Source organism: Callorhinchus milii, unplaced genomic scaffold, assembly GCF_018977255.1.
Source record: "Callorhinchus milii isolate IMCB2004 unplaced genomic scaffold, IMCB_Cmil_1.0 Scaffold20, whole genome shotgun sequence".
Taxonomy (NCBI): Eukaryota; Metazoa; Chordata; class Chondrichthyes; order Chimaeriformes; family Callorhinchidae; genus Callorhinchus; species Callorhinchus milii.
Window position 1 is genome coordinate 9,294,396 of NW_024704761.1, and position 137,030 is coordinate 9,431,425.

A 137,030-nucleotide genomic window follows, 5' to 3' on the forward strand; every position below is an offset into this window, starting at 1 on the left:
CAAATCCATGTTGGCTGTCTCTAATTACCTCATGTTCCTCTAAGTAGAGATTTATTCTGTCCCGGATTATGGTCTCCAGTAGTTTTCCTATTACCGAAATTAGGCCGACTGGCCTGTAATTTATGGATTTGTCTTTCTGCCCCTTTTTGTAGAGGGGGTAACATTAGCTACTCTCCAGTCTCTTGGCACCACTCCTGTGTCCAATGAAGATTGAAATATAATGGCCAAAGCTCCGCTATTTGAACCCATATCTCCCTCAGCAACCTTGGGTGACAGCCATCTGGTCCTGGTGATTTATCAATTTTGAGCCCAGTCAATCTTTTCAGAACTTCCTCTCTGTCTATAGTAATCTGATCTATGTCCTCTACCCTCTCATCCAATACTGCGGCATTTGGGGCATCCATTTTCATTGTGAAGACAGATAATAATAATAATCCTTGCTTTGCTATAGCGCTTTTCACGTCGGGAGGACGTCCCAAAGCGCTTCACAGAGCACACTGTAAAGTGAATTGACTGTATATTTGTGGGCGAACGCGGCAGCCAATTGAGCACAGCAATGTTCCACAAACAGTCGTAGATTGAAAATGACCAATTTATTATTGTTTTTGGTTTTGGAGGGATTATTATTAGGCTCTGTGTGGAGTAAGGAAACTTGCCCAAGGTTTCGCCCTCTGCCTGGAATTGAACTCAGGTCTCTCACTAACCACTGAGCTACAGGACTCCACAAAGTACTCGTTCAGTATTTGAAGTACAATTGCTGTGGCTATTATTGACAGCCAGAGCTTGAACCTAGAACTGTGGTTAGCAACCCTGAAGAGACTTTTAATGAAGTTCTTTCTTCCTTTACAAGTTTATTTTCTCCTCCAAGCAGAAGTGCAGAGCAGTTTCCTGCACAAATCAGTGATTCTGGCCTCGAGGCTACACAGCAATCAATAAACACCTCATCGTGCTTGTAGAGACCTTGTTATTAATGATTCCGAGACTGCTTTATTTGGCTATTCTGCAAATCCACCATATCTTTTTGCATGCTACTTCTCCCCAATCTCCAGATCAAATCTTACCAATTTGACAAAGAAAACTTTAACCCGTCTCCTTTCTCTTTCAGGTGTAGATTGAACGGAGGCATTTTATTTCCCTTCTATTAATTAACTAATGAAGGGAATTTCCATGCACACACAGTGTGTTCTGCTTCTTTTATTCTATTTGTCAAGAACGTAGCCAAACAAACAAAAGCAAATTACACTCCTGGCATCGTCCAATTGGTGTTCTTGATTGGAGCTGAACAAGTCAGCGCCCTTTAACAAGCTTGGCTTAGTTCAATCCCAATTCCATGAATTCACCATTGGGCCTGAATACAAATGGGATGGCATTTGTCCTGCTGGGGAATGAAGTTGCTAACTCTGCCAGCGGTCGAAATGATTAATAGTTTTAGATAATGAGTGAATAATGCTTGTTTTTAACAGCCTTCCATTGAAGATCAGAGCTATAAATCATTGCTTGTACAGTACTATGACACATTTCTGGAAGATGCAGCTTCAGTAAAGAATGGTGAGCTTTGTGCTTGCTGGGAGCCTGGGATGATGGGATCTCCCTCCTTGGATTCATTGAAAACGCGTATTTTTAGGGCTGCACCACCACCTATCGTGACCACCACCACCCTGCCATGACCAAAGATATACTGGACAAGGCTGGATATATCATGCTGTATCAATTATATTGATCAATTACATTTCGCCCACAAAACATACAGTCAATTCAATTTACAGTATATTTTGTGAAGCACTTTGAGCCATCTCGAAGATGTAATAAGGCGCTATATCAAATGCAAAGATTATCACCAGGGGTCACAGTCTTAAAATTAAGGGTCAGCCTTTTAGAACAGAGTTGAGGAAACATTTCTTCACTCAGAGGGTAGTGAATTTATGGAATTCGCTACCCCAGAAGGCTGTAGATGCTCAGTCCTTGAACATCTTCAGGGCTGAGACTGATAGATTTTTAAAAAACAGAGGGATTAGGGGATATGGGGATAGGGCAGGTAATTAGAGTTAGGTCTGAAGATCAGCCATGATCTTATCGAATGGCGGGGCACAGACTCGAGGGGCCGAATGGCCTACTCCTGCTCCTAATTCTTATGTTCTTATTATTATTATTGGGAAAGGACGATATAGTTCTTTTGTATCATCTGCCGATAATCCTGGGTATAATTGAGCAATCTCAATCCGGTCCCTCGGGATTGATGTCTGTAACACAAGTTGCCTGGAATTTGTGACAAAAATGTAGTCAAAGGGGCTGAAGAGCATTTGGTTTTGCATCTGGTATGTTCCCTGCAGTTGTTTGTGCAGGGAATGAATGTTTGGCAGCCCCTGGTCTAATGTTTGGTCCCATTTCCTATCCTGTCGATAGAATTTCCTCGCAATCAACCATCAAGAAGATGTCAAATCATTTATGCAGGAGTATGTACAAAAACTAATTGAAGACTGGCAGACTGTGTCGCAAGTTTGGATTAAACTGGCAGACAACTTTGAAAGCCAGCCCACTGGCAGCATACAAACTATCCCATTCAGTTCACATTAAAGCAAAACACTCTTTGCAGAGTATTTACAAGACTAATTTAATTTCAGAATTCAGCTACAAATTACATTTATTATAAATCGAAGCAGATATTCCTTACAAATATTTGAGCTACTTTGACATAATAAAGCAAGAGATTAACTGTAAGTATTATTTTTTATTTCCAGATTTTTTTTTTGGTGGAGTCTTGTAGCTTAGTGGTTAGAGCACTCGCCTCGCAAAATGTTGGTCACTCAATCCATTACTGTTTGTGGGACACTGCTGTGCGGAAACAGCTGCCATATTTTGCCCACAGTATATAGTCAATTTATTTTACAGTATATTCTGTGAAGCACTTTCAGACCTCACAATGATGTGATAATGTGTATATTAAGTGGAAGGATTATTATTTTTTCAAACGATTCATTAAACTGAGTTCCAATCTACCTGTGGTTCAGGTGAACTTCAAGGGTTCCCTGCTTATTTCAAGGAATAGTGTGAATGTCATATCTCTCAATTATAATCATCCCTTCCATCAAAAAAAGATTATTGGAAGGATGCGGGTACAAATAAGATGCCTTGTTTGCCTGCACGTCATTTTTAATAAACTCATTTTTTGAAGCTCTTTGAGATATTCTTTTATGTAACAGGCATAAGTATAAATTGTCATAAACTAAATCTTAGATATAAACTAGATATTTTGCCTGAAACCATTTTGAATATAGTCTCATCTCTCTCTCTGGAAAATACTCTTGGTGCTGCACAGGATGGCTCACACTGGGTTGGGACATCCTCCCGATGTAATGTAATTTTATTGTTGTTGGGTTGTGAAAAGTCCAGTATTTAAGAGTCAGTTATTTCATGGTGCCAAATAGGCCTTCAATGCCCAATACCCAAACTCTCTCATCCAGACCAGCTGTTTGCTTATGAAGAATCCTGAGCCATGGATCCCTTTTCAATCAGTTTGGATTCCAACTACAGCTGTCAAGTGAGGGACAAGGACTCCAATATACTGTTTCTGCCCTTGGGTACTGTATTTGTGAACCCTTTGCTCGCCCAATGAGACAGAACATTGGCAGTTAACTAAACTGTTCCACAGCTTTGTCAAGCTTTCCAAATATATTTCCTACGTGTTGGTGAATCAGTAACTAGGCCCAAGGATTTTCACTGGAAGAATTAAGAGGGAGGATAGAAAAAATGTTTTTAGGAAGAAAAAAATAAATTAATTAAGAGGGAGTTGTTAGAATTTTTAATGTTTTTCCACTAATGATTATAGGACTGTAACGTTTTTTAAAGGAAATGTAATAAGTATTTACAAGATACAATCTAAAAGTCTATGGGGAAAGAGTTGGAAATTGGGATTAGGGTATACTGTCAAGTGGGATTTGCTAGCACCAGCATAGGTTCAATGAGCTAAACAACCTGTTTATCTGTGGTAATTTTCATGATTCTACAATCTATTGTTTTATTCTCTTTGCTGATAACAGCTGAGTGGTCAGTGGTCAATTCCTGTAATCTGAAAGACAGCTATCATCAAATTACTTGGGAGACAGAGATGGATCATGGACATTAACATAATCACTTTTTCTAATGCTTGAGAAGAAGTAATAATTTTTAACTCTGATGTTTCCACCCACCTCGCACATCACTGTAGATACAAACATTCAACCCAAGGCGTGATCATCGTTTCTCATCTGTCAGGAAAAGAAAATGGTGAAGATGGCTTTGGCATCATTCAGCTATGACTTATCTGCATTTTTTTTCCTCTCTCCTTTGCAACCTTGCACTACAAGCCTTGGTCCTTCATCTAGGTTTTTTCAATTAAAAAAGGTTATCTCCCTAACATCCTTCTTGTGATCAGCGATGCTGCTTCGTGGAGTGCTTTTAAACAAATGATGGTCATCATTGTGATTGGTGATAAATCAGTAGCAACATGCATGATAAGAGGAAGAGGGGAATTCATTGAGCATACTGAGACATCACTCTCTCCAGGGTGAGGTTTGATTGAATATGTCAAGTGTACTCTATTCATTGTTTGTATACTATGTACTTACACATATTGGGTCTGTCTTGTACTGATCATTATTATAATAATTGACTAACAACTGGGTTCCTAGTTACTGTTAAGTAAACAGAGGCATGTGGAGTAAGGAAACTTGCCTAACATTTTACCCTGTTGTTGCCCAGGACACGGGGTGAAACCCAATATTTTCTGCTGGATGTTTGCACAAGAAGGAAGCAGAGATGACCTGTACCCCATACCCATAGGTGGTGCAGCAATCTCAGGTGGGACAGAGGTGAAGTCAGATTGGGGTTGCTGGTCAAATGGGGACAAAGCCAAGTCAGGTCGCTACAGAGGTGAAGTTTGGGAAGGTCCGCAATATCCTTCAACAAATTGGACCCTAGAAAAGATGGGTGGGTGGGGGGTGGTGGAATTCAGGCTTGTCTGCGGGGACAACCCTCGTTCCATGCTGCTTAGAATCAGCTCATCAGGGTATTAAGACAGTCCTGGCATTTGATAGGAATTTAATTACCTGCTGTTTACTTTACCAGCTGTGTAATATGATACAGTCTTTCTCTGCTGGAAACTAGTTCCCAAGTGTATGTGTTTGATTTAATGTGTGCTGGTACTTGTGATTTCTGTGTTAATAAAGCCACTTGCATTTCAACCCACCTTGATGCCTGCGCCTGCTTCTACCTCCCAATTATCCTTCCAGTTGTCCTGCGGTCACACCACAATATCAAAGCCTTTAGCAATCAGCACGACAGGTTCCAGTAGCAAGTGCAATTTCTCCCTCACGTTTTCCTGCTCTTGCGTAAGGAAGCATCACATACAGGGCAGACCAGATTGAAGTAGTTTGAATGACTGCCAGGACGGAAGCCGTTGCCAGGGTTGACTGTTGATATCAAAGTTTTGTGATTTGCCAGCATCAATATCACCATCAACTGCACATGAACAATTTAGAATAAACAATGTCCACCAGCAGTTCTATGAATCACTTGGCTTAGCAGCTGGGTTCTTGCTTGCCTCTATGAATGAGTTAGCAGAAGCCACTGGATGAATAATGGAAAGATTACACTGGTGCAGTAGGGCATGCTGTGTCTCTGAGGACACGTTAGGGTTTGTTGGTGATTGGGTATGAAGTTGGAAGAAAACAATGGCCAAATTGCACCTCAGTTGAAGGACTTTGTACAGTAGCTCAGTGAGTAGCGTTACATTTAAGTAATCCGCTCCCTCAAACAGATATAAAGTACATGGTATTGCAGTTCTTCACTACGGTGAATTTGATGTGGTCGTTACAGTAAATGGCTTGATGAACTGTGCAACACCAACGGAATGGGAGCAAACGGATTAGTTTCCAGACACTTACAATCTTAGAATGAGTCAACATGACAATGGACACCAAAATCCATTTGATAAACCAGTCAAAAGGCTGGCGAAAGGTTATCAACCTCAAGTGTTAACTAATTTTCCTCTCTCCATAGATGCTGCATGTTCCCAGCGACTTCTGTTTTTATTTTTTGATAAACCAATCTATCAATGAAAGATAGCTGCTCGCGTTTACAAAGCATCATCAAATCATGGAAATCTAGCTTTGAACTGGTCAGCCAATTCAGGCAGAAATTCACAAAAGAAGAGGATGCAGCCAATGCCACAGTATCGGAGGAGAGGGAAGAGAAATTGGATAAAGATAAGAATAAACCGAGAGGAGGTACTAAAAAGTTTGTCGGTGCTCAAGGTAGATAAGTCACCCGGTCTGCATCCTAGTTTACTGAGGGAAGTAAGGGTGGAAACACCGGAGGCTCTGGCCACAATATTTCAATCCTCCTTGGACACCGGGGTGGTGCCAGAGGACTGAAGGGTTGCAAATGTTACTCCCCTGTACAAAAAGGGCAGGAGGATAAACCCGGGAACTACAGGCCAGTCAGCCCAACGTCAGTAGTGGGGAAAGTTCTAGAGACTATAATCCGGGACAAAATAAATTTTCACTTAGAAAAATATGGGTTAATAAAGGATTTGTTAAAGGCAAATCATGTTTAACAAACCTGATAAGAGNTTTTTTAATGAAGTAATGGAGAGCGTAGAGAAGGTAGAGCAGTTGATGTAGTTGATATGGATTTTCAAAAGGTGTTTGATAAAATGCCACATAAGAGACTTGTAAGCAAAATAGAAGCCCACGGTATTAAAGGGACGGTGGCAATATGGATACAGAACTGACTGGGAGACAGAAAGCAGAGAGTGTGGTGAACGGTTGTTTTTCTGATTGGAGGGAAGTGTTCAGTGATGTCCCCCAGGGGTCGGTATTGGGACCACTGCTGTTTTTGATCTATATAAATGACCTGGACTTGGGTACAGGGAGTACAGTCTCCAAGTTTGCAGATGATACTAAGCCAGGAAAAGTAGTAAACAGTGAGGAGAACAGTAGCAGACTGGTAAAATGGGCAGACACGTGGCAGATGAGGTTTAATGTGGAGAAATGCGAAATGATGCATTTTGGGAGGAAGAATGAGAAGAGAAAATATAAGAACATAAGAATTAGCAGGAGTAGGCTATTCGGCCCCTCGAGCCTGTCCCGGCTCGAGGCAGAATTATAAGCTGATGGTAGAATCTTAAAGGAGGTGAAGAAACAGAGAGACCATGGGGTTCATATAAGTAAGGTAGATGAAGGTAGATAAGTCGCCCGGTCCGGAGAGGATGCAACCAAGGTTACTAGGGGAGGCACGGGTACAAATAGCGGAGGCTTTGGCTACAATTTTTCAATCTTTGTTGGACACAGGAGTGGTGCCAGAGGACTGGAGGGCCAGAGTGGCCAATGTGACTCCCCTGTACAAAATAATAATAATAATCCTTGCATTTGATATAGCGCTTTTCACGTCTAAGAGGGGACAGAAGGATAAACCTGGGAACTACAGGCCAGTCAGCCTAACATCAGTAGTGGGGAAACTCCTGGAGACTATAATCTGGGACAGAATAAATCTTCACTTAGAAAAATATGGGTTAAATAGGGACAGCCGACATGGAGATTTGTTAAAGGCAAATCTTGTCTAACAAATCTAACAGAATTTTTCGATGAGGTAACGGAGAGGGTGGATAAAGGTAATGCAGTTGATGTAGTTTATATGGACTTTCAAAAGGCATTTGACAAAGTGCCACATGAAAGACTTGTAAGAAAGATAGAAGCCCATGGTATAAAAGGGACAGTGGCAGCATAGATCCAGAACTCACTGGGAGACAGAGAGCAGAGAGTTGTGGTGAACGGCTGCTTTTCTGACTGGAGGGAAGTGTACAGTGGCGTCCCCCAGGGATCGGTATTAGGACCACTGCCCTTCTTAATATACATAAATGATCTGGACTTGGATATAGCAAGTACCATTTCCAAGTTTGCGGACAACACAAAATTAGTTAGGGTAGTAAACAGTGAGAAGGATAGTAGCCAACTGCAGGAAGACATAGACAGAATGGTAAAATGGGCGACACATGGCAGATGAGTTTCAATGTGGAGAAATGTGAGACAATGCATTTTGGTACAAAGAATGAGGGGAGGCAATATAGGCGGTAATACAATCTTAAGGGGGTGAAAGAACAGAGAGACCTGGGGGGGCAGGTAAATGAATCCTTGAAGGTGACAGGACAGGTAGATAACGCTGTAAAAAGGGCATATGGGATACCGGGCTTTATAAATAGGGGCATAGAGTACAAGAGTCAGGAGGTTATGATTAACCGATATAAAACACTGGTTAGGCCTCAGTTAGAATACTGCCCAGTTCTGGGCACCACACTATAGGAAGGATGTTAAGGCATTGGAAAGGGTACAGAGGAGATTTACGAGGATGGTACCAGGAATGAGGGACCGTGATGATGAGGAAAGGCTGGAGAGGTGAGGATTATTCTCATTGGAGCAGAGAAGGTTACAAGGAGACCTAATAGAGCTCTTCAAAATCATGAGTGAATTTGATAGGTTAGAAAGGGAAAAACTGTTCCCACTTGTGGGTGTGTCGGTGACTCGAGGTCACAGATTCAAAATAGTATCTAAAAGAAGCAGAGGGAAGGTGAGAAGAAATATTTTCACGCAGCGAGTTGTTCGAATCTGGAATGCATTGGCTGAAAGGGTGGTCGAGGTCGAGGCCGATTCGATAACAACTTTTAAAAACGTGGTGGACGGGTATTTGAGGAGGACGGGTTCGCAGGGTTATGGGGAAAGGGCTGGGGAGTGGGATTGACATTGATTGCTCTATTCAAAGAATCGGCACAGACTCGATGGGCCGAATGGCCTCTTTTTGTGCTGTACGATTCTATGATTCTAAATCTTTGAAGGTGGCAGGGCAGGTAGATAAACCTGTTAAAAAAGCATATGGGATATTCGGCTTTATAAATAGGGACATAGAATACAAGAGTCAAGAAATGATGATGATCCTTTATAAAACACTGGTTAGGCCTCAGCGAGAGATTTAAGGAGAGACAAGAGAAGCTGGGATTATTCTCCTTGGAGCAGGGAAGGTTAAGAGGAGACTTAATAGGAGTTATATCAAATGCAAGGATTATTATTATTATTATGAGGGGATTCGATAGGGTGAACGAGGAGAAACTATTTCTACTGGCGGGTGGGTCGGTAACCCAAGGGCACCGATTTAAAATAGTTGTTAAAAGAAACAGAGGGGAGGTGAGGAGAAACTTTTTTTACAGCGAGTGGTTCGGTTCTGGAATGCATTGCCTGAAAGGCAGGTGGAAGCCGAGTCAATAACAGGTTTTAAGAGAGAAGTAGATAATTTTGGGAGGGCTATGGGCTATGGGGAGAGAGCGGGAGAGTGGGATTGAATTGGATGGCTCTTTTCAAAGAGCCAGCACAGACACGATGAGCCAGATGGCCTCCTTCTGTGCTATATAATTCCATGATGTTATGTATAGGATTGCAAAGGATCACTGCAGTTGGTCCAGAAATAATGAAAAATGCATCCACTCTCTTATACCCTCAAATCACTTCCTTCACCAACGAACTACCCAAGAGAAAATGGTCTTTCCATTTTATCAGTACATCTGGAAATTCCAGAAGTAGCTTGTATATCTAGATTGTAAATGATCTGGAATAATGATATTTCATTATGGTAACTAAATCGTCAAAGAAACCCATCACAGATTTCATGTAATTTACTCAACCCGAGTGGCAAAAAAACAAAATGCCACAGAGGTTTGATTGGTATTCCATCTGCAGACTGTTATTGTGCTTGTGTCAGGTATTTTTTTTGCAGACTGCAATCTTTCAGAAAAGCAAAGTACTTGAGCTGAGCAACAATAAATACATAAAAGTACAAACAAAGAGGACAATCCACTTAATCATCCTTACAGCTCCAGACAAATTTCATTTTTTCCCCCATATTGGAGTAAGTTGTATAAAATGCCAACATAACCCCAAGGGCACTGCAAATGTGTTTAGTAATCGCTTGTGTGCAACGAAGAGGGAAAGGAGCCAAGGTTCCTAGTCAGTTAGCGTTCCTTTCCATTCCTTTATTTCAGTTGTGCAACATCAATACATTCCTCTGTTCCAATCTAATCACTCTTCTCTGCTGCTATCTGAGATTGAAGTCAGTCTAGTATTCCTAAAGATCAGAACCAGGCCAAGAATTGATCACAAACTTGAACACAGGTTTATAGTGAGGTTGGGGTGTATTTACCAGGTGTGCGTCACTTCCTGGTCATACCACACTTCTGTTTTCCTTGTGACCAGGGCAGTTTGGGGGCAGACTGATCTGAGACCTCATAATCTGCAGTCGTTGCAAAGGTCTATCTAACTGTCCAATGCCAAGCACAGTAGCTAAGCTCCTTTCTGAATAGGTAATTGTTAGTAGTCACTCAAGTCTAATGTGCTCATGATATGCATCAGAATATTATTCATCAACCACCTACTCAGGAACTCTGGGCCCATTATCACACGCGGTATCTGCAGGTTTCTCTTGTGAGGGTCTGCTTGAGGTTTTTTTTAGCATTACACTGACTCAGATAGTCGTTCTTGTCTCCAAAGGCAAAAATGGATTACAAGTGATGACTTAGAAATTTTCCCAGAGCAGCCTAATGCTAACACCCACCAACCAGTTTACAGTCAGCCTCTCCCAAACGCACGGCATTCAGAAAGGATTAGCAGCTTCGTCTCCTCCCATTTAATCCTTGAAGTTATTACATTGGACTTACTGAGCCATCAGCCTTTCTGACATGTATTTTTTGCTTGCAAACATTCTTAGTCTTAACAACACATACAATCGACTATCGAAAGCTGCAGTGTTCCACACCAGGCAATTCTTGGAATTCAAGTTATAATAATAATTATAATCCTTGCATTTGATATAGCACCTTATCATGTCTTCTCGACGTTTCAAAGAGCTTCACAGAATCTACTGTAAAGTGAATTGAGTGTATGTTTTGTGGGCGAAACTCTGAAAAGCAGCTACCTCTCCTATTATTAACTACCCGTTACCTGTTGCCGTGGATAGTCTTGTAGTTGACCACATGGCTAAGTAACCTCTCCTGAGTCACTGTATTTGTTCATGTCAAAGGTATTGAAAACTATTAAATGGATTCTGACTCAAGTTTCCTGTACCGGTGGCTCCAGTCTCCTTCATGGTGACTGAGTTTTCTTCTGCTCGACTATCCACTCCCCTCTCAGTATACTGAGGACCACTTAATTGCATGCCTGTTCCAGACATTAATTCCCCTGGATGTTGGCGAGTGTAGACAGCTGCTGTTCATTCCTCTGCGTGACCCACACAACCCACCTCATGCATATGTATCCTCTTCCAGGACTCAAAATAAGCAAATTATGCAAATTGCATCCTCAAATAGTTTTTATTCCCAATATGCTCCGCAAAGTAAATTCTGCCTCAGAGTCACCACCTTATAAATTAATTTGAACATATTAAAGCACCGTACAACAGGAACTAAAATGCAACAGGAAGAATCAAGAGAACACTGACTTACTGGTAAAAAGTTAAATTCTACCTCTTTTGGTTTAAAAACCAAGGTAGGATTGCTCTCAGTGTGTTTGTAAACTATATCCTTCACTGAACAGAATAATTCTTGATGTCAGCTTGTCTCTCCAGGTGGAGTACTTCATTTAGTTACCCAGGAGAGGGCTGGAAGTGTTTCTTTTTAAACATCGTCCAAATACGAATGCTTGGGTGAGAACCAGAGTTGTGCAGCCAAATAATACCATTTGCTCCAGTCTGGTTTTGTACCTCAAGTATGTTTCCTCCTTACACTTTGATCTTGGGTGGCTGATGAATGCAAATGGTGATAATGATTTTGTTAAACTGAGAGCACCACTCGTTAAGAGATGGACCAAAAATACAAACAATCACAACTGCCACACAGCTATCTCAGGATTAACTAAATAAACATTTCTTACATGGGTTTCGACAAAGTGAATTCAGATACAAGAGATTGTCAACAAGACCCAGCATAGTCACTCATGTTTTTGGCTAGTCCAGTTATAAGCACTTGTGCGTTTAATCAATTTAGTTGTACAGTCTTGAAGATTCACTGTGCCCACCATGATTTCATGGAGCTGAATGCCACCCGGGTTTTGAGTTAGTTCACTGATAAGCACTTGTGCCTTTAAGCAAGGTTTGTTCCATCTTGGAGGCCTACGCAATTTCAAGCAGTTCAATGACATTAGTAGATTGAATTTTTGATGTGAAAAATGTTCAGCCACTTGGTGGTTTATGGTTATTGCCAATGATTATATGCAACAAAAAAAGGTGAAGATTTTCGAACAGTTTCCCTCTGGGGGTGATCAGGGAAAATGTGCCTTTCACAACGTGAATCCTGATAATCACTTAACAATGATCACGAAACATGAATGGCTACAGCATCACAGAAAATCATCAAATCATTTGTTTCACAGAGATGTAAGCTAAAATCTGAATTCTGCTGAAATTCTTTAACGCCAATCCAAGACAACAAAGGCTTCATTATTTAGTTTTTAGAAAGAGGGAAAGATGGGGAACAAAATAGCAATTGTATAGTACAATATAGTGACTTAATTAAACTTTAGTATAAATTGATTTTCTTTTGCTAAGTTTGAAGCAGCTTTTGCTCCTTTGTTGAGACAAGACAATGTAAGATCTCCTTCTCGCCTGCGAGGAGGAGTCTCAATGGACTGTCTCAGTCAGTACAATGTTGGTCGTCACAAACATGAAACAAGAGAGCGACCAGGCCAACACAAAGATTATCCAGAATGTGTGTTTGAAGGGTGACCTGTGCTTGTTCTGAACATCGTTTCCGAACACAAACCCAATGTCCCTTCTGCTGAAATAGGCCAGGCACGCGGGAATAATATACTGTATGCCTGTGCCGGCGTAGGCACCAGTAACACCCACCAGAGTCTCCAGGTCGTGTGTGCAGTAGGCAACAACTATTGGAGGAATTATTGTGATGAGGGGAAAGATGATTCTGTCGATCACCCACGGGTACATCCCCCCATCTCTGTGGAATACGGTCTTCCAGTTATTCCGCAACGTAACCGCAATTATTGGGAAATTAGTGCTTATGGTGAAAACGGGGAACAGACCAAGAAAGTAGCGGATGAAGGGTACATCAATGACGTCACAGTTGCTCGTAAAGTTAAGAGTGTACATGTCCTTCAGGTTGCTGAAGCAGAAAATGGCTGTAAAGGAAAGGAGGCTGTAGAAGCCCAAGATGAGTACATAATCCACTAGAACGAGTTTGTTGATGTGTTTCTTCTTATTGATGGGTGTCACGAGCGAAGGCAGCGAATGTTGACACATGAAGGAGTAAACGCACACCCCAAACAGGTTGGGAATGCCGGACAGATTGGCAATGGGTGGATGACCTTCTCCTCGGTCTCTGCCGATTCTGATCAGAGCCAGGATGATCATGATTATAAAAGCTGCAAGACAAGGCAAAGACAAATAAATGCATTTAGACTGAAATCTCGAACAAAATGAAATGACAATTTAGTTGAGTCCAGTGGGTTTATGCGTTAGCTATTGTACTTAATGTAATGTATCCCAATCTTGAATTTAGAAATTAGTTTTCATTTACAAGTATTTGCATTCTTCTAACCCTCCCAAACTTTACAGATGTGTCGAGGGAGTTAGGTAAAATAGATTTATAGTTAGTGCTGATCTTTTGTAAAAGGAAATGAAGCACATCATTAAACCATAATGTCTTTCTTTTTAAAACTGCAAGGCTATAGTGGGGTTCCGAGGTCTAAACATTAGATGCTTAACATTGCAATGTGTGCCATGCCCTTTGCAGAAATTCTCCATGGCTCACGGAGTTTCTGATCTCATAAAATAGCAGAACAGGCTTGATGGACCACATTATTCCTTCACGTTTCTGTATTTCACACAGGAATTGTTATTCTGGAAATACTTCAACCATGGCAAGCAGCTCTATGAATCAGAGAGAGATGTAATGCTGAGGAAATCCTAAACTACGTTCTATTTTTATTTGAAACAAGCTAGTAACATGAATTTGCTTCTTGTGAAGCCATCTGCAAAATGTCAATGTCCCTTACAGGAAACATGCATGTACTAAGATAGAAGTTTGGAGCATACAGTAGAACTAGTGAAACTGTCCGACACTGGCTACATAATGTCAGGCTCATTTTGTCTTAGTGGGTAAAATCACCACAGCACAACCATAAATTAGATTTTATTAAATCACTGACGCTGTGGATACTCTCTGACCCATATCTATTGATAAAGGAGAATTTCTGCAAATTTTACTACATATCGATTAAGCTGCTCATTCGATTCCCAGTCATTGCTCAAGTTATTTGACTTCAGATGGGGCAGTAATTATGGCTGTGCAATGAAGATTTTGGGAAAGGACTCAAGCCCTTGCAGTTGAATAGTTTGAAGAGATCCATGGGCATTTTCCACTGTAACACGTAGATGGTTGATTAGCGATATACTGTCTTTTTCTCAAGGTGTAGACATGATCTGAATACCAAGACCCAAAGGAGTAAGAGAACAGTCTTTTCTGAATAAGCACTATGTTGTGACATTACCATGAATTAATAATCAGGGACACAAATTTACACAAATCAAAAGTTTTTTTCCCCCTCAAACAGTTTAGCATTAGAAATAGGCTGATTCCCTGCCTTTATATAAATTTACATTCTGAATTTTTCTTTGAAAGAATTAGCATGCAGTACATCTTAATGTACCAGCATGACATTTTTCCTTTCAATTGCAGATGTCTTGTAGATGTTTTCCGAAGCAAATTGACTGAAGCATAAAATTAAAACCCATTAGGTGGGATGCACACTACTTTGATCAGGATCTGTGTTAATTAAATGTGACAGTTTTCTAAAACAAAGGCTCTTGTGTAAATTGAGGCGTTGTGGTAATTTAATGATTCCTTCAGGAAGAACAAATTAATGAAAGCGAAATTAATTCTGTAGAGTCTGGATTTCCCCACGTACCCGACAGCTAAGCTACCTGCGCATTCACAGGTTAAAGTACAGTAATTCAATTGCAATGGAACCGGCTAATTGAACTCAATGGCACTGTGTTGCCAAAGTTCAAGTGACACTTCTTCACTCGCAGAAAACCATCTACAAGAAATCAAATAAATCAATGAAAATAAGCAAAGACGTCACAGAGAACGGCCTGCGAAATGTGCTCTGCTCTTTTTAGGATTGAGATTCCATCAGGAAAGATGTAACACATCACAGATGAATCTCAGAAATTCTGCTCTCAGAGTTAATAAAGTAATAATTCACATGTGACTAATCCATCCGCAGGGAAAACCAACTGTATATATCAGTAGATTAAATCCTATAATTCTGTATCATTCGTTGGCTGAATAATACAGAATTATGACACTTATTCTACTAGTGTTCAGTACCAGTAGAATTGCATCAATGACATCCATTCGCCCTCTGATGACCGACAACTTGCAACTTGAAGGGCCAAGCTTCATTCGTGAACTGAATACTAATAGTCTCAGGTACGCAGACACTGTGCTAGCACCTTCATTTTACGTACTGAGCGGGTGGCGAGGGCAGAACAGTACAGAAACCATCAGATGCCACTTGTATGTAACATGGATGACTGTATTACAAAGTAAAGAGCTGATACTTTATCTGGAGCACTCCCAGTGGCTGTGAATCATGGAGGGAAGAACGTAAAGGAGCCACTTCACTGCTGAACATTAACCCTGAAAGAAGCCTCTTCCTTTCTGTCATTTGGTATTTTCTTCAACATTGTTACTGTGCAGATCTATGCCACTCAATCGTGCCCATCTTTCTAGGTGCCTAAGATACGACCCCATGTGAAGGGCGCTATATAAATGCAAATCGTTGTTGTGAAGTATACTGGAGAACAAGCAAACTCAACAGCACGAAAAGCTGAGATGCAGTTACCAGCTTCAGTTTAATACACAGACGAGATCTGAAAGTGGAATGCCACTTTTACACCATGAGGTTTTGTGGACAATGACACTCCTGTCATCACGCAGAACAACAACTTGCATTTGTATAGCGCCCATCACGAAGGATAGCGTCCCAGAGCGCTTGAAAGACAAAGGACAAACAAAGATTGGCCCTTCAAATTAACTTCAACTTGCTGGCTCCCATCTGGCTTTTAGATCTCACCACCTACAGTCGCTGAATGCTTAGCAGCGATGATCTCATCATATTAGTGACACAATAATTTCATATGCTTCACATATGAAGGTACCTTTGAGTTCTTTTTCTTACCTAAACAGCACCAGGGGGGAAAAAAAGCTATTCCCAGCCACTGCTACTATCATTTTCTTGGCAGTCAACCAGGATAAGGCTGTCACAAAAGTTTAACTAAAAGAGCAACAGCCGTGTATTAAGAGCAATGCTCGGGCAGCAATCCACCATGAGATTCACTCTTCGTGCTGCCTTTGTATAAAAGCAGTGCGATTAATTGCTTCTCCCCGGACAGGTGGAAGGAATTGCACCAGGAGCAAACTTCTGGGAAGCACTTCATTTCAATTTGAACTACTTCTGGATCATTAGCTAACAATCAGATTAAACCTTCCTGTCACTCACAGTTGCAAATAGTAAGTGCAACTCTTCACACTGATTAAACGTCCGCGTCCGATCTGCCAGCAAACATAACCTTGGGGGTGAATCGATAAAGCATCTCGTTGCAAACCCTCTCTCCCCCTTCCCCCACTCACACAAAATCCCACCAAAAGAGACTTCTAATCATTAAAGCTGCCCTGATACTGCACTATGTAGTGTTAGCGCTAATCAGGGCAAATTATGCTGGAGGAGCAGGAGGTGATTTTCAGGAGCAGTTCAATTTGTAATTAAAAAATGAAGCTTGATCAGTGTACGGTCCTCAAAGGACATTCTTTATTCATTAACTGCTTCAGAATACGGCATCAGGCAAGCAAAGGCTTCCCCAGCCAAAGGTTGTGAACATCCCAAGCTGCTTCTAGGCTGCTGGCACTACAGAATGCAACTAGCTATTTCATACCACATTTGCCAAGCTCTGAAATTGAGTTTGATGAGGAACAATAATGTACAAATAATACTTTCCACGTTGCTCCACTGACAAGAGACAAAATCGTTAGCTCTGAAACCTTGGTCCATGCCTTTGTCACCTCTCGGCTGGACTACTCTAACGCCCTCCTCGCCGGTCTCCCATCCATAAAATCCAAATCATTCAAAACTCTGCAGCCTGCATTCTCACCCGCACGAAACTCCGCTCCCCGATCACCCCAGTCCTTGCCAGACTGCACTGGCTGCTTATCGCAGAGAGGATCGATTTCAAGATCCTCACCCTTGTTTTCAAATCCCTCCACTCCTCTGCACCCCCCGATCTCTCTGACCTCCTCTCTCCTCAAAACAGTACTTGTTGCCTTCGTTCCTCCGGGTCTGGCCTCCTCCTTGTCCCCCGAGTCCTCCGTTCCACCCTCAGCGGCCGTGCCTTTAGCTACTATGCCTCAAGGCTCTAGAACTGCCTTCCTCACTCTCTTCGTCTCGCTCCCTCCCTTCCTATTTTCAGGTCTCTGCTGAAGACCTTTCTTGTCGACCGCGTCTTTGGTCACCTTCCTCCCCCTCCCAAATGGCTCGGTCCCGGGATTCGTTACTGTAAAGCACTCTGAGACGCAGTCCGGCGTGGAAGGCGCTATATAAATCCAAGTTGTTGTTGTTAGCTTCAAGGAGTGGGGATATAGTACAACTGGGAGAATACTGACAATTGGAACATAGTTGAAAATCACCCCCATAGCACTCGGCTCATAAAAATCCAAAGACTATTGCGCTCTAACGTTTTGCCATTAATTGGTTAACCTGCTTACTTTCTGATGCTGATTGACCTGCTGTGGTTTCCAGCATTCCTGCTTCATTTCTGATTTTTAGCAGTCACAATTTTTCCATTTTGCCTGATTATTTTGCTGGTGCATTATAGACTTATTATGTCCCAATAATGAACTTAAATAGGATTCTGTAAAATTATCAACCGTTGGTATTCAATTCTAACTAATCCTCTGTAAATCTTGTGTTAGATTTCATAACTCAGCAGTAAATCTATAAACAGAATCCTCTCTCAAAAATACCAATGATCAGAGTGTGCTTTTTTTAATATTATAAAAAAAAGCTTTAATTGCCGTTCTGCCTCAGTTACGTCTCTAGCATAAAATTATTAATCCAAATAGCTCCTTGATGATATTAAATTAATCTTTCTGTCTGATCCAAATCACTATGGTACGAGATAAGGGATGCATTGATTGAATTACAATATCTATCAGGAGTAGTATTAGCAAAATCTGAAACTACGAATTTCAATGTAAACCACCTAAGTAATAGATTTTAGATGACAGCCACATAATCAAGAAAAGTTTCAGGGAATGGATTCACTTTCATCGGTCGAATAAAATTGTTGCTTCTTAGCTCTTTGATTCCCCTGTTGCTTTACGGGAACATTTTCAAATGGCAAGAGTGAAATTCACAGCAAACTGGGTAAAGAACAACAGCTTATGTCATCCCAATACTGTACAATTTGCACACTTCTCCATTTCAATTCCTGGCACAGTGTTAGTACTCGCTCAGTAAAAAGCAGACCAAGGGAATCAGGTAATTTGAGCCATTTTCAATCTTGTGACCCAAATATATGCCAGAATTGTCCCCCAATCCGTAATGAGATAAATTCCCTATTTTAATCTTGTTTATTTTTTGGATGATATCTTTTAAAATAAGATGCTATCTCCTCAGGACAGCCAGCATCATGAATTAAGGCAGATTCATGTCTATTGTAGGCTATTCAAGTGAAGCAACAGAGTAAACGACTCTGACAAGTGCAAAACAGGTTCATCATCTTATCTCGTCACTGAGCCACATGTGAACAGATTCCCTCATCTCCGAAAATACCTCAATGTTGCAAATATAAGGATCTCAATTATTTCGCCCACAAAATATACAGTCAATTCACTTTACAGTAAATATTCTGTGAAGCGCTTTGAGACATCTCGAAGACGTGATAAGGCGCTATATCAAATGCAAGGATTATTATTATTATTATAAGATTACTCCTGGCTTAAGTTTTGTCGTAAAAACGTGAACAAAACAGTAATTAGAACAGATAAAGATTTACTTTAATTTTAGAACCATATTACTGTACATCATGTTCTCCAAATTCTTCAAACCCGGTCAACGTAAAGTTCCCTGTGGGCATGATGCAACCAACTTGCACTAGCCATTCTCTCTCTATCTCTCTCTCACACACACACACACACACACTTCTTTGTTAATACTTACCTTTGCTCTACCAGCAAAAAAAATTCAATTGACCCCATGTACACAATGTTATAAAGCCACTCACTCTGTGCAGAGAAATCACATCTGTAATAACCTCATGTGCATTTGTGATTTTTGCCAGTGTTATAGCACATGGCCCTGAGGTGTGTTACTTACTGTGTTGGTTAGTGGGGAATAAGATATGCAGCAATTTCGAAAACCTTACCTTGTATTTGGAACAATAAGGCAATATTCTCATCAATAATCAAAGCCTCTATGAGCTGTGAGATCATACATACAAACTGGATGGGAAATCAGATCAGAAAGAAATACCACTGCTTCTCAGACTGACAATCTCTTGTACTACAATTCTACTTGCACTTCAGAGGCATAGAGCCTCTGAAGTGGTTAGAGCACTCGCCTCTCAAGGAAGAAGCTTAGGATCAATCACCAGCAGGGCGAAACCTTGGGCAAGTTTCAAATTTGACACTGATATAGTATCAATAAATCCTCATTGCTCTCATTGTGTAGCCAGCCTGTACTAAACAGGTGGAAAGCTGTATTTTTCCCCCTATAAAGTGTCCTGTAGCTCATTGGTTAGAGCACTCGACTCACAAGCGAGAGATCTGGGTTTGATTCCCGGCAGGGCGAAACACAGGGCAGGTTTCCTTACTCCACACGCCTCTGTTTACATAGCGGTTGTTGTCAATTGGTGATCGCTTTTCCAGTGGTAATAACATTGCCGCATTTCGCCCACAAAATTTCCTTTCCAGTATATTCTGTGAAATGCTTTGAGACATCTGGAAGATGTCTGGAAGATGTAATAAGACGCTATATCAAATGTAAGGATTATTATTATAATTTTATTAGGGATCTGAGTGCTGCAGCAATGTTAACGCCACTTGAAGCTCTGGGACCTATTCAGGCAAAAGAGTCTCCTGTTTCCTTCCATTAATAGCTCCAGGTTCCAATTTATTTTCATGAAATTCACCATGAACATGCATCTAAAATATATTCAATGCTGCTTTGTGACAGAGATACAGATGCATACTCCATTACTGCCTTGATATTGGTGGAATCATTTTAACTTAAAAAGTTCAATGACAAAACTGTCTAATTGGATAAGGGAAGGGTTCACAGTGCCCGGGGGCTTGAAACTTAATGGAGCCCACGTTTCTCACAATCATTGGCAGCTGCAATTGAAATGCAAGCAATGATTAAAATACAATGGCTCAGTATTCTTAATAAGCAAACAGCGCTTTGATGGCCTGATTGAGGGAGTTTTGGGGCTGTTGGCTATGGAAGACTTTGTACTTCTGTAACACCCATTAATAACGCCTTGTTTCTAAACTTGTCATAACCAATATAACAGTGTGCAGGGAAATGCTTGTTATATTACAGAGAATAAAAAAAGATCAAACTCTAACTGAGCAGGCAAGGGTACAACTGAAGATTAGTGTATAACTATTGAACTCCTGAAAGTAAATTAACAACAACTTAGATTTATACAGCGCCCTCCACCCCGGACGGCGTCTCAAAGCGCTTTACAGTTTCGGATCCCGGGACCGAGCCGGGGGGAGGCGGGGGGGTGGGGGGGAAGGTGACCAAAGGCGCGGTCGAAAAGAAAGGTCTTCAGCAGAGACCTGAAAATGGGAAGGGAGAGAGCGAGACGAAGGGAGTGAGGAAGGCAGTTCCAGAGCTTCGGGGCATAGTGGCCGCCGAGGGTGGAACGGAGGACTCGGGGGACGAGAAGGAGGCCAGACCCGGAATTAGAATTAGAAGCCAGTTTGAGACTGCGTTTTCAGGCCACAGATAGGGAAAATTTCAACCCATCTCAACACAGTCTGGATGTAGCCAGTTCTTTAAACCACTACGCCATCTTTTCACTTTAGAGCTCACGCAGGATGATTTATACACTGTGAATCAAAAGTCCTTATTCATAGGTCGATATTGAATGTTCAAACACATATCAACTCGTTGACAAAAACTTTCATGAACAAGATGAAAGACATTTCCTGTAATAGCTCTCAACGAATGCCGTCTTAAAAAAACATAATTAATCATTTAAAAACTGTAAGTGAGTTTCTGATTCATCCTAAATAGTTTGGGTATATAGACATCTTTAGTCTTGGCAGGATTGGATGTATGATGTTTCACTCTATCAGCCCTACTGATACTTTGTGTTGTTAATGGATCTAAGGAGGGAGATCCCATCATCCCAGGCTCCCAGCAAGCACAAAGCTCACCATTCTTTACTGAAGCTGCATCTTCCAGGAATGTGTCATAGTACTGTACAAGCACGGTTAGCAAAATGATTTATAGCTCTGATCTTCAAAGGAAGGCTGTTAAAAACAAGCATTATTCACTCATTATCTAAAACTATAAATCATTTCGAGCGCTGACAGAGTTGGCAACCAGATTCCCCAGCAGGACAAATGCCATCCCATTTGTATTCAGGCCCAACGATGAATTTGTGAAATTGGGATTTGACTAAACCAAGCTTGTTAAAGGGTGCTGGCTTGTTTAGCTCCGATCACTTACGCAAATAGGATGATGAAAATAGTAAATGGGTAGCAGTGCAATTTGTTTTTTATTTGGTGCGCTCAAAAGCTTGACATATGATAATAAAAGACAAATTACACTGGCTGCGTACTGCTTGGTTTCATTAGTTTCATTAATGAAAAACTTACAACTAGTTGATAGCAGAACAATTTGTTAAACTATTGAAATAAAATCAGAAAATGGTTCAAACGAACAAGAAACAAATTAGCTCTTAAAAGAGAGAAAAACTGCAATAATTGAGCTGAAGTAGCACTTATCAGATGCCTTTCAAACCAGACGCCCCAAAAAACTAAAACAATTAAAACTACTAGCTACAGCAACTAATGGGTCATTGAATAGATTGTGATACTGGCAGAAAGAGAGATTAAAGAGCTGTACGTGATGAAGGTAATCTCATTCGGGAGTCAGATACGCAGACAGCAGTAACTAGTGAATCGCTTTCACAGTATGATAGATTCTGTGGCATGGACTGGGATTCTGAAGTGGAGAGGCTGACAGTCTTTTCATTTGCAACCTTTCCGTTCACACTGAGGGGTGGAAGTATTGGGGGGTGGGAGGAGGGGTAGAGGGAGGAGGTGGGTAGCAAAGAGAAGAGAAAAAAACAAGAAGAAAACCAACAAAATAGTCCTTGCACTATCCTGCCCTCTGGGATGTCCTCCCAATGTGAAAGGTACTATACAACAAAGGATTGTAAGGATTATTTAAGAAAGGTAAAACGAAAGGACACAGGTATATGCTGCGTAATGACATGCCATTCATCCATGACTTTACCTCATTAAGTGACATTATCATGAGACGTAATTCATGTGCAAATTGTTTGTTTTCATGATTGCTGCTTCTGAATTAATGTAGTGGAACATCAGGCAACTTTACAACTACCCCCCACACCCCACCCCCAGCTTCTTACTCTTTCAGATGATGATATTTGTGCATCTTTTTAAATTTCTGGTTTAGTTTTGGATTTCTAAACATTCACAATTCTAATGTTGTTCTCCATCAATGAGTTGGCTGGATTGAAGCTCAAAAGTGATAAGCACTGCAAATGGTTTCTAGCGAAAGGATTTTAACACTTGAATTTGATTAGCACCATGCCTCACTGTCTCAAAGCGATTTACTTTTAAATTACGTTCAATAGTGGCTGCTGCTGCGGTGAAAACAGCAAGTTATCTGTGCCAGCAACACTCAATAAATTATATAAATCAATTTCTAACGTATTGGGATGAGATAGGACTACTGGCCAGTACACTGTAGCTCAGCGGTTAGAGCACTCACCTTACAAGCGAGAGGACGTGGGTTTGATTCCCAGCAGGGCGACATGTTGGGCAAGTTTCCTTACTCCACACACCTCTGTTTACCTAGCAGTAAGTAGGAACCCGGTTGTTAGTCGATTAGCGGATTGCTTCTCCAGGGATAACAATCCCTTAAAAAATAATTTGGTCACTCAATCCACGACTGTTTGTGGGACATTGCTGTGCACAATTGGCTGCCGCCTTTTGTCCACAAAATATACAGTCAATACAGCATATTCTGTGAAGTGATTTGAGACATCTTGAAGAAGTGATAAGGCAATATATCAAGTGCAAGGATTATTTTATTATTACACTGGGAAAACTCCTTGCACTCATTTTGAAATAGCGCTGTAGGATCTTTTAACATCCATCTATTAGCCCAAGAACAATAATAGATTCTATATTTTATATAGAATTTCATTTATATTTAAAAAATTTATATTGTGAAAATTTAACATTCAATGATAAAAAGGGGATCATTTATCCAATATCACTCCTACACTGTAAATCTCCACATGTCACATTTTCGTTACTTACTAACAGCCTCATATTTTTTCTCCTTCTCAAACTTTAGTGAAACAAAACTTCCAGCGACACCAAAAAAAACACAAACAGGAGCAGTAAGAACAGATTCAAAACTCTGTGCACAATTGGCTGCCGCGTTTCTTTGTCTGGGATCTGATTCCATTATGTATATTTAGCTCGGGCAAACTCGAGACTGGTTTAAAAACAAACTTTCTGACGCATTCTGAAGGTCAGATGACAAACATTTTCATTTCCAACGGACTTCAGATACCTCTCCTCACAAAAGCAGAGTGAACATATCTCTGCTGATTGCAGCAAGAACAAACAATTCTGTGTCACAACTATAATTGAAATGGCGCGATGAAAGAGCAAGATGATTTTCATAAGAACACACAGATTGTGAAAATAGTCGAAGATGGCATAAATCTTTAGTTTTAATAAAAGGGGGCGAGGGGGGGAGATGAGAGAAAATTCAAAATAAGCCTTTTCAATCGTTTCAAAGTATGGTTACAGTTTTCTATCAACCACCACTGTCCTAAAAAGTCCAACTTATAAGCAGCATACCAAACAGTGCATCAAATAAAAACACAAGGGCTTACAAATTGCAATACAACATGGTCGAAGAGGAGGGTTTTGAGGTGGGACTTGAAGGAGGCTAAGGAGGGGGCGAGGCGGAGTGATTGGGGGATGGAATTCCAGAGGTTGGGGGCAGAGTGGCTGAAGGCTCTCCCACCAATAACCACTCGAAACTCAAGTGAACGGACTGTCCTGGTAGACCCACTGTCTCAGCCTGTCCTGTCCCACCAAATTTATCTTGTTTTATCTGCACTCCATTTTTGCTCCCCTTGTCCAATCCCTACCCACCTATATCTGTGACTCCTCGGACGCCCTCTGCCACTTTGACAATTTCCGATTCCCCGGGCCTGAACGTCTCCTCTTCACAATGGATATTCAGACCCTCTACACCTCCATCCCCCACAAGGACGGCCTCCAGATCCTCTGGTTCCACCTTGATCAACGGCAAAACCCGTCTCCATCCACCACCCCGCTCCTCTGCCCGCTTGGCTGAACTTGTCCTGACATTGAACAACTTCACATTCAATTCCAACCACTTCCTTCAAATAAAAGGTGTCGCTATAGGAACCCGCATGGATCCCAGCTACGCCTGCCTGTTTGTTTGCCATCTGGAACACTCCTTGCTTCGGTCCTACTCAGGTCCGCTCCCTGACCTGCTCCTCAGGTACATCGATGACTGTGTCAGGGCCACTTCCTGCTCTCGTAGTGAGTTAGAAGCATTTATAAATTTTGCTTCCACCTTCCAACCCTCCATAAAATTCACATGGACCATCTCTGACTCATCCCTTCCTCAACTTCACTATCTCCACATCAGGTAACAGACTATCCACAGACATTTTCTATAAGCCCACCAACTCCTATAGTACCTTGATTACACCTCATCCCCCCCAGCCTCCTGCAAAGACGCCATCCCATTTTCCCAGTTCCTCGCCGCATCTGCTCTGACAATGCAACCTTCCACGCCAGAGCAATTGCTATGTCCTCATTTTACCTCCATAGATGCTGCCTGACCTGCTGAGTTTTCCCAGCTCTCTCTGTTTTTGTTTCAGATTTCCAGCATCTGCAGTATTTTGTGTTTTGAACTGACATTTTCTAATAAATAAATAATACAAATAATCAAATTACATTTGGTATCATGCCTGATGAAGCTGAAATATCTCAAAGTGCCTTACACAGAGCTTTATTCTGAAATATGGAGACTGTTCATACGTAGGAAAATGTAGCAGCTGATCTGCACTAGCAACTTTCCTTATTACAGAACTTTTAATGTCCATCTGAACTCACTGTAGGACTGGCAAACACATTTGACATTGCACCCAAAAGACAGCAATTCCAACAATATACTCCCTCTACATTGTGTGAAGCGTCATCCGAGATAAAGAGTTCAAAACCTGATACGGGGCTTGAATTCACAATGCAGAGATGGGCAGTGCTACCAACTGTGGTAAGATGACAGACATGGCTCAATTCTGCATTCAAGCACATTTGTTCTTGCTGTGCTGTGACTGGCGATTTAAGGGTTAAATCCGAGTCCTTTTATTTATCGCCCTTGCTTTATTACACTTAGCACTTAAATAGTGAGAGACGGGCTTGAGAGGAAAGCGAACCCTGGGAGAGACTAATTTAAATGGATGAAAGCATATTTCTAAGCCAGGACTCTCTTTCATTGTAAAAATGCAATTTTTGCTCTTAAATGAATATTTGATGCATCATTTGTGTGTTCTTGTGTGTATGGAGGCCTCGGCTTGTGCATTTAAGTCAAAGAATATCACAGCTCAATTTGAAACTATACCCCTACCTCTGGCATTGTCCTCACCCCACACCAAATTTGATCTGTGAAACATGGTTGCAAAAATAGCCTTAGTATATAAGCAGCTGCCATCCTATCCTTGCATAGCATTACCCCCTTGTCATGGTAATCTAACTTCACTCTATACTGATTTGCTTGCTGCTAAAATTCTTCTTCAAGCTTGAATCTGTATTTTAGTCACATTCCTTCTTACATGCTCCAAATCATCCAGAACAGCAACTCTCTACGACCTCCTCAAGTCCTACTCACACTTCCAATCCCTCCACTCCTCCAGCTGTAGCTCTGCCACCTCAGCGGGTGAGTGATCAACCATTTTGCTCTCTATCTGGAAATCCACCTTGCTCCCTCCCCATTTGCTTTCAAAACCCACGTAAATTAGGATGACCACAATTTCCCCAATTTCCGGAGATAGTCCCCGGATGAGTATTGTGTCACTGGCCAAATTTCTCCCGCCTTAAGTTCAGCATCGAACTGAGCAAGAGCATTAAAACTCTGAAACAAATACACTCAGAGAAATACAGCCATTAATCTAATAAGCTTCTCTGGTAATGTACTGACAGCATCAGGAATTGTGGCGAGTTCAATTTGTTTTTAATGTGTGCCTGAATTTGCTTTACAAAATAAGATAGGTATTCTGGGAGGACAAGTTTGCAGGGCTATGGGAAGAGAGCGGGGGAGTGGGATTAATTTGGTCATCACTTTCAAAGAGCAAGCACGGACACAATTTGTCCACTGTGTCCGTGCCGGCTCATTGAAAGAGCTGACCAAATTAATGGCCTCCTTCTGTGCTGTATAATTCTATGATTCTATGGTCACCCTTGCTAAAAAAAAAGCCTGTTTGACCAATTTCTGGTTATTTCTCTCCCCTCCCCATAATCTTTGTAAAAACGCTTTGGGAAATTCCTGTAAGTGAAAGGCACTATTTAAATACACGAAAACAAATAAAACTCATCGAACAGAGTGACAGACAGCCCCAGTGCTTTGCACTTAATCAAGTGAAAAGCTTCTAAGCAACAGGCAGCCCCAGGATCACAGGTGAAAAATTCTGCTTACAAACACAAGACTAGTTATTATCTAGCAGGCTTTTTGGGGGAAAAAAAGCGTACAACTTGCCAGCTTCCAAATAAGACGAGCATTTATCCTGCCAAGAACAAAAACTTACATACGCTTTTCTCATCCTCCTTCGTAATTAAAATGTTAACTAGAATAACTAGATTTTCACTTGAGCTGGGATAACCCTGACTTTCAACAACAAAGCGGACCAGGAAAGAGGTAAACAGCACAAATAATGTTTTCATCTCCCACCAATGTCCTGAATGGTGTTATAAACCACCAAAAGAACAAGATACAGACACAAAAGGGCAGTCTCCGAGCACAGCGTCAAATGCTAACACAGTACAGGGGCAAATCAAAACGAATACCATAGTCATTCAAGTGTTAAAGGTCACAACAAGGTTTTTATTTTGCGGGCAGGGAAAACAAAAAACAGTTTGCGTGTTGTCATCATCAAAATTGCTTTTCATTATTCTGTCCCAGAGGAAAATACGTCACGTCAGGAGTGATGATGTCTCATTACAATTAAAGCTTTAGCAGCTAACCTCACACTGTGCCGGCACCATGTTGAGGAAAGTCAGCCATTCCTTTAAGAACCCAAAAAACTCTCCGTGAGCTCGTGCTTCGACCTTCAACTAAATGCTTTGGCAAGGGCAGACCTAACAGAGATTTCAAAGCCCATATGTCATCCCACAAGATGGAATGCTATTACGGTAAGAGTTTAGAACAGCCTAAGCTGATAACGTGAGGGATTAGTAAAATCTAATGTGCTGGATAAGTTTGATCTTTAACCCTTAACCCACTGAAGATTGGCATTTCATGTGAATTCAAAGGATTCGCTTTTTTTTTAATATATAAAGCCAGATGAAAAGGTTAAACTACAATGCTGGCAGGATCAAAAAGAGTAACCTTCATTTAATAACATGTTCTTAAAAAGTACAATTCAGTTTTACTGTTTAAGTGAAACTGTGGAGCAGTCGGTGCATCACCCGACCTCGTTATGGAGCAACAACAGCAACAACTTGGATTTATAGAGCGCCCTCCACGCCGGACGGCGTCTCAGAGCGCTTCACAGTAATGAATCCCGGGGCCGAGCCAGGGGGAGGGGGGGAGGTGACCAAAGGCGCGGTCGAAAAGAAAGGTCTTCAGTAGGGACTTGAAAGTGGGATGGGAGGGGGCGAGGCGGAAGGAGTGAGGAGGGGAATTGCAGAACCTCGGGGCATAGTGGCTGAAGGCACAGCTGCCGAGGGTGGAGCGGAGGACTCGGGGGACATTCTGGAAAGGATGAAGCTCGTGCTCTTTAGCACGGTCACATCACAATCAGATCATCAGTCTTTGTGATCCGTGTTCCTTGTGTGCACAATGGAGGGAGCCATCACCTTTCTCGGTCTTCTGATTCCTGTATGTAAAACTTTGGATCCAAGGTTGTACCATATGAGAAGAATAATCCTTGCATTTGATGCAGCGCCTCATCACGTCTTCGAGACGTCTCAAAGCGCTTCAAAGGATATACTGTAAAATGGATTGACTGTATATTTTGTGGATGAAACAGGGCAGCCAATTGCACACTGCAGTGTCCCACAAACAGTTGTGGATTGAGTGACCAATTTTCTTTGAAGGAAAAGCAATTCGCCAATCAACTAACAACCGGGTTCCTACTTACTGCTAGTGCTAGGTAAACAGAGGGGTGCGGAGTAAAGAAACTTGCCCAACGTTACTCCCTGCCGGGAATAGAACCCAGGTCTTTCGCTTGCGAGGCGAGCGCTCTCACTACTGAGCTTCGGGACTCCACATAGACTGAATCTTACTGCTTTGATTTTTTCAATTCCGCTGGCAATGAAATTGGAACCGTACATTTCGCACATATTATCAGGAGACTGTTCTGCTGCGCTAAGTGCACACTTTGGGAAAGGACAGAACACACAAGGTACTCGAGGGTTTCTTCAGGATGAGTAGGTCAGATAGGATTTGAGAGACAGTGGATGCTGAAAAATTTAGGTTCATATTGTAGCCAGATATTTGGGCAGGTTCCAATGTAGTCTCCTAACAAAGTACAATAATAAATTTATGCTAAAGAATTTTTAACAACACAGGGCTATTCGATAGTCATTAAAATAAATCTCCATTACATAGAGAATGAACACAGGAAAATTCTGCCCACGGGAAAATTCTGGATTCATATGCTGCCTTTCGCCAGCTTTACCCAGTACAAAGTCTAACCTCGCTGCACAACACAAGAGTCATCATCTATCAGCCATCAGATTTCATTATGCGTAACAAAAATGGTTTTAGATCCCCACTAGAAAGATAGGGATCTAAAATGGCATCAACAGAGTACGTTGCAATAGAACACAAAGAAACTGGTTGTGGAAATTCAGCATTGAAAGGGCTACATATAATCGCAGTGTGTGTGTCATACATGTTTCCAGGGGGCGCGGTGGGGGCTTAGCATCTTGCAAATATAGACCAAAACGACGACGACAACACTTGCATTTATATTGCGGCCCATCAAAGCCGGGGGAAGGGAGGAGATGACCGCAAGCACAGTGGAAGAGGTGGCATGTTCCGAAAAAAGGGAAGGAGGGGGCAAGGTGGAGGGATTGAGGGAGAGAGTTCTAACTTTCGGGAACTTTGGCTGAGAGCGCAGCACAGATGGTGGAGTGGAGAGGACGAGGGACAAAGCAGGAGGCCGCAGCCAGTTGGGCGGAGGCAGTGGGTTGTGAAGTGGGGAGCAAGCAGGACGGAAAGGCTTACCAGGGCGTGAAGGGATTTGAAGACAAGTGTGAGGATGTTGAAGTCAATCCGTTCTGTGATAGGCAGTCAGTGGAGCCTAGCGAGGTCTGGTATGATGGGGCTACGGAGTTTAGAGTAGCTGAGAAGATGTTGGGAGTTTGTGGATAGGGGAGCTGGGCAGACCAGCGAGGAGAGCGTTGGAATAAATGAGGCAGGAGGTAGCAAAAGTGTGGATGAGAGTTTGGGTTTCATTGGGAGTGAGATACAGTCGGAGGCTGGCAAAGTGGAGGAAAGCGATCTTGGTTAGGGACCAGATGTGAGTTGGAAAATACAGCTGGGGCTCAAACCTAAGGCCTAGGTTATGTATAGGTTCAGTAAGCCTTAGGGAAAGCCAAGCAAGTAACCTTCATAGTGCCTTACATTAGGGATATTGGCAATTAGAGTAGATTTGCTATAACACAAGCAAATTTGTGAATGTTTTACGTGGATTATAGAATACTGCATCTAGACTGTAAGGTAACCTGTAAATGCTTTGTTAAACTACAGCATTCAACCCCAGGCGCTCGATTATAAAGGCTACACTAACTGGGAAGCATGCATCACCAGGAATTCATTCCTTCCTGCATCTCGGTGCTTGTCCACCTGTTCTGTCAGCAGTCACCTGTTCTACTGACAGGCCTGGAACACTCCGTGTTCAAACTGACAAGTGGTTGTCTTGCTGTGGGAGCAGATGCGTCTGAATAAGGTTCATTTACCAGGGCGACAGAACAGTCACAGGAACGCAGGCTGCCAGTAAATGACTGCTCCAAAATCACAGATAACTGCTTAAATCAGAAAAAGACTAAGTCTTTCACATTAAAATTTATTACCACAAAGGCGCCAATAAAAGCTGCACAATTACTCCATATAAAAGCAAGCTACTCATTGGCAGAGGAATCACTTTTATTGACAATCAATTAGAATTTTTGACTTTCAAAAAAGACTCCCTCCATAAAAGCAGGTCCACGCACTCGAGGTATCTTTGTTACAGCAATCATTTTTAAACCAGATTGTTCCCACAGGGACTCATTCCCACATAGCTGCTGCCAGACCCCACAGAGAGAGAGAGACATCGCTCATGCTCCTTGGTCTGAGAAGGAACTGGTAGGTTAGAGGTGCATGCGAGTATTTGCAATGAAATTTTCATCGAAGAGTAGTTCTACATTAGGGCCCAACATTAATAATAATAATAATCCTTGAAATGGATATAGAGCCTTATCATATCTTTGACATGTCTCGAAGCACTTCACAGAATATACTGTAAAGTGAATTGACTGTATATTTTGTGAGCGAAACGCAGCAGCCAAATGCACATGGCAATGTCCCACAAACAGTTGTGGATAGAGTTATTTTAAAAAAATCTTTTTTAAGCAATTATTAGCCCCAGAAAAGCAATCCTCCAATTGACTAACAACCGGGGTCCTACTTATTGTAAGGTAAAGAGAGGCGTGTGGAGTAAGGAAACTTGCCTCACATTTCGCCCTGACCAGGAATCGAACCCAGATCCTTTTGCTTGCGAGGCGAGGGCTCAAACCACTATGTTACAGGAATCCTTAAGTTAAGTGCCTAAGAGAGAAAATCTTCCATGTTCAAGTCGCTCCTTTTTCCCGGTTTTCCAGTTTGTTTCTAATGGTTGATTCCGTTAGTTAGGAAGAGCTTCAGTCTCCAGGAAACCATAACTAGGCATCAGTTTTCTCCCCCCCAGATTTATTTGATGACACTTTGTTATTTTACTTTTGATCAAAATATTTACTCCAAACCCTGTACTGTATATTCAGGTAGAAAATAACACATTTCTTTTCCTGTTGCAAAAGCTCCATCCCACACAACATCTGTTGCCTTCACAGAGATGTGGGCTGTCGCGTTAATGCACCTATGCAAGGAGGCACAGACAAAGCAGCAGGAGCTGGTGCAAAGTTTACCACTTTTCCCTTATGTGGAACATCTTTGCTTCGAGCGCCACCCATCCAGATCACCTCAGATACAATTCATTTGCTTGATTTGACACACTTGAAATATAACACACATAATAAATAGCCCTTTTAAACAAGTTAAAATGGGACTTCGAATGACTGTGAAAGCAGCACAAAGTAATACATCTTCCCATTAATAGAAACCACCCCACACCCCCCCACCCCCATTCCCGCTGTCTCTCACTGATGCTCTTCTAAGTTCCCATCAACAGTCCTTGGCTGGTGAATGCAGTGGCTGAACACACTAATGTTGCTGCTGCCCTTTTCTCCTCCTGAAGATTGAATACTGCACCCCCAGTGATTCAACCAACAAGCACCAGCAAAGTCTCTAATGAGAACAAATGCATTTGACAGTGAAGGTGAACAGTGTTCTCGGTTTGGAATTACAGTGACTCTTGCCACAAGGCCAATTGTGCATTTGTACAACAACATGCAATGGTCTGAGGTGATGGGAAGCTGTGATTCCCGACACTCCAGGAACAGATTATATGCAGCAATAAAAATTTCATAGCACTGGCTGAGGACTAGAAGAAGATCTTCCAACATATTTATTCAGGGAGACGGACTCAAGCAAGGGAAGAAAAAACTGGGAAACCGCAACCTTGTTGCGTAAAAATTAAACTTAACGTAGATTTACTATTTCGGTACAAACGCAGCTTTCACTATTTAGTAGGATTTTAAAATGATTAAGAGCAAAAAAAAAACTTTTAACGCAGTGTTATGTTAATTATAATTGCGCACTAATAGAAGTGATGACAAATTTTACAACCTTTTAAAATAATTGTTCATGTCAGTACATTAACATACTTTGGCCCATACATAAATTGTGTTATCCTACAGCCCATAAAACAGCGACAAGAGATTTTGCAATAAGCTCAGTTAACAATTCCCCATTTCCCAGCAGTGTTGGCTGTGCCAATACGGTTTTCCTGGGAAAACTCTCAGGAGAGTTTCTGCCACAGTGCATAGATGAAATTGATATAGAGAATTGGATCTGGAACACAGGAACGGAAACTGCTCCCTTTTGAGTCTCTTTCCTTCAGCTTCTGAAACCTCTACTCACAACTCTGGTGTCCAATTGCAGTTTCAATTAAGTTGCCCTGCAAGCTTTCAAAGCCATGATATCCTTACTGTAGTAATAATTACAGTAATATTAACAGTATTACTGTTACATGCCAACCAGAATTGTAGACAACCAGGTGGGGCTAGACCAGTGTTCTGTACAAGTTTAGTATCACTTGCTGGGGACCTGTTGAGCTGTAATGAACTAGTAACACAGCAGATTTAAAGCATGAAATTGATATTGGGTTTGGTGTCGACCAGACTCTGAAAGGCTAATGGGGAAAATAAAAGGTTCACGGGTGTGGAGGCAAACCAGACTTGTGATGCACTTGATAGCAGCTGGTCTATGACATTTTGAGGATATTAAAGGGCATGCTCATTGCGAAATGGCAGTTGCTGTTTGTGCTTTTTGCTGGTGGGAGAGGGAAAAGTCATCCATCAATTTTTATCACAATAACACTTTACGTGATTGGGGCTAATTTGTAAACAAAATCATTCAATTCAACCACAGATTTTTCTCCAATTAAAAAATGTTGGGATGTTAGGAAACAAGTGTTTCCGAGGAATTCTAATGACCATGTGTGCCTGCAGAATACGAAATAGAATTACATTTACTGAATTAACTGCACGTTAAAGTGTCCAACAGGAGTTCATTCAATAGACAGATGATACATACTAATAAAAATGTTCTTTGGGACAGTTATTTACGACAGAAATTTGCTTCAATATTATATATCAAGCATCTCTCTTTATTATAATGTCACACTAACTCGCCAGTCTTGCCAACTCTGATTGAATGCTTTTTTTTGAGAAAGGAAACAAGATTTTATACTTCACTTTTTTCTAGGAATGTTATTTGCGTGATTGTCACAGGCCGAGAACACAGACACGACTGCAACAATTTCGGTAAGGTATGCCACCCTCAGAAATTACAAAGATGTACATTTTTCGATGTGTAATAGGTGCTGCACTGCAGATATTGAAGTGTTACAGTTCCATCCCAGGAGAGAATCACAAACTACACAGGTGACAGGCAGTAATATGACGCACTTCTATAAACTTATCACTGCTGCCCACTCAGTCATTTCACTGTCAGTCCTTCAGCTTAAGACTTTCTGGAGGTCACCTTTAAAGTTCCTGTTGACTGGTCGATGTACTCATTTCTAAAGACTAAACAAGTAGAAATTCTGATGACCGAGCAAGTCTCCATCCATATGCATAACTGCTCCCAAATAGAGGCTTCTTGAACTGATTACCAAAACGTGGAGAGGCAGCGAACTGAATCACTAACATGCAGCACTAAAAGGGAGGATTGCAAATTTAATCCCCACTTGCAGATCTCAGCAATGATTCCGCACACAATTGAGGAAAAAAAAATCCTGAAGGATTGGTTGGAGGGGGGGTTGGAGAGAAGGGGAAAAGAATAAGCCAATTAAAATTGTACTAGCCTAGCTAAACCATCAGCTGCTTCTCTGAAAACAGACCAATTTGAAAAAAAAACGGATAATTTATTTATATGCAATGATGCCATATTTCACCCACAAAATAATCACTTTACAGTATATTCTGTCCAGCGCTTTGAGACGTCTCAAAGATGTGATAAGGTGCTCTATCAAATGCAACGATTATTATTATTATGTCTCAGTTACATACAGATCCATTACCAGAACTGATACACCACTGATCTGTTTGAAAAATCATCAAGACAGATTGAGCATGTTAGATCTAAATTAAGTACTGCGGCATAATAACCTATACTGTAGGATGGCATAACCTATACAAGTTAATAACAGACCCCATCATTTCTTTCTTTGAACAGTTTCATATTTCAAGGAAGCTTGAAGAAGTGTCTAAGTAGGTTTATAAAATCTTTACGGACTTCAATGAACCCACAAGTGAGTAAATTATTGCAAATGATTCCTTTCACAACTGTGTAACATGGACTCACCCTATAACAAGAACAACTTGCATTTATATAGCGCCATTCACACAGGCTAACATCCCAGAGCCCCTCACTATCATCTCTGAAGTATTAATAATTCTAGCATGTCAAAACAATAACAGACTTATCACATCAAAACATATCAAAGTACTTCAGAATATTCTGCACAGGGTAGTGACAGTGTACGTAGGCAAACATGACAGCTAATTTGCACAGCAATGTCCCACAGACAGGCTTGAAGTCAGATATATCAAAATAATCTACGCAGCATAAAAAACCCCGGCTAACCTGCAACTATTCCCTGAGTTTCAACTTTTTAAGATATAGAAAAAAGGCAAAATGAGGTATTTCTCTCAAATCCAGGTCGTAACAAGATTTTGGGGCTTTTTTTCCGTAGTTAAAATCCAACCTCGAGTTATAGACTAAAATTAATCCATGAAAATATGCAGTCAATTCACTTTACAATATAATAATAATCCTTGCATTTGATATAGCATATAGAAGTCGAGTTGTAAAGGATAAAGTACTAGAACTCCAAAATTAAAAAGTCCATCCTGCAACCCTACCCCTCCCTCTCTAAAAAATTAAATTGTGGCATTCATGTTGAACAATATTGCACTTGATATAGCACCTCAGGATGTCTCAAAGTGTTTTACAGGATTTAGTGTAAAGTGTAGGCAAACATGGCAGCCAATTTGCACACAGCAATGTCCCACAAATCTAGGGCAATTGTTGGCTAGACACCAGAAAAAACACCCTTCTCTTTTTGAATAGTGTCGAGGGGTCTTTAGCATCCACTTGAACCAGCAGATGGGACCTCAGTTTAACATCTCATCCACGGATGTTTCTCAAATAGGGCATCTGGCCCTCAGCGGCCAAAAGGTTGAACCACACCTGACTTAGACTATGAGCTCAGAGTCCCGAGTAAAGGTCTTGTAGGGAGATGGACAACATGCACAAGATTAAAAGATTCTTTTTTTCAAATCACATTGAAAAGTTCTTATAGTAACATAACGTAAGGTCAGAAGTAAGGTCATTTTGAATAAAATGACATCAGCTGTGATTACGGAGCTGAGGTCAATCGGAGGAACATAGGAATAAAAAGTAATTATGGCTCATTTGACTAGTCCCCAAAGTAAAAGAAACTCGTACGCTATATTACTCATACCTTATCCTATTGTTTCACCAAATAGCTATCGATTTCACACTTTCATTTGTTGATACAATCTAATACCACTGACTGTCAAGATAATTGACATTCACCACTGTGTAAAGTACAGTAATTATATCTAAACTATCTGTTAACCTTCATTCCTCTGAGCTCAAGTGCCTTGAGGTGGTTGGGGACTGTTGGCAAGTGTTAGGATTCAGTTTATATATTTTAGGACTGGGTATTTCAGTACCATTCCCCTGACCTCACTGTGAAAGTTCCCATCAAGCATAAACTCTCCTCACAACAAGTGCCAAATTCCAGTTTGCAATTTATTTCCATTTTTCTGCACCCGGTCCATTGATAAAACATGCCTAATCTAAGCCACCAGAACTGTGGAGTCCCCAGACAGAGTTGGACCAGTGCTTCAGAATCACTTCCAATGACTCAAGCTCTACCTAACTAGGTATGACCTGCACTCTCCTTACTGTAGCCTCACACTGTGCTGATGGTTAAGCAACCACTACCCCTAAATTCCTGTTTTGTTATATCCCATTCACTTAAAGCTCTCCAATCCAGTTTCCGTCCTGCCCATAGTACAGAGACAGACCAATTCAAAGCTACAAATAACATTCTGTCTATTTGTGGCCAGTACTCTCTTCTCATCCTTCTTGATCTCTCAGCTGCTTTTAACACATGAAAGGCACTATATAAATACAATTTTTGTTGTTATCTATTTCCAACATATTATTCTCAATCACTAATCTCATTAACAACATTTGCTACTCCCAAATTTCCAATCTATCCAGATTCCTCTGCATTTGCTCAAGCCTTTTCCTGAGCCTCTATCTAGTCTCACTGTTCACTGTACTTGTTAGCTTTTAGTTGGTTCTGTTTGGCACTTCCTTCTGCAGCCAAAGTAGAAATAAAGAGAAGAGATATTATTAACAAGTGACATGAAACATTCTGTGGGGTGGGCGGAGAAGACAGCACAGTATCTAACTATAAACGTGGGGCATAAAGTGATAAGTATAGAAGTACTGTCCTCAGGAAGGAGAATACAGTACAAAAAAACACTGTAATAAATGCACGGAATCCTGATTGCCTGGGAATATTGGCGGGCAGAAGTACTGTAAATGAGCTCAGTAACCAGGCAACAGCCCCGACCATTTCAATATGCAATAGCCGTTGCAGAACTTCCGGAGGAAATTTACATTCTATGTTAGCGTTCCCATTACACAAGAGAAACACTGACATATCATTTAATAGAAGTCTCCCTGCAGTGTTTAATTGCATTGGAATCTCCTGGTGCCACACGACATGGGAGCAAAGATGGACAGGGCCAAGATTTTCTGCATTCTAAAATGTAAAAATATCCACAACATGGTAGTTTGATTTGGCTGAAATAAAGGCAGGTTTGATTGCCCCATAGGGAGGAGCCCTGGCTACTTAAAGGGTCAGTGGTTTAGATCTGTAGCCCTTTATAATTTCTTCAATCTTTAAAGCCTATTGACATTAACCTTGGTAATGCACTAGATCTTCATTTTTCATTTGCAATACAAAATTGCACTGAGACACTGCTAAAGGATAAGGGAATGAAATGCTGATTATCTTCAGGATTGTTGCACTAAAAATATTTCAGAACAAATAATGAGCATTGCTTAATATAGTTCTTTCAAGTTTTCAAATTAAGTCCATATTTTGGTGGGTATATATTTCACATCACATTATACACAGATAGATAAATGATCTTCTAATATATTGCAGTCTTACTTGTAATAACCTACATCACAGATCAAAAGTATAAGTCTCCATTCGGATTTGTCCAGCTCTAACTGGCTAAATAGAAACCCTACATTGGAAAGATACAAAGGTCTTACCACTATTCACAAAGTCAAATAATCAGAAAGGAAGCTGATCTAACAATAGGGGGAGGTCTTTATCTCTATGTTTTTCAATCAAATACCCTCCTTGTAATATTAGACAAATATATAAAACAAAAACCTCTAAGTTATTCCGATGCCACTAATTGGGATCTACCTCATTGTGGATAGGAAAACAGTTGGATAGCTCGCTTGTTGGAAAACGTCCCATACCCTGGTCCTCGCCCCTCTCTGTCTATGTGCTGGTATACTTATCTCTATCCATGTACAGTATTTGCTTGGATTAGATCTTACATCTATCTCCCTGCGCTCAAGTAAATTCGCAAACCTTGTTACAATGTATGTATTTGAGCAACTACATTTTTGTGCTGAGCTGACATCGTAACTCTATTTAAAGGGACAGGTGGATATCTGCTGTGCATATAACTGGCGTTCTACGGCTATATATTTCACACCCTGTCTGGCATTCCAACTATGCTGTGTATAAAGAGAAGCTTCCCTGCACTTCTCAGTTTTGACCAATCATAAATCTACATCAGGAACCAAAGCAGATAAGGTGAGGCAACAGACAGCTTGTAAATCACAAACTCTACAGACTGAAACTGAAGCTAACAACAGTTCTGTCTTCCGAGACAGAGATTTTGGTTCATAAAAACCACATGCTCAAACAGCAGATACAATCTGTGCAAAACTAAATTTACGCACCAAGGTGGAAATAGTGTGACATTCTGGATTCAGCTTCCCCACTCACAAACACAGGACATGAGCTGATAGGATCTTAAGGATCCTGAGGCAAATCGATCGTAAAATGTTTTGGAACCCTTAGATTTTTTGAAACGATCTTGGGTCATTGAACCATTTTTGGATTTCTTTGAGGGTCTTTGCCTACCTGCGGGTGAAATGCCTGAGCAACATTTCTTGGGCCAAAGGCATTCAGTATCAATGACCGTAACCATCAGTTGCTTGTCTCCCGTTTATTAGAGTGCTTGAAGCCAATTTTCCTTCTTAGGACATTTTAGATTGTTTTCAACCGAACACCCACACAAGTCTGATATTGATCTTTATGTGGGGGGCGGGGGGGGGGAGCAGGGGTGGGGGGAGACTGTGGGAATGTAAAAGGACTAAAACGCGTAAAGTACAGAGTGTCTCGACAATGATAAGATTAGCCTTTCATGTCAGGCGGACATGAAAATGTCACATTGGCATAATATGACATGGATTTCTCAAAGGGATGCTGTCCTCTTGCAATCCTCAATAGTCTGAATCTCGGCGGACCTAATGCAATGGTGTGTGGAGGATTTTGAGAGGAAACATTACACGTGATGGCATAGTTTGTTCCACTCTGATGGTACTTTAAGTATATTCACAAGACAGAAGATTTTACTACAGGGGGCTCTTATTTGTGATTTTCATTGCACTAATTGTGCTTCTAGTTTGTAACACCAAATACAAATCAAATCTTAAGGCTGGTGAGCAAAGTGTCTGGTCATTTCCTGACGGCATTTTAGTTGTCAGCCTTTTTGTGAACTGCATATTACAAATTAGACCCCATTGGAAGCCATTTAACTTATTATATGTTGCGTTTGTAATCCAATAAATGTATTCATTATTCAAAGCACAGCTAACTACTGGGAATGTAACTTCAATTAATCAAAATTTTATTCATCATGAAACAAAAAAAAACTAAAAGCTCAAGAGAGCAGTCCTTTAATGTTTTCTCGAGAATGCATCCAGTAGCTTAAACAATTGGGCTCAATAGTAATAAGCAAAGCCATCTGTACTGGGGAATTAATGACAGCAGGTGGATTGCCAAATTCTATGGCTCAACTTGGATATTCCTTTTGCAACACATTGGTATGATGACACATTGCACCATCAGGAAATAAGAAAACCCACCTGTAATGAACAGCATCTCCAAAGGTTGATAAAGCAAATGGCCAACTTATAAATGGGCCCTTTAGCCCTACTTTCTATAGCTTCTTGCCCCTCTTCCCAGATCTTATCTTCTCAAGTTTTTGATTTACATCAAGCAGCCCTTTTTGCCAATCCATGATCGCATCATTGCCAACAAACTATGCTCCGACTATCCTCTTTTCCAGTCATACAATTAATATGCTAACTATATTAATCTTTCTAGACCTTGACAAAATCTGCATCTGAATTGCAACCTCAACATTCTATTGAGCACTAAGCTTTAATTTTAAAGCTCTAATCTATTACCAGAATTTGCGCCTTACTCTATTACTACTATTGGTGAAAACCTTGCCTTTGTCTTTGGTATCTCTGGGATATGCTTTCTTTGTTGGTCTCCCTTGCTCTGTTGTTCACCAATTTCAATTCAACAAGAATTCTATAACTTTAGATCCTGTTGTAGATCCCTGACTGTCCAGCACCTTGGGACCTTCTCCTGACGTGAAAGGCGTTATACAAATGTAATCTTTTGTTGTTGTTGTTGTTGAAGCAGCGATTCTCTTACTGAGCTTCACTTCCTATCCTGTAGCAGGTTGTTTTAAGAATTTTTGTTCTTTTCGAATCTCTCTTTTGCCCACAAATATAGTCAATTCACTTTACAGTATATTCTGTGAAGCTCTTTAAAACGTCTAGAAGACGTGAAAAGCGCTATATCAAATGCAAGGATTATGATTATTATTATCTTGCTTGCCTGGCAAAGCAGGTGGAACCTGTGGAAATTTACAACAGCAGCAGAGAAAATTATATGGAGGAGGATTTTTTTTTAAATGATATAAAAAAAGAGAAATGACCTACTTCATATAACTAATTAAATTGTTAGACTATAACAGCAGTCTTCACATTCCTGGGTTAGTATCACCAGAGACCAAAAGTGATGGAGGAAGGGGAACAAATCACTAAGGAGATGTGATTCAGGCAATCTTCTCCCCTTCCCATATAATCTAGAACTATAGAAAGATAAATGTGGATTATATTCTAAAATAAGACAGTTTGCTTTTACCTAGAGCAAACAAAAAGACATTGTCACTCAGTTTGATAACTCATTTCCAAGAACTTGAGGGAATGCTAAACTAGGATACACATAGCATTCGAAGACTGAGGTCCCACGTTTTAATGCACACCATCTTTTAAACTGCTCTTAAAAGAACTAGTGAGAAAACAATTGGCCAGTAAATTTCCATGTTTCTCTTAACTTAAATATCCTTCACATACTGCTGGAGTCATAAGATCGGTCAAGATGAAGAAGGCCCTTCAGAACACCCACCTAACTAATTTCCCCCATCACTGCACCAAGCTGCTTTTGAAGTGATAGGGTAGAAGTGATTCACAAGATAAGATGTGTTTGGAGACTGAGGGACAGTGAGAGAATGGCATAATGAGCCCACCAAAATGTACGATATCTATGATTGCTAAATCCAGGTAACAGTAGTTGGTGGAACTTTGAGTCACAGCATTATAAAATGCAATCAATTGATACCTCACCAAGATCTCGTGTGAATTCTTCTTCAGTGAGCCCGTTTCCACAAATGTTGATATTAAAATAAATGAAATTAAATGCAAAATACAGAATTAAAAAGCGTTTTGTGTAAATAAATATATGATAACCATTTGTTGCAAAATGCAGCTTGCGGGGTCAGCTGTGTGCTGAAACTGCTCTTGAGTTTTGGCAAAATATAATTGAATAATTTTTCACTGCTCCAGGAAGAGGTTTTGAGCACAGAATCAATATGCCAGCATTAATGATAACAAATTACCTTTCAGCCACTGTGCTTTGACTATCACGCAGACAATACTCCATGATTGATATCATCCAACAGATGAAAATTCCAAGGTGCAGACTTTTCATAAATAATTTGCAATGACTTGGCCCCTTGATATCAACACACACAAAAAATATGAAAGAGTAAACTCACAGCTTTATCAATGTGTCAATTTAATTCCAGCTTCAATGTACCAAATGATGCCTTTCCATAGTTAACATCATATTGTCAAAATACCTTCAACAGAATCTCTTACTCCTGTATCAGGTGCCCATCTCCAAGTAGAGCTGCTGGAAAAATGAGATTTCAAAATCCAAATTCAATTTGACTGTGCACATAGCATACTCGTTCTTCAGTCTACCCTGCAGCAGTTTGAATTTGTGAATTTCTGGGAGAGACAGTTATGGACACTTAATGGAAATGGGATGAGGTCACTGTTGTATCCTTAAGGTATATATTTCAACTTATTGTCTAGACTTTCAACTCCAATTGCTCTTGACAGACAGAACCTCAGAAATGTTAACTCGTAAAAGAACTCTATTCCGATGGATAACCATAGTGTCTAAAAAGATGCACACGGGACTTAATGTGGAAATAGGCATTCATAATGACATTCCAGGCATGCTGATGGCAAGTCAGCAGTTATTTGCAGGCATGAATTTTACTATGCGACTTGGGCTATCACAATATCTTTCTTCACAGACGTTTAACCTTTCAGCACAGGATACACAGTACAATCACTAATAACTAACTAGCAGTCGTGAAATAACATTGAATCTAGCATTTCTCTTCTAAGCAGGCTGCCTGCACCTGTACTTTCAGGAAGGCTAATTTCTGCATGGAGCAATAGCTGGATGGAAAGAGTACAGAATAGATTTCCTATGATGATACCAGGGCTGACAGGTTACTATCAAGATAAACTGAATAGGTTAGGTCTTTTTTGGGGCCAGAGAAGAGACATCTAAAAGACCTAATAGGTGTTCAAAATTATCAAAGATTTTGGTAAAGTTAGCAGAAGCGATGGTTGAAAACAGATGATATAGACGCATTTAAGAGGAAGCTAGATATACCTACGAGGGAGAAGGGAAAAGAAGGGTATGGGAGGGAAGCAGTGAGTGAAGACCTATGAGGAATATGAAAACCAACGCAGACTCATTGGGTCGAATAGCCAGTTTCTGTGCTGTATTCCATTCATCACTGCATAGAACTCTGGAAGCTATCCTTCAAGACGTCTCTTATGCAAATAGAAAGCGTTCCCTTATTTTCTCGCTCTTCAAACCTCTTCTTATTAGGCTGGCGATCCTGCTCATTGCTGTCCTCTGCCTCTGATATTTGGGCAATTCACTTAAACTGCAGTGACTATCTCAAAATCTGTCCCATGTGGACATTTTCAATTGATGTCGAATGAATTAGAATCTTAGGAATGTATTGGAGCAGAATAGGCCAGTCATTACCAAATAAAAAAGACACTATTCTATATCCCATACCTCTGAAACCAAATGGACACAATGGCCTTTCCTTTTTCCATACTATAAGGTTCTTAATATTCACTAAGCAATTCGAACACCACAAGATGCTAGAGTGTAAACTCCATTAGATTAGTTACCCATTGATCGCAGAGGAATAATTCCTCACAGTAGCAGCCTGTGTCATAAGTGACCGTTCCAACCTTTTTTTTTCTGCCTCGATAATTCTCTGACAGGCTACCAAGCATGTAGAATTTTAAGTACATTTTGCTCATTGATATTATTTCAAGAAGTCATTACAATACTCCAAGGACGGCAGATATTTTGGATGGGATATTAACTAAATGTAACTGGGTTGCTCTACATACATAAGCTAAAATTGCTTCTACTCATTTTATCATTCACCAGCATTAGAAAAATGTATGCATAAACTTGAAAAAGTTACAGATGAAAATAAGACACCAATGATACGACCTCTGTCCAATAAAGAAAAAAGTGATGCAAAGTGCAGAATCCTTATCTCACCTTCAAGACTGAGATGGATAGATTTGTTGGTACGGGTATGAAGTCCTGTATCTTAGTGGTTAGAGCACTCGCCTCGCAAGCGAGAAGATCTGGGTTCGATTCCTAATAATAATAATCCTTGCATTTGATAGAGGGCTTTTCAGGTCTACGAGGCATCTCAAAGCGCTTCACAGAATATACTGTAAAGTGAATTGACTATATTTGTGGGCAAAACATGGCAGCCAATTGCGCACAGCAGTGTCCCACAAACAGTCGTGGATTGAGTGACCAAATTATTATTGTTTTTTTGAGGGATTATTATCCACGGAAAAGCAATCCGCTAATCCACTAACAACCGGGTTCCTACTTACTGCTAAGTAAACAGGCATGTGGAGTAAGGAAACTTGCCCAACCTTTCGCCCTGCCGGGAATCAAACACAGGTCTCTAGCTTGCGAGGCAAGTGCTCTAACCACTGAGCTACAGGACTACGTTCCTACTCCAGCAGCAACTGAACTGCTTCGATACCAAAACTGAAGGAGTGACATCCCCCATTTTAAGAGTTATAGTTCTGTATATCTCGCTAACTATAGACAGGCACTATTTTTCTATTGAGAACGTAAGCAGCTCACTTCTTGCTGTTGTTCCCGATACAGAAACAAGGTACAAAAGGCCAAGCAATGCTTCCCGACCCAACAGTCTGATTCTGATTGAAAAAGCCTCACTACAGTACACAGAAATGCAAATCGCACTAATATCTCTTATCTTATATCAGGATAAGAAATACTTTTTCCCCTTAAAGATTAGTAATAATAGAAAATGCGTTGAAAATTTTTTTAGAAAAATAATCACACTGCTCAAAGGTTAATGAAAATTTCACCGTAATTTAGCTTGAGTGAAAGTGATAATTTCATTGCCTCTTTCACATTCACCTGCAGCCACAGTACACTGCAGCAGCTACTGCGCGGCTATGAATAATTTTAATGTGGTTCTTGTCCACTTAACTCAAGGACATTATGCTGGAGTTATCGAGGAAACAAAGAACTGAGACAACTTATTCATAACGACACTGTAAAAATATGCAGATTGTATTTTTCCAAATGCATTTATGTGCCCAAAAGTGAACAAACTATTCTGATACACGAATATATTTCATACCCAGAGATAACAGCAGATATTCAATCATTCTTGCTTTGAATGGCACCTTTTACCAGAAAAAAAGTTTCAGCTTTTATCTAAATTTTGAAAAATCAGAAGCAGAATACAAGGAATTGTTAAATATTCTTTATAAACGCACAGGTTCCCAATTAGAATCCAAGATTTGAAAAGGCACAAAGCCCTGAACGGAATTTTAAAGAAGTATTTCATTTAATCTCTGGAGGACAAATTAACCAGCAGAAGCCGGGCTGGATTGCTGAATTGTGCAGCAGGCCTTAATGTTGTGTGACCTTAAAACCACATTGGATTACAACCACAGATAAAGTATATTTTTTCTCTGAGTCAACATCAACCACCGCATAAATTAACATCACCCAATAGAGTCAAAAACAGTATACCGTACTTAGCTAGTTAGGTGCTTCCTCCTCCCACCACCCCACCCCCAATGTAATTTATTTGAGGAGGCAGCACAGCAACCTTAAATCTAATAGTGATAAACATACACAAAGTTACACAGCTCCAGGCAACTTGAGCCAAAGAAAAGTTGTAAATTTCTGGCTGATTCAGACGAGTGAGCCGTTACTCTGCTGTAGGAATCTGTAATGTTATCACTCTACGAGACTCAGAAGCACAGATACAATTTTGGAATTACATCGGGAAAGAGAGGGCAGGGATAAGACTTGTCATGCTTGACATACAGCAGCTGTCCGTAAGCTTATATACTTGCTAACTATGCTCAGAAATTGTTCCAGAGTTGGTCGTGCTGCTGTCTATTGGAAACGGTTGATGTGTGAGCTAGATTGCTGTGAAGTTCGGTGTCCTTGGAACCAATGGTTTTGAAGAATTCTGCCCATCCAGCAAGAGGGACGTGGGTTAGACTTATTCAAGCTTAAAATGAGATGTGCATAAAAGGATAGTGGTTGTGGCTACTAGCAGATTTGACAACTGGTTTAGAAACAATAAAATATTTCCAACTGGAGACCAACTGCAAAAACCTAGTTCTGATGAAAGGAGAAAGAGCTCAGCATTGGTCTGCAGTTGTGCTGCCATTTTAATACTAACCTTTGCATTTGATATTGTGCCTATAACGTCGAGAGCATCACAAAATTGTTTCTCAAAGTATCTGTAAAGTGTAGCAATTATTTGTTGGTAAACACAGCAGCCAATTTGTGCACAGCAAAGTCCCACAAACAGCATGAAGCAAATGCCAACTTTACCTGGAGGATTGCTGGACAGATAATCAGGAGAAACTCCCTTCTCTTTTTGACTCATGACGTGGGATTAACATCCACACTGAACAGACAGATGGGAGCTCGGTTTAAAATCTCATCCAACAGGCAACCCCCATCATTGCACTGGATTGTCAGTTTAGAGTACGAGCTCAAAGGCCTAATGTGGGTTTATGAAATCAAAATCTTCTAACTCAGAGGTGAGAGGGTTACCAACTGAGCGAGGCTGACATTTAGGGAAATGAGTTGAAGGAAGTCAAAAGACAACTACTGTACAGCATAAACAAAAGTATGAAAAAGATGAAATGGGGTTGAAAATGGGCTCACTCAGGAAAAGCTCTGGGCATATGCAGCCCATGTACATCTTGATAAGTTACAATTTATAGAATCAAAGAATATTACAGCACAGAAGGAGGCCATTCGGCCATTGTGCCTGCGCTGGCTCTTTGGAAGAGCTACCCAATCAGTCTCACTCCCCACTCTTTCCACAAACCCCTGCAAAATTTCCCTTTTCAAGTACCCATCTAATTCCCTTTTGAAAATTGTTATTGAATCTGTTCCCACCACCCTTACAGGCAGTGCATTCCAGACTGTACAACTCTCTGTATAAAAATATTTCTCCTTATCTCCCTCTCTGAGTCTTTAGTCAATCATCTTAAATCTATGTCTCCTGGTTACTGATCCACCTGCCTGTGGAAACAGTTTCCCCCTATCTACTCTACCCAAACCGCTCATAATTTTGAACACAATTTATGTTAACAAGAGATTTTGTTTGCAGCTCTAATGTGACATATTTCTAATGCTTGTAGGCAATAAACAAATGATCTATTTTATAACTGGTAGAAGAAAAAACTCTGTTGCTGCATTAAAGTTCTGTTTAATGGATCCAGATCATTAAAATTCAGGATAATCAAGATAAATCAGCCAAGCAGTATAAAATTAGTTGACTTTATTAGGACTAAATCAAGTACATTTCTGACAAATTTAGGAGTATTCTACATGATCCAAATTGGCTTTGAAATTTGTTCTCCATGTTTTTACTGATTCATCTTGATGATCCCAAGTTTTCATTAGCAAGAGACATTGAACAGATGACATGTTAATGTGGAACTGGGCTGCATTAGGCACCTTAATTTTTTTTATCAATAACAATGCACTTCTGTGATATGGAAATTGCCCTTTGTTGTTTTGCCTCCAAATTGATTAAGGAAAGGTCACATTGTGAAACGTGGCCAATTAGCATCGATTATCCAACCAATCCAAGTACAATATCTGATGTACTAAATTTTTTTTTGCACTATATTATATTTATTTTGCACTAACCCTTCTATTGTATAGAATTGTTGATGTGCAAATTAGCAGTTTCCATCCCATTCAGGTTCCAATGCACAGACATACATCATTGTTAATATTTCCCCTTGATAGTCATGGATATGTTGATGCCCAATTTCCTTTGCATAATGTTTGGATTAGTTTAGATTGATTGAAAGATTAAACTGCTGTAGTGCAAAACTTGACAACATATTTTCAGAGAATCTAAATCCTAATCCTAGAACAATATTTCTTGAACAACTAATTGTGTATTTACCAGGTTTTTAAACTTCTATTTTTAGGAAAAAATCATGATTGAAAACATAGTATACATTCTGGAGCTCCTTAGAAGAAGTGGGTTTAAATGTTCAGAGAAAAAAAGACGTATCTAAATCTCTCCTTATTTCGCCCTTTTGGGTTCTAGTAAAATTACCCAGAACGAGCAAGACAGTTTTTATAATAATATAATAATCCTTGCATGCAAGTCTTCCAGACGTCTCAAAGGGCTTCACAGACTATACTGTAAAATGGAGTGACTGTATATTTTGTGGGCGAAACGCGGCAGCTAATTGTGACAGCAGTGTCCCACAAAGAGTCATAGATTGAGTGACCAAATTATTATTAATTTAGTCAACTTTGCTCGGTTATCAATGAACAGGAGTTGCTCGGGTTAGGATTACCAGTCTATTTGTCAGCTCTTCTCATTGGGAAATGGCTACCCCAATCAACAGATAAGATCTGGGTCTGTGTGTAATACAAGCAAAGTCTCTTTGTATTATCTGTGTTCAATGCAAGATGTTATCCAGCCAGTTCGAGGACTTTGAAGTATGGTACTCTGACATCAAACACACAATATAAATGCAAGTTGTTGGTGGGGGAAATCATTATTTTGACAAAATTCATGCACCAACAAAACTGAGCACCAGAGGATTTCAACTTGAAGGATATCGTGTGGATTTTTACTTTAATGTACCCTTAAAGATTAAGGTTCGATGGTAACTGACAGGAAATTGAAAAGTAAGAGATGTGAACACATTGAGCTTTTAGCTATTATGCTTTTGCTCAAAATGTTTGCGCTGTACTTTCGAACAGAAATGTAGTTTTACCAAAAACGCAAATCACAGCAACCCTGTAAACAGAGCAATTGCAAAGTCAATAAATGCAAGGTTTCATTATTAAAGTGATTTATTTTATATTCATTTTACAGCCCTTTCTTGAGATATTCTGTGGCCAACCATCAAATCTAATAACGATCTATAAATAAGAGTAATGATGAGTCATTGTGATCCATAAAAAGTCAGAGTCCTTGCCAGGAAAGGTATCAAACAAATGTTGCGACTGTGCAGTTTCATTTATTATTTCAGAAATAATCAGACTATCAAGCCAACTGAAGACACTGGCTGAAGAAAAAGTTTTAGATGGCACAGGTATGATAAACTGCATCAAAATCCAAGTCTCCACTGTTAGTACTGTATTTCACACAACTCTCAATGTACTCTGGCTCAATACATTCAGGGGCAGCCAGTTTTCAATCACAGTGATGGCTTTTGAGGTAACCCACAGCACAAGTTTAACTCCTGCTAGCATGGTCAGAGATTTGGAACAAAATACCTTTATTCAAGAAAAACAACTGGCAATTTTGTGAAGACATCTGGTTTCAGTAGAGAATGAACAAAAAAAATGATACCTTTAAGTACCCGCAATGTTAAACAATCTAGTCATTTTAAAGCTGCATCAAGTAAGTTTGCAGGAATCTCAAGCCAATACATGTGGAAACGCAACACAAAACTATCCATAATATGGTTCTAATTGACATCAGACCTAATCTAAACCCATAATCATATTCCTGTCCTGGAGGTACGCTAACTACACGAGCACATAGGTCAGTAATATTACAAAGATAGGTTTATCTACATTTATGAATATAAAGTGAACACTAAGAACTGGAGTGCTTAATTTCAAAATTAATGTAAATTATGGTAATGTTGAATCTATAGCAAATATACGATTAAAGTTCTCAAACTTTAATCTGATTCTGACAAGTGACTGTACCTTGTGACTGACCACATGAAACCAACTCAAATCCTCCAAATAGATACACATGCATTATCATAATCTATTAAACTCAAAGTTTCTATGCAAATATTTTGAATTAAATTACCACTAAAAACTTTTCTGAATAATACCTCAACCCGTCAAATATTCAAGGACAAAGAATGACAGTGTAACTTGGAAATTGCTGGATCCTACAGACCTGTCTGGTAAGGAAAAAGGTTACCAATGCATAATAAGTGATCTGAAGCTGTGTCTTTAGCTAACACTATATGGCATTGCTGTCAAACTGTGATAGCTCATCATACCATAGCGTTTGGTCTTTCACAGGAGAGTGAATTATTTAATTAGAAAAATCAGACACAATCAAAATGATTACTTTTGTACATAAAGGTTGTACTTTATAGCGCATTGAGAAACACAGCTCTATTACAATATGTTAACAATTTCCATGCGTTTCAAATGAAAAATTACTAATTGACTTGCTACATAACGGATGTAGAATTTTAATTTAAAAAAACGGTGAAAAGAAAAGCTGCTCTGAACAAAAAGACATAATACACCAAGTGCCACTTCATTAAATGTCAGTGACAGAGGAGAGATATCCCAGAGAGACCCTTATAGGTTTGTGGCTGGGAAACAATTGGCTGTAGTTGTCACTGAGCTGAGAAAGTGGTCAAAACAAATCAGCCTGGAAAATTCTGAAACTTAATCCCTCTTCTACACCCGAAGACACAGGTAGAGAAATAAAATGCTGGTTTACTCAAGCATTCCATTTTTTTTTTGCACACAGTCAATTCTCCATCACGGTCATTGCTGGTGGTTAGTTTCTGCAGAAGTGAATATCAAAAAATAAACTGGTCCCAATGGTTCTTATGGCAAGAATGTTTACCATTTCCATTTTAAAAAAAGGCAACGGTCTCGTTGTCCGGTAGAAATTGGGGTGAGATTGCACTGTGGTTTGCCTACAAATAATAACAAGATTATATTTGTATAGCGCCTTTCACATCAGGAGAACGTCCCAAGGCAATTAATCCTTGCATTTGATATTGTGCCTTATCACGTCTTTGAGACGTGTCAAATCGCTTCACAGAATGTACTGTAAAGTGAATTGACTGTTGACTGTATATTTTGTGGGCGATACATAAAATACAGTTAACTACTTAATAGCAAACCCTGTGCAGCTCTTTGGGACATCCTTTTGTCATGAAAGGCGCTATACCAAAACACAAGGATTGTTATCTTTGATTTTCTGGGATTGGTGAGATTTCTCACTTTGCACAACTTCAATTCTTATACAGAGAACCATTAATTCTAAACCTATTTGTATCCGATAACTTGTCCCCAGTCTTGTGTCTTACAGATAACTGTCCAAGTGCACCCCATCATCGGACAAGAATAGTTCAGCCTAAATCACTGAATGGCAATAATGAATAACAGTACCAATGGCTCAAGACATTTGGGCTACTCTACAAATTAGAACTTGACTAGTTTTCTCTCTAGCACTTGGGAGGAATGTATCTCTTCCTGTGCATCAAAAAAACATTGGTCACTCAATCCACAACTGTTTGTGGGACACTGCTGTGTTCAATTGGTGGCTGTGTTTTGCCCACAAAATATTAAGTCAATTCACTTTACAGTATATTCCGTGATAAGGCACTATATCAAATGCAAGGATTATTATTATTATCATTGCTGCTAGAGTAGAACAAGCTCTAAGCACAAGGTGAAATGAAGCTTGCGTTTTCTTCTGGAACTTGAGATATTTGAAAATAAGACTAGACAAATGGACTGCAATGTTCTTTGTCTAGTCATACGTAATCCCATGTGACGCATAAAACTCCTGCTACTCAAATATTCAGGCCTAATCAGGTTACTAATAGTTTAAAGGTGTATCAAAGGATCTGGGCAACCAGACACTAGACACAAGTATAAACAGCAATACATCAATTCTGTTTCCTCCATTGTATAGAAATTCTGAGCCAAGCATAAGAACTAATGGTAAATTATGAGATGAATGAATAGTGAGTTTATTGTAATGTTTTCTGAATAAGCTACATCAAAGTATAATTCTCCTTCTGAGGGTAACATTCCCTGTGCAGGCACAGATCAATCCTGGTGTTCAACAGTTCTGGACTGCAGTTTTGGACAGTTTCCAACGTTACTTCCTCGCACTGAAGCAGTGGAATGACATATGTTCATGCACCACCTTTCTGCGTCAAACAGGTAGGAGGTAGATTACATCAGGAACTCGAGATCTAGTTATCATTTTTGCCGTGAGGGACAGGACCAAATGGAGTTTAGAAGAGTGAGGGGGGAGGGAGGAAATGATCAGAAAGCAAGTCATCTCTGGCCATCTTTTGTCACATGCATTATTCCCCCACATTTATTACAATTCAAATAACAGATTGAAATTACAGTTGATTTTAGCACCCTGAAAAATGACATTACCAGTTAATCAGAAACTTCCAGTGGTATGGAAAATGAAATCATATCCCATTCCAGAACACCCACCACAGAGTTCACCCCGAAAAATAGTCAATATAGAAAGTGACTACTGATTCACTTTAATTTCAGCAAATTAAATAATCTTTAGAGATGTTACGATCCAACCATTAATGACTATATAATTAAGATAATATGAATAATAATAAACCTTGCATTTGATATAGCTTCTTATTACACTTCAAGACATCTCAAAGCGCTTCACAGCTTATACTGCAAAGTGAATTGACTGTATATTTTGTGGGTGAAACGCGGCAGCCAACGCTGCATACAGCAGCGTCCCACAAACAGTCGAAGATTGACTGATCAATTTATTTTTATTTTTTGAAGGAATTATTATACCCGGAAAAGCGATCCCCAATTGACTAACAACCGGATTCCGACTTACTGCTAGGTGAACAGAGTTGTATAGAGTAAGAAAACTTGCCCAACGTTTTGCCCTGCCGGGAATCGAACCCACGTCTCTCGCTTGCAAAGCGAGTGCTCTAAGCACTGAGCTACAGGACTCCACTTGAAGCATAAGTAATGCTCAGGTGGCCATTTCCCACAATGACAAGGTACGAAGATTTCACAACACAACAGGGAGTTCACACATATAGTAATCCCCATAATAACCTGCTAAATCTTCCATTTGATCATTCAATATAGCAGAAGACTTGTACAGTTTAGCTGCTGGGGAATCACAACCTGTCTATCTGCTGGATGTTTGTCACACAAACCATTCCCGAGAATTGTTTCCTTAAGCTATGTTTAAATTGTTAGATATTAGAAACCCATTGTCAGGTGATTGAGCCAGGTTATTTTCAGCTAAATTATGAGAATTTCCAGACAGTTCCATCAGTCTTTAAATCAGCTTCCACCTGAGCTCAGGTGCCCAGCTTGCAGTGTTAAACATTTTGAGACTTCCTCCCGATGTGAAATGTGCTGCCTAAATGTATTTAACACAGTATCCTGCTATAGATTTAGTTCATAGTATGTCAACCCTCTGCCAATTCCTTGTGGTATAAATGAACGTAGTGTCAGTGTCTGGGACCTCATTCTGCTAACTATGTTTATTTTCTGTTACACCCAGCCAACTCATTTATCCTCTTATACAGAGTAGTCACAAAAGGGGATGAATTTAAAATACACATTATTTAAACTAAAATGGATATCGACTCTGTACATTTAGGATGATCATGCATTTCTGCAACAGATAGCTCATCAGTATGACTGTCCATTGAAAAGCTTCAATCCAAGATGTAGAACCTCAGCATAGGCCACAAAGAACAGAAGCCTCCTGTCAAGTCCGAAGTCGGTTACTTATTGAGCATATTCTATAATACAAAACAGCTAAATCTTGTCTTGGATGTGCTATTGCAACCCTTAAGGAATAGAAGCTGTAATTATGGTTCAAAGTTAGAAGTTTTTTTTTAAAAGAAAAGTCTTACCTATCCATCTCATTAATGAAGTGACGATTTGGAGGTATTTGGTCTTCTGCACGTTAAAGAAAGTAAAAGGTCCCAGAAGCAGCGAGAATGCGGTCTGCAAAAGAAAGATTTGAATGAAAGAAACAGTGTGTTCATATTTCAGCTCAACAATCGGGTGGGAACAAGGGAGCAAATTGCAAATCACTGCTCTACTGTGCATTCCTGTTCATTTCAGTTTGGTTTATTACACAGAAAGCAATCTTCACAAAACCAACACAATTAAAACCTACTAATTAGTAACAGAGAAACATGCAATAATTTGCACCAGAAACAAAACAAAGACCAACAAAGGCCAATCGAAAATTTAATGGGAGCAATATTTCAAAGCATAATTTCTAGCAATGACATCACGTACAACATGAGGCCACTGCTGAGCACACAGAGAATGATATTCAACAACTGAACCTTCATCAACCTGAATACAGTGAGTAGACTACTATAAACCACCTTTATATAAAAAAACTCTGCATTTATATAGAACCTTTCATGTCTGGAAGACATGTCAAACGCTTCACAGAGCTGACTGAGAGCCTCGTTGGGAGTGAGGGGAGCTGAGGAAGGCAACAACAACCTCCATTTGTATAGAGCCTTTCATGTTGGGAGGAAGTTCTGAGGCGCTGGAAAATCAGGAGGAATGGTAACCAAAAGTGCGGTCAAAACGAAAAAACGGGTTTTAAGGTGCGGAGGGAGGGAGATGGAAAGTTCTGTGTAGAGAGCTGGGAGTGGGCAAGTAGGTCGTACAAATATTCTAGGCCGGATGTGATGAAGCTGCAAATAATAATCTTAGCAGCCCAAGCGCAAAAGGTAGTGGCAAAGTGGGCAATGTTGGAGGACAGTTCGAGATTAGTTTAGGTACAGAGAATTAGTTAAAAACACAGAAAGCTCAACGGGCAAAATGTTTTCACTGCACATAATGGAAATGGAGTTGATTTTGGCACCAAGTTCCGTCAACCGTAATGACCTACCCACACAATATACCTTCACTCTGAAGGTCGCTTCTGTCTAAGTAATTCAAGATTTTTAGTAGAAACTGAAGAGTAAAACAAGACTTGAAAGCTATATTCAGTGCTTCACTTTTACAAGCAGGAAGTAGACAATGTTGATTTTAATTACTCTGCTCTGGAAGAGTCAAGCACCATCTCCAACAGGACAATAATTACAACCTTGGCAAAGCAGGTGGATTTAGATTTACTGTGCAAGTCGTACATAATGATGCCAATTCTGAATATTCAGTGTGTTGAGAACAACTACTTAAGTGTAAGAGGTGTGTCCAGGTGGAATCATTCAAGTACAGAATGACTGAACGCGAATAAATGAAAACAACAACAAGATTGCATTTATAGAGCGCCATTCACGTCGGGAAGACGTCCCAAGGCGCTGGACAGTTGGGTCGGGACCCGAGCAGTGGGGGGAAATGGTCGGGGGAGGGAAGGGAGGGAGCGAGGAGGCGGTAGAGAGTCGAGAGGGGAGCTGAAGGCACGGTTGAAGAGAAAGGTCTTGAGACCGGCCTTGAAGGAGGAAAGGGAGGAAGCGGTGAAGGCACTGGGGGATGGAGTTCCAGAGCCTCGGGGCTGAGAGGCTGAAGGCCCGGCCACCGATGGTAGGGTGGTTGGGGCGGGGGATGTGGAGCAGACCGGAGCCAGAGGAACGGAGGGTATGGGCAGGTACGTGGGGGGATAGTAGGTTGGAGAGGTAGGAGGGAGCAAGGCCGTGAATGGCCTTGTAGGTGAGGATGAGGATCTTGAATTCGATCCTCTGGGGGATGGGGAGCCAGTGGAGGCGAGCGAGGGTGGGAGTGATGTGGTCCCGAAGCCTGGTGCGGGACAGTACACGAGCTGCAGAGTTCTGAATGACCTGCAGCTTGTGGAGGGAGGTGCCGGGAAGGCCGGCGAGGAGAGAGTTCCCATAGTCCAGCCTTGAGGTGACAAAGGTGAAAAGACTCTGCATGATAATGAAATATAAATCATTTCAAGCGCCCTCTGGGGGGGTGAGTTTGCCAGAGAAGGATAGGAATGACAGCCAGACTCAAGAGCAAACAGGTAAATGATCAGGTATCAGTACAAGTTGCATTTATATAGTACCTTCCAGAGAGTAAAATCTTGGCAGATTCAGAAAAACAGATTTGGTCAGAAATACAGTAGGTAAGGAGAGACTAAACTCATCAGTCAGGAAACCACTGAGGCAATAACATTAACTAACAGGTATATGCTGTCAGAGGCATATTGTCAGAGGGGAATAAAAGACTGAAAGGAAGGTTGGGGGAAGTTGGCACCAGAATGCCCAACATCACCAAGGAGAAGGAAGAGCAAAAACAATGGCAGGGACTTGTTAGCAACGATGATCTGGGGCACAGATAATAATAATAATCCTTGCATTTGATATAGCGCCTTATCTTCGAGAAGGTCTCTAAGCACTTCACAGCATATACGGCAGGTTTGTAAATATAACTTGGAATCCATTAAAGGCAAGTTGCCTCTTGAATGCCAGGGTGAGGAATATAATGACACACATTGATAAAATGGTAATTGGAGAGTCAGTGGTCACTGTTCGTGTGGGGAGGTTGTAGTACCTGGCCTATGGAGTAGTATGTGCCTGGATGAGTTGAACGGTCTTCTATTCCTAATTTTGTTACATTCCCAAAACACATGAACACTAATAATTTCCTGTGAGCAATGAAGATTTTGTGCTACATTTTGTCCTTCCCTAACAACTTCAGCGAGACCAATGGATCTTTAAAATTTGCTACAGGGTTTGTTCAAAGAACCAAGTGTGTAGAGATTCAAACCAGTGAGAATTTGGAAACAGTGAAGCATTGATGAAGACCCAAGACCAACTCTCACACTTTACATCTGTGCATGTACGTTTCCGATTGTTCATATAAGGACTTGAACCAATGAATATGGATTGGGTGAATGAAGCTGGTGAATGAAGTTTGTATGTCAGCTCTCTGTGGGGTGGCTCGATGGCTGGGCACAAACTCATTCTAATATTTTATGGATGTTCATATGCAACGGCTGGCAGGAAGTGCACCATGGATCCAATGGGCTGAACAGAACGGACGCAGCTGGAATGCAACTGATCCACTTATTCTGCCTCCAAACATTTTGGCTTGAGCCCCATGCAGAGACGAAGCAGGCTTCTCTGTGCAACAGTGAAATGTTTGTGGGACACTGCTATGCGCAATTGGCTGTCGTGTTTCGCCCACAAAAATATACAGTCAATTCAGTTTACAGTATATTCTGTGAAGCGATATGAGACGTGATAAGGCATTATATCAAAAGCAAGGATTATTATTATTAGTATTGTTCAAAGTGACATCCCAATCATATCTCCCTATACAAATGATACAATAACTTGTATTTCTACAGAAATTTTCACACACAAAATACCTTTATGTACTCGTCTTATATTGTTTTCCTTGTATGCCAACAACATCGCAATATCTATGCATGCACTGCTTGTAATGGTGTTGTCATTTATGTCATTTCTGTCAAAAAACACAACCGTTAATGTCATGCCTGTTTATCTTCATGAAAGCACACTGTACCAAATTATTTTCTTTGTTACATCATGGTATTCTGCACTAAAAAATGGCATGTGTTGCACAGACTTGGCTCAGGGTTGGGGTGGGTTGGTTAAGTACCGTGCTGAATGTTTGTTGAGCTGTCTAATTTCCTTGGTTGTGAAACCCTTTTTCCCCAACTTGCTGTAGGCTGCATTCAGTAATGTACACCGTGGACAAAATTTGGCTGTTTTACAAACCCAGTACAAAGAAAAAAACAACAGGCCATGTCCCTCATAATGTTCAGCTGCCAGACTCTTTGGAGATGTAATGGACAAAAATTAATAAATTTTCTGCCGTCTTTTTTTCCATCAAAAGATTATTTCAAAAAATTTGAGAAACTATTTAAGCTGCATTAAATAAGCTCCACTATTTCTCAACTTTTGTTTAGAAACATAAAAAGACCTCCCTGTTGCAAGAAAACTACAAATTTAAATCTCATGGAGTTAGCTTAGAACATGAATATGTAATAAGCGATGCATTTCGTCCTAGAATTTTGAATGAGAACATTTCATTTTAATAACCCAGTAGCCTTCATTTTTGTCAAATGCTGAAAATAAACCCTAGAAGTAAATATTTAAAGGTGGGAAAAGCTTTTCCTTCTGGAACTTGAAGAAATATTCTCAATTGTAATTTTGACCTGCTAAAGTGACAACCAGAAATTACTTTTTTGTAGAAAACCACATAACCAGAAAATGACTAACTTTACATGCAGGTTTGTTATTTTCTGTGCTGTATAATAGTGTGCAATGCCCAGTAACTACATGCAAAACAGAGCAGGTAAACATTAGGTAAATCAACTTTGGATGTGAAATAATAATAATAATGAAACTACCTTCCATCACCAAAGCCATTTTTCCACAGTTGTTGAGTATCTTGTTCTCAAATTTGAGATGCTAATTCTTTGACACCAATCACACAATGGGTGGAAGTTTGTAGGATGCCATAATCACCGGCGATAGATAATTCACATCACATAGTGCAAATTTCCAGCAAAATGTGCCCATTACCGGCATAATACAGAACTTTCAGAAGCATTCAGGGAAATCAAATAAAAACATCCACAGAAAATAATCAAATGAATGCAAATGAGTGCAAACAAACAAAAACGACTTGTATCAAAGGGTGCCTTCTATGCAGCATCGCATCTAGATTGTAATCACTCTTTCCCATGTGGATTACGTTCAAAGTCTTAGGGAATAAAGGGGTAAACTAGATGAGACCTTGGTATCCATCCACTTGCATTTGCTCAACATTCCCTATTCTCATACCAAAATGCCAGACTAGACTCAATACCCCTGTGAGTGTAACCTTGTCAGTAGCTGACTTCTTGGCAGGTCCTGCTATACTCATAAATATAGTCACCGACTTTTACACAGTTGGCACAAGATAAATGCTTTAGCAATGCACCACAGGTAATAGGAGCTCTCACTGGTCCTATCTTGCAGGCACCACTAGTCAGATTCATTTTGTGCCGGGGATGAAACATTGAAGGCTGAAAGAATAAAGAGGCTCCTTAGAGTCGTGAATTGAGGCCACCATATAAAACCTGCTTTAACAGGTGTCTGCCTGAGCTGCCCGACTCATGCATCAGATTGAAGGCTTTTTAAGCAAGGCGACAGCAGAGATATTTAGCTATTAAGAAACAGGTGTGTTTTGCAGTGTAGCAGCAGCCTGAGCCAAATGGTGAGGCAGCAGGGTTACACCACACAGGGTGCACAGAGGAATAGGCCCACGGTGAATGCACAGCCTAAAAATCCACCCATATTTCTCCAGACTTTCTCAGCTCCAGGATCCTCGAGGCAGCTGGCAGTGTCCTGATGAGTGACAGCAGTGGATTTTTGAGAATAAAAATGGATACGATTAAAAATGCCGGCTGGCTTGATAGCCACACAAGATTAACTCGTTCAGTGCAGAATATCCCTTAGACTATCAAAGCAGCTTTTCTGAACCACAGAGAGATGCTACATTTTGTACAGTGTAGGCACGTTTGATAGGAATATTTCAATAGTCAGATTTGATATCACCCAAGAGTGGTAATGAGACAACTGTGACCACAAAGGTCAAGCCAACCCAGGTTGCCTTGTGGCATGTAGGATCCTTTCCACTGTTACCTGTGCTGTTCTGGGCCAGTGCTGAAGAATATGAGGGAATAGTTTCTCTTTTTTGAAAAAAGCAGACTTGGCACTGGGCCAATCCTATTAGCATGTCATACTCAGAACAGATAATTTAACCTATAAAGCTCAGTCAGTTAAACACTGACTTTAGTTGAACAGTTCTTTCTAATACAACTTTTTATACTGCAATTTCAGAGATCAGAGGCCACCAATAATTCAAATCAAATCCTCTGCTCTGGAGACTGCCCCTAGCAAATCACGCTCTGAATACCCATGAATATTTTGATATCGGTGTAATTGTGTGAGCGTTATTTGGCACGCAGAGGTCCCCAAAAAACTAACATTTGTTGCTGTATTCTGATACATTAAACAGAAGTTTATATTCACTTGCTAGCAAGGGCGGAGGGAGGCGGGGGGAGCATGGGGTGGGGTGGTGGGAGAGAGTGGGGTGGGGAGGAGGACGGGGGAAGGTGGGGTGGGGAGGGGGACGGGGGCGGAGGGTGAAGGGGGGAAGAGCATGGGGGGGGTTTCCAGCATAGATAATTGGGAGCTGGCGTCTTAACTTGATTAATCAACTCTGCACAACCAAATGATCAAATCTGGGGCTCACCAGTCCACTCTGGTTTACTACTCATATTGGATAACCTTGCTGAGTCACGAGGGAGTCCACAGAGGATTCATCTTAACAAAAAGCTGTGCTCCAATCAATCCAGATTTATAACATACATTTAGCAGTATTTTCCAGCAGCATGCTGTATTGTAACAAAAAGAAAGCAGTAAAATAGGTCACTGCAGTGCTATTACAAACATGTGATGGAGAAGCTATATTGCTTGGAGTCCAGAGCCAAAATTGGAATTGCGATAAACAAAAATAATACTTTTAAAAAGATCAAGATTGGTCAGTCAGAGTGGGCAGTAAACAATGAAAGGTTTAGTTCTTTCAGTTGTTACATAACTCCTTAAAACTGAATTGTTGACTTGTAACCCTAAAAGTTTTAAAGTTGCTGACTTTAATGTAGAACGATACTTTTACAAAGTAAACTCAGTGATGATTTAGTAAATTCAGGGATGAATTCCACAAATACATATTTCACCATATTTCCATATTCAAGAAAGGTGACAGAACCAAACCTGACTACAAGTTCATTAGGGCCTGACTTCAATAATGAGAAAAACGGTAGCCAACTATCGCAAAGAAAATAATCTAATAAATGACAGCCAATACTGGTTCAGAAAGGTTAGATATTGATTGACCAAACCCAGAGAATTTGTTTCCATCCCAATTTGGGACATCCCAAATTGACTGTGAAAAGCCATTTGACGTAGAGTATCAGACCTTCCAAAACGATGTCTTTACAAAGTATCACTGAAAAAATACCTTCACAAACTGATCTCATTGTGGATCGAGGGCAATGATTCAAACCTGGCTGAAGGAGAAGAAGGAGGGTAATTAAGGGAGCTAAAGCAAGGCAAATAGCATCCTGAACTATATTGCCAAATCAATTAAGATCACATCACCTAATCTCACACTCTAGCTGTGCAGCACTCTGATCGGGCCACACCTAAAGTACTGTGTGCAGTTCTGGTTATCGCAACATTAGGGATCTTTCCAGGCCTCAGAGCAAAACGCAAATAATCCCCAATGTTACAGGAATGAGCTGAGTGCAATCATTAGACAAGTTAGAGCTCTTTCGTCTTGACATCGTCCTAAGGTGCTACGCAAATGTGATTTGCTGTTGTTGTTGAAAGGAGGCAGCTCAGAGGGGACATTAAGAAGTACACAAGATTTTAAATGGGATTGAGCAAGTAAACTCAGAACAACATGTTCAAATGAGACAACAGAACAAGAAGATAAAGGTTTAGAGGCGCAGAAGGCAATTTCAAGACAGACACCAGGAAGTATTTATTTATTTATATAGAGGGTAATTCAGTACTGGAATGGGTCACCAGGAAGAGTGGTTGGGCCCAGGACACTGGATATTTAAGAAACAGTTTGAACACTGTGATGGGAGGATGGTGAATGGGTATTCTGGAAGGATGAGATCAAATGGGTCAAAGACCCTCTTTAACCGAAACCTGCGTGATTGTGTCATATCAAACGGTCTCTCTCACTCACTCCAAAAACACAGTGATAATCAACTGAACACGTTTAGAAAGCCTACAAATTACTGATAGCTCAAAGGAATCCGATACTAAATGAAATTGAGCCAAACAGACCCAGATGGCCCCAATTTAAGTGACCGATCTATGCTGAGTTCTCAGCCCGGGCAGCAGAAGAAACACTACAATTAGCATCATCATTTCTGGGAAAATTAGTCACTTCTGATCGCTATTCGCTGACTACGACAGTAAAGTATTTATACGTGGATAATGGATGAGGATGTTATTGGTTATATTGTCAAATACGACACTATCATTCAATCACTAGACTTATAGATGAATAGCCCAAGAGAAGGTGACAAAGGACAGCCAAAACCCAGGACAGGACTGTATCTAGCATAAATGAGTACCTTCAGGAGGTGGATGGGGGAGAAACAAAATGGCAATAGCATTCATAAGGCTTTCAGCAACTAAACAAACAACAAATCAAAAGGAGGAAAGATTAAAGACACTATTACAAAGTTTCAAATTCCTAATAAAATCTGTTATAAGTTGGAATAAAATTATAGTTTGTACATCAAAACTGAACCATAGGGAAAAAATAATCAGCTTTAAATAACAGTAAAACGTTATAACACAGTCGCATAACTAGAAGCAAAGCCTTTGATAATAATCCTCATCACATCTTCAAGACATCTCAAAGCGCTTCACGGAATATACTGTAAAGTAAATTGACGGTATATTTTGTGGGGGAGAGGTGGGGGCAGAGAGAGGGGGGCAGAGAGGGGGAGAGGGCAGAGGGGGGGCAGAGAGAGGGGGGCAGAGAGAGCGGGGGGCAGAGAGAGAGCGGGGGGCAGAGAGAGGGGGGGCAGTGAGAGGGGGGGCAGTGAGAGAGGGGGGGCAGTGAGAGAGGGGGGCAGTGAGAGAGGGGGGCAGTGAGAGAGGGGGGCAGAGAGAGAGGGGGGCAGAGAGAGAGGGGCCAGAGAGAGGGAGCGCAGAGAGAAGGGGGCAGAGAGAGGAGGTGCAGAGAGAGGGGGGCAGAGAGAGGGGGTGCAGAGAGAGGGGGGGGCAGAGAGGGGGGTGGGGGCAGAGAGGGGGGATGGGGCAGAGAAGGGGGGATGGGGGAAGAGGGGATGGGGGAAGAGAGAGAGGGGGAAGAGAGAGAGGGGGAAGAGAGTGGGTGGGAAGGGGGGAAGAGAGGGGGGAAGAGAGAGAGTGTGGGGGAGAAGAGGAAGAGGGGCAAAGGCATCATTCTAACTTTAGTGTTCATTATAGATACAAGTTTAATATTGGACACTAGGGAATTTTTGCTGCAATGAATGTTTTTGTATTAAAAGCATTAGATGCCAGAGGCAAACAATTTAATGGGCTGTGAGTGCCTGCAATGTCACAGCATTGCCTGAGAGCTTTGCAGCAGAGCATCAGGCTGTGAAGCAGCGTCAATCAATGATGAACCATTTGTGGGTCCAACTAATTCCTGCAGAGCCGTTTCTGCAAGTTATTCAACACAAAACTTTTTTTGAGGCAAAAATCACAATCTCTTTGCGAAGTAAGCCCCGACTTAAACGCTGCAAAATTAGTGGAAAAACAAAAACAGCTAGCAAGAACGTGAAAGCATAAATGAAGACCCCCAGTCCATCAGAGTGGGGTGGAAGAAGGGTTAGAGAAAGAGCTGGTTGCATCTTGGGTTAAATGACTGGCCAAATGGGTCTGCCTCATTGAAATACAGCTCTGTAACCAGGTGTCAAAGAGGAAGCCAGGAAGTTTGAGCTACAGATATTCCCTCCTCAAGGAATGCCAAGTCTCTGATCCTCTTCTCTAAACACAATCCACCTGAGCTCCACTTCATAATTTATACATGGTATATCATTACTATGTAATATGCAGTAAAAACGCATCCCACTGTGTGTTGGAAGTAGACTGTGTACTTAAATGTGCTTTGTTTTCCCCCCGAGTGTCACTGTGAAATCTGTTTCTGTTTCAATACACTAATGTAAATTATACCAACATCTTTACAATGAGTTAGAAATACAACCACAGGGAACCTGATGCTGCTTTATACAGAGGCTCGAAATATGGTGCCAAACGAGAGGCAATGCCACATTTCAAGTCTGGTGCTGTTCATGTCCTCTGGGGCCATTTGTGTATATTCTGACATACACTCACTCAGGGATGTACGTTTTTATAGTTCAGGCTCCTATCGTAATTTTTTTTTAGCTTTTCAGAGAGGATTCTAAGTAAGGTAGAATTGAACTCAGGAAAATTCAGTAACTCCAACAGAACCAATACTTTTAATATTGATGAATCCATTTAGACCATTTACAACTTTCTTTAGCCTCATCCCATTATGTCCATTATCTTTTTTTCTGCAGTTAAACATCTTTTGCTGGACGCATTCCACCTTGCTTGTCCCATATTCTAAATATTGAACCACTATGGAGTATGAAACTAATGCAGTTCGTGTTACAAGATCACTGACAAAGAATCTTAAAGCAGATTTGCATTTGCAATTTTCCATCCCGGAATCTCGTCTTCCACTAAGATCTGGAGGAATGCTTTGCACTTTTTTTTGTCCGATTTATTTACAATGGGTTACCTCAGAATAACCCTCAGAAAATATCCAGACCATTCAGTGCAAGACTCAGTTCCCACGCCATAATGATTGTACGACTTACGACTGCTCGATGCTGAAAGAGTTAAAGTGTCCGTAGGTTATTGGATTTTTTTATATATACTAGCCCCTGGCATTTCTGTATTTAGCAAACATTAATGAGATGTCACTGAAGATGGATTGTGCCAGTACTGGACAGAATTGACTGAAGGTGCTTGCCTTTTTCCAATTTTTTTTAATAAAAATGAGCAATGGCTCTGGTAGCAATTTTAAGCTATGATGATGTACAGATGAAAAATACAGCAACAGGAATGCAAGTGGCTAGTTTGTGGCAGAGACAGGTGGTTTACCAAATCTACAGTTAGCTGATAATAGTATCTTAGGATTCAAATTTCAGAAATCAATTTTTTTTAAATGAGTCTCGCGCAAAGGCTTGTTCAAAGGTTGTAAGAGGTTTTGGCGTGGGAACTGAGTCTTGCACTGAATGGTCTGGATATTTTCTGAGGGTTATTCTGAGGTAACATGCTCTGGAGCTCCCTCTACATCTTTTTCATTCAATACATCGCTGCTTCGAGACAGCAAATCCATCAAGAATTTGATGAACCAAATAATTTCTGCAGATTTGTCCTTAAGACAGGTGTTACAAATAGTCCCAAGGGTCCACCCTGTCTGCAAGATCCATTGTAAGGATTATAGCTAAATACTGTGCATAGAATTAACTGAGTACTAGTGTAGGCATGCATTCTTAAGATTTAAAAATTAAAATATAGGCTCCCAGGGGTGCTGAAGAGAATATATTATGGTAGATTGATATCCCAGCTACATGAATCGTGATAGAGGCCAATTTCAATCCAAGGCACAGTAACAGCTGCAGATATTGGAGCATGGATGGCAAATGATAGAACAATGGCTCTATTTGTCAGAAGTGCCCAATTCACAAATTTCATCCATATTTAATTGCAGAACAGATTAGAATTTTTTTGTGATACAATTAAAGTGTCTGCATCAGAATGGTAAAAACTTTACGTTGGTTTTATTCCACTCAAGATACAGGTTGTCAGACAGACACCCACCAAGTTCAGGACATTGAGATGACCAATAAAGGAGGAACCCAATCATGTTTGCACCTTCTCGGCTGAGTTTTTGTACTACTCTAGAGATTGGAAAGCCAGGAAACGGGTACAGAAAGTGTGCATGAAAAATGTAGCTTGTTCAGCCTCTGAGCTAGTTTCTGAGCAGGTGTCTATCTGAGCCACAATAAGGGAGTTGAGCGTTGTTCTAAATGATAGGAAATCCCAAGTCCTAAACAAGCTGGGGCCTGAAGATGGATCTGCCACATTTTGGGAATAAATTAGAATCTGTCTGACAGTCTGGAACCAGACAAACTGTACACTTTTCAAGATACTTTGACTGCCACTGATCTTGAATTCATGAATACTGAAAATGTACTCCTCTCCCTTGCAGGGCTGCAACTGTAAAACAATGCAAATTACTTGGAAATCTTTGACTTGAGACCAAAATAAGATCTAGAGCTGAAAGTCAATCTCTCCCTACCGCACAGTGATCTCATGTATAATCGTACGTGAGATACTATAAAGACTATAACTAACCTTCCAGTTTTTTCTCCTCTTCTGAGACAGACCAACTGAAAATCCACTGGTGCCTGAGGTTGTACCATGTTTTTAAAATGTTATTTGATTTTAGTTAGTTTCCAGAGAGCAGTCAGTCAGTAATCAAGGTTGCAAAACTACATATTAAGGACCCACCTACATACCAAAAATCAGATTCAGGAGCAGAGAGCATTGGTTGCTTTATGAATGCATCCCATTCTGCTTTCAGTGGGCTCAACTGCAGACTTGCTAAATGATCAAGTTGATGTGTTGCGAGGGGGATGTGGGGGGTGGCAAGGAATTATCTAGTTTTACAAACATTTTACTTTTTGATCATATTTGTTACCTCCTTCCATGCACCATTAAGGGATTAGGACACTTGACAAACTCCTTGGTATGCCCCTTCCCTCTCTCCGTTGGCATAATAATAATAGCATTTGACATCGCGCCTCAGAACGTCTTTGAGACGTCATATACAGCATATACTGTAAAGTGAACTCTCTTTGGCACTTTCAACCAAGAACTTATTGGTTACACCTCCCCAAAACATATGCACACATATACTCATCTGTCTTGTGTCCAGTACAATTTATGGAAATATATCCCCATGATAATATGCATTTTTTTATTGATAAAACTATTTTCAATTTTGATCAGGTTCCATGTGGATGCTCTTGGTTGCAGCCTGTAATTGAAGCTAGAACCATGGCTAAATCCAATCCCCTGTATATTACAGAACATGGTTTATCTTCCTCCTGCCAAAAAAATAAAGAAATTGTATTAATTAAGGTGTTGAAGGTTTTAAGGAGAACTCTTAAATTCACCAACTTCCACTGGCAATCGTCCCATTTCACATTTTAGCTCCTGGTGTTTCACATGTGAAATTTGCTTTGTGAAATATGCCGTCTCAAAATTGAAATTAAAAATTCAAGAGTTTGGAAACCCTGCAATATTTGATTGATGGATTTACTTATTTAGTGCGACCTTTCTTTCATGACTCATGCTTTCAAAGGAAAATACTCTGCTGGTCAAAATTGGACATTTAATAACTTTTCTTAAAATGATTTCCACATTCCAATCTCAGCCAGGTTGCCTGAGGCAAGGAGAGAAAGCAGGACATTGTCCATTTCCACACTGCTAGAAAGATACCTGCTAGCGGGTCAATCTCCGTAGAGAGGGGCTGACAGAAGAAAAATGTCCACAGTGGTTTAGGATACTTTAGGCTTTCATGGGTTTACAAGATTAAATTGCTTCATAGATCATACGACTTGCACCCAAATCTTTATACGATTGTTGCTTCACCTTCTCAATGCTCCACTTTGAGAAGGTGGTGAGACATTGGAATGACTGAGGTGCCACATTTCTGAAGCACTATGCCAACATTCAGTCCTCCTGAGAAAATGAGGAAAGCCAGAACATTTAAATCTCTCCAAAATATTCTGGCAATCATTAAGCTGGTCTACAATATTGTATTTATTTTTTGCAAATGGTCAGTGTCACTTCTGATAACCCACAGTTCTTGTTTGGTAACCCTCCGGGTCGGTGTCATGCTTCGCCACTGTCAAGCGCTCTGGGACACTACCCTGCATGTGGAGTCCTGTAGCTCAGTGGTTAGAGCACTCGCCTTGCAAGCGAGACACCTGAGTTCAATTCCAGGCGGGGCGAAACCTTGGGCAAGTTTCCTTACTCCACACGCCTAAGAATAATCCCTCCAAAACCAAAAACAATAATAAATTGGTCATTTTCAATCCACGACAGTTTGTGCGCAATTGGCTGCCGCGTTTCGCCCCTAAATATACGGTCAATTCACTTTACAGTCATTCATTGAAGCGCTTTGAGACGTTGAGAAGACGTGAAAAGCACTGTATCAAATGCAAGGATCATTATTATTATGAGGATCGCTATATAAATACAAGTTGTTGTTGCAATAATATTAACAATCGTTGCATTTGATATAGTGCCATATCACATCGTCGAGGCATCTCAAATGGCATCACAAGACATACTATAAAGTGATTGCCAGTCTGTTAGTTAGAGCGTAAAGAAAATGGTTAATACCCGATGAATGTACGCCAGAGGGGTCCATAAAAACATCATGCTGCAACTGTGTCCTAATCAATAAATCTGCTCTAAAGACTAAAATAAGTTTCAAACACGAATGACGATGAAATAACAGATTTCTTTCTTAACATGAACTGACTATTGCCCAAAGAGGAAAATATTTAAAGCCTTTCCAATTCTGAATTAATGCGGGAGTAACTTAGTAAGTACAGCATTTATGGGAATCACTCATTGATTACCTTTACAGTATATATTTAACCAATATTAAATCACAGCGACACAAGCATATTTTCACTATATCTTTGGCTTAAGCTTGAATGGATAGATAGCATTATGTATGCCCATTAAGAATGGGGAACAAATTGTCACAAGCTTTAGGTTATCTTACAACATACATGTCTGAGCATTACTTTACAAATGTGGCCTGACAGAATAAACCCAAAGGGCTTCTGAATCTCATGTGAAAAATTACCAAAAATAAAGTATAAGATACAAAAGCTAATGCCTTGGAAGGCTGAGATGATATCACCGAACAGCATTTTACATTTATTTAGGATTCTGATGGAAGGAGTACAATAAAAATTGAAATGCTCTTATTGTAAAGGCACACAAAGGCTAGACAATACTTTGTGGAAAGGTAATTTGACAGTGGAGCAGTCCAACAGCATGCCGACTGAAGCAGGATGGGAATATACAAAAATGAAAATGATCAACAACAACAACAACAACAACAAGATTCCATTTATAGAGCGCCTTTCACGTCAGGAGGACGTCCCAAGGCGCTGCACAGTTGGGTCATGACCCGAGCAGGGGGGAAATGGTCAGGGTGAGGGGAGGGAAGGGAGGGAGAGAGGAGGGGGAAATGGTCAGGGTGAGGGGAGGGAAGGGAGGGAGCGAGGAGGAGGAAGAGAGTCGAGAGGGGAGCTGAAGGCACGGTCAAAGAGAAAGGTTTTGAGACCGGCCTTGAAGGAGGAAAGGGAGGAAGCAAGGCGAAGGCACTGGGGGATGGAGTTCCAGAGCCTCGGGGCTGAGAGGCTGAAGGCCCGACCACCGATAGTAGGGCGGTTGGGGCGGGGGACGTGGAGCAGACCGGAGCCAGAGGAACGGAGGGTACGGGCAGGTAGGTAGGGGGATAGTAGGTTGGAGAGGTAGGAGGGAGCAAGGCCGTGAATGGCCTTGTAGGTGAGGATGAGGATCTTGAAATCAATCCTCTGGGGGATGGGGAGCCAGTGGAGGCGAGCGAGGGTGGGAGTGATGTGGTCCCGAAGCCTGGTGCGGGACAGTACACGAGCTGCAGAGTTCTGAATGACCTGCAGCTTGTGGAGGGAGGTGGCGGGAAGGCCGGCGAGGAGAGAGTTCCCATAGTCCAGCCTTGAGGTGACAAAGGCGTGAACCAGGGTTTCAGCAGCGTGAGGGGTGAGGTAGTGCCGTAATCTGGCGATATTCCGGAGGTGATGGAAGGCGGTGCCAGTTGTGGTGCGGATGTGAGGGAGAAAGGACAGCTCAGGGTCGAACAAAACGCCGAGGTTCCTGACTGGCTTTGAGAGGTGGAGAGTGCAGCCTTGGATGCTGATGGTGTCAGCGCCTGAGGTGCGGAGGCGCTGACGTGAGCCAATCAGGAGGGCCTCGGTTTTTTGCACGTTGAGCTGAAGAAAGTTGTCTCTCGTCCAGGACTCGATGTCGGACAGGCAGGCTGTCAGGACATCGGTGGTCGTGGAGTTGAGAGTAGAGGAGTAGATCAGTGTACTGTTTTTTCCTACACTGCCCATATTGATGTTCTACAGAGAATGACGATCTCAGGAAAAACTGGAACGACCTAATGGCCCCCAGAATATTTTTTCCTAGGTGCTTTGATTGAAATGAAATCTACCCTGGTAGACAATGCAAGAAGAACCAGATTATAGCATCCAATGTATTCCAGAGCAGCAGACATGGAATAACGGGAGATCCACACACATACACACCACACACTTAAGACAGAAAAAGTTAGGATCAAGATCTTTGCTATGTCTCTCTTTTGCCAGCAATCAAATAGTCTGCAAAGATACACCATTAAATTGATCAATGGCCATTTCAGTGAGTTATGAGAATAACGGTCGCCAATGCACCTGTGACCCCCGAACACCTTCAGAAGAGCAGTGCCACATTAGAATAGTGCCTTGGGATTTTTAACGTCCACCTGAACAGACAACGTTGGTTTAAAATTTCATCTGAAGGATGGCATCTCCAACAATGCAGTGCTCCACAATCACTGAAAGAAATGCCAACCTAGAGTAAGAGATCAAAAACCTGACATGGTGCTTGAACCAACGACCCTCTGAGTCAGAGGTGAGCAAAACACCAGCGTTTTTCCAAGAAAGAAAAATCAGTGCCAGTGGCAACTAGGATTTAGTGTAAAAGGCCATATCTGAAACTCTACAGTCTGTCACACATTCCTTTCTGTGATGAACAGCGATTGATAGAAGAAACACAGCACATAAAAACAACTTACAAGGGCAACAGGTTACCGACTTGGTTTGCAGTCCAGACAGCATGCTGTGGTGCTAAATATTCACAGATACACAATGCTATATCCTATCTTATTATTGATTCCAGGCTGGTGTCTCATCAGGCTCCACCACAGCACATGTCTACGTGCCAATTTGATTGAATAAATAATCTTGTTTCATACTTCAACAATACTATACGTCACATTTCGTATCAATGCATATACAAGTAATCCTAGACAAATGTACAAACAAAACCTCTCAACCATTCACGGGCATCTTTAAGTTTATCTCATCCTAGAGAACTTAAGCGCAGTTTGGCAACCCTAGATTCTGTATTGAATATACCTTTGGGCTTTAATCAACTCAGCAGCACTGGCTATAATTGCAGAGAACTGTTAAGCTTCCCCTTTGTTTGTCCAGCTAGAACTTCTCATTAGCCCCACAACTAAAGCCCTATCTGAAGCCGAATGAAAAGGCTTCAAGCCACCTCTGACTGGTCGGCTCCTCAAAATCCTGCCAGGCTTGCTGATCGATCAACAGTACTCTTGAGTACTTCAGACTTGCCTGGCTCAGGCACTGAACTACAACAAGAGCGGAGCATCAACTCAATTCTGACCATCCACTGCCAAGCATATCTCGTTGCTAATTCTGCTCCACAGAGCCCTCAGGTGAGATGGTCAATTCATCACTGTCTAATAACAAAAACTCAATAATTCTACCAGAATTGTCTGGAACATCATGCCATCCAAAACAGCATGTGGCCTCAGCAACATAGCTCCAGTGCAATTTGTTTCTGAATCTCACCATTCAAGCCGTACTTATGAGAGAATATAAACACAATCAAAGTTATTTTTTAACCATCCACATTGAGTGTTCTTTGAAAACAGCCTTTTGAACATTTTCAAATTTTAAAAAACAAGCTTTTCGTTCAAATCAAGCTTTCAAGAAAAGTTTTCATCTCCAATATGGGTTTTTAAAAGCAAGAAATTATTTCTAAAGCAAGGCCAAAGGCCTTTAAAATAACAAAAATCACTATTGAACGGAAAAATAGAAACTAACATCTTTCAAAGACAATCTTATCTGTATTAAACACTTAAGGCACTATGACAGTTATTTTCGCTTGGAGGTTTACAGGATAATTTCTGCACATACTAGTTGTATTTTTCCACATTTTAAGTTTTCTGTCACCCTGTGGCTACAGGGTAGTAAATGTGAATAATTTGGAAATAGCAGAAAGCTCAGTTCTCAAAAATCTACTTCCATTCAATTGTCAGAATCAATGAGGCATTTACAGAATCTAATAAAAAAACTGGAAATAGCAAAAAAATAACAGCTGTTCATTACTGGAGTCATTAATATACACTAACTTATATTGATTTGCTTATTTCAGAACATTGTAAGCAATTTGTAGCAACAAGTTAGAACATTTTCAAAGGTGGACCATTTAGCCTATCTGGGCACTTACATTTATCCTTGTTGTACAATAGTACTGGCATTTTAAGAGAATTTATATGATAATAGTAATCCTTGCATTAGACGTAGTGCCTTGTCACATCTTTGAGACGTGTCAAAGCGCTTTATAGAATATACCTTAAAGTGAATTGACTGTACGTTTTATGGGCAAAACGTAATATAGGAAACACAAAAAAGAGAAATAGAGTATTGTTTAGGTGATGCCAAATTGCGTGTTAAAACCGATCAATTTCAAACTGAAAGGAAGGCTGAGGAAGGCAAGACATTCTGAGTCCCAAACGTGCTTGTGAATTACGAGCTTCAGTAAAGTGCTCCAGGACGCTACCCCGTGTGAAGAGCGCCATATAAATGCAAGTGGTTGTTGTTGTAGATGGGTTTTGGTTTCTATTTTGGCTCAGTGAAGATGCAGAAAGAGGAAGAGAATGGCCTATTTGGAGCTTGAGAGAAACAAGAGGGGTTAGATCATATTAGACAATAGGAGTATTGACACATTACAGCACTAAATCAAAATGGGCAAAAATTAGTTAAACAGCAAATCACAGCTCCAAACTAAACCAAGTCAGAAAATAGAACGAGTGGTCTAGGAGGGAACTTTACATGTTTACATAAGTGCTCTGGGACGCTACTCTGCGTGAGGGTTGCTATATTACTGTTGTTGTTACATGTATTTAAGGGAAAGCTAGATAGGGAGAAAGGAATAGAAGATTATGTTTGAAGGCTTAGTTGAGGAAGGGCAGGAGGAGGCTCATGTGGAGCATAAACACCGGCATAGACCAGATGGGCCGAATGGCCTGTTTCTGTGCTGCATATTCTAATGTATTCTAATGTATGTGGAAGTTAATATTTAAAAACTAATACTACCAGTAGCAAACCCATCATTTTTACCTCTTAAATATGTGTACAATTCAGAAGTCACTCACAAAATATACAGTCAATTCACTTTACAGTATGAAGCGCATTGAGACGTTTCAATGACTTGATTTAAGCGCTATATAAGATGAAAGGAAAGTCTATCAAAGGTCCTACAAAAAAACACCCAATGGTTATTTTCAGCTATCAAGACAACATTGCTTGATGAAAGCACAACCTGTTCCAGCTAGCTGCACTGCTGATAAAATGGCCTCAAGATGAACCTTCTGAATGTTGGGCACTGCACTGCAGAGCAAGTTGTAACTTTTCCTGGTAGGTTCGGCCTTGTTAGAGAGCAACCACAGGGAATCAAATACCACTAGCAATTTCCTAATGACTGTTCAGAAGTGGTGAGGCAACAAGCCTTTTCTGCCTATATCCCTGGTGGCTTCACTTGCAACACAGAGGTTAGAGATGTGGGATAAATCTACCGCGAGGACAAGCTGTTGTTTCTGTCACTTTGCTACCTCCACATCTGTCATATTTGACTCCACTTGAATGCACATCTCTAAAATTAATTGATTCACAGACATGAGAAAGCCTGGTCTTCAAGATGAAACCAGATGATTCTTTTAATTGTATTTGTATATTGGCAGAAGAAGTAGAATTGTGGGAGAATATTAAGATAGACTAAGGTTTTTTTTTTAAAAAAACAGCTGACGTGGGTTTTCAGTCGTTCTACTCTCCTCATTGGAACTCCATCCCAGAGTTCCTAGGACTTGCTCTCTCTCCCTTCAGTCAATGCCAGTCTCAAAAGGTGCTTCTGATGATGCTTTTGGTCATCTTTCCCCTCCGCACCAGCCCCTCAGCTCCAACCTCCAGTCAGCATTGCCAAAGACTTTGACACGTCCTCTCGATGTGAAAGGCATTAAATCAATGTCAAAGTAAGTGCAAGTTGTTGTCTTCTGAAATTAAAGTCCGGAGGAATAATCAACACACTGGAAAACACACAATAACATTAATTAGAGAAAAAAGAAATCCTCCCACCTCCAGAAATCTTTTTAATAATGTAGTGCCTGCACAGAGAGGTTTCTGGAGCATTAGGCGATTAATGGAACACCATCTGTTTCAAGAATTAGCCTTTGCCTATCCTAAGATCAAGGTGAAACAATCATCAAAATGCTACAGCGATGGATATCTTCCTGACCATTTCCAGCGCCTTCAGCAAACATCTTTACGTAACCTGCATCTTGCTCCACAGTGAAACACACATTAAAATAACGTTGAGATAATTAAAGGGTATAAATGGTCAGGACTCGCTGAAAATAGTTTTTGTAAACAAGAGCATAACAGCTGAGAAACACACCTCAAAAAAAAATTCAGAAAACTAGCTGGTTATGGCACATCACCGTCAAAGAAAAAAAATGTTTGTATACTTTTGACTCAAATTTACATGGGCAATACTCGGGTAAACTTGACTATTTCTTCAGGAAAAAATACTTACCTAACGCTTTAAAATTTAAATAACCTTTTATCTCAACTCTCCTTTAAGCATTTCCCTTTTTTCTCTCCATCCCCCCACACACACATCAATGAATATTTTTTATTCAGTATCTCCACTATTAGTATACACACACACACACACCCATGGTATTTAAGTAGATAGTACAAAAATATCAGAAGACATTCAAAACATGCAAATTGCCCCTCACCTTGAGTGAGCACAAAATTCACTGCCAAGCACTTAAGAAGGTCACTATACACTGAGGGAGAGACACTATACGCTGACAGATTTAGCACTTTTCAACATTATTAAACGCACTTGGCTAATTTGCAACACAGGCTGCCAGCCTGAAAAATAACTGTGGATGATATTGATACATACTCATCAGGACAATTAGTTTATACTGATGACTTGTTAAATCCAGTAAATAAATGTGCTCACGCTCTATCACACAAACATATGACCATAATTTGCTTTATATCTTGACAGATTCATGCACTAATCATGTTGATCTGAGTGCCTTCAATTCGGGGCAGTTGCATGTGGCACGTTTCTAAGAAGCCACTTTTTAATGATGGTCATTAGCAAGATCAGTGGGTGGACTTCCGATGACCAAATATGGAGAGGTCCAAGTTCAAGGTGATCTCACAGCTGGAGTGTAATTAAAGCTGTTGCATGATTCACAGCAGTCACTGCTGCAGAGACTGTTACATGGCCCATCAACAGTCAGAAATGCATCCTGCTTTTTTAAATCGGAAATAGACTCAAATCATTTTAGGAAATTGTCTTTTAAAACCAAGTTACGTTGCAGACAAGCACCTAACAGGTCTCTCTGCTAACACCAATTTGAACCTTTATGGTGCGGTGTGCAACACCCCAAAGACAATTCATTCTCATCAACTGGGCCACTTCATCGAAGGCATAGTTATAATTATGCTGTAGTAATTCGATTTGTATGGAATAGGACAGTTATAAAACACTTTCCTATTACTTTGAGAAGTCTCAAAGACGTGATGAGGCGTTATATCAAATGCAAGTATTATTACTACTACTACTAGGATGATAAGTACAATTTAAAACTTATGTTGACCTCTGTGCCTCAACAGCTGCATATTCCCTAACAACTTAACAACAATCAGACAACTATATATATATATGCACACGCACACACATGATGTTCACTTATATATTGCAAATTTCAACAATGAATTTGCTGAGTGATCAAAAGGAAAAAAGTGCATCAAACTATTGTGAGAGAAACTTCACCCAGATTCAGAGGTCAAAAATATTTGCAGAGACTTGACTATGAGCTGGACATTATTGTGAACTAATGCAACTCATAATGAACTTACTTTGCCAAAGTTATTTTAATGCTGCTTTCAGCTCATTAACATTCCTCTTCAACACTACCCCACACCATAGCTTTCTGATATCAATAGGTTGGCTCTCCAACCCTGTCCAAAAAATGATAAGGAACGTTCTACTTCATCTAGAATTTATAACTGGTGCAAGCAGGATACATGATCAAGGATTCAACCTCAGAAAAATGAGCTGAGAGTCTAAAATCAGAAATACTGTAACATATTCTTCCCACAACCTATATTCACTTGTGACATAAACTTCTTCAAATATTACTGTTGTAATCATGCACAAATATCAGAAAAAGTAACCCATTTGCAAGTGAAGCGCTTTTTTCATTTAAAAATGACATACTATTGCACAGCTTCAAATAGCCTACACACTGTGACCATTCAATATTCTAATCAGGATATCGAGCAGGGAACGGCTATTTTTCCTAAACTTCTCTCCCTGTCTCTCTGCCTGATCCCATAATTCACATCACAAGTACAGCTCTAGCTGTGATAATCCTGTTTAACCATCTGTATCTCTACCTTAAATCAAATATACCAACTGTGAATATTTTACTGTTGAGGTACTGTCAATGCACAGTTATTCTGCAATTATACAGATGCCCTTCAGAATGTAAAAATAATATTTTATACAACTCATACTGGTCCAAAAGCTTTGAAAAAATTAATCTGTCATAAAGCGCACAAGATGTGACAGAGCCATTGCTGGATTTTCTCAGTTGTTGATAAAGAGAAGGCCCCTTTCTGTAAAAAGGATTTGTTTTTTAACAAAAAAAGTTGTTAACTATTCCCCTAAAACAATCTCACCATGGTGTTTCAGACCGTAAACGATAGGGTTCTAAACTTTTTATGAGCTTTTTTAAAAAAAAACTTGGGACCACTTTGAAATAATAATAATAATCCTTGTATTTGATGTAGCACTTGATGTGACCCTATCACCCCCATCTTCGCCCGACTCCACTGGCTTCCCATCACACCGTTCAAGATCCTGGTCCTCACCTTCAAAGCCCTCCGTGGTCTTGCTCCCCCCTACATCTGCCACCTCCTAACCCCCACCCCAGCTACCATCCTGCTCGCTCCCTCCGCTCAGCGGGCTCCGGTCTGCTTCTCATCCTCCACCTCGCTTGTCCCACTATTGGCAGCGACGCTTCTGCCACTCTGCCCCCACTCTCTGGAACACCATTCCGCCATCCCTCCGCCTCTCCCCCTCCCCCGCCTCCTTCAAGACCCATCTCAAGACCTTCCTCTTTGACAGTGCTTTCGATCTCCCTGCTTCCCCCCCTGCCCTCCACCCTCCCCGACCCCGATTCCCAGCTCGGGTCCGTTACTCTGTCTGTCCATCACCTTGGGACGTCCTCCCGCCGTGAAAGGCGCTATACAAATGTAATTTTGTTGTTGTTGTTGTAGCGCCTTATCACGCATTTGAAACGTCCCAGAGTGCTTCACCTGATAATATTGTAAAGTGAATTGATTGTATTTTTGTGTAGTATATTTAGATCGTAAATTGGGAGAAAAAATAACCGACTAGGCCGACAAAAGGAACAGAAGGATTCACATGATTGATGTTATTAAAGGAGCTGGGTGGCAGAGCTTTGCAAAGCAGCATATGAAGGATTCCAAAAGAATAAATCAAGAATTATGGCCACCTATCAAGCTACAAGATGGTTTGAACTGTAGTACAACTACAAAGAGTAGGTGCAAGACCACTTAAAAAAAAGCACTTTTTTTTTCCTTAAGCTGTAGGACAACTATAAGTAATATGAAGCAAACTTCTTAGAACTTCACATTTAAAGTCCACGGTATTGCTCTGTTGTAATAATCTTTGCATTTGATAGAGCACCTTTCAATCTCAAAGCGCTTCATTGGATTCACTGTAAAGTGTATTTTTATAGATAACATTGACAGCAAAATGGACGAAATAAAAAAATTGAAGGCTAATCTTTTTAGGTTATATCCTTTTACAAAGATTCATGGGAATATTCATTAAGTACAATTACCATAATCCAACATACATTCTTTGCAGAGTGAATTTATATTCAACTGGAAAGATAATCCTTTTAGATCTTAATAATAATAATCCTTGCATTTGATACAGCGCTTTTCACGTCTTCGAGATGTCTCAAAGCTCTTCGCAGAATGTACTGTAAAGTGAATTGACTGTATATTTGTGGGCAAAATGCAGCAGCCAATTGTGCGCAGCAATGTCCCACAACAATCATGGATTGAGTGACCAAATTATTTTTTTTTTTTAAGGATTATTATTCCCGGAAAAGTGATCCGCCAATCAACTAATAACCGGGTTCCTACTTACTGCTGGGTAAACAAGAAGCGTGTGGTGTAAGGAAACTCGACACATGACACCTCACATCTACCTCCTCTAGAAGCAGCTTTCTATAGAACTGATCCATTATATAATTTCACCCTCTTCTCAAATCTAAACATAGATTGGTTTCCTTTCCTTTCAACACCCCCAATGGAATTGGGTCAATAATACTCAAAATTGAACTGAACTCGACTTGATGTTTCGAACAGGTAACAAATTGTTTATACGTTTTCTATTAAGAATGAAAAAGCAAGATATATCACACACATAATAAGCAGAGCAAATAATATCAAATGGTGCAGCCACATTCAGAAAGATTTTGAGGTGGCAGACCCAATTCAGTGTGAAAAGAGTGCTAAAATACTTGCATGTTAGAAGACACAGTTCAAATCAGAGGTGTGAGAAGTTTTAAAAGCATTTTTTTTGAAAATAGTTATACAATACATTGGGTTATGATGGAATAATTTCTGAAAGTATGAACTCAGTGCTTACTATATCAAGCTATATATAAAATAAGACATTGCATTACATTAACAGCAGGATAGAATGGATTGTACAAAGGAGGTCAGTGTAAAGAAAAATCATTTACTGGACTCCAGAATGTGCAATTCTGGTCACTTTACCTGAAAAATTACATATTGGCACTGAGGAGCAAAGAAGACAACTTCAGGTATTGCAAGAAATGATTAATGGTGGGTTCATTTCTCTGGGGGAAAAAAAAACCTTTGAAGTTACCCAATTCAAGTTATCCAGAACATAAAGATCATTAAATTGAAGCAGATAATTTGTTCATTTTAAGGCGGAATTCCAATTCCAGGGACATTTAAAAATTAGAATGCTAGAAGGAACTTCATTATCACTGCAAAGTCAGGTGGAACATTATTTGTAACCACCAATGTAGGAAAACTTACAAAATGAATTTCCAAAGAACACGTTGAAACAAATGCCACAAACGCAAGTTAAACTTAAATGAACGCATTCAAGAGGAAGCACATATATGTTGCTGGAGAGAAAAGGAACTGAGGAATATGGCGAGAAATACAAGGAGTTAAGAATCAAAATGAGACAGGTTCATTGAGCTTAAACAGCTCATTCCTGTGCAAAGATTTTGCGGTGTAATATGTAACATGATTAAAGTTTGCAATGTGCATTACCAAATAAATGAAAGGTTTGAAGACAATGTTATTCAATAATAATAATAATAATCCTTGTATTTGATGTAGCGCCTCATCACTTATTCAAGACATCTCAAAGCGCTTCACAGAATATACTGTAAAGTAAATTGACTGTATATTTGTAGGCAAAATGCAGCAGCCAACTGCGCACAGCAGCGTCCCACAAACAGTCGTGATTGAGTGACCAAATTATTGGGTTTTTCTTTAAGGATTATTATCCCCTTTAAAACCCCCAAAATTAAAAGTCTGGATCTTCACATTTCAAGGATGATTTTGACAGTGACTGTAAAGCCCGAAGAACCTTGCTCTCAAACATAGACCACTCACTTCCTGTGACTTTTCCTGTAAGAGAAGTAGCAGCCAAATCGCTGACAGCCATCACTAGATTTGAATACCAATTGTAAACAAGCCCTTCAAAATTATATCCTTAAGCAAGTATCCTCGACCAATGTATTTCACTTGTTGGTTATTTTTAACCCTATCATGTCAGGCTTGTATCTTAAGGCCAGGTGAGAGGTTTTGGCATTGTTGGCAGTACAGTCCTCCAGAAGTTATCTTAGACCAAAGGTCCCATCTGCCTGTACAAGTGGACATTAAAGATCCAATGGCACAACTTGAAGAGAGAAACGAGTTTCAATTGGTGACTTTGCCAACAGTCCACTGGATAAAATTGGTTATTCATTTCATATGAGTTTGTGGGACATTGGCTGCCGCAGTCACCTACAAAATAATCACTGGACTTGCATTTAATCCTGTGAAGCGCTTTCAATGAACGGCATGGAAAGGCACTATATCAAATGTAATTTATTGTTGTGTTTGTTGTTGAAAGGATTATTTTCATTGTGACTAACCTATGTATCTAGACTCCATTTGGTACAATTTGAAGGTCTCTTTGCTTTCAAAAGAAATTGGAAACTATGCTGTCGCAGCTACGGAGGACATGGGGATAGCAGAGGGAATAGGTAGGTAAGCGAGTGTTGAAAACTATCAAGAAGAGGCACATTTGTCAAGTCTATTGGTCATTGCAGGTCATAACATTTTGTATGGGAATGTTACACAGAAAGCCACAAGGAGGGATAAATCATCTCTGCCTGAGCTAACATTGGCTCAAGAATTGGTTTAAAAGTACAGATATTGAGGGGAAAGTTAAATACCAGTAGTTGAGTTTTAAAACAGGGATCTACATTGTAATCAACAACTAATATAGTCTAATATAAAGTCTGTGCACTTCAATGTTACTTGCTGCCATTCAAAAATTGTATTCTGACTGCACTAAAGTATTTCATTGTATCTGTAACTTCAGTTAAGTCTAAAAGTCGGATTGCGTTTCATATTGAAAGTCAAAATTAACAATCCACTTACAACAAACTTTACAATCCCTTGTAAATAATCAGTAATGGCTCATACATAATTATACTTTTAAGAAGTTTTTTTTATATATTGTATCTCTGGATTAGCTTAATTTTAAAAACCGTGCCATCTGCAGTAAACACAAGGGCACATTAGCTTTTTTTTAACAAAATGAATGCACATTACCTTGCTCCCAGCCCTAAGACAAACACAAGGTAAGAAGAAAATTCACTGTGTGCTCCACTAGAGGTGATGAGTATGTGTCCAAGTCCAGATCAACATTTTATTCTGAATGTTCCAATGCTATTTCTGTGAGTTCACTAGTTTTCCTCACCAGGTTCCAGATACAAGCCTGGCATAATGGAGTTAAAAATAACCGTTGGCTTGTAAGTATAAAAGTACTCGCCAGATAATAATAATAATCCTAGATGAATCAAGCGTTCCGAGAAGCTGCCCTGTGCGAAGGGGGCCACCTAATGCAAGTTGTTGTTGTCGTTATTGAGTTATTCTCAACGCTTAGGTTCATGCTGTGGAGAAGATGGTGCATTTTAAGGAGAAGCATGTATTTTTATAGTACCTCATCGGATTGAAATGTCTCACAGCGCTTCAAGAGTAATTACTATCAAGGATAGTAACTATTTCTTTACAAAAACGCTCAGCTATTTGCAACAAACTACCACAAACAGCCACGAGGTGAATGACCAATTAATCTGGAGGATAGGAGCAAATAGAACAAAACAGAACAGGGCATGCATTTCCTGATTTGAAACTTGCTGTAAGAATTGTACTTTGTTCACTCACCAGAAAGATCCTGTAGGCATCAATGCGTCTGACTGATCCCCAGCATGGATCTGTATCATTGTGCTTTATCTTGCTTTTGGCACTGCATGATTGATTACCACTGAGGGAAAAGACACACGATGGTGACAATGTTCTCCTTCATTAGCATAAAACAGAGTCCAAGTCAGTCACGTCAAAACTCATTTCATTTGTTTTTTTTAAAGAAAAAGCTCACAAACAAAGATGTTTGATGGATTTGTGAGGTAAATACTGAAAACAAATGTGCCTGATAAAATGAAGTTTATCACGCACTGAAGGTCATATTTGGTCTTGCACTGCAACCCAGCACTTTAAACACACAGCTTAATTGTTACAGCTTTTTATCTGTCTTGGTTATCTGTCAGCTAAAATTGGTCTAGCTAAGCCCACGACATAATCTTTCACTTCATTGCAGTATGAAACCATTGCATCTGCTCTCGGCTAACTAAACAGTCTCGTCTGTACAAACATTGACAAAACTTCTAACCGAAAAAGGTTGTACTAAATAGAAAGACGAAGAAAAAAAACTTGTTTTTAAAAAAAACAGTACCTTCCCTACAGGGAAACAGGTCATTGTAACAGTCTCTAGGATTTATCTCTGTGTGAAGACTAGTCTGGTGACGTGCTCTGAAGCAGCCAGATCTCAAGAAAGTTCAATACTGATTATTTGCCCAAAGGTCCCCCTTCCTGTTAAGTGTAATGAAGCTGCTCTGTACATAGCCTAATCCCCTTCCCAGTGATTAAGAAATGCAGCCTAGGACAGAAAGATGCTTGCAAGGTATTGTTGAAATGAACATTTCCTGCTATGGGGAAAAATAGTTTTGTAAATTCCATTCCTCCACACCCCTATCTTTCAATCCTAACACAGTGCAAGCATGTTATGCAGACCACAAAACATAGTCAATTCACTTCACAGTATATCCGGTGAAGCGCTTTGAGATGTCTAGAAGACGTGATAAGGCGCTATATCAAATGCAAGGATTCTATATTATTATTTTTAAGTAGTAAGTACTCAACTCTAGATGTTATTTCCCTTTTAAATATTTAACGTATGAACAGGGTAAACAATGATACAAATAAAGCAGAGAAGGTGATCACTATTCAGCTGATCAAGTCTACGCCTAGCTCATCCCAATTACCTGCTCTTTCCCACACCCTTTTATATGCTTCTTCTTCCCTATTCCCATTGAAATGTTGTCCCAGCCTCAGTAAGCCACTTTCAGTACAGCGTTCCATGTTCTAACAAATCTATGAAAAGGTTTCTTCACACCATTAGATTATTTGTTACAATTCTGATCTTATACCTGCTTACTTTTTTTAAAAAAAGGAGTTATACCACATTCACATCAAATCAGTTAAATTTAATCACTTACAACAAAAGTAACTAATAAATGTTGCTCCATAATCTGGCATCGATTTCTGAAATTAAATGCAGGATTTGATTTAAATGAACTAAAGTGCGACATATGAATGCATGTGTGTCAGTTTGGTTCAATTTGTAGCGCTCTTGCCACTATTCAGAAGATAGATATGCAAATTTCATGTTAAAATTGAACTACTACCTATTCGTGAAATTCACCTATGCGAAGATGAAAGCTAGTAGAACATCCTCTTTAAACAGCAAACCCTTGAAGTTAAAAGAATGGCGAGGTTGAAAGAATCGACAGTTTTCTCAGAAGCCCATTTAATTCTCAAACTGATGGAACCAAAGGAATACAGGGCACTTAATGGATGGGGCCTGGATGGTCACGTTCTCACATCAGTCGGGTAGGCAGACTGAGCAGAGATACCCAACTTACGGTAAAGTCAGAGCAAAGTCAAAGATCGGTTTTTAACAGTAAAGAAAAAATAAAATGGTCAACACAAATTCTTAATTACATTCAGACTGAATGAATTGAATTCCCACCAAACATATCAATAGCTAATTTTTTTTTTTGGGGGGGGGAATCAAAGGCTGTCAAGAGTACTGAAATCCTCAATATCGAGTGTTTTTGACAAGTCTAAGAGAGAGACAAAAAAAAGACATTTTGGTCATCAGAGAGGACATTTTAAAATGTGTTTGTTCCATAATCTGCCCTCACCTCATTTGCAAATTGGAACAAACAGTTATGTAAAGAGGGGGAAAAAAAAACAAGATTCAAGAGGTCAGTGACAACCACTTTGACATTGAAGCTTCAGGGAGGACAAGTCTCGCAGTTAAGAGCAGTACTCACCAGACCACTTCAGTGAGGGAATATGGCACAGCAGCTGCATAGATTGCCAGATCCCCATAGAGGTAGATTATGATGCAGATGTAGAACATGTTGACTCCCACTGTGGGAAAAACAAAACAAATTAAAGATGTTGCAACCATATGGGTTCTCAATCTTTTTTTTTAATTACAATGACAGATGTTCTTCTCCACAATTCAACTTTATTTTGTGAGAGTACCTTTCTGGTTGTTGGCACCTGGAACCAAAGGCAATGTCAAACGATCCAGTTCAGCAATCTGTCCCTTTTCTTAATTCTTATTTAATTTAACTGCGGCTGGAGATTAATTTAGATCCACTAGCAACCAAGTCCAACAAGGTTTTCTCAGCCTCTACATGCATTCTCAGTAAACTACCGGACGCCACATCCTTCAAATGCAAGGATTATTATTTAAAAGGATTTAAGGGCATATTTAAACCACAACACATACCGAGTTTTGATAGAGGTGCACTATATTCTGAGCAGCCAGCTGGATGATTAAGACCATGTAAACAATACCTATCTATTTAATTTTTTTTATTACAGTTAGTGTCAATTTATCCCAAATATCCCTGTTTAAAGCGCAGTACAAATCAGGTTAAAAACTAATGTAATTTTACAAGAACATTTCCTCCCCAAACCAACAATAATCCTTGCATTTCACATCAGGAGGATGTCTCGAAGCATTTCACAGGACGTACTGAAAAAGTGTAATGCCTTTTTCATTGGCGAACATGGCAGCCAATTTGCACACAGCTGTGTCACACAATTATAAAAGTGCATTCAAATGAATGCTATTTTTAGTGATTCATGTACACCGGACCTCAAAACCACATTAAACTGCAGCACAGTGCGCAAAGATCCAGACTTCTGTAATCAAATCAGACCCAGCATACCAATTCTGAGCTGCTTCCAACCCCATCTTTGCCAAACAACCATTTTTGCTCCAAACAGCAGTGTTAAGTATCCTAACGAAAAGATGAACCATCTCACTACCACCAAAATTTGTGTAGTGGAAGATACCCTGGATTGAACCTATTGTACAGCTTAGCATCATTGCTTTAGCACACTCAAAAACACTCATTTTGTTCCTCGCAACATTTCAGAAGCAAACCTAGACTTGTGAAGAGCAAGAATGTTAATGAGCAGCTACTCAGCACCAATACAAATGCACTCTGGTGACATATCCTCAAGGAATAATAGATAGGAATAGCTTTGATTTCAAACATGTCAATGGAAACAGTTGCAGTTGCTGTTGAGCACAGCAACAAGAATCTGTTACTGGTTTTCAGGGCAAATTGTCAGTCCAACAATGCCCAGCATCTCTCGTTCTCTCTCAAATCTTCAGGGAGGAGAAAAAAGATAAAGAATCAAGCAGTAAAAAGGGGCGTCAGTGCCAGAGGGCAAATAGGCCTGGAGCAGATCTGACAACTGTCTCACTTCAATGCAGTTTCACAAAACAAGAGATTATACTATGTTGATACAATCAGAGTAGTGTAACGCTCCAACAGTGTAGTGCAACGTACGTTTAAAGTCACTGGACTAAATACAATAAATGCGATATTCTACACTAACTTTCAGAAACTAAACCAGTTCACAAGGGAGGTTTGGGTGAAGAAAGCCTTCTGGTCCACAGGATCTCATCCTTCCAGATTACCACTCTACCATCCTCCCATTACACTATCTTGAAAATGTCCAGTGTCCTGGCCTCAACTATCTATTCTAGTTGTTAATTACTCTCTAGATAAAGTAATACATACTATTGCTGTCTTGAAATTGCCCTTTGCAACCCTCAACCTGTGCATCTTGGTCTGCTGCCTTGGTGTATCTGAAAATATTGTTTGATTTACTTTGTCAATTTCACTTAAAATCTTAAACATCTCTATGAGGTCAACTTGAGATGTTTTACATAGCTAGTCTAATCAGTGCTCACAAGTCATTCCTCTCGCTTGGACTCCTTTGCAATGCTTCAAAGGGCGTGGACAGCAATCAGAACTATATATAATAATCTTTGCATTTGAGTATTCAAGGCATGGCCCAAGCACCTACAGCTTGAGCACAACTTCTGGGGACATGAACTCACCAGATTTAGCAATATAGCCCACAATATAGCCCAACATCTCGTTTGACTTATTAAATAACTAGTAATCAATTCAGAACGTTAAGCATAATTAAGCTAATTTTGAGGCCATGAAAATTAATGTGCCTCATCTTTTTTTTTACAATTGGAATGGTTTTTATTTCCTCATTACTGCAAACCTCAGATGGTTGGAATCTACAGCAATGGTACACTTCCTCCATAAAACCTGTATGCTGTCCTCAGATTGCTGCACTTATTTATAAGCCTTGACAAATCCATTCCCAATTAGTAATAGCATTACTTGCTTTATATATTGTGTATTGTGTCATAGATCTCAAAATACTTCACAGGAGTTCACCTAACATAGCAGTAGTGTACATAAGTTTCAGATTTCCCTATTCTCTGAACAAACAGTGCACACTCATCTCAATCTTATGGAACCATTTTTCATTCTTCAGCTAAATCTTTACCCTGCTAATTAAACTAATCATTTTTGTAATTTTAGCTCCAGTTTCCAAGGTATCAACGAAGTCAGTGCTTCCAGAAGATGGATAGCAGTCATGAGATTCTCTATCATCCATTCTGTTCTCCAAAGGTTCACTTCCCACTTGGAGGATGCAAGTCTATTCATTACAATGAAGGAAATTACATCAGGGAGGCCATTAGAAAACGGGTCATTGTTTAGTCCTAGACTTGATTAATCTTTTATCAGTATAAATGTGCAAGTTCTCAGCACTGGTCTCTGACAGGTAGTGCTAATGAGAATGAACTGACAAGCACTGCACAACGAAGGACAGATTCAGGAGCAGTATTCAGAAGCAAGGACAGTTTACAGACTTCTAAATTAACCTCTTCAAGACTAAGAAGGATCATGTACACAAATCCTACATTCTCTGCAGCTTTTCACTCCCCCTCCCCCAACCCAACAGCAATCCATTTGATCATTTATTTATAATAATAATACTTACATTTGATATAGCACCTTATTACATCGTCGAGACGTCTCAAAGCACTTCACAGAATGTACTGTAAAGTGGAGTGACTGTGTATTTTGTAGACGAAACATGGCAGATACTTGCGTACAGTAGTTTGCACAGTAGTTTCCCACAAACAGTCGTGGATTGAGTGACCAAATTATTATTGTTATTATATTTTGGGAGGGAAGGGATTATTACCCCCGGAAAGAGATCCGGCAATCGACTAACAACCGAGATATTTATTTGGGAATGCTTTGGGCCAAGCCCATAGGCATGCAACAGCTGACCCAAAAGCCATTAGATGGTGTTTAGTAAAGCAGTGTCATTTGTCAAAATCAAGTCACTAAAGAAAAAAAATATTAAAGTAATTTAGGAAACTTTTAGAGAACTAAAATTTAGAGAAACTGAATTAGGATGCATGCAGCATCACCCAACCCCCAACAGTGAGCCTCAAACCTTACTCCATCTGGAGCTGCCATATAGATTTTATGCGCAGGCTGACAAGAGGATATTATTGGCTGCCAGTTAACCTTACATACAAGAGATACACAAGGCCACCATCTTATCCGCAGTGGAATACATGAAGGGCCAAGCAAACCTACGCAAACATATCCCACTTAGTGTAACTAAAATCTGCCTTATTTAATTCAGGTTGGGTTCCACCTACACGTTGGAAATCTCTGGAGGCACAATAATGACATGAAAGATAAGTCAGAGCACAAAAATAGGACCAGAAGAAAATATGGTATAAATCAAGATCCAATACACCAGTGCAAAAACAAGCGGAATTGATGCAAATGAATGAAAAGTTGAATTAAATTTTTTTTTTTATCCGCAGCACAGTTAACATTGGTATGAAAACATTTGGTTTAGTTGATCGTTTTCTTCCGCGCCCTCACCCACATAGTTATTGTATTCCTGTAAATTTCGAACTTTAAAACTGATTTCCCTTTGAACACTTAAAAACAAAATGTTCACAATTTTAAATGAGCTGTATTCTGCGAATAGTTAAAGGGAGCAATTCAATTTCCATGCGTTGCCTCGGTTTCATTAATGTCAAGCAGCACTTACTATTTAGGGGTACATCAGAGTTAATCCTACAGCTCTCCCACAATATTCAGGATATTAAAACAAAATCAATACCCATGTTCCACTCAACCACCAGAGCAATAAAACACACACATAGAACCTGCAAATCTGATGTCAGCTATAAATACCTATACATTTTAGTGCAGGCTAATTTATGACTCCCATGTTAAGGAATTAGGATGAAATATTTTTCATTTAATAATTAAAATATCAAAGGAGGGAGGTATATCGAAGGTGAGTGATCAATTTTTAAAAATGGTTTTGAAAGTTGAGAGAGATATTTAGGGAGAAAGAGTTCCAGCGAGCAAGGGCAAAATAGCTCAAGTCTTGTTCACAAACAGCAGTAGACAGGATGGCAAGCAGGCCTAAGTTATCAGAGTGGAGGGAACGAGTGAAGTGTAGGGTGTGGCATGGAGGCATTTGAAGGAATTGAAAGTCAATCTGATGAGATCCCCAGAATAATTGGAGGCTGTAGTTTAACGCCAAGTTGAGATGACAGATGTTTGAAGGACAGTCTTGAAATCACTACTATGTATTGAGTTGGTTTTAAATCAGTTTAATGTCAGCAGTGGAAGTCAGACTGAAAGATTGACGTAAGTGGTACGAATTGTAGATAACCATTTATTTTATGAAATATTATTCCTCTACTACAATAGTCAATATCTTAACCAACAGATGATCAGCTGAGTTTCACTCATGTCAGGCCAGAGCAACTTCACATCATTAAATCCAGTCATTGATTTAACTCTAAACTTCATGGCTAGTATTGGAATATTCATTAAAGATATGGAACACCAAATGGTTCAAATTACTCAAGGTCCTCAAGGTTGAGATCCATAGATTCCCATCTGTATTTTTATACGCATGGTCTGCCATGACTATTGAAGCTTGCTCCCACGAAACAATTATGTGCAAAATAGGGTCTTATCATTTCAGTGCAATATTCTTGCACCACTATACTAATTAGCCAGTTTGCATGCTCATACTGAACCATGGTACACAGAATGTATTTTTAACATAATAAAATAATATAGTACACATCTTCAATCACTTCCCTTGTTCCATCTCACATTCATTTTAGCATTTCCCAATCTGTAAAATGAGTTTCCTTTCCAATTAAGCTTCCAAAGGCAAGGTACTAAAAATGCTAAGCTTTCGATATCAATTCATAAACTAAATCACATTATCTTTAGACAAGAAGGGAAGCACAAGGAACATTTTAGTCCAAAGTACTCCCTCATCGAAAAAAAGTAGAGAAATAATTTAAGAAGACCCATCCTTTAAGGAGATGCTTGTCCTAGTTTTCCCTTCCACACTTAGGATGGACATAGACATCTGAAATGAGTATAACCTCAAAATGAAAAACGTTCATTGTACATTAAACACCGCTACTGTTTTGTGTTGATGAAGGAACAACACATTTACATCAACATGTGTACAATTATTTCTCACCAAAAATACATTATATATATTAAAAAGCATGTTTAGCCCAATCTGCCATATGAAATTTCACTCACAAAATACACAATAAATTCACTTTACAGTATATTCTGCAAAGCGCTTCAAGACTTCTTGAAGACGTGATACGGCGTTATATCAATTGCAAGGATTATTATTTATGAATCTCCCAAATAGCTCGGGGAGGGGGTGGGGAAGAAAACAAACTCAGGATAACCCTGGGCCAGATGTCAAAGTGTAGAGCCACCCAAAAAGTTCTTAATCTTGAAAATAAACTTCATTTTAAAATGTATTCCTCGTCAAGAGCTTCAAAAAATCAAATGCGGTTTCTTATAAATGTGTAATTCCACAACCTCGGGCTCACTTTGTCCCTGCTGAGCATCCATCAGCAGAGATGTAATAAGGTTTGACCAAAATGGCTTTGAGCAACATTAAATATATTAGTTTCCACAGCTGGATCCTTAAATTGGGAACACAATATACAGCAGCCCCTCATCAGCACACGTAAGACACCACAACTTTCTTTATGAAATAACTTGCTAAATTTCTTCTTAAGAAATACAAGGCCACTTGTTGAAACATGCATTTTAAATGCCCTTAAATCTTGGGAAAGCAAGCTAAAGGAATGGACAGGTGTTACGTCATACGTGCCCCAAAAGGGAATCAGCTTCTGTCTGTCCATAATTCACATCATTACAATAAGCTTTAATTAAAAAGAACATCATAGGTAAGCTTCGTTCATATAAACATTACATTATTTTTCTGCAACTTTCCTGTATGGCACCTCCAATGTTGCCAGGTTTGCTCAGGCTGATAGAGGGAGAAAATTGAAACTTCAATCTGGTGGTCCAAAATGAAGGTTGGACTGTCATGACAAAAAGAAACATTCCTTGCAACTTATAACCCTAAACCACAGGTCACATGGAATGTCAAACTGAGATGCACTCACCTTTATTGAAGAACATTGAGGCCATCTGACCCATTTCCACTCGCTGCACAATGTCAAAAGTGTCATGCATTCCTGTTCTCTCTGGACATCAAAAAGAGAAATGTATTAGGATAGTTACAATCCCAAATCCGAAAAATGGGATGAATCAATGGTAACTTTCAGATCAACAAATAGTCCCACAGTTTGCAATTGATCTGAAACAGCAATCTCTGTAGATTACAGAAGTACTACAGAAAAAAATTCAAAATTCCCCATCCACTAAATCAACAACAGCAACAACAGATTACATTTGTACAGCGCCTTTCACGTCAGGAGGACGTCCCAAGATGATGGAGAGTCAGGGATCCGCACCCGAGCTGGTGGCTGGGATCAGGAGGGGTGGAAGGCGGGGAGGAGAGAGACAGAAGGGTGACCGAATGCACGGTCAAAGAGGAGGGTGTTGAGATGGGTCTTGAAGGAGCCAAGGGAGCGGGCGAGGCGGAGGGACTGTGGGATGGAGTTCCAGAGGTTGGGGGCAGAGAGAAAACAACATTTATTCCCATCAAAATTAAAGCAATTTGCAGTTTGACAACCATGCTCTATTGCAATACTTTAAGCAACTTTGTTTATTCATTTCAGTGGATTCACGATTCTAAACACAAGTGCACATTTTAAATTCATTCAAATGAGATTCATCACAATGACTAGAATCTTTAAGGCTTGTGGAGCCCTCCCCTCCCATAACAAATAATTGGGAGTTTTTGGGAGGAGAGGAATTTCATTTTTAAATTCCTTCTTAAAAATAATTTAAGCGGGGAAGGATGGGGGCTCATAAAACCTGGAGGAAATGGTCACATTGGACTCCAGTTATCAATAGCATTATTGATTCATTTTCACAATTTAATCTATCAAGCTACTTCGTTTCCAAACGGCATGATCACCGCATCATTCCCTTTCTTTTCAACCGCCCCCCACAAATTTTTTTTGGAATACCCTAACTCTCAGGATAATCAAGGAAAATAGTTACTATCCCTCTATCAATCAATCCCCTTCCACAACAAATATTGATCTAGTCCCTTGTTAAAATGAGTCATTTGACCCAAGATTAATGAGTTCATCGGGGAGCTGTTCCACATATCAATCACCCTGCGAGAGGGGAAAAAAATATTAATTTTAACTTCCAGTGTAGCTCTCGGCTTGTGAATCTTTCATTCACATCTTCTCGTCCACATTCACCTACTAATATAAATAGCCTCCTTATAATTCTAAGTGCCTGCACAACATCACAGAGTTCTTCCCCCCAGTCCTTTTTGGAATTTTAATTTGTAATGCACGCGATTTCTTAAAATATAACAATTTGCTCTGATACATCGACCTGAAGCATGACTCAGTAACTAATAAAAACTCTAATATTATATCCACAGCCTAGTGGCTTGCCTAATTCTTCCAAAATTACAGTGCCTTGTGCTGAGATACTGAACAGTGATCTGCCAGGTGAAAGGGAAAAATTGGGAGATGAAGCCACCATTCAAATGTATTTGGGTTTGTTGCTATATTCATTTTTTGTGGTATCCCGGGAAAAGGCAGCCTGGCCTTTTATTTAAGAACCTGCTATTTGCTTTATGCAAACAAATGACTTCCATAGCATCCCTTGTCCTAATATTGCCTGAAGAACATTGAAAAGTTATAACTGTATGATTGAACAAATGTACATTTAGGAATTAAGACAGTTAGGTATTCAAAATACAAAAACATCCCCTTTTCACCTCGTAATCAGTTCTTCAAAATAAACTTTTTGGAGGAAAAAAAATCATCTTTAGAAAGCTTAAAATTTTTGCAGTCTCTAAGTATAAATAGACTGTTTTGTAAAGGTTAGTTAGTGATAACGCGCTATTTCTCATGTTATTTTCAGGTTCAATTTCCCGATTTACACAACTTTCAGAATCATTAGTGTCACATCAGTGAAGCCGTGCACACTATAAAGGCAATTAACTAAAATCAGCAAACTTGATTTAGTAGCCAAAGTCGAGGCAGCTTACATCACAAGCTCTACTGAATACCTACGAACTGATAGAATAGGCCTCGTCTCTGATCGTTCATGACCATCACGTATTGCAACTTCATTGTTATCATCATCGTAGGCCTCCGAGGAGTCGTCGCTATCCTCCACCTAAAATGGGAAAACAAATTTCATCAGAATGGTCTTCATTAGCTTCGAAAAAATTTACTTCAATTCCATATTTCCTCTCGACCCTTAATACAGTATTTGCTAGTAAACAGAGAACCCAAAGGAAGGTTGACATTATTGATCTATTAGAAACATAGAAACATTCAGCCCCTCGAGCCTATTCTGCCATTCTATAAGATCACGACTGATCTGTACTTCAAGTCTATTTACCCGCCCTTGCCCCATATCCCTTAATACCCTGACCTAACAAACATCTATCCACCTCAGTTTTGAAGATTGAATGGATCCAGCATCCAGCCTATTGATGGAGAGAGTTCCAGATTTCCACTATCTTTTGGGTGAAAAACTGCCTCCTAATTTCACTGCTAAATGGCCTAGCTCTAATTTTAAGATTATGCCTCCTTGTTCTGGATTCCCCTACCAGAGGAAATAGCTTCTCTGTATTTACCCTATCAAATCCCTTCATTATTCTCAATATGAACCAAATTAGGTTCCGGCTACAGTTTAATAATCCTAGCATTTGATATAGGGTCAAACACTGAAACGTCTCAAAGCACTTCACAGTAATTGAGTGTAGTGACTAGGCAAATAAGGTAGTCAATTTGCACAAAGCAATTTTCCACAAACAGCCAGGAGGTCAGTGACCAAGTTATTTGGAGGACGTTGGAAGAAATTCCCTTCTCTTTTCGAACAGTCATAGGTTTCACCCAACAGACGTGACCTTGGTTTAACATCTGATCCAAAGGACAGCACCTCTGACAATGCAGCGCTCCCACCCAAAACTGTACTCAGTGTCAGCCCATACTGTGAGTTTAAAGTCCAACATGGGGCTTGAACCCACAACCTTTTGATCTAGAAGAGTGCTACCAAATGACCCAAGCTGACAGTTAGGTCTGAACTGTTTCTACTCAAGACTTCCAATATACATCTGATCCAGCAAGCCATTGGTATAACATATACAAAGCCCTTAAATTTCTCCTTAGAAAATGTGTAGGGGGGGAGAGAGAGGGGAGAAAGAGGATGATGGTAGCAATTTCATTTTTGATAAGTATCTGGCATTAAATTAAGATAAATTCACTAACAGCTGAGGCAACTGTTGATGAATAATCGTGGCATATGACAAATATACATATCTCATGTCAGGCAGCAATTGCCAGTGTAAAGAAACAACATGCTGATTATAAGCACATCATATTTCCAGACAAAGCAATAAAAAGAATTTGCAAGGTTATATCTCTCCTCAGAGGAGCGCTAAATCACTAATCTACCTGGAATTTATAAGACGTTTTAACATAATAACTCCCGCTATTTGTAAACTGTGACCTTCAACGCAAAAAATGAGTTATCAAAGAAAAGTGGTTTGTCCTTTAAGCAGATGCTATCTGGAAATTCATGAGACATTATTGCCAGCAGGCTGATGAACAGAGATGACAATTTATTTCAAATACTAGTCAGAAGAACGGCAGGGAACAAAGCTAATTAGTTGATAAGTCAGTATGTGGCAATGAGGCTTAGCATACTTCTCAACCAATGGATTTTATTCAGACCCACAAAACAAACAAGCCCGCCAAACATGCTGCATTTCTATCAGGTTAAATCCCAGGTCATCGAATTCCCTTTTGGTACCTAGAAAAGGAAGGTTTACATTACAACAATATCACTTGATCTTTAGACACCTGCTGAAATTTTAAAATAAATGCAATTTATTGCTATTGTATTGATAAACAAAAGGACACCAATTTCAACACCAGTTAATATTGTTTCAGAAGTACCAGGTTTGCTAAATCTGTTCGGGAGCAACAGTGTAGACCAGATGGGAATAGGGTCTTGTACAGCTGTCAGGATAAAAATAAAATGTTCTCACAGCGTTACCAAGCTTCAACAATCTTTTCTACTTGCTTCTGTAGTGGAAGTATTCTTTCTCTCTCCCCTGCACCCCACCATTTTTTTAAAAAAGGAGATTGACAAATGTAAGATATTGCCAACATGAAACAAGTTTGGAGAACCTCAACACATATACCGAATGTCCATCCACATCACAAACTGCCTATAAACCTAGCAATATCACTCAAGTTGGATCATAATAGTTGGTGCAGGAAAGCAGACTATTCACAATGGTACAGCAGGGGTGCTCTATTAAGACTGCGTTAAGGATCATTGTTCGATGCAGTGGTAGAGAAGCTTTACTCGTGCTTTGTCTGATGGGCACCCAAAGTATTCAGTTTCCCAAGAATCACAAAATGCACAAGTATATAAAAGTACTGAGAAAAGCAGAAACCTTTGGTCCATCGATTGGATGCACATAGCACAGAATTCACTTTACCCATGATATATTCCACTGAATTTGAGAAATTTCTCCCCACTGTCCTCCCAGTAAATCAAGCAGCATCTTTACTGCGGAATACTGCTAGCCCCATATCTCAAACTATTCAATTTGGTTCATTTTCTCAGCATGACATTCATGGTTCCAGTACCTCAGAAACTATCATGTGTAGCTTCAGTCATATCAGTGGCTTTCTTTAGAGATTTCAATCCTTTTTTNAAAAAAAATCGTACATTTATGCAGCTTTCAACAAAAGTGCAATCAATTCCACTTTGAAAGAAAGTAATTCCTAATTGAAGTTGCACTTGAGTATGAATTGTACATTCATGTCCTCCAGTGCTGCACTCACAATCCAAGTTAAATAACCTGAATGCTTTGTTCCTCAGTATTTTAAAAACCGTATTTGCAGACCAACCTTTCAAATGAAAAGTCTGGAAGGAATAATTCAAGGCAGAGTAATCACGTTTTCCTCTTTCAAAAAACTGTTTAGAAGCCTTAGATATAAATAGAGCTGAACCCTTCCTCACACCATCTTGCCACTGGATTTCAGATTTTAACAAATTCTGATGGAGGCTCACACCTGAAAAAGAGCCACAACTCTTTCCTCAGCACCTGCCCTCCAGCTCCAAATCATTTCCCACAGGCAGCTTTGATGAATAGTTGTGTACAAGACGTTAACTTTTCATAAGATAGACCTGCTGTGCATTTTTAAAGTTGTTTCCCTGCCCCAGTCAAGTGTCAATTTTGTCTGCAAATAACTCAAATCTCTTTATTGCTGTGTTAAAATCTCTAATCCCAGAGGGGCATTTTGTTTCAATATCTTCACCTCTTCCAAATGCAAAACTTCCTTTAAAAATGTGGCTTCAGAGCATTGCTCTTAAATGTTCGATCACTTGATTTTGCGATTGACAGAAAGCAGATGTAGACGTGGAGGACTATAACGGACATTTGGATAGGACAAATGGTAATAGGTGAGCGCTGTTTCATTTCATGGCAACCACACTATAACCAATCAATTCCCGTTCATTTTCAAAGCTTTGAACTATCAAAGCTGAAACTTCCAACAAAAACATGTCATTTCTGATTTCTATTAGTTAGTGTTCAAGTCTTCAGCAAGAGCTCCTCAAAAAAAAATGCGCAAGTGCAGCAGACACTAATTTAAGTTTCGATTTCATTTTGGGTTACTTAAAAAAAATTAGAATATCAAATCGGATAATTATGATTAGGTATTACAAAAATCAGACATGTTGTCAACTTCAAAACCTCATGCGAATTGGATCCTAGACAAAAATTTGTATTTTTAAAAACACAATTTTATGAATAGTCAATTCAACCAATATATAAAAAGACAAACTTAACTTGAACCATTGTCATTAGCACACATCCTAGAAACTTTTTTTTGAAAAAAACAGCTTCATTTCACATTTACATTCACGCCAGTAGCAATATGACAATGCATTTTACCATTGAATAATGAAAAGGAAGAATACAAATTAACTACTACAGACATCTCATAACATTACTGAAGTCCTCAAGTCATAACCTTTCCTTGTAGTGTTTGCAATAGTCACCAATTACTCAAAACTTTGAGTGAGTCACATGTCTCTTTGAAAAGGGATCCTCGGGAAAGTTAATAGCATACATTTTAGTGAAAGGCACTCTACAAATTTTCTTGTTGTTTTCTTGTTGTTCNTTTTTTCCTCGTTTGGCATAATAAGCGATTCCACTGTCTTTCCCTACTCAACAGAAATATTGAATGCTTGTTTGCATAAAAGAATACAGCTTACAATGATAGGTTACATACAATTGCTATGCAGCGTCAGAAACTACTGCATTTATGATGCCGAAAGAATATTGTGTTTATATTTTATGGAACACTTCATCGCATTAAAATTTCTGAAAGTACTTCACACATTATTTTTAATAAAAACATGTGCAACATCTGTTATACGGGCAAATGCAGCAGGAAATCTACACCAGGAACATTAAACACTGAGATGAATGATCAATTATTAGTTTTGGCGAGTTCAGATACCGGAAAATTATTTCCTAAGACACTGGAAACAGCATTTGCAGATATTTTGTTTGTCTATTGGTATGAAAGCTGGAGTGTAGCATATGATTGTCTTTCCCTTAGGGACAGACTGTAATGGTCTCGCCCTGAACATTCATAAAAACAAATTTTCCGCAGAGGTAGGGGGCTATTCTGCCCATCATATCAGTGCTATTCTACTCAGTTTTTAATTAAGCTCTTTCCTTTCCCTCTCTCTTCGCGCCCCCCACCCCAATTCAATGTTTTTACTGCTTGTAAGCTTATCTAGTTCCCTTTTAAATTATTTTGATCCTTCCTTAATACCCACATGTGGCTATGAATTCTAAACCCCAATGATTTCATAGAAGAACTGATTCGCAAGCTTTCTGCTGCTTGTCCAGTTAGGACCACCTGCCCATTATGGTTTGCAAAATTAACAAGAGCCGAGTGGAAATAATCACTGCCCCAGTGACCAGTTTGCCCCTCTAAGTCCAACTGATGAAAAGGATTTTCAGTCTCACCTCTTCCACTCTGCTGCTTATCAGATTCCCCCAATTAGGAAAAAAAGTTCCACCCCCCCAAAAATTATTTGTTAAAGAGGAATAGTAATGGGTTTTGTAAAGGAGCATAACAAGAGACAGGTTTGTTTTGAAGAGAAATCATCCTAAATAAAAGCTCTCCACAAAATGTCATTGTGATGTTTGCAGAACCATTGTTTCAGTCGATAGATCAAACTTCATTTATGTTTAAAGTTTACAGTTCAATCTTGAATATCTTAATACATGAAAGAATCAAAAGCTTTCAGGTTTTCACTAGTGCCACTGACCTAAACCTGTCTGCAAGATTCAAATTAATTATCAGACAGCTCCACTTTGTAGGACAAAAATCTTCTCACATTTCACAGATGTTATATTTTATTTAAGTAATCAATGAAATGTTCCAATGCAGAAAGTTTTAATAGCAGAGAAGCTTCAGTTTATTTTAAGAGGATGGTAACTGATCAGTTTTGTACTGTGGTAAAGCCAGTTGGAACACATTCCAAATATACATTTTACACGGTTCAGATCAATTGATTTGTTCATGCAGTGAAACGTGTATATATCCAGTTTTATTTTTCGTGTTTACATGAGCTAAAAGAGGGGAGGGCAAGAAATTTCAAAAGCTGCTGGATACAAAGCTTAGGAAATCAAACCGACGTTTCTCTGCTAAAAAAAAGTTATTTTTCATAATCACCTTTTTTTTCGAGAAGCCCCATAAGTATTTTTTATCCAGCAGCAAAAATTTAATTCAAACCTAATGAAGACTGATCACCAGAATGACAAGTAATAAAACAATTCAATACCATCCTATATATAGGGGCTATGGCCAGCACCAACTATCAAAACCATTCACTGTCATATCTGTCGTGTAGGTTCCCTGTGAGCAATGGAAATAGAGGGCCCTCTAGTGGCTTCGTGTCCAATGGAATTTATTCCAGAAACATTACCAAAAATGCACCCGTTTTGGATTTGGAGCCTTAAAAGTGTTGCAACTTCCTCAGTATTTTTATTTGGTGGAACGTTACTAGAATGGATTTGTGTTGGTTTCACTCCATCAATAGCATTCATGCTCGCGAGTCTTAATAAGCTTGTGGGTTCAAACACAAGTCAGGACTTTCAGCTCACAATCATATTAATAATCCTTGCATTTGATATAGTGCTTTATCACGGCTTCAAGACATTCAAAGAGCTTCACAGAATATACTGTAAAGTGAATTGACTGTATATTTTAGGAGCAAAACTGTAACAATACCGCTACCAATGTGCTACTGGAGAAGTTAAGCATTGGTGGAGGTGTTATCTTTTGAATGATGTGCTTTACCATTCAAGTGCCAGCAAAACTGTCCAGTGTGGAGCAGCACACCAAAGGCCACATCTCCCTTTATTCAACAGTCACACAACAACAAATTACATTTGTATAGCGCCTTTTACATCAGGAGGGCGTCCCCAGGCGCTGGACAATTAGGGATCCGCACCCCGAGCTGGGGGTTGGGATCAGGAGGGGTGAAAGGCAGGGAGGCTAGGAGTAGGAGGGCGACCGATGGCAGGGTCGAAGAAGAGGGTCTTGAAGGAGGCAAGGGAGTGGGGGGAGCCGGAGGGTCTGTGGGATGGAGTTCCAGAGGGTGGGGACAGAGAGGCTGAAGGCTCGCCCACCAATGGTACACACTAATAATAATAATAATAATCCTTGCATTTGATATAGCGCTTTTCACAAGATAACAAAGGCAAGAATCCTGGCAGTTCCTTGTCCGCTTTGTCCGGACGCTCAGAACAATTATAGCACCTACACCTCCAGTTAAAAAGATCAAGACTTGGTTAGTTAGTGCACTTACTGACTGAGATACCCGGCTACCCTACTCGTTTTAATGACTACATGGCTACATACAAATCTTAGTTGAAGTCGATGCATTTGATATTTGAAAACTCGGATAAAAATATAATATTAAGCCAGCAAATAAGATACTGACTCTCTCTCTAAGCTACTAAGAGGTCTGCTTTTATTGAAAGGGTTTGTTGGCTCAAGTAACCCAAGAGACCGTCACACTAAAAATAAACTAAGAGCAGCCTAAAGCAGGTTTACTCGCTAGATTATGGTTGAACGGTTTCTTTGCCATTCTGCATTCAGCTCAGTGAGCACTTTCTGACCTTACAAGTCTTAATCTGGTTACTGGGAACTAAACAGGGATTTTATCGCATTAGTATCTCCTATTTGGAGATCACAGAGATATCTGGTTACTGCAATAATGGATGCTGGACATGTGGACAAAAGAAACAGGAGGACTTCTGACAGAGAAGATAACAGAGATTTCAGGAGACACTGCCCCAATAATCACACCAGTATTAATACATTAACAGCCTGTATTTATTTGGGCTCACACAATACAAGCTACCCAAGACACTACTTTCCTCCGTCAAATAACGTGGGATTCAGGTCTCTTTCTGTGACAGGAGTGCGTACAGGTTAAGCTCCACAGCATTCAAATTTAATGGATTGCAAACTATTTTGTAATAGAATTTGTGAATGATATGGGGAGTGTGACATCATTAACTTTCCTAGAAACACCGGGGACACAATTCACAATTAGTCACAATTACAAAAGGAAATGACATTCAGAGAGTTCAGACTAAATCATATAATACAGTGGTAGAGGGGGAATTTAATGTGGATTATACAGGGTGACCAAAAAGTTGTTATACCATTACAATGTCTAATAAGTCTTAAACAAATGATTTTTTTTTAGATAATAGGGTAGTTATCACCACTTTTTGGTCACCCTATACAACTAAGAAAGCAAGAATGGCACATGTGGATTATGAAGTGTTCCTCAGAACTATATGGCTGAGGATGTTTCACCCAATATATTATGAAAAAAAATGCCCAGGACACTAGTATTACCATTGTGAATTTATTGTGGATGTAGGAGCACTGATCGGTGGAAGACAAACATGCAGCAAACAGAACAGGATTCCGGCTCAATCGAAATTCCATTCAGGAGCTTACTTAGATTTGTCGAGCAGAGACTGTGCATCTCCTCTGCAAAGTGAATGCAGTAGAAAGAGGAAGGATTTGAAAGCGATTTGGTCACCAGGTCACTGCAAAGTCTCTCTGTGCAAATAGGCTGTTCCCCTTTGGTAGCAGCAGCAGCTCAAGACACTGGGGACCAAGTTGAGAGAGTGTGTGCCCTTCAGTGAAAGGCAAATAAATTGCTTTGCTACAAGGAATTTGCAAATGCCACATTGGCGCTCATCTCACTCCACAAATTGGGCGGTTTCCTCCCCCCACCACTCACACATACAGCTCTTTGGTTTGGCAGCAAATAGATCGATTATTAGAATGATCACTTACATTTGTCAATAAGCGCTTGTTTACTGCTTTTTAATCAGTTAACAGCAGCAACAGCAGCATTCTGAATGAAGCAAGGCTGAGAAAGGTAGACGTTAAAGCCAGCATTTGAAATGGGCACCTGCCAGAAAATTTGCTACAGATTGAATCTGGACAATGAAGATTCTGGAGACTAAGTGTTTGGATAAGTTTTTAAAAAAATTAAACAATTGAAACTGCTTTTATAGCAGCCACAAAGATCACCTGTGTCAGTTAGTTTGGGCAAATTATTCCAGTATTTAATCAGTCAGCCATCACAATGATGATACAGTTTCAGTGAGTAATTGATAATTATACCACATCAAAATTTTCTCTGGTCAATGTCCAGCCATTCATCATGTGCCATTCAGGTTTCTTGCAAAAATACACGTGACGAATACCAGACAAATTGTCGCCTCGGGCTGTTCTCAACATGTTCTCTTATGCTAAAATCTATCAGTCATTCTTTAGTTCATCTACTCAATTAGCACGGACCCCCAAAGATTGTTGCTGCACTCATTAATGGCCTATGTATGCACATGAAGCAGTGAACTCAGGTAAGAATGCATGAGAATGACATTGTTAATCAAGCAAACTTAATTCCTCAAAATCGGAGACCTGCTGTTCACAAGCTGCTCCTTACTCAGGTTCATTTTTGATTGAAAAATGAATCCCTTCCCAGGGAACTCGTGTCTCCTGCCCTAAACCAACCCATCCACCCTGCTCCCAGGCCACTCTGGAAAGAGGCAACTTGGTTGGAGGTCAGCAAAGTTCCCAACCAATATGGGGACCTTGTGATCTAAAATTCGTCCTGAGCTGTCAGAAGATTGCTGACTAGCACTTTTATTTGTGCCAAACACAAGGACTAAAAGCCAGCCAGCTGCCTAAATCCTGAAGGATTTGTTCCACCGATTCTCAGATAGAATCGCTGATCTCCTTGTTGGCCCAGTCCAACCAGTTCAATGCTGCACTGAACTATTAGACGGGCCACGAGTTCCAATTTGGGGCTTGAACCCCCAACCTCCTGACCTAGGATGCTATTAACTAAGCCAAGCTGCCTTACAGCTAGTACTGAATAGTTGATTAAAACTCTGAAGCATCTTCAGGATGAAACCAACATTCCATCTCCAAAGCCCAAAAAGCCTCAGTCACAATGTGGCAAAGGCTTAAAGTCCCCCAAAAAATGTTTCAGGAAATCATAATGCAACACAGCAATGGAAGAAAACGAGTATGGAACAGCAGTCGGGAATCAAATGGTTTAAAATAATATCACCTCAATTTTCGTTCCCCATTAAGTACCCAAACCAGCAGCTAGGTTCATTCCAGGAGCATGTGGAAGCGCAGGACAATTTGCGAGTTAAATTTGAACACCAGATGCACCAAAAAGAGCCCGTATAGCTATAATCCTTTACCAAATAACTGGCCCAAAAGAAGATTACATTTCCCACTAAATCAACAGTTAATCACAAAGGCTTCATCGTTGATGCTTCAATTAACCCCAGGGTCAAAAAACTTAAGAAAATGCAACCATTTTTCATCTTTTTGATTAAATCTACATTTAAAATGTTAACGCGAAGCTCAGATCCTGGATAAAATCACAAAATTACCTTCTCCTCCACCACAAAATAGAAATTGCTGTATTGCAGGTTTTAGCGAGTACAGTTTGGAAACAATTACTCAACGTTGTTACTGTGAAAGTAGTTGCAATCTGATGAGGAAACAAAACTTGTGCAGATTGTTTTATTTTCATGCTGGAAGCTCCGATAAACATTTGTCGTGAGGCAAAAACTGCAATACCTTTGCAACATGCCAGGATTCTGGATTTAGGTTGACATAATCCTATGTTGCGCAGATGATGCAAGAATGAATAGGTACTGAATCCTATAGCATTTGATGATAATAATAATAATAATAATAATATTCGATATGGCACCTTATTCTGTCGTTGAGATGTCTCAAAGCGCTTCACAGAATAGATTGTAAAGCGGGAAAAATGCAGCAGCCAATTGCATTTTGAGAAGTAGGGAAATCGTCACATTTTGTACAACAGGACCATGGAGACAAGGCTGGATTCACAAACTGAAAAGGCAACACGTGGGAGCGGGGACTGAACCCCAGCGTCCTGCTCATCCAAGTCCTGCTGACTCACAGCCGGTGTGGCCAGCTCCAAGTTTGATCAATATATTGCAAGTATTGCTAGTCAGGGCTCCCGTATTCATTGTGCATGCGAACTGAGAGACAGACAGCTCTATCGGTGCTTCAAAACATCAGTTAGCGCCAATAATGAAAAGGGACAACTCGGGTATCTTGAGGAAGTGACGTTGGCCACCACCTGATGGCCTAGAAATCAGCCATTTGGGCTACCGAGTCCGGCAGAGCTGCATTTTGAATGTTTTGGGCAAGTAAATCAGGTCCATACCCCAATCGTGCATTATAAGCGAGTAACAATATAAGAAGGTTCTAACAGTAAACAACAGCTTAAATGTCAGGCTTCCGAACTTACTATTCTCTGCCTCTCCCTCCTTTTCCAGCACAAGTGTGCATTAGCAGCTGCCATGGCTTCAATAACAAAGGTTGTCGTCATGTAGCTGTAAAGAGAAAACATTAAGGTTATTTAGGTTTCACAATTATACCATTCTGCATAGAGCGTTAACTGACAAATATAAACTTGGGGGAAAGGTTAACTTTCCCCCCATTTCATTCAAATGGAATTCTGTGAACGACAACAACAATAACATTTTAAAACATTATAAAAACATTGAAGATACATCCAATAACTTAAACAATAATGCAAGTTATTCAAGGTAGTCTTCCTATGCTTGAAGCACGAGGATCCACAAGATGTGTAGCAATAAGAATTCTCCCCCAATAATAATAATAATAATAATAATAATCCTTGCATTTGATATAGCGCTTTTCACGTCGGGAGGACGTCCCAAAGCGCTTCACGGAACACACTGTAAAGTGAATTGACTGTATATTTGTGGGCGAACGCGGCAGCCAATTGCGCACAGCAATGTCCCACAAACAGTCGTAGATTGAAAATGACCAATTTATTATTGTTTTTGGTTTTGGAGGGATTATTATTAGGCGTGTGGAGTAAGGAAACTTGCCCAAGGTTTCGCCCTCTGCCTGGAATTGAACTCAGGTCTCTCGCTTGCAAAGCGAGTGCTCTAACCACTGAGCTACAGGACACCACCAATATATTCTGTAACGCGCTTTGAGACGTTTCAACGACGTCATAAGGCACTATGTCAAATACAAGGATTCTTATTATTATTGTCTTATTGCATCCTCCTAACCCCTGAACAAACTAAAAAAAAGTAATGAAAGAATTTGTTCTGTATTACTATGCTGCCATCTTGTGGCCTTAAGTTCCACCTGCTGTATCAGTAAATGCACATAAGTTAGTAATTGTTTAAACACTTACGCTAGAACTTAATACAAATGCTACTAACTTTTAATACAATGCTATTTGAACCCGTCACATTTACCCTGATATTATATTCCAAGTTTCCTACAGTGCTGAGGCATTGAAGTAAGGGGCACAGGTTCTTCAACACGTACATCACTATTAGAAGAGCACCATTTGTACACTGTACCTTAAGAATGCCAGGAGGATGATGAGAGCAAGACTCACAGCCCATCCAGCGGCAGCAAAAGCCTGTGGCATAGTTAATGCTCCTGTTCCAACAATCAAGTTAAACATGTACACGAGACCCACCTGGAAAAGAAAAAAAGGAAACTTTTGCAGGTATTCGGTCGTGTGATGCTGAGGATATAATCATGGTAATAATGATGGCCCTTCGTTTCCCACGATGGCTGTTCACACAAAAAGTGAACACCTGGGTGTGTGGATTTGTTTATTGTGTAGAAGCTGCCGCCCACCCACACAGCAACCACACTCTTTAGGTAGCAAACAGTGTAACCTGGTGTCAAGGAATATCTGAGAAGGCTAGACCACTTGCTAACCACACAGGCAGAGATCATTACCCCCAAAAGCAATCCGCCAATCGACTAACAATCAGGTTCTTACTTACTGCTGGGTAAGCAGAGGCATGTGGAGTAAGGAAACCTGCCTAAGGTTTTGCTTTGCCCAGAGGAGGGTCTTGAGACAAGTCTTGAAACTCAAGTACTTACATATGGGGAGTAAAGCTCTCCGGCTTCTGTGATCCCACCCGGCATTTTCAGTTCCTAAAGTTGCAGCTTGTAACAGTCCAATGGATTATCTACATTACAGTAAGACAAAAAAGTTTAGTTTCAATTTCACTGGGAAGAGGAGCAACCATAAGTCACCATTTGACCTCATTTCTGGAGTTTCAAAGTAAACTCACTGGATTCTAGTTCACATTTGCCACAATATTTTGCTTATAAACAGGAAGTTATTTTAAGATAAACACCAATGACAATTTAATTTATGCTGCTTGATTTTTGCTACGGTTTTTACAGATTTAAACAAGCAATAATAAAAGCTTAATTGAATAAATTTAAAGAGAATTCTCCCTGCGAGTTCAGGAGGTAAAGAGTACCTTCCTTTGTCAAAGGCAATTCTATGGCTGGGTGGGATATTGTGTTTTAGGGCCACACTTTGAGTATTAGTCAATCCAGTTCCAGTATTGGTTTAAGATTCAGGAACTAGAAAAATGCTGATCTTAAACATTACACAGCAAAATCACATGTTGAAATATTCTGCGTGCACATTCCTGCCAAACTGTGTGTTCACAAACAATCTGCAAATTGGAGAATGAAAAAAACTAAGTGGGATAAATTTAAAGAGACTTCTCCCTTCAGGTTCAGGAAGCGAAGGCTGCCGTTCTTGTCAAAGACAATTCTATGGCTTGTGTGGCATATTATAATAATAATAATCCTTGCAATTGACATAGTTCCTTATCACGTCTTCAAGTCCTTTTAATGCACTTCACAGAACATATTGTAAAGTGAATTGACTGTATATTTTGTGAGCAAAACGTGGCAGCCAATTGCGCACAGCAGTGTCCCACAAACACTTGGGGATTAAGTGACCAAATTATTTTTACTTATTTTTACTTATTTTGAAGGAATTATTACCCCCGGAAAAGCAATCCAAAAGTGTAACAACCAGGTTCCTACTTACTACTAGGTAAACAGAGGTGTGTGGCGTCAGGAAACTTGCCCAACTTTTCGCCCTGCCTGGATAATGTGTTTTAGGGCAGCATTTTGATGCCAAAGTGGTATACCAACAATAACAACAAAATGACATGTGTACAGCACCTTTCACGTCAGGAGGACGTCCCAAGGTGCTGGAGAGTCAGTGTTTCGGACCTGAGCTGGGGTCAGGATTGGGAAGGTGGAGGGCAGGGGGGGGAAGCAAGGCGATCAAAATTAGTCGAAGTGGAGGGTCTTGAGATGGGTCTTGAAGGAGGCAAGGGAGGTTCACTTTACAATATGTTCTGTGAAGTGCTTTAAACGGACTTGAAGACGTGATAAGGAACTATATCAATTGCAAGGATTATTATTATTATAATATGCCACACAAGCCATAGAATTGTCTTTGACAAGGAAAGGCAGACTTCGCTTCCTGAACTTGAAGGGAGAAGTCTCTTTAAATTTATCCCACTTAGTTTTTTTTAAATTACGAGGTGGACACGTAATTCCTAACAGCCCGTTTGCTTCTCCACAAAGGGCTTTTAAAAAACAAATAAATGAAGCGGTGGGGGAGAAAAAAAGAGGCTGAGTGGCCAATCAAGCAATAAATGGTCTCTAAATGCATTGCTGCAGCAGACCAGTCAAGGGCCACAGGCAAAGAGAAAGTGGGCTGCAAATGACTCCTGCATTGTATGCATTAGTCAAATACTTTATCTTCGCTCTAATAATAATAATCCTTGCATTTGATATAGCGCATTTCACGTCTTCGAGACGTCTCAAAGCGCTTCACAGAATATACTGTAAATTGAATTGACTGTATATTTGTGGGCGAATCATAGCAGCCAATTGCTCACAGGAGTGTCCCACAAACAGTCGTGGACTGAGTGACCAAATTATTATTTTTGTATTGTTTTTGTAGCTTGTTTATCCCTGCCCCTTTGTATTATAACCAGAGGATGAACTAGTTATAAAAAGCACCCCACTAGCAGCTGAATGAATCCAAATCAACTTTTCTGGCTGGATGCTATGAGAATGCAGTCTGCTCAAGTCTTCCAAACCTTTGTTACAATGCATTTGAGCACACCACGCAGACAGGACATCTTTTACCGTCTCTCCACAAGTACTCCGCCCCACTTACTAGCACGTTCTAGGAGCTAAACACTGAGTCACCGAGATCAAAGGAGCCACATTTTAAATAAGATAATTAAATCTTTACACTAGAGAATACTGCAAATTCAGGGAATATAAATGATACTCTCATTGATTGCCTGAGTGGACCAACTTGAATGATCACCATGAATAAGTTCATGGTTTTATCACAAGTTGCGCACATCTCTCCTCTCCAAACAAAACCAATCCGAATACTGAAATGTCTCAAAGTATTAAGAACAGTTTAAAGGCACAATATTCTTGAAGGAAGAACACCAGGCAACTATTATGAGGTCATTACCACAGAATACTGTTATGCCATTCTCAGGAGGCCATGAGAGAACAAACAACAGCTGGAAACTGTTGTTGAGAGAGTTAACACGTGAAAAGTTCAAAAGCTTTAGACACTATCCAAGCCTTTGGACCGTTACAGTTTGATTCCTTCGTGAATTGTACTCTCCTTTACTAGTTCAGCAACTCTTTCATCCATTTGGTATGAAATGTCCGTGTGCCAGTCTGCCCAATTGGAGCTGTGGGAATCAAGAGCTAACTTTACATAACTTTTCTATAAAATTACATTTGTATAGCGCCTTTCACATCAGGAGGATGTCCCAAGGCGCTGGATAGTCAGGGATTTGGAACAAACAGGGTGGGAGGGGTGGTGTAGGATCAGGGAGGATGGAGGGCAGGGAGAGTAGGAGGGTGGCCGAGGGCCCAGTCAAAGAGGAGGGTCTTGAAGGAAGCAAGGGAGGGAGCGAGGCAAAGGGAACGTGGGATGGAGTTCCAAAGCGTATAGGGGCAGAATTGACACATACTACAACAACTTAGTTTCCTTCACAGGCGGTAGGGTATCTGAGCTACTACCTTGGTCTCTTGCAGTAGCAATACTGTACATCATTGCAGCACAGAGGAACCACCAACTAACACAACCACTAGCTTTATTTACAAAGAAATCCAATTGCAAAGATGTACGACAAGACTGATTCCACAGAGCGCAAACATTAAAGTAATAAAAAAAATCTTGTGGGGTTAATTACGCTCCTTTTTGTAAATGTCACTTGCTTCAGGCTTATGCAGGAATACTGAGGCCAAGTCAATTTTCTTGGAATTGTCTTTCTTTCATTTAAGAGTTTGAAAAATTACAAACAACTGCCTTCTACGAGAAATTGCTGTTAAGCATGTGTTAGCATCTGTCAAACAAATAGGCTTGCTGTTTAAAAACCTGTGCTTAAAAAAAATCAGATTGGGCAAGTTTCCTTGCTCCACACGCCTCTGCTTACCTTGCAGTAAGTAGGAACCCAGTTGCTAGTCGATTGGCGGATTGCTTTTCCGGGGGTAATAATTCCTTCAAAATAAATAAAAATAATTTGGTCAATCAATCCACGACTGTTTGTGGGACGCTGCTGTGCGCAATTAGCTGCTGTGTTTTGCCCACAAAATATAGTCAATTCACTTTACGTATATCCTGTGAAGCGCTTTGAGACGTCTCGAAGACGTGATAAGGCGCAATGTCAAATGCAAGTATTATTATTAACTACAAGTTAATTTTTTGTTCGCCAACCACTGTACCACTAACTCACCTTGTACAATAGTAAAGCACATTATATCCCCCCCCCACCAACATCAATCTGGGCTCATTCACGAATGGCATGAATGTCACTTTTATAATACTAACTTCCTGGCCCATTTCTGCATGAAACCCATAATGAAACAGTCCAAATTTCCAGTCGTTAAACTTAAAAGCAGCATTAAAACAGCATTATACCTTAAACAATAATGAACAACACCTATGCTTTCAGAATTAAGGCATTGAAGCAAGCCATTTAATAATCAAGAAACTAATAGTTGCTTTGAATAATATTACAGAAGTCACAGGTCCAACACCTAGCCCAGTCCCTCGCTGGCTTTTATATACACATCAGTTACAGGAATTACTTAACCGCTTCATAAACAAACCAGGACAAACACTTAGTTGTCAATTTCAGAAGCATCAAAGGCGACTTTGTCTTTACAGACTTTATTAGCCTCCAAAAAACAACCCACACATTATTCTGTTAACGTTTTTTTAGCCTTCAAATCTGCTGCCAGACAGAAGCAAAGTATTCCCTTGCAATCGCTGATTATTTATTTATCTTTCTCTCCTGGATCACCTTTAGATTTACTGGCACTGAAACCTATTAACACTAACTTGAATTATAGCAATATATCCCCAAGACTTGATTGCTTTTTTTGTCTTTCCCTCTTTCCCAGGATCTTTGCCATCTGGCCATGTCCTACTCAAGTCTCTCTGCCTCTCCCTCCTCCTATGTACAGGGACATCTCTCTTCCCCCACATATGTGCGTGACTGTTGTCACTCGCTGTGCCTCCTTGCGTCTGTCACTTTCTCTCTCTGTACGCGTGTGTCTCTATCCCTGTCAGTCAGTTCTCATGTGTGCGTATCCCTCGGTCCCTGTGTGTGCGCGTGAGACTCTGTCCCTGCGCATGTGAATGTGTCTCTGTCCCTGTGTGTGTGTGTGTGTGCGTGTCTGTCCCTGCGTGTGTGTGTGTTGGTCCCTGTATGTCCCTGTCCCTCCGTGTCTCTGTATCTGTGTGTCCTGTATGTCCCTGTCCTTGTATGTCCCTGTGTGTGTGTGTGTCTATCCTTGTTTGTTCCTGTGTGTGTCCCAGGCCCTGTGTGCGTGTCCCAGGCCCTGTGTGCGTGTCCCAGTCCCTGTGTGTATGTCCTTGTATGTGTGTGTTTGTGTGTGTGTCCGTGTGTGTTTGTGTCCATGTGTATGTCCTTGTGTATGTGCGTCCCTATGCGTGTGTGTGTCCGTGTGTGTGTTCCTGTGTGTGTGTGTCTGTATCCCAGTGTGTGTGTGTCCCTGTCCCTGTGTGTGTGTCCCTGTGTGCGTGTCTCTGTCCCTGTGTGTGTGTTGGTCCCTGTCCCTCCGTGCCCTGTGTGTGCCTGTATCTGTGTGTCCTGTATGTCCCTGTCCTTGTATGTCCCTCTGTGTGTGTGTGTGTGTGGCCCTGTGTGTGTGGCCCTGTGCGCGTGTCCCAGTCCATGAGTGCGTGTCCCAGTCCCTGTGCGCGTGTCCCAGTCCCTGTGCGCGTGTCCCAGTCCCTGTGTGTGTGTCCCTTTGTGTGTATGTCCCTGTATGTGTGTGTACCTGTGTGTGTGTCCCTGTGAGTCCTTGTGTGTATGTGTGTGTCCTTGTGTGTATGTCCCTATGTGTGTGTATGTGTCCCTGTGTGTGTCCGTGTGTGTGTCCCTGTGTGTGTCCGTGTGTGTGTGTGCGTCCCTGTGTGTGTGTGTCCCTGTGTATGTGTGTCCCTCCGTGTGTGTGTCCCCCTGTGTATGTGTCCCCCCGTGTGTGTGTCCCTGTGTATGTGTGTATCCCCCACTGTGTGTGTGTGTCCTTCTGTGTGTGTCCCTGTGTGTGTGTGTCCCCGTGTGTGTGTGTCCCCCCCCGTGTGTGTGTGTCCCCGTGTGTGTCCCCGTGTGTGTGTGTCCCCCTGTGGTGTGTCCCCCGTGTGTGTGTCCCCCCCCGTGTGTGTGTCCCCCTGTGTCCCCCCGTGTGTGTGTGTCTCCCCCCCGTGGGCCCCGTCGTGTGTGTGTCCCCCGTGTGTGTCCCGTGTGTGTCCCCCTGTGTGTGTCCCCCCCCCATGTGTGTGTGTCCCCCTGTGTGTGTGTCCCTCTGCATGTGTCCCCCTGTGTGTGTGTCCCCCCCCCGTATGTGTGTGTATCCCCCTATGTGTGTGTGTTTACCCCCCCTGTGTGTGTGTGTCTCCCCCCCCCGTGTGTGTGTGTGTCCCCGTGTGTGTGTCCCTGTGCGTGTGTCGTCGTCCCCGTGTGTGTGTCTCCCCCCCCATGTGTGTGTCCCCCCCCATGTGTGTGTCCCCCCGTGTGTGTCCCTCTGTGTCCCCCCGTGTGTGTGTGTCTCCCCCCCCTGTGTGTGTCCCCCCCCGTGTGTGTCCCCTGTGTGTGTGTGTGTCTCTGCGTGTGTGTCCCTGTGTGTGTGTGTGTGTCCCCCCCGTATGTGTGTGTGTCCCCCTATGTGTGTGTGTGTCTACCTGTGTGTGTGTGTCTCCCCCCGTGTGTGTGTTGTCCCTGTGCCGTCGTCCCCGTGTGTGTGTCTCCCCCCCCGTGTGTGTGTCCCCTGTGTGTGTGTGTCCTCCTGTGTATGTGTGTCCCGTGTGTGTGTGTCCTCCTGTGTATGTGTGTCCCGTGTGTGTGTGTCCTCCTGTGTATGTGTGTCCCCCGTGTGTGTGTGTGTGTGTGTGTCCCTGTGTATGTGTGACCCCCCTGTGTGCCCCTCTGTGTGTCCCTCTGTATGTGTGTCCCCCCCCCTGTGTGTGTGTGTGTGTCCCTATGTGTGTGTGTGTGTGTCTACCCCCCCCGTGTGTGTGTGTATCTCTCCCCCCCCGTGTGTGTGTGTCCCCGTGTGTGTGTGTGTGTCCCTGTGCGTGTGTGTCCCTGTGCGTGTGTCGTCGTCCCCGTGTGTGTGTCTCCCCCCCGTGTGTGTGTGTGTCCCCTGTGTGTGTGTCCCTGTGTGTGTGTGTCCCGTGTGTGTCCCCTGTGTGTGTGTATGTGTGTGTCCCCCTGTGTGTGTGCGTGTGTGTCCCCCTGTGTGTGTCTCCCCCTGTGTGTGCTGTGCCCCCCCTCCTCCCCACCCCGTGTGGGGGTGTGTCCCTGTATGGGTGTGTGTGTGTGTCCCCCGGTGTGGGGTTGTATTGGGTACCTGTGTAGGGGTGTGTCTGTGTATGTGTGTCCCCCGGTGGGGGGTGTATTGGGTACCTGTGTAGGGGTGTGTGTGTGTGTGTGTGTGCGCCCCGGTGTGGGGGGTGTATTGGGTACCTGTGTAGGGGTGTGTGTGTGTGTCCCGGTGGGGGGTGTATTGGGTACCTGTGTGTGTGGGGGGGTGTGTCCCCCGGTGTGTGTGTGTGGGGGTGTGTGTCCCTGTGTGTGTGGGGGTGTGTGTCCTCCCGGTGTGGGGGGTGGGGGGTGTATCGGGTACCTGTGTGTGTGTGTGTGTGTGGGGGGGGGGGGGGGTACCTGTGTGAGGGTGTGTGTGTGGGGGGGGGGTGTGTCCCCCGGTGTGGGGGGTGGGGATGTATCGGGTACCTGTGTGTGTGTGTGGGGGGGGTGTGTCCCGGTGTGGGGGTGTGTGTGTGGGGGGGGGTGGGGGGTGTATCGGGTACCTGTGTGTGTGGGGGGGGTGGGTGTGTGTGTGTGTGGGGGGTGTGGGGGGGGGGGGTGTGTCCCGATGTGGGGGGTGGGGGGTGTATCGGGTACCTGTGTGTGGGGGTGGGGGGGGGTGGGGGGTGTATCGGGTACCTCTGTGTGGGGGGGGGGGGGGTGTGGGGGGGGGGGTGGGGGGTGTATCGGGTACCTGTGTGTGGGGGGGGGTGTGGGGGGTGTCCCCCGGTGTGGGGGGTGGGGGGTGTATCGGGTACCTGTGTGTGTGGGGGGGGGGGTGTCCCGGTGTGGGGGGGTGGGGGGTGGGGTGGGGGGTGTATCGGGTACCTGTGTGTGGGGGGGGGGTGTGGGGGGTGTCCCCGGTGTGGGGGGGGTGGGGGTGGGGGTGTATCGGGTACCTGTGTGTGTGTGTGTGTGGGGGGGGGGTGTGTCGGTGTGTGGGGGGGTGTGGGGGGTGTATCGGGTACCTGTGTGTGGGGGGGGTGTGTGGGGGGTGGGGGGTGTATCGGGTACCTGGGCCGCGGCAGTTGGCGGCGCCGCTTGTCGCCGGGCGGGAGGGAGGGCGGGAGGAGGGGCTAATTTAAAGGCGCGGTATGCGCGTGCGCCGCTCTCCACCCACTCACAGGCGGCCAGCGGGTCACGTGCCGCAACCTCACCTCGGGGGGGGGCGGGGCCCCGCCCCCGGACACCACGTGATGTACCAGCTGTGCCGCTGCAACAACTGAGCCCTGAGGCAGCAATGATCAGTGGCTGTGACTGTATCCACTCCATCATTCACCTGCAAAATACAACAACAACAACAACAACAACCACCACCACCACCACCGGCCCAGTTCACTGTACGGCGTATCCTGTGAAGCGCTCTGAGACGTCTCCCAAGACGCCATAAGGCGCTGTATCAAATGCACTGATTATTATTATTATTATTATAACTTGAACGTACACTTCTAACAACACATTGTGACCGTTCCCGCATCGTCCGGGTCCCCAGACGCACCTTTTCCTCTCCCTGATCTGCCTTTTTTTGTTGCCAGTTCCTTCCCACCCACCCATTTTGTTCTGCAGTATTAACACCTCTATTCCCCTGCTTTGTTGCAATCCCCCCGCCCCCCACACTTTGTTTTGCATCATTAACACCTCTTTGACCCATCATCCCCTGTCCTCTACCCCATTTTTCTCTTTTGTCTTCCTTGCCCTGCCTCCCCCCCCCCCCCCCCTCTGTTACCCGTTAAAAACCTCTCCCTCCCAACATGCCCCCATTCTGACAAAGGGTCGTGGACCCGAAACATTGACTCACTTTCCTTTCTCCATAGATGCTGCCTGACCTGCTGAGTGGTCCCAGCGACTTCTGTTTCTGTTTATTAATTTAAAGTAGCTTGAGTTGAAGATGAATGGTCCTTTTAGGCTGAAGGTAGTTTAGCAGTTAGAACGGAGCTTTTACTCTAGAGGTTACCTGGGGCACTGCTATATTCAAATTGGCTGTTACGTTCACCCACAAGATAATAATATAAATCCTTGCATTTGATATAGCGTTTTTGACGTCTTCTCGACATCTCAAAGTGCTTCACAGAATATACTGTAAAGTAAATTGACTGTATATTTGTGGGCAAAATGCAGCAGCCCATTGCGCACAGCAGTGTCCCACAAACAGTCGTGGATTGAAATTAACAATTCATTATGTTTTTTTCAGGGGTTATTATTAGGCGTGTGGAGTAAGGAAACTTGTCCAAGGTTTCACCCTATCGGGAATCGAACCCAGGTCTCTCGCTTGCAAAGCGAGTGCTCTGACCAGAGCTACAGGACTCCACAAGATATATAGTCACTTCAATTTACAGCACACTGCCACGTTTCACCCACAAAATATACACTTTGAAGAGTATTATGTGAAGCATTTTGTGACGCCTCAAAGACATGAGAAGACGTTATATCAAATGCAAGGATTACTATTATTATAAACTGTGAAAAGCTTTGAGACACCGTTCTGACCTGAAAAGCACTGTTATCAAATGTATATGTACAGTATTACCCTCAAAGCAGTGCTTTGTATTAACCTTCTTACCGATACATTCACAGTCACTAAATTCGGCAATATCTACTGATTTGAGACATTTCAATGCTATTAAAAATGTTACTTTTGTGGCTGTTTTACCAATTACCAATATTCCATATGAGTTGTTGGACAGAGGAACATTCCACAGCCAGTTTCAAACAGCCTTCCATTATTATTATTATTATTATTATTCCATTATTGGGGGATAGTGTTATTGGCAGGTTTATCCTTAATTGATGAGCACAGGTGAGCTCCTCAGCAAACATACACACAAATGCTTTCCTGCAGGTTTTTGCTGCATCACACATTCAGGTATAGGAATCTTGGCCATTTTCTTTCCTTTATTCCCTAGAAAGCCTGAGGACAGTTGGAGTGTTTCATTTCAGATTGATGTAATGAACTACTTAAAACCCTGTTGATTTTTAAGCTACTGTATGCACTGCTGTTTTAGGCAACAGTAGTTAAATTGGCACACAAAATGCAAAAAAAGACATTTAATATTCTGTTGTATGAGACTGTCTACCTTAAGAGTAGACCCAAGAAGTCAACTTCAGTCAACACACATCCATTTTCACAAGATGTGGCTTTTAGCTGGCAGTAAATAACATCAAGATCAATAAATATTAAAGGTTTCTTTACTTAATCCTTATTTTGGGAAAATAAACATGAAAAACAGGATATTTTATTGTACAGGATACAATAAACCTTGATAATAACAGAGCAGTAACTCGAAAACTTACAACTTAAATTATTTACAAAATAGAAGTCTCTTGGGTGTAATGATTCAGTAAACAGTACTTGCTGCTTATGTGTAGTTCATAAACCTATGGTTTAGTAATGATTCTGTAATATTGTAAAATAAAAAATTCTGCAAAAAAAAGCATGAAACAAGAAACTTAAATTACAACAATTGAACAAACAATGATGATAACAGGCTTGGTCAGACTTGCTTCATTTATAATGGAGTATTCAAGAGGTCACCACGGTCTCTGCATTACCGAATGCCAATTTCCAGCCTGACAATGCTCTGACCTTTCTGGGATTATGGGACAGACACATCTGGGTCAAAGTACCTGGACGCCTTTTCTTTTAATATTACCTTATTATCCATGATACGGAAGACGACGACAGTTTGGTTTATGGAGATAAGATTTGGGGGAATAGTTAGTAAGGAGAAATTAGTTCCTCCCACACACCACGCCAACAGGCATCATTTATGCATCATACAACTGCAGCCAGTTTAGAAATGGAGTTCTTAAAATAATTTACAGGATGTTAAACCAGCCTAACAGTTTAAATCACCTCGCTGCTACTCCAGTGCCCTCAAACTACAAGTTTCCAATCTTATCTTTGTCAGGGCGTGAGCAGTAGGCGTCAGATGATGACAGTGTTTCTTGACCGTGAAGGTGAGTGAGTTGCTCACATAACTGAGCAGCCAGTTATAAGGTATCTGAAAGTTGACTCAGAAGTACTGTAACCAAGTGTATTTAGCAACTCACAAAATACCCTATTTAATCATCTCATAAGCAAATAGTCCGAGACCCATTATGTTTTCTTTCATTGAAAATGCAAATTTCGATAGTTAAGATTCAATATTTTTCCAGGTCTTGCAAGATAAATCTAAGTCTTTTCTCTTCTGCATTGGCCAGGATTTATGAATGTCCTGTCTTGGCCCAGCAAGTTGCCTAAAGTGACACTGCTGATAAAAGCAGTGGGTCATTGCACTGATGTACTAATACACTATGGGGTTGAAGTACCACTCAAGTTTAGATTTACACCACCCTTGCAATTTCAGAGCATCCACAGTTTGATACATTCTTAAAACACATCGTGAAGCCGGTGGTTCAGTTCCTGCAAATTATTTTAAAAACTACAGGAAACGGGCACCCAACGCAAGACTGATTCAGCAATCTGCCAAATTCTGCAGGCTCTCAAATGCCAAGAAAGTAGAGCAAGTCTGGAGCTTTCACCCCATCTGTGGTGCTGCAATTTGACCTTGACAGTGCTATGGGGAATTTTTTTGTGTGAAAACAATGGTCTTTATTTTCAATAGATGTATCTATCATAATGGGTTTCAGGTAGAAATAGCTAACATTAGAAAGTTTAAAATATCTTCAAACAATGTTCCATTCAAACTATTACAAGAAGATCTCAGGTTGCATATTGCTTTAAAGAAGTCACAGAATGCTGCAGAATGTCCTTTCTGTATAAGCAGGGTATCACCTCTCAATGGTAAATCTATAGATGTGTTCAGATTACTTGCTGCAGTTGAGATTAGAAATCCATGGAGCTGTGTGCCAGATAGTCCTTGCGGCCAATGTTGCTGACCTGCTTTGTCTGCATAGCCTCAAGTTTTGGACAGTCCGTAATGCGATGGCCCAAACCACCACAGAAAGTGCAGCCTCTTTCACCTGAAAGAAAAACATGTCATTTAAATATAAGCGCAAAGCAGTAACAGGTTTTTGATTTTTGACAAACATGATTTCGCAAACTCCAAAAGAGGCTCCACGAACCTCATCGCCTTCTGTATTAGTGTCACTCCCGCACAAAATACACTACTTCATAGAAATTTGTGCATGAAAAAGGAAATCACCAGCAACCTTATTAAAATGTCCAACTACTAGAAATAATTAGAAGCCTCGAGCCGTTCAATCTCTCCTCATAAATTAATCGTCTCCAATGAAGGAGCTCTCACAGTAGATGTACAAGTTACATACCTTCAATGTCCAGCATGGTCTCATCACCGGTTTGAAGGACCTGTAAAACAGGCGGAACCTTCTGCTTAGCTTCCAACAGCAGTGCCTTCAGATCCATCAACACGGACTCATCTGCAAAGAAAAAGGTTGTTAGGAAACCTCTGGAGAGCAGGGAGATTTCCTGCAAGCAACTCTCATCAAATAATAATCACACTACAACTGCTCGGAGAAGAAGATTCCAATTCTGGTGTTTATAACTTTGGTATTCTGATTTCATAGGTAATTCCCTGGTTGGTTTTGCACAAAATGCGAATGAACCTTGCAAAAGTATTCCTACTTTCTTTTGTTATCCATATTTTGAAAATGTTGCCCTCTTGAATTTTTATACACGGCAGAATAATCTCCCCGAATCCACATTTTACAAAGTCTTGAGAATCTTAAATACTTCTATCATGTACCCCTCAGTTTTCTCTGTTCAAGAAAGAAATGTTCCAAGACAGCCTACATGATTCCATGACAGCCCCATGATTCTAAGTTCTGAAATTAATGCATTGATCTTGACATCTTTGACTCTACATAACACAGTTTTACTGGGGAGCTTGTATAACACACACACACACACACAATGCATTTTGTTATATTGCACATGGTCTCAATAGTGACATTTCTTACCGCAGGCTTTATTGATGAATGTAGTGGCTATTCCAGTTTTCCCTGATCGACCAGTACGTCCAATTCTGTGAACTGAATTGAGTATAATATATACATTAGAAACATTAGGAAAATACAGTGCAGCCCTGTCATATGGCAGTAGTTGAGATGCACAGATCCCAATCCGCTTTGCAATGGGGTCCCGATAGCCAGTCACAGCTTCTGCATTCACTGTCCATAATAAGCTCAGCTGGTTGGCTCAAGAAATGTCCAGTTTATGGGTCATCAGATTAAAAGGGTGATAAAGACCAGGACACTGGACTCACTGGACTTGGGAGAGAATTTTAGTTTTAGAAGATCACATAGTTAAATGGTGATGGAATATATAATCACACCAACAGCAATGTAAACATTTTCAGATACAACTAACTACAAATGAACTCATCCCCATCTCCACTAGGCTTTCTTACCATAATTCTCAATCTCCTCAGGCATATCGTAGTTAATAACATGTTGAATATTTGGGAAGTCCAGCCCTTTAGATGCTACATCAGTTGCCACAAGAACATCCTTATTCCCCTCTCGAAAAGCTTCAATTGCCTTAGTTCGCTCCTCTTGGTCTAGAAAAATAATCACATTACAATTGAGTGCAAAAACATAATTTTTTTAATATAAATCTGCTGCTCTGTGCTGCTTGAATCACAAGGTAATAAATTCCCAGTCGCTGTCCCTCATCCATTTATCCCGGGATACTAAACTGTAAAGCGCTCTGAGATGCCGTCAGGTGTGGAAGGCGCTATATAAATCCAAGTTGTTCTTGTTATATCACTTGCTTACCTTTTCCTCCATGTATAGCGACAGCTTCCACACCCTTTAACAGCAGGTATTCGTGTATAGCATCCACATCAGCCTTCTTCTCAGCAAATATCAGCACCTGGAAGTTAGATGAAGCACAGATATTAATATTTACCTTGTCTTTTGATGGAACTATCTGAAAGATTAAAAGCTTAATTCCTCAGTTAAATGCTGAATACTGCCAGCATTCATCAGGATTCCCTCCTGCAATCACTTCTCGTCCACTCACCTCACAGCTGAGACTAATTTACTCTTACCCAACATCCACCGAGACACACATCTTCAGCAGGAATGTCTTGATAGCAATTACTTTCTCTGAACTTTATATCCTTAACTCAGACTTATTGAGGTCAATTTTGGAGGCTCAACTACTGCCCAGCTGAAATCAGCACAAACCATATTGGAATCTATAAATTGTTTAGTTTATTGCTGCCTTTACTCACTAAGCCATTGAGGAAACTCTTATACACTGATTATTGATTGCTAATTTAGTAAAGAGACTGCATTTCATAGACAACATTGCACAATAAATACTGGAATGAGACTGAAAAGACATTTACCGGAGGCGGAGTCTTCTGTAGACACTCCAACAGGTAAACCATTTTTGCTTCTTCTTTTACGTATTCAACTTCCTGAACACAAATCGGGAAAAACAGTCAATTAATTTACACAACATTCTGGAGGAAAAGTATCATCAAGGTTAACCAAAAGGCATATTTAAATGAAAATTCACTTAAGTTCTTACTTAACTTTTACTCCTCTTACCACACCCCCACCACTGAAAAATAAATCAGCTCATAATAATGGAGAAAGTACCACCCTGATATTTCCATTTCCCAATCTCTGTTTTCAAAAGCATCAAGGTACCAAAGTTCCCAATCAACATTACTTGTAAGTTTTCCAAAATTTCTCTTTTGAAAGCTTATCAGGAGATGTGGTTTCTGAGTGACATTGACTGAGAGAAGTATAGTATTTTACAGCATTTCCCTGGAGAACTATTTCAACCTCTTCACTGGCAGACTTGACAGTCATAAATTCCGCAAAAGATTTGGAGGGAACCAGACATCTGAGCTGTCCATCCCGCAGTTCCTCTGCCTCACCCACTCCCTTGCTACCTTTACGACCCCTCTCAAGGCCCTCTTCTTCGACCATGCTTTCGATCTCCCAGCTTCCCCCCACTGCACCCCGCTCTCCCCGACGCCAACCCCCAGCGCGGGTCCGTAACTCTGTCTGTCCAGGGTCTTGGGACGTCCACCCGACGTGAAAGGAGCTATACCAATGTAATTTTGTTGTTGTTGTTGAGCTGCCAGTGCTCTGAACCAAGGGGATTCTATACGTACACAACCGATCTGCAATTGCTGTACGAATTTTAACCTGTGCTCACTTACCTGGATCACATCAAGACTTGCAGCTCCAGCACGGCCAACGTTAATGGTAATAGGTTTCACCAGGGCACTCTTGGCAAAGTTCTGAATCTTTTTCGGCATGGTCGCACTAAACAGGAGAGTCTGCCGTTGTCCCTGTGCAAAATTAATAATAATAATCCTTGCATTTAACATAGCATTTTTCACATCTTCTAAACGTCTCAAAGCCCTTCACAGAATAGACTGTAAAGTGAATTGACTGTATATTTGTGGGCGAAGCGTGGCAGCCAATTGCACACAGCAGTGTCCCACAAACCGTCGTGGATTGAAATGACCGATTTATTATTGTTTTTCTTTTGAGGGATTATTATCAGGCATGTGGAATAAGGGAATCGAACCCAGGTCTCTCGCTTGCAAAGCGGGTGCTCTAACCACTGAGCTACAGGACTCCACTGTAGTTGAAGGAGAGTATGAGGTGAGTGGACTGCTATGATTCTACCAGAAGGCAGCCATTGCCCAAGCAATGGTAATCAAGCCCAAGACATTGCCCTCAGGAGACATAGGGAGAAACGTCAAAGGCAAGCAGTAAGGCGAGTGAGGCATGCACCTTTGTGAGTAAATGTAGGTCACTGACACAAGCTCTGTGGACTCGTGTTCAACAGTTTTAATTTCCGCATGATGTTCAAAACAACTCATTTGTACCAATGCAAGTCTCTTGATAGTTTTGTCTGTTACAAGCTTAAAAAACACAATTACAGCTTCACAAGCCCTACACATATCCCCCTGCATGCACTCAAGTAAACTGGTACCTTGAAATAGGAGAAGATTGTGCGGATGTCCTCCTCAAATCCCATATCAATCATTCTGTCAGCCTCATCGAGTGACAGGTAGCGGCAGATGTCCAAGCTAACCATCTTTTTCTGCAGGAGATCCATCAAACGGCCCGGAGTGGCAACCATCATGTGCACACCGCTGCAGAGATCACCAACAACATGTTTACACTAGTATAGCGCCCTTCACGCTCCTTGACCAACATCCCACCGATACAGAACGCGCAGCGAAGCTGAGGAGACCAATCCTCTCCCAACATTCTGCAGTAATAGTCAATAATATCGAGACGTCTCGAGGCTCAATGGGGAAATAACACAGCACATTTAAATGACAATTCAACAACTTGCATATATATAGTGTCCTTCACGTCGGACGGCATCTCGGGAGCGCTAGATTTAGTTCTTACTTAGCAATCTTTATTTTTCCTCCGGCCAACATACGTCAGCTCACCGCATCTACAATGATAATAATAATACTTGCATTTGATATAGCCCGTATCACATCTTCGAGACATCTCAGTGCCTAACAGAATGCACTGCAAAGTGAATTGATTATATTTTTGTGGGCGAAACGCAGCAGCCAACTGCGCCCAGCAGCGTCCCACAAACAGTCGTGGATTGAGTGACCACGATGTAGAAAGCGCCAATCAAACATTTCTATTTTCCGATCCTGTTTTTGAAAGGGTCTCAGAGAAAGATTGTTGGATCGTTGGCAAACATTCTTTTGATTTCAAGCTGGGTGACTCTTCCTCGGCCACCTTCAAATGCTATTCTGCGCGTGTGAACCTAATAATCAGTGTCAGCCGGCTGTTCAACAATGGTAGGCATCACAGTTGAGAGTGTAAGATACCACGGGTATGACACATTTCCAAAGGTAAATGCAGGAGGAGTTGAGAAGAGACTATTTCGCCCATAAAATATACAGTCAATTCACTTTACAGTATATTCTGTGAAGCGCTTTGAGACGTCTCGATAAGGTGCTATATAAATGCAAGGATTATTATTATTATTATTCTGCTTTTGGCTGGGTCCATTATTCTGCATAAACTTGTATAGGTTTAACAACTATTATATGGCAATGAAACATTCACTCAGTTGTGTTTTCTTTAAGCAGTTCATGCAATGGAAGGATTCAAACCCAATTGCTCAAACAGCACCTACCGTTTGACAACCTCCATCTGCTCCTTGACTGACATACCACCGATACAGAGCGCGCAGCGAAGCTGAGGAGACCCGTCCTCTTCCAACAGTCTGCAGTAATAGTCAATAATACCGTGAGTCTGTCTCGCCAACTCTCTCTGCACAGATGGAAAATCCACTGGTTACATCAGACTGTGATCAACCCACAAACACACTGCGATTCGAAAAGCGTAATTCCAATAGCGTCTAATCTACAATCTCAGATGGGAGTGATTTTGAGCTGCAAACAACAACAACAAAATTATATTTATAGAGCGTCTTTCATGTTGGGAGGACGTCCCAAAGCGCTGAACAGTCAGGTGTCGGGGCCCAAGCATGGGGGAGAGGTGGTGTTGGGGTGAGGGAAGGCAAAGCGGTGGGAGGGAGACCAAAGGGACGGTCAAAGAGAAAGGTCTTGAGACCGGCCTTGAAGGAGCCAAGGGAGGAAGCGAGGCCAAGGGACCGTGGGATGGAGTTCTAGAGTGTGGGGGCAGAGAGGCTGAAAGCCCGGCCACCCATGGGAGGGCGGGTCGGGCAGCAGATATGGAGCAGACCGGAGCCTGCTGAACGGAGGGAGTGAGCAGGTTGGTAGGCAGTCAGCAGGTCAGAGAAGTATGGATGGCCTTGAAAGTGAGGACGAGGATCTTGAACTCAATCCTCTGGGGGATGGGGAGCCAGTGAAGTCGGGCGAGGGTGGGAGTGATTGGGTCACGGAGCTACAGAGTTTTGGATGATCTGCAGCCTTCGAAGGGAAGGCCGATGAGGAGGGAGTTTCCGTAATCGAAAGGTCAACAAGCACTATGACGGGTCAAATAGTGAAATCAGTTTTACGTCCACAAGAATTCTTAAGATTTAAACCAGCTCAAAGCTCTCCCTGTAAATTAAGACTTTGTAGTTTCCTAAACCACAATCCTCGGACTGTTTATTTTAATTGTTATATTCTGTATTTTTATTGTTATAATTATATAAATAACTATTTTGGCTCTGTATGGATATTCCTTCCATTATTAAGTACAAATAAAAGCAAGGCGGTTAATAATCAGTATATGCAGATGTAATTAGTAGAATTGTACTTACAGATGGACAAATGATAAGCCCATAAGGACCTTCTCTTTTGGAGAATGGCAACCTCTTCTCCTGTTCCAAGCAGAACATTATCATGGGCAGGGTGAACACAAGTGTCTTCCCAGAGCCAGTAAACGCAATGCCAATCATGTCTCTGCCTGCCAACCTGCAATATACAAGCTTATGAGAATATTCAACACAATCTCAACAAATAAGTCACTGATTCTCTCCTTGTACTAATGAGTTGGGTTTCTGCTCTATTACAGACCTTCACCATTTCCTGTAGTGATTCTTCAGTGAGCTTATCACTCGCTACGCTAAGAATTTTGACGTTAATTCAGTAAAAATGCCTTTCACGTCAGGAGGACGTCCCAAGGCAGTGGACAATCAGTGCTTTGGATCCAAGCTGGGGGTGGGGAAAGGAGGGTGACCGAAAGTACGGTCATATATAAACAGAACAGAAACAAAACTCTCGGATTGGCACAAATGATGTGGGAGTAGCTTATGAGACCTAAACCTGCAACACACAAATAAACTACGAATGAACTCTTCGGCACACATACAAATCCGAGTGTGAAGTATAAATATAAAGAACGGAGAGTAGAGAGTGCACAGGTCACCAGCAGACAAGAGCACATAAATAGGACTTACACAGTAGGAATTCCCTGGATCTGAATGGGTGTCGGATGTAAAATCCCCTTCTTCTTCAGTCCTTTCAAAATTGCTGGAAAGAGAAATAGTGCTCACATGTTACATGCAATAGGGAATCCCCGATTCACAGTAATATTAGAAACAAGTTTATTGCGCATACTCATTAGCATCATTATCACTGTGAAGCTTTAAGTCAGAACAGAGAATGGTCGGATGCCCATACTCGTATTACTCTGGGGAGAAGCTAATCACAGACCATTTAAGCATTTTCTCTCTTCTCACACACAGACACACACACACACACACACACACACACAGCTAACCTCTTCATGGGGGAGGGAGAACACGCAGTTCTCTCTCCCACCCAACTGAAGGAAAGGAAAATAGGAACAGGAGTAGGCCATCCAACCCCTCGAGCCTGTTCCGCCATTCTATTAGTTCAAGGCTGAAGCAGGATGTACAGTTTGTTCTCACACACCTGCTGGAAACTTCATTTCCTTGAAATGTTTCACGGGGCATGGCAATCCTTCTCCCTCCACTAGAATGTGGTACTTTTTCCGCACTCGCTCATTCCGAGCTTCAGGCATGCTGCGGATGTAGCGAGGCGGTGCCCAACTGCAAAAGAGAATGTTTTAAATTCAGTCGTTAGCTCAGCCGATACCAAGATCAATTACTATCCACAGATCTTTCCCCCCCCTCACCGTACGGTAGGAATCGCTATAGGCTGATGCAGATTTAAACTTTAATTCACCGGCGATAATCAGTTCTACTCTTAATCCAAATGCTCAAAGTTTAGAGGTTTTTCCAGTTCCTCAGACATCTTGCTATGCAGAGAACGTCAGGAAAGGCGCACACTCACCTAGTTTTGATTGGGTCATCGTAGGTTATACCCTTTGCCATTTCTTTCACAGACATCAGAGCTATAAGAGAGATATACAACAGAACTATTACTCCAGATTTGTGCTAACTCATTATTCCACATCATTTCAGAAGTGTAGAGCCAGTGTCTGGCTGACGGGACCGTGGGCTAGCCTTGGATAACCGCTCACTGTTGCACACACCAGGTCTGAGTAAGGATAATTTAGAGGCCAACCAAAAGTATCGAGACATCCTTTCCAAACCCCTCACAAAGTTCACGCTTTCGCCCCCTGGGAAACATTTGGCTTTACTGGCAACCATGTTCCCTCATCCACGGTTTCAATTCGATTATAGTATTCTCTATTTCATCTTAATCTTAAATCTCTCCAATATGTGTGCCATCTCTTTTGTTTTTCTTACTTTACGTAGACCCAGCAGGACTGGGTGAAACATTGTGCAGCAGAAATTCTACAGCAAATATCCACAGAAAGGGACGCTCCATGCTGCAAAAACACGCTGAATGGTCAGAATGTTACCAAAAATCGCAATAATGGGTTGTTACTGCCAACCTGTTACAAAAAAAGTCAACACAAGTACAGACAGACTGATAAAAGGAGAAAATGCCTTTAAACAATACAATAAAGTAGAATCTTACTGCAAGATTCACAATGAAAACAAAGAGAATTTCAGGAAGGTTGAAATCCGGCACTTGGGAGTGTGTGTCAGGCACTGAACAACAGTTACCTCCAACAGCAATAGGGGGAAGAAGTCTTTCATCTCCATGCAATCACCTCACTAAACACAATTAGAATAAAAGAAACCTCTTCCGATCAGTGCAATATCTATACCTAGGAGAGGTGCAAATCGACTCATGTTTTCTGATTGTCAATGGATAATATGAGCAATTCCTTTTTTTAAAAAAAATGTTGACATGTTTCACACTTGGAAGACACAAAACAGTGGCAAATCGACAATTGTGACAGACGCCCATGTCTCCTGTGTTCACCCATTAAAATTTCGTCTTTTGGCGACTTGAAAAATCGATTTATCTACTCCCAGGAAGTCTATTCAAACTGTACCAACCTCTGCCTTCAGCAACGCTTTGCAGAATTTTTTCTTCTTCCTTCAGCCGTTTTTCTTTGGCGGATTCTTTACGTGCTATTAAACAAAATCAGCAAGAGCTTGTCAAAGAGATGTGCTTACAAATTTCAATTTTGTTTAAAAACATAAAAATATAACGCCAGCTACCCCCATTCTTTCTCCAGCCTCCCCTGATGCCCCAACCCAGCTCCTGTCTCTCTGCCCTCAACCTACTTCTATGATTCAATTCTCTGCCATTGTTCACATCCAGTTGAATCCCAATTTTCCACTAATTTCAATTGCCTGCTCGGGACAAGGAAGATTTTGGCCCCTCTTTATTATGGATGGAAGGTAACTTCACACTGGTTATGCATGCATGTGCAGTAAACCTAACCACATTGTTGGCAGTACATTGTGGAGTCCTGTAGTTCAGTGGTTAGAGCACTCGCTTTCAAGTGAGAGACCTGAGTTCAATTCCAGGCAGAGGGCGAAACCTTGGGCAAGTTTCCTTACTCCACACAGAGCCTAATAATAATCCCTCCAAAAAACAAAAAACAATAATAAATTGGTCATTTTCAATCTACGACTGTTTGTGGGACATTGCTGTGCGCAATTGGCTGCCGCGTTCGCCCACAAATATACAGTCAATTCACTTTACAGTGTGTTCTGTGAAGCGTTTTGGGACGTCCTCCCAACGTGAAAAGCGCTATATCAAATGCAAGGATTATTATTATTATTACATTCTCAGCATCGCAATACTGTACCTTCAGCCTTCTCCTTCAGCTGCTGATGCTGGTCCAGCAGGCTGATATTGGATCGGGGTCCAAGTGGCCCATCCCCATCATCCTCCCTGTAATCACTGCCACTGTCCCTCTGGTCATCGTCCAGTGCTCCTTTCCTCCGCATCCGCATCAGCTTCTCCACCTTAGACACACAGTGAAATGGTCAGGACTAGAGATCCAAATAATACATCTCCGCATCTACATGGGGAGGACAAGTTTGCAGGGCTATGGGGAAAGAGCGGGGGAATGGAATTCATTTGGATAGCTCTTTTCAAAGAGCCGGCACAGATACGATGGGTCGAATGGCCTCCTTCTGTGCTGTATAATTCTATGATCTCCATGCTAGCATGTATCCTGGGATTACAGTATAGTTTGTGAAGGCCTTTGACAAGTCTTGAAGACGAGATAAGGAGCTATATCAAATGCAAAGATTATTATTCTAATTATGACGGTTACAATATCTTTCAGCTAGATTCTGACGATACTGCAATCGTCAAAATTACTTTTGAAGAACTACACAACAGTATAGGAAGTAAAGGTCTAATTTGTTGCCCAGAATAACTAGGGAAGCTTATGATCTGTGAACTGTAGCATTCAATTTTCAAATCTTATATGTTTTAAGAAGTAGAACAATAATAATTTGCATTTTTGTAGCACTTTACAAAAGTCTCAAAGCTTTGCTAAATATAATTGAGTAGAAATTAATTTATTTTGAATTTGGCGGTAAATTTGGATTAGAAGACATAAGACTGGATAATCAGGAAAAAGCCTATGTTTCCTTGAAATAGCAATGGCAGGACAGTCTCGTTATGTCTAGATCATAAGGCAACCACAACTAAAATTAATAAGATAAAAAAAATGAGCATCTTGCTCACTCAATAATAGGAAATATTAGGCACAGATTTGCACAGTTTTGGAAACCCTACAATGTGCATTAGGTACTGCTGGAGCTTAATCAGTTTAAAATCAGTGTGGCCTGGCATGGCAACCTTCCTCGGGTAAAACACCTGCCAATTGAGGCTTTGGCTTGCAAGGTTAACACGAGCTGAGTAAAAAGAACCTTTTCCCCTCGTGACTTGATCTGCTTCTCCAAGTTCTACCGACAAACCAGGCTGGTTGTTCTGTCATCAACAGTTCTTGGCAGTTCTGTGGATCTACCTGGCTCAGGAACTGAATTTCCAAGACTGCCATTGATGATCGACTCAATGCTAACATTCCAATGCCAGACACAACACTTCGGAGCCTGCTCTGCCCCAAACAGAACAAACCTCCCCCAATCCCAAGAGGATAGTCAAACCTATTATATTACTGGCTAATGAGTGAAACAGTTAAACCAACACAGCATTCACTGAAACAGTGACAAAAAGCAGTAACTAGCCCATAATCACTATTTACCATCTGCTGCTTTCTCTGTTTGACTGGAACATATGGAATGTAATCGTCATCCGAATCCTCAGACAGCTCCTCCTCGTCAGATCGCGAACGCTGCAAAAGAGAAAAATGTGTAAAACATCCTCAGTAACCGTGCATAATAAAGCTTTGTGAGGTTACATCTGAAGGCAGCAAAATAGAAACTCAAAGGGAAGAATATTAAGACAAGAGGAGCAAATGATTGTGGGATTAGGACCACGTTAGATTGGTTGATGTGGAGGAAACCACTAGCACAGGCATGATCAGCACAAAGCCCTGTTTCTGTGCTAAAAGCATTCTTCTGTCAAATACTTGCAAAGTAATTAAACAGCATCTGATGCACTTTCCTTCCGCAACTGCAGTCCCTACAGCGTAGGGCAGTCAGCAAGTACTGGATGCTGAGTGCTCACCTCCTGCTCACTTATCTTTCTCTCCCCTCTCCCCCACCACTAACATCTCTTTCGCTTCTCCCTCTTTCCTCCTCTCATCTCCCTCAACCCCCTCTCTTCTCGCTCACCACCCTGTCTCCCTCCATCACCCCATCTCTCACTCCCTCACCCTCCCCCACTCCTCCCCTCACCCCTCTTCGCCACACACTCCCCCCTCCCTCTCCCTCCTCCAACACCCCCTCCCTTCCTCCTCCCCACCCTTTCTCTCCCTCCCTCCTTCACCCCCTCTCCCCTCCACCAACAACCCCCATTCCTTCCTTACCCCCTCTCCCCTCCACCAACACACCCCCCTCCCCTCCCTCACCCCCTCTCTTCCTCCCTCAACCCCTCTCTCTCTTCACCAACACCCCCCCCTCTCCCTCCCTCCCTCAACCCCTCTCTCCCTCCACTAACACCCCCCTCTCTCCCTCCCTCCCTCTCCCTCCACCAACACACCCCCTTCTCCTTCCTTCACCCCGTCTCACAAATACCCACAGCCCTGATGCTCACCTTCCCCTCAGCTCTGTACCGCTCTCGGCCGCCTCGCTCGGGCTCCATGTCTCTCTCCCCCCCCAAAAAACACACACACCACCAACACCACGTCCGGTCGGCCCGTGACGCACTTCCGGCGAGTCCCGGCGTCGCGTGACGTCGTCGCGGTTGTGATGACGCAAAACGAAGCGCTTCCTGTCGTGACGGCCGTTGACTCTCACCATGGCAACCACCCGTCATGGCGGGGTGGCGGAGGTGAGGGGCCGGGGTCTCTCTGGGCGGGCGGCCGCCGCGCACCAGGCTCCGCGCCAACCGCGCTCTGTCACTTCATTGGCAACCGGTCCCTTGGGTCTCTCCTAGCAACCGAGGGAGGAGGGGGGAATGTGGGGGAGAAAGTGTGGGGGGGGGATAGAGGGGAGAAAGTGTGGGGGGAGGGAGGGAGGGGAGAAAGTGTGGGAGGGAGGGAGGGGAGAAAGTGTGGGGGGAGGGAGAGAGGGGAGAAAGTGTGGGGGGGAGGGAGGAAGGGGAGAAAGTGGGGGGGGAGGGAGGGGAGAAAGTGTGGGGGGAGGGAGGGAGGGGAGAAAGTGTGGGGGGGGGAGAGAGGGGAGAAAGTGTGGGGGGAGGGAGGGAGGGGAGAAAGTGTGGGAGGGAGGGAGGGGAGAAAGTGTGGGGGGGGGGAGAGAGGGGAGAAAGTGTGGGGGGAGGGAGGGAGGGGAGAAAGTGTGGGAGGGAGGAGGGGAGAAAGTGTGGGGGGGGGAGGGAGGGGAGAAAGTGTGGGGGGAGGGAGGGAGAAAGTGGGGGGGGAGGGGAGAAAGTGTGGGAGGGAGGGAGGGGAGAAAGTGTGGGGGGGAGGGAGGGGAGAAAGTGTGGGAGGGAGGGGAGAAAGTGTGGGGGGGAGGGAGGGGAGAAAGTGGGGGGGGGAGGGAGGGGAGAAAGTGTGGGGAGGGAGGGAGGGGAGAAAGTGGGAGGGAGGGAGGGGAGAAAGTGTGGGGGGGGAGGGAGGGGAGAAAGTGGGGGAGGGAGGGAGGGGAGAAAGTGGGGGGGAGGGGAGAAAGTGTGGGGGAGGGAGGGGAGAAAGTGTGGGAGGGAGGGGGAAAGTGGGGGGGAGGGAGGGGAGAAAGTGTGGGGGAGGGAGGGAGGGGAGAAAGTGTGGGGGGAGGGAGGGGAGAAAGTGTGGGGGAGGGAGGGAGGGAGGAGAAAGTGGAGGGAGGGAGGGGAGAAAGTGTGGGGAGGGAGGAAGGGGAGAAAGTGGGGGAGGGAGGGAGGGAGAAAGTGGGGGGGAGGGAGGGAGGGGAGAAAGTGTGGGGGGAGAAAGTGGAGGGAGGGCGGGGAGAAAGTGCGGGGGGAGAAACCCAGCCAGAGGCTGGTACCTTTAGCACACCCGACAACTTACATTTATATAACGCCCTCTAAATGCAAGCATTATTATTATTATTATTATAATACAGTAATAATAATTCCTTACATCCTGAGGAGAAAGCTGAAAGTCTTCACTTTCAGCTTTGCCTCAGCTTTAAGCAGTCGTTTCGCTCTTGTTAAATGTTTAGTTCTCACCTTTGCCCTTTTCTGCGGAGGGGTTAAACTGGGGATAACGTGAATAGCTTTGCAAGACAACACTTTTTGATCTGTAGATCAGCCCAATAAAATCTGCCATCAGTTGAATCGGACGACAAATTTCCCGGCCAAAGGCCCACATGTATGGTTAGTGTAACAGTGGGACTGACGCAATAGGGTGCATTGGAGGGTGTCTGCGATAGAGCGATGAAGGAAGTCTGCTTGAGCTAATGAGTTAGATGTATTTACTTTCGCCAGATGCTGCACATCTAACATCAACTCAGTGAATGGAGATTGCCAAAGCCACACTACGCTGTGCGTCCCGTCTTTGTCTGCAATACACAGAGTACTTCAATTTCTATTCAAAATGTATAAATTAACAAACCACTCGGCTCTATCGGCATATTCAACATTTTATTGATTACTTTGAAAACAGAATGGATAGAATACAAATATAACTATAAAAATTACACTTTTACCGCCTTAACCTATACACTAACATTATTCCCGTTTTGTGTTCTTCCCTCAGCTGCATCTGTCCTGTCAAAGAAATACAAAAACCTGATGAGTCATGCAATATTGAGTCACTGAGTCATGCAGTGATATTCATAGCAGTCCAGAGGCCACTTATGGCCTATCTCTCTTCACCAAGGGGTTCTCAACAGACCTGTTACTTCAAATGGGCTTCCAATCATCCACATCACCCAGATGTGGGAATCTTACTAGAGCTGGGATTCAGCCTAGTTCCCTGTCTATCCTATGAAGGAACGTTATTAGGCAATGAGGTTATCCCATCATTTATACAGTTCAACTAAAAGATCTAAAATTTTAATGTAAGATCATTACTACAATTCTCTACATGTATTCTTTGGGGAAGATGTTTGCTCTACTCAAACGCATAATAATGATAATCCTTGCATTTGATATAGTGTCTTATCACGTCTTCTAGACTTTTCAAAGCACTTCACATATACTGTAAAGTGAATTGACTGTATAAGATCGCTCACCATGTGAGGATTCACAAGTACAGACAGGAGTCTTTGTGATACAGATAGGGATCCACAATCCTGACTCCAAAGCATGTGAGAGAGAGAAAATGACATCACTTTGGAGTCCTAATATTGTCCCAGAAGTGAGAATTGCAGAGCCGAGATCATGCCAGGTAAATCATCCATTGACCATTGTAGACTTCCTCAGTTACTGAAGCTAATTGTAGTGCCCCAATTCCAGTCCTGGCTGAGAGAGCAGTGAACCCAGGATAGATATGGGCAATTCAAGCCTGTAATTGTCTATAATCTAAAGGTTTTAACCCACTGATCCCAAATGGAATGGTCATATATCTTGTTGAAGCTAACACCAAAAGCTTAACTTCCACTTTTTCTTATTTTCTTCTCAATATGAGAAGAAACCATATGTTTGTTGATAACTGGAACACTGTTACCATATCTGGGAGCTTCTTCTCTAGCACCTCAGGAACTCCTGGTCAGGGTATAAGCAAAGGTTTGTCACACAACAAGTGTTTGTCCTCTCACCCCTAGCTTCCAAACCCCTCTTTCACACCTTTTCTCACATTCATTGATTATTGTTATTGTATCAAAACTTGAAGCTGTAGCCCAAACAATAAATTATTTGGGTTTAACATCATCTTATTTACCCTACCTATAAAATCTAATATCTTGTGCACCTTATTCATGGCTTTTTCCACCTGCAGTTCTACTTTTATAGACATGTGTATCTATTCTTTTCCACTCTTTTGAAAATGTTATTGTGTCATCTGTATTTTCACCCCATGTTCTTCTCAAAATGATAAAATGATAAATTTATCTACATGGAACATCATTTGCAACAGATCTGCCCGTATCCTTTTTTCCTCAAGATTAATGCTCAATCTGTTTACCTCTTTTTCTGTAGTGTCATTTGTCTTGTTTCTTCTCCAAAAGTTAGGTAGGCAAGAAATGGTCCTCATCTCCCTTTGAGAAACAAATAAATCAATGAGTAAATTTACCAAGTCGGATTGACCAGGCTAGCAATCATATATAGTGGACCTTTGGATAACCAAGACATATATATCCAAAGACTCTCCCCTGTCTTTGAAATCAGTTCCAGTTTTGTTACTCACTTGTTTTCATTTCTTCTCTCTTCAACGTCTCCAACGTGGCTTTCTGTTGACGATATCCTGACATCAACTTTTAGTTTCTAAAAACAAAATGAATAAATGAAATTTTGGGTCAAATTGATGAATTACACTTAATGTAAATCCTCAGGTTTTAACCACGAAAATGAGAACTCCCACAGCCTTCAACCCAAGATCCTCCCAATGCAGCAGAGAATGAACTAGCTCTCCAGTACACATTTCAGTCCAGAGCACTCCCCCCATCCACTCCTATTGCAGCATAGTTTAGACAGTAAACTTTGGAAGTGAAGGACTACTTGTGTTACTTCCTACCACGCAGGAAGCTGGCTATATTGATTCAGGATAATGACTGACCATCTTACGGCTCTTCAGCTTCAGACAACAGTTTTTGATCATATTCCCCTGAGCCAAATCTTCAACAGATATAACATCAGGTCTTGGATTGAGAGATCTGTAGAATAATGATACAAAGGTGATTAAAAGCAAAATGTTTTCAAAAATGTAATGTATTTATAGTTTCTAACCAAACTGCACATAATTAGTTGAACTTAGCTCGTTAATATTGCAATTCTGTTCAGAATTTCAGATGAACCTCTCTTAAGTATAAAAAAACATAGCACAATAGGGAAATTTTCCCAGTATCTTGACCAACAATCCCCAAATTTATAAAATGGCCACTTATTTTGTGTAAATTGATTGCTGTGTTTGTCTACAAATATACACTCATTACACTTCACAGTAAAATCCTGCGAAGCGCTTTGGGATGTCCTTCTGACATAAAAGATGTGATATGAATGTAAATTGTAATTTATAGCTTGGAATCAGAGGTGAGGCAATTCTCAAAAAAAAGATAGACAATGTATGCGATAATTGTTTAACTGGATTGACAAAATGTTTAAATCCTGTGTATAAGTTACTTTTGTTTCAGTTTTAATTTAGATGTTTGAGTACTATCATCTTTTATAACGTATTATAGTTTCTCAATTAAAAAATCTAGAGAAATATTCCCTCTTTCTAGATTATGGGCAGCATCATATTATTTCTGATTTTACAGAAAAATTCTATTACCAAAAAGTTTTCAAATACATACCAACCATTTTCAAAATTGATATTTTTTTCTACTCACTGGTTAGACGCAGGAATTATTTTTGCTTGACAGATATTCATTCTGTTTCCTAACAAATGAAAATCACATTATCATGAATGAACACTGATATCATATCAATTTTACACTGTAACACAAATCACCTTTTATGACCCTGACCCTGACTCTGCAATCTACCAGTAATATTAGTTTCTAGATTGATATCTTCACTTTTTGGGGGGTAAAACGTTCTGGAAAAATAAATTAAGTAGATGAAAAATGTTTGCTACCCTCCAACTGGCAAAACATTGGAAAACATATTGATAGTTTAGCCTATAGTCAACAGCGCAACACAATAATTCATTAAACAAAAGGCGAAATACTGCAGATGCTGGAACACTGAAATAAAAACAGAAGTCGCTGGGAACACACAGCCGGTCAGGCAGCATCTATGGAGAGAGGAACGAAAGAAAGATCATCAACCTGAAACATTAGCTTAAAATCATTCATTGTTTGTTGCTGCTATTGTGTGCTGAAAAACAAGCCACACAAACAGACCCACACGTTGCCCAAGGCAACCTTTTGGCCCCAAAACCTGGAAGGAAAATTGGACAATATGTGAGGATGTCAAACTTGCTGCATCCTTACCCTCCAACCCCTTGTGCTGGTTAAACGAGCAGCATTGGCAATGCATTGGGAGCACGTTGTTGGCCTGCCCACTTGAAGAGAGTGTATGTAGGAAACAAAGACAATACATGTACGGTAATAATAATTGTAAATGTAAAATCTCTTATCACTTATTCCAAAATAATTCCCACCTTTCCCCTCAGCTTTTAAGTCATCGATGTGAAGCCGCTGATCTGGTGATTCAGCATGGGATATTAACGATGGCAAACTGATGGTGCTCTGTGAGTCACAGCGTTTGGAGATAATCTTGCCAGCTTGCCTGTGGTGATGGGCCCAGACCTCTGTGGTTTTAATGGGTTCCTGAGGAAAATTTCCGATGGGGACATGGTCTTTCATCTCACCACTAGGACCTTCTCCAAGTAACAAATGTAGTGTCTTTGCAGGACTTCTTTTGGATTGTGTTTCAGGCTGGGTGCATTCGTTAAAATTTCCTATCCCAGTGACATCTTCCTTAGGCTGTGCTGTCATCTCCTTTGTGGACATGCTCTTATTAATCCTCTTCTGTTAAGAAAGGATACGGAAACTCAATGTTAGAGTAAAAGTTTAGCATTCATTCCCATTCTAATAAAGTAATCCCTTCCCATTCGCTCCCGTTATACATTGCTCACAACAATGGAAGCGCAATAGAAGTTGGTTAAGAAAGGCTCTCATGTTGCTGCTGGCTCAGGTTCTCTCATTAGGCTCACTCAACGAGCTTCGGGGACAAGGAGGAATTTTCCAGGATATTTTTATTTCATTAAAAATGGCCAATTTTGAACCAAATTCTCTGCTTGAGCCTCCTCCAGAGGTCTATGCTATTGAAAAGGGTAGTACCAATGTTGGAGTACCGAAATAATAAATAATAATAATAATAAATCGGTCACATCAATCAATGACTGTTTGTGGGACACTGCTGTGTGCAATTGGCTCTTGCTTTTTGCCGGCGGAATATCCAGTAATTCACTCTACAGTATATACTGTGAAGCGTTTTGAGACATCTCGAAGATGTGATAAGCCGCTATATCAAATGCAAGGATTATTATTAATATTGTAATATATAAATTGATGTATTATTATATTTAAATTGATTGAATATCATCAGACTAACCTCGGGCTCTATGGCAATCACCTGACTTGTTTGGTCAATTGGTTTGTGATATCTTGGATCGATTTGTGGTCCTTTAACAAACACTTGAGTTGATTCAGCAGTTGACTTGTGATGTTTATGGCCCATTTCTGGTCCTTTAGACATGACTTGAGCTGTTTGTTCAGTGGGTTTGCGACATTTGGGGTGAGACATATCCGTTTCCGTGTAACTTCTGCGAAATTCAGGTTTTTTGTACTTTAGTGCCGCATTGAGTCCCTGCACTGACAGCTCACAGTACTCGGATTGTCCATGCCTAGTCTTCAGCTGTTCCATGGTGATGAATGTGTGCAGCAGGGCAGCGCTGGCACTTATTCGCTCGGGGGAATCCAGTGCTAACATTCTCTTTAGAAGTCCCACCATGTTTTTACAATCGTGGACCCTTGCCACCACCTCGGAATCCGGCAAGATAGTTTTGAATAAGGTGACTCTCACAAGTTGGTCGAGTGATTTCAAGATGCATATCCTTGTCTCCAGAGGCTGCACCAGTGTTTCCGATTGGTACTCGGTCACAGATTTGAGCTGCCACTCGTGCAGTGAGTGAGGGTGGGTGTTCCTCTTGAAGAAATAATGGGCTTTGCTGCCTAGGTTCAGCAAGCGGTCTGTCGGTTGCTCTTGGGTTTCCACGATGTATCTGACCTGATCGTACTCATTGTTGCCCGGGTAGAGGGGGCACCCAAGGTGAAGTTCGGCCATGACACAGCCCAACGACCACATGTCCACCTTCTCACAGAAAGGTAGCCCAAGCAGGATTTCGGGTGCCCGATAGAACCTGGACTGGATATACGCACCTTTAAAGGAGAAATGAAATCCTTCACTTATTGGTAAATGGAAGTTAAAAATCAGCATAAACATGCAGCTATCTATTTATTCTAGAGATGATTTTTGTCATATCCAAAAAGAATTGGTAAATCACTCCATGACTGTTTGTGGGACATTGCTGTGTGCAATTGGCTGCCGCATTTCGGCCACAACATTCGCAGTCAATCCACTTTTACAATACATCCTGTGAAGCGCTTTGATGTGTCTCAGCGACGTGATAAGGCGCTACATCAAATGGAAGGATTATTGTTATTAATTCCAAACATGAGATCCATCTATCATGGTTCAAAGAAGATTTCATGCAGTGAAGGTCAAACAGTTGTATTTTTGTTATGGATTTATGTACAGGTTATAAGGTATATCAGATGGAAATGAGGAATGCCCCATGATTTCTGGGTATCATGTAATAGTTGCTCATCTCGTTTGTCACAGTGTCGGAGGCATAGGTGAAATTCCTGTGAAGCTTTTGGCTGACATTTGCTGTCAAGCTTTTTGGATTTTGGCCAGGACATAGACACTAGCATGACAAGGTGAGAGTACCCTTGGACACAGTATGGCAGTCTATCACATGCAAGAATGTAAGATTGGTCATTCACTTCACGGCTGTTTGTCGGACATTGTTGCGCTCAAATTGACTGTGACGTACAAATTTAAATGTCATGCAACTTATGTCAAATACATTAATTTAGGTCTTGCCTGCCCTTTGGTGTTAAGAGACCCCACCACAATTTCCCAATTATCTTAATTAATATTAGCTTTGTATCCAAATGGAGCCCAAAGGTTCAAATTAATCAGCTACTTACTCATCTGATTATGGTATGTGGGACCTTGTCAGTGAAAATTATCTGCCACCATTGCTTCCCCAAAACCACATTCACTTTATTTCTAACTACTCACACTCCATAAAGTGCTTCAAGACATTTATTTTACGTGAAAGGCATGATACGAAAGTAAATTATTGTTGAGCCACAACAACACCAAATTGCGTTATATAGCGCCTTTCACATCGGGAGGACACCACAGGGAAAGACAAAGAGAGACAGATACACTTGAAAATACTTCAAAGAGAGCCGATGCAAACGACTACATACGCTTCACTTGTTGAATGTCCTGCAGTACGCTGGCTGAACCAAAATCAATCACTTTGACTCTGAAAGGATATTGCATCTGATCGACAATCATGATATTTTCTGGCTTTATGTCCGCGTGGATGAGTGAGAGATCGTTCATCTTCTGCAGAGCACGCAACAGCTGGGTCGTGATGGTGCGAATGTGTTGCACGGGCAGAGGGGAAAAATTGTTCTCTTTCTGAAACTCAAACAGGTTCTTCTCCAGGAGTTCGAAGACGAGATAAAACTTGGCGTCGTCGCTGAAATACTCAAAAAAACGAACCAAATGAAACTCATCCGGGTCCACGGTTTTCAAGATTCGTAACATTTTCAATTCGTACCTGGCGATTCGTTTTCTGTCAGCGTCATTTTTAAGGATTTTTATCGCAACGTATTGTCCCGTGTTTCTCTTCCAGCACTTGGCCACTTCTCCAAACGTCCCCTTGCCCAGGACCTGGACAATATCATAAGCACCAGCGCTAGAGTACATCTTGGACATTTGTTAGTGGGTGTCAGCCTGAGCTCTTCATTACTGAACTGACTCCGGGCTGGTGTGACCAACGCCAGAACCTTAAGCATACAACAGAACAAGATTTCCAGTTCCAGACTGTTACTAAGCTGATTTGGGATCCTATTGTGACATAAGAATGTGACTTAATGACTATTTGTTCAGCAACAAAGTCACCAGGTCAAGAATTCCAATTGTAGCATCATTACTGAAGACAACGTCTAACACCAGAAACGCAC

General features: G+C 41.2%; 2 protein-coding genes across 2 annotated transcripts; both read right to left on the reverse strand.

Annotated features, from left to right (window-relative positions):
* Positions 1-11,367: 11,367 nt before the first annotated feature.
* Positions 11,368-107,507, reverse strand: tmem104 (transmembrane protein 104). Its single transcript, XM_042342462.1, has 10 exons — positions 107,477-107,507; positions 104,064-104,152; positions 103,526-103,647; positions 102,427-102,511; positions 91,545-91,650; positions 89,502-89,582; positions 82,933-83,032; positions 80,702-80,801; positions 53,268-53,361; positions 11,368-13,448 (listed from the first exon to the last, which is right to left on the reverse strand). The coding sequence occupies exons 2-10, from the start codon at positions 104,106-104,108 to the stop codon at positions 12,691-12,693; spliced, it is 1,491 nt and encodes a 496-aa protein (XP_042198396.1). The 5' UTR covers positions 104,109-104,152; positions 107,477-107,507; the 3' UTR covers positions 11,368-12,690.
* Positions 107,508-114,043: 6,536 nt separating this feature from the next.
* Positions 114,044-127,902, reverse strand: LOC103175445 (probable ATP-dependent RNA helicase DDX41). Its single transcript, XM_007888496.2, has 17 exons — positions 127,789-127,902; positions 126,836-126,925; positions 125,423-125,582; positions 124,662-124,736; positions 123,580-123,640; positions 123,199-123,335; positions 122,721-122,793; positions 122,082-122,235; positions 120,987-121,123; positions 119,805-119,967; positions 119,020-119,151; positions 118,192-118,263; positions 117,614-117,710; positions 117,247-117,396; positions 116,798-116,869; positions 116,147-116,257; positions 114,044-115,840 (listed from the first exon to the last, which is right to left on the reverse strand). Exons 1-17 carry the CDS (start codon positions 127,834-127,836, stop codon positions 115,704-115,706), a joined length of 1,869 nt encoding a protein of 622 aa, XP_007886687.1. The 5' UTR covers positions 127,837-127,902; the 3' UTR covers positions 114,044-115,703.
* Positions 127,903-137,030: the final 9,128 nt, after the last annotated feature.

What these genes read in the sequence shown, in the direction of transcription:
- LOC103175445 (XM_007888496.2), bottom strand. Translation starts at nt 127,836, where the DNA reads ATGGAGCCCGAGCGAGGCGGCCGAGAGCGGTACAGAGCTGAGGGGAAG. An exon ending in CAGATGGAGGTTGTCAAACG is followed by an intron (nt 119,968 to 120,986) that starts GTAGGTGCTGTT and finishes TGATCTCTGCAG; the next exon opens with CGGTGTGCACATGATGGTTG. An exon ending in CAATCTTCTCCTATTTCAAG is followed by an intron (nt 119,152 to 119,804) that starts GTACCAGTTTAC and finishes AATTTTGCACAG; the next exon opens with GGACAACGGCAGACTCTCCT.
- tmem104 (XM_042342462.1), bottom strand. Translation starts at nt 104,108, where the DNA reads ATGCCGGGTGGGATCACAGAAGCCGGAGAGCTTTACTCCCCATAT. An exon ending in ATGCCTACAGGATCTTTCTG is followed by an intron (nt 53,362 to 80,701) that starts GTGAGTGAACAA and finishes TTTCTTTTGCAG; the next exon opens with ACCGCATTCTCGCTGCTTCT. An exon ending in TTCATTAATGAGATGGATAG is followed by an intron (nt 13,449 to 53,267) that starts GTAAGACTTTTC and finishes CTTGTCTTGCAG; the next exon opens with CTTTTATAATCATGATCATC.